This window comes from Mustela putorius, unplaced genomic scaffold (genome assembly GCF_011764305.1).
Source record: "Mustela putorius furo isolate JIRA1106 unplaced genomic scaffold, ASM1176430v1.1 tig00000430_pilon_pilon_pilon, whole genome shotgun sequence".
NCBI classification, from domain to species: domain Eukaryota; kingdom Metazoa; phylum Chordata; class Mammalia; order Carnivora; family Mustelidae; genus Mustela; species Mustela putorius.
The window spans coordinates 18867645-18989344 of record NW_025421377.1 but is presented as its reverse complement, the minus strand read 5'-3'; the positions used below and the strand labels follow the sequence as shown (position 1 = coordinate 18989344).

General features: G+C 36.2%; 2 protein-coding genes across 3 annotated transcripts; both read left to right on the top strand.

Annotated features, from left to right (window-relative positions):
• Positions 1-5460: 5460 nt before the first annotated feature.
• On the top strand, positions 5461-49827 carry LOC101692861 (transmembrane protease serine 11G-like). The gene is made up of 10 exons (XM_004764306.2): positions 5461-5555; positions 25071-25192; positions 26461-26579; positions 29796-29863; positions 30454-30614; positions 40940-40978; positions 41871-42042; positions 43163-43422; positions 46232-46374; positions 48750-49827. Exons 1-10 carry the CDS (start codon positions 5548-5550, stop codon positions 48909-48911), a joined length of 1254 nt encoding a protein of 417 aa, XP_004764363.2. The 5' UTR covers positions 5461-5547; the 3' UTR covers positions 48912-49827.
• A 6745-nt stretch (positions 49828-56572) lies between these two features.
• Positions 56573-115298, top strand: TMPRSS11A (transmembrane serine protease 11A). 2 transcript variants are annotated; one of them, XM_013062347.2, is made up of 10 exons: positions 56746-56813; positions 74667-74788; positions 76598-76716; positions 91986-92053; positions 93970-94130; positions 98801-98839; positions 100735-100906; positions 108318-108577; positions 110164-110306; positions 112036-115298. In XM_013062347.2, the coding sequence occupies exons 1-10, from the start codon at positions 56803-56805 to the stop codon at positions 112195-112197; spliced, it is 1257 nt and encodes a 418-aa protein (XP_012917801.1). In that variant the 5' UTR covers positions 56746-56802; the 3' UTR covers positions 112198-115298. The 2 variants fall into 2 exon arrangements, with proteins under 2 accessions (XP_012917802.1, XP_012917801.1); XM_013062348.2 differs by lacking the exon at positions 98801-98839 and having other exon boundaries at positions 56573-56813; positions 112036-115297.
• Positions 115299-121700: the final 6402 nt, after the last annotated feature.

The following is a 121700-nucleotide window of genomic DNA, read 5'->3' as shown; positions in this document are numbered from 1 at the left end:
TGAGGCTTTCCAGTTGAATAATAAATTGAAAAGTCAAAGAATGTTTAAAGCCTGCTAAAAAATGCTAAGTGTATCATTGTAAACGGTTACCAGTACAGATGATGGTGCATATATATTTAGACTGTAAAAAGGGCCTTTTTTTTTTATGGTGTTGAAGTTTTTATTTATCAATAGCATTGCCTTGTGAATTTTGCAAAAATATTGTGCATAAAAAAAAAAACAAACTTGGTTTTGCTTCCTGTGTTGTAAATGTTACAGTAATACTCACATATTTAAAACAAACACACAAACACAAAAACTACAATTTGTTTGATGCATTGCTTTAAAAGACAGGTCAAATTCATTAAACGGACAGTAAACATAATACAGCACTAATCCCTGTAGAATCCTGATGGAATTGGGGTGCCATGACAGCTAAAGCATTAGTTTTTAATGATAGAGCAAGATTTGGTCCAAGATTGGACCAAAGTTTTTGCAGTTTAAGAACTCTCAGTGAAATTCATAATTCAACAAGAACAAAAATACCTTAATGGGAATCTACCCTTTCAACTGAATATATATGTCACATTGTTAATATGTTTGTTTGAAAGAGAGGGGACATGTCTAAGGCATCCCCTCATGAAGTCATGAAAATGAAATAGGCCTTGGCTAGTCTCATCTTCACCCCACTACTCTCATCTGAGTTACAGAGATGTCACTAGCCAGGAACACTGCAGTTCTAGAAGTCAGTGGGATTAGATTGTTGCCAATCCATTGTTTCTCCTTCCAAAAGAAAGAAAGAAAGAAAGAAAGAAAGAAAGAAAGAAAGAAAGAAAGAAAGAAAGAAAAAGAGAGAGAGAGAGAGAAAGAGAGAAAAGTAAAGGAAAGAAAAAAAGAAAAGGTGAGATAACTCAAATTCACATGGTTTTCAACAAAGTATCACTGGACCAAAACAGTTTTATAATTACGACAAACACCACCACTTAAAAGTATATCCAACTACACTCAGGGATCATTTTAATGAGGCAAAGCTGTAGAACTAGTTAAATTGCAGTAATTTAAAACCTAAATATGGCATAAACTAAAAATCTATACTATTTTTAAATGAGGACCAACAAAAGATTTTGAATTCTACTAATATAGCAAATGTCTGTTTTTCTCTTTGGTCTTTTTACTGCCACACTAGAAAATTTATTTTATAAGCAGAAAAAACATAAAGCCCATTAAAATGCAGCAAATTAAAATTTTTGATTAAGCTGTTTTTGTAAATACAATAAACATCCTTTTACAGGTTTCAATATTTTCCTTGCCTTAAAGTTTTAACTATAGTCAATAAGAGATGAGAGCAATGCAATCACATCGTACAATTAAAAAAATAAAATTTTGCTTCCTACTGCTTTCAATCTGTGAAATGGAACATTCATTTATCTACCTCATGATATTTATGAAACTTTCCTGTGAACAATAACAGCCAAAAGTCAGAGAATGTTTAAAATCTGTTTGAAAAGCGCAAAGCATGTTACTAGATACTGATATCAGCACAGTTGATGTCAAACTTCCCCTAAATTAGTCATGAAGTTTTTATGCAATGTTACCATTTTCATTTATCAATACTGTTGCTTTGTATATTTTGCAAATACTATTGTTTTGTTGAAATTATGTATATCATTTGCTTGAAAAGAAATAATATATAATACAACTCCTCTGTATGAGTATTAATATTATTTTACTGCAAGAAGAAAAATAGGCAAATGAAATTCTTTTTTATTTGATGGCTTTAAGAATGATTATAATCCAGGGGCACCTGCATGCCTTATGATTTCAATTCAGGTCATGATCTCAGGGTCATGAGATCAAGTCCCCCCTCAGCGTAGTCTGCTTGTCCCTCTCCCTCCCCCGACCTGCGTACCCTCTCTCTCCTTCTCTGTCTCAAAAAAATAAATAAATAAATAAAATCTTAAAAAAAATAAGAATGATTATAATCCAAAGCATATTTTACTATAATATATTGGAGAACTCTATAATCAATCTACTGGGAACATTTTTTTTTCTACTGGAAACATTTTAAAAGTTATTATGTAGTTGACTATGGAAAATATCAAAATGAGTCCAAAGTGAGCATTTAACAAAGTATATTTTAAGTACTCTACTTTGTAATATTTTTGTCTATATTCTGGATTATTAAAAAAAAATTTTAAGTAACAAAGCTATGCAATAAAGAGAATCCTAATCAGTTGTCATAGATTCCCTGTGAAGTTCTATTGTTATGCATTTCGTTTCATTGACAGAATCCATCTCCCACATTTTATTTAAATGTATAGTTTCACAGATAAGATCATTCTGTCAGATTTTCTTCTCTTTCCACCCCCAAAACCTAGGTATTCTCTGTAAATGATGTTCAGTTGCCCCCTTTTCAAATATTTTCAGAAAGAGAAATTTCATAAGTGTATGGGACTTCTTCCTTCCTAATAGTTTTAATCACCACCTTCCATCATCTGTATTGTTGACCAAGAAGAGGTTGTAAAGCAGCCACAAGTGTTTCTTTGGGGTCTTAGGGAAATGCAATCCAGGAGACACAGTGGACAGAAATGAAGTGTGCTCCAGCTTGCCATGAGGGGAGTGCAGTTACAATGACAAAAACCACGAGGTTACATAAATCGTTTTGAAGGAATTACGTTGACAGAGTTAAACAATCTAACACATTTATTTACTATTTAGCTAACAGATGTTAGATTATCTCTGTTTTAGTCCAAAATAAAAGAATATGATCCAGAAGGTGGGCCAGGTGCGGCTGACAAGTAAAAAATCTGTGGTGTTCCAAAAATGGAAAGAGGAAGCGTGCCTAGGCCTGCTTTCTCAGTGTCTTCCAGACCCTATTTTGAATGACTCTATTAGCAATGCTTACTTCACCTTTGAAATCTCTCACAGTATTCAAAACAAGCACTTTTTGCTAAATCTCAAACATGTATTTTCCTGTTTAGATCTACGTGGAGATAACTGAATTCTTGGGATAAGTGTTCAGTCCACTAGTGTTTTCCCTACATGTGATAATCCTTAGGAAAAGAGAATTGAGAAGCAGAATGAACAGGCTAGAAGAGAGATAAATAGAACCTGAAAGTAAAAAAACAAACCTTTGGAAAGACAAATATTAAGCACAAGCAACTTGATAGAAATTTTAGAGAAAAGGAAATAGTTGGTCTACTGAACAGAAGTAGTTTTTAAAGTAAAGAAATGGATGATTTATATATCCTCTTAAAAAAATACTACAGGAACATTATAACATACTTTTTGAGAGATAGAAGGCATACGATGGTATCAGCTTAACTATTTCTACTTTTTTAATATTCCAATATTTGTGTATATTCTTACGTATATCTTAAAAAGTTGACATACAGTATATATAAAATTATGTGTTTTTTTCATCTGAGATTACATATTTTTCAGTGACTATGTGGTTTGGTATAATCATTTTTTTAATGGCTACCTTTGAGTTGCTGCATCAGATAGCTACACTCCAAAGACCTTGACCAGAATGACAGGTTATTGTGCTGCCAACTAACTTTTACACCAGGGCCATAAACTCCATGAACCCTCTAACACTGCACTAAATGAAGGGCACTGTCGTCACCAGTACTTTCACATTGGCTTCTCTCCCATTATGCCTGGGGTTTCTTTTCCTTTTCGTCATATTGCTCTGTCTTCCCTCCTGGTTTACCATCTGTCTACTACTGACTACATGTAACTTAAAGCTTCCAAATAATTGTGTAATCTTCCAAAAATTACTGCTACACATTAATATAAAAACATATAGTATTTTTAGTATATAAGCTCACGCCTCTAGCTATACCACAGATCGCCCCTCCTAATTACGTCCAACCTCTTGATCATTCCCCACATTTATTGAGGTAGTAGGTACCTGTTCAAAATAGACCCCTCTCTCGAACTCCTGTCTTCATTGTGGTCAATATCGACATTCAAGTGGACAATCCACACCTAGCCTCAATTCTTTGAAATCATAAATCCAAATGACTCTAATTTCTATTCCACTTTCATCATCTCCTCCTTGGATTTTTGGAAAAACTTCAAAATGATCTTCCTTCTTCAATTTTGATGTCCTATAGTCCATTCTTCTGCACTTCTATTTCAAATACCTCTAATTTCTCCATCTACTACAGCAGAGATACTTAATATAGAGCCCAAAACCTGGACAGGTGAGATCTGGCGTGTTCAGGGTTATATGGCCGCAGACCCAAAACTTGGATAGAAACAACTGTCTTAACTTTATTTTGACTTACTTTTAACAGAAATTTACTGTTTCTTTCTTTTATAAAATAGGCAAAAAAAAAAATAAATAAAAAATAAAAATAGTAACGTGAGCTACACTGACTTTGTCACCAAGAGATTGTAAATAATCTTTATTTCATTTAATAGTTATTACATATATATCAAAAAATGTTTATGCTCATCACAACTTTGAAATTATGTTATTCAACATTGCTATATCTTGTGATTTAATATGTTAATAGAAAAACATTTATTACTCTATCATAAATTTTAAAATTTTTCAATAGCAATATTGCTATATATTGGTTTCTCTATAATTCTGTGTATTCTATTTTATGTATCTAAAAAATATTATTATTATGAGAAGGGATCCACATTCTTCACCCCCCAGTCAAAAAAAGAGATAGCATAAAAAGAAATTAAGAGCCTTCCACCTATGGTGTAAAAACAAAATCCATTTTTTTTTTTTTTTTTGGTGTTGAAAAATGTCATGATTACCCTTTTCCTGCTTTCCATTTTAATCCCTCATCTTGGTTTCTTCCCTTTAGTTTTCAAAAGGTACTTCAAGGGCTTTAAATGCACTGTGATGTTATACATAACAAATATACAAATACAAATAAATCCTTTTGCATAGAAGCTTTTCCCTCTTATCATTTTAGCAAGTTTTCTTTCTGAAACTGTTGTAACCACTTACCGTAATCAGTTGGTGAAGCCCTTCAACATGGCAGTTGGCACAAATATATTTTCATTTTCTTATCTTAGAGCTAGAGTCCCCTTTAGAGCACCAAAAGTGAACTACTAGGCCAGATACAGTGGTTCATGTACTATTGCACCTTGACTAAGAAGTCAAGGGCTATCAAATGCTTTACGGAAACCTCTGATCCTATTTCACACTTGCCTTTCAAGATGAACAGCGGGGCCTGAAGACGAGACTTGTAGTGACTCAACAAAAAGTGACACCCCTTGAAAGACAAATCCAAGTTTTCAAGGGTGTTGCTTAGGTTTTGAATGCAATATTGTTTCTCATTTATTTTCATTAGCCAGAACCAGGAAATTCTTACTTCCTGCAACAAAAAAAGACTTATCAAGTGATTCTTCACTTCAAACCCTGCTATTGGTTAAAATTTACCCATCCCAACTTGTTAAACTAGTTTATTCTAAATCCTTAAGCATTCTTTCTTTAGTCACCTTACAAATCTGAAGGAATGCCCAGGATGCTACTCATTTGACAAGAAAGCACAAGCAACACGGAGTTGGAGGAGTGTGCGTTCCCAGCAGTGTACGATGTATCAGTAAGTTTAACTTGATTTCATGTTTGAAAGAGTTGTTTCAGGTTGTGGTTTCTTATTCCAAACATTATCACTACTCAGAATTTAATCGACCTTTTTTTCCTTTACTGTTAAAGAAAATAATAACACCATAGTAGTAATGTTAATGCTTTTTATTTCAGGAAACCATGCTAACAATTTCATATTTAGGATTTGAAAAGTTTAACAAGTTGGATTTTCATTGGAAATTTTCACATGAAAATGGGATAATCACAGAGAGAGGAAGGGAAAACAGAGAGCCTGAGGTAACATTGTATAAATTTGTAGGAGAGGAAGGATGTGGCAAGGCAGAAAGTGTTTTCTCACTCTTATCAAGACTCGACAATAAAAAAAAAAAAAAAAAAGACTCGACAATCTATAATATTGTTTGTGATATTTCTAAAGTATGCATTTAATTGACACATTGGAGAGGAAATACACAAGTTATAAAAGAAGTATTGTATTTTACCAAATCTGAAATTGATAAACATCATTAAAGCTTCAAAAAATGAATAAGAATCTTAATGTCCTTTGAGAAATCCTTTCCTTTTTAAAAATAAAAATTTAAAGAACAATACAAGAACAATTATACATAAGAATGTAAAAAGCAGGTAAGAGCAAATAATCTTAAATTTTTTGTATTTTAATAGATTTGGAATGAAGTCTATAGAAAACAAATCTTAGACATTTTTTTAGTTTGCACTCCCCATCTGATCCATTTTGCATTTTTCTCAAGTTTGAACATTCTTTATGTACAAATACGAATCAATTAGTACAAATTACTCAGATAATGAGGGAATTACAAATGTCTTTTCTAAAGCTGTTTAATGAGAAGTTTACTATATCCTTTGTTAATTGGATATTGTATATAAAACTCAATTCTTGATCACAATCCCCCAACAGATTTTATTCTCTACAGTCATTCAAAATGTTCCCCTTTCTGCCTGCTCACTGTAGAGCCACATATTAATAGATTTAGGCTGTTAAAAGACAACACAAAACAAAGGAACAAAAACAACTTTTCACACTTAATTGATTGTATTTCTAATACTGGCATACATTAGGATTTACTTTTAAATAGAATGTAATAGAAGTAGGATGATGAGCATAATAATATTATTTTTATTTTTACTGAAAAGTATCTCCAGGGGTGCCTGGGTGGCTCAATGGGTTAAAGCCTCTGCCTTTGGTTCAGGTCATGATCTCAGGGTCCTGGGATCCAGCCCCGCATTGGGCTCTCTGCTCAGCAGGGAGCCTGCTTCCTCCTCTCTCTCTGCCTTCCTCTTTGCCTACTTGTGATCTCTGTCTGTCAAATAAATAAATAAAATCTTAAAAAAAAAAAAAAGTATCTCCATTCTGTAGGGGAAAATAGTGGTGATTCCATTTAATAAAGATAATTCAATTAAGGCTACCTTTTTCCTCTTTTTTGCTCTTCAATTTCTTTAGTAATCCTATATTTACTCAAGAACTAATGTGTACTGGGGTGCCTGGGTGGCTCAGTCAGTTAAGTGTCTGACTCTTGATTTTGGCTCAGGCCATGATCTCAGGGTCTTGAGATCGAGCCCTGTGTCAGTGTCCATGCTGGTCATGAAGCCTGCTTAACGTTCTCGCTCTGCTTCTCCCTTTGCTCCTCCACCCCCCCCTCTCATTCTCTGTCCCTCTGAAAAAAAAAGGAAAAAAAAAAAAGAATTACTATGTACCAGTCACCATTTTGAGCATCGGAGGCATAGGGATAGAGAAGAATAAACATACAGTTTTAATTCAGTTTCTTTTAAGGCTCATGCAAATGTCAATTGTGTATTACAGCCGGTTAAAGGCAAAAGACACCTATCAGAAAGGTAAGGAAAGAAATGAAAGTGACACAAAAGGACACAGATGGAGAAAACAGGCTGAAGTAAAAATCTGGGCAAAGCAAAAGACCTACCTCTGATCGGTAGACTAAGAAACCATCTAGACCTCTCCATTCCTATTTCTTGATAGTCTCAAGATTGTCAAAACTTTCTCATCCAGGTCCAAAATTTGTACAAATTCTACTGTCCCTATCCCTATTCAGATAAACCACTATGTCTGCTTTATGGAGTTTTGCCATATCAGTTTGGTTTTTGTTAGTTTTGAGGCGCCCAGGGATGGTAAGTGGTAAGGGTACTTGGATTAGAAGGGTCAGTGTTGAAAAACCATCCCTACTCTTCCCATTGATAATCCATGTCTCAGTGTAGTTGAATCTCAGAGTTTTCTCCATTTGAAGTATACAATAAATCTTCACTAGTTTTTGTCTCCTGTGAGTAATGTGAAGAAAATATACTTATTCTTTGTTGTACACGTTAGTACCTAGTAGAATTCTTGGCACATAATATGTTAATTCAACTGTTTAATTGTTCTTCAAATTTATGTGAGACTAATATCCAACTAACTCATCAGGTACTGGTTATTTGGAATTTTTCCATTTGACTTAACTGGATTTCATATCTCTTTCAAGACTTTTTTCCACAGAAATATTTTCCACAGAAACATAAACAAATATTTTATTTACTCTTTTAGTAAGTCACTCTGTATTAGTGATAAAAATTAGATATAATGATATAAATAGGTGTAAATACATTTATAATTTTAGTCATTATTTTCTTTCCTAAAACTGAGTAACTATGAGATAGATTCTTTGGATTATCTTATTCCTACAATGAGGTTTTGAGTAATTTTACATTACATCTGTCCACACAGAAATATTAGTCTCTTTTTTTAATTGAGCTATAATTGACAGATAGTATTGTCTTAGTTTCCAATATACAACATAATGATTTAATATTTGTCTACATTATGAAATGATCACCACAATAAATCTGGTTAACATCCACCACCATAGAGTTACAATTTTTTCTTGTGATGAGCACTTTTAAAATCCATTCTCTTAGTACCATCCAAATATACAATAACCTAAGTAGGAGTGATTTGTATCTCTGAAGTCACATAATTCCAAGTTTAAAAATCCAATTAAAAGTTTTATCAGAATACACACACATTATACATGGATATACATTTGTATTTTCCTTTTTATATATTTTTTTAAAAATAAGACTTAACAAGATAATAAACATCTGTTTTTCTATGGTTAAATATTTTTATAGGAAAATGTCATTCTAGATATCTTTCATTTAAATCTCTTCTACTTTTTTATTTTTCAGTCTAGGTAAAATGGACACATATATCGTAAACAACACTGTAATAATGAACATCCTTCTGGCTAATTTTGCACACATTCGAAATTGTTTCTTTAGGATAAGTAATCTGCACTTTCACATTTTCTGGAATGGCATTCTTTAACAAACTTCTCTACATCTGCATATCTTTAGGACACATTGTTTTTTACAACCATCTCAAGTAAGGGTTTACTATTGAAGATTTAGTCTTTGTCCTCCTGATGCCACCTGGGACCATTGCTCTCCACACCCATGTAAATGATCTTGCAAACTGGCTTGTTTCTCTGAGCCTCACATAGTTTATTCTCTGTTCCCTTTCCTTCTGTATGGTGGTCCCTATGGATCCATGATTATGCCCCTCCCCCTTTAATGAAGACTGGCACTTGCTTCCCCATCTCTTTCTCTACTTCAAGCCCTGCATCTACCCTAGGAAACCTCAGGGCCTGTGCTTGATGTACAACATCTTAGTCATTTATTTCCTTGATATCCTCATCTCTATAATATTCTCTTCAAATACACTCTCATGTCTACACCTAGACTTTGTCGTGACTTGAAATTGCACTTCATGAATCATAACTTTGGACAACTATCCCTATCCTAACCTTCCTTCTTGAAGTCTTAGTTTCTGCTAATGCATAAGGTTTTGTTTTTTTTTTTTTAAATTCATCGGCTTTTCTAATCTGTAAATTCTTTTTTTTTAAGATTTTATTTTTTAAATAATCTCTACACCCAACGAGGGGCTCAAATCCCAAGATCAAGAATCTCATGCTCTACTGACTGAGCCAGCCAGGTGTCCCCCAAATTTGTCAATTCTCCATACCCATCAGTTGCCACCCCCATCACACACATACATGTTTTTTTTTGTTTTTCTTATGATCCTTATGTTCATCATTTCAACAAATTTTTGTGAAGATTTTGTTTATTTGAGAAAGAGAAAGAGAGAGCACCCAAAAGAGCACAAGTGGAGGCAGGAGGAAAAGGAGAGGGATAAGCAGACTCCCCACTAAGCAGGGAGCCTGATGCAGTGGGGGCTCAACTCCAGGACCCTGGGATCATGACTTGAGCCCAAGGCAGACACTTAACCAACTGAGCCACCCACGTGTCCCTCAACAAATTTTTTAATAATGCCAAACCCCATTAAATTCTATTGTCCTGTGTTTTTCATCACTCATACCTGGATAAATTTTAAAGAGGCTATGACTGTCTGAACAATGACTCACCCCTGCCCAGACCACTGAGAAATGCACAGAAAATTCACAAGTTTCCAAGAGGTGCCAGTTCATCTGAGGACTGAGCACTAACCAACATTCCTAATACATCCCCCTCATCTGTACTTCCATTTTCCACAATGACTATCTCCACCTCCTCGAGCACCTTCAAATTTCAAATTCTTACCACCCACCCTCTCACGCTTCTACTAATGTGATTGATCAGTTAGATGAAAATTCCTTCAACTTCCTGATATCGAACCAACAAACCTATCTATATCCATTCAACTTTAAGAGGATGCCTACTGTGCATCCAAGTTCTCTAATCTACTAGGTTTAACCATATGAAATATCAATTCATGACCACTTTTGACCCCTACAAATGGCAATTTGATATGCAGGAACCCAAGTTTAGAATCCAGGATCCTTCAAATATCTTCCCAAACTCAGGATCTCTACTAGCTAGTTAACAGCATTGTAAGCATCTGCAAAACTGTTCCATTCATATGGCAAAAAAATTCCTCTATCAACCCCATACACTTTGCTGACTTATCTCTCTCTTCCCATCCATAGTCAAATTCATGGAAAAAAAAATTTATATCTGCTGTCCTGTCTTTTCACTCCCAATTTTTCCTCAGATCCACTAACATTTGCTTTATAATGTCACTACTCTGTTCCTTCTCCTGTCACGGTCACCAGGGATTCACTACTGCTTAACTCTATGGGTTTATTAAATTTTCATCATATTCGATTTCTCAATAGCAAATAACACTATGGATCAATCCTTCCTAGAATATCCTCCGTCTTTCATTATCACATTTTACTTTCCTCCTCATTTCCCTCTGTGGTTTTCAGACTTTTTATTCCTTGCCCATATCTTAAATGTTAGTTAATCTTCTTTAAGATTCTTCTCAGAGTCTTCCTTTTTTCCTATTATTTCAACAGAGAAAAGTCTTGAGCACTCCCATATGCTAGGTGCTAAAAATACAAAAATAAATTTGATACAGTATCTGGCTTGTTCACTGCTATAGTCTCAGTTACTGGAAGTACCGGACATTAGTATAAACTCAGTAATCATTTTTAAATGCTAAAGTAAAACTGCTAGATTAAAAAGAGTACATATTGAATAGTTTTATTCTTGTTTGTAAGTTAACTTACCTACTCCTTTTCATATTTGTAACATAAACTTTCCAGTTTGCCACCCAACTTTCATTTTAGTTATGAAAAATGGGTAAACAGAAGATTTGATCCAACATTAGCTTTTGCCCTCATTTTTTTAAAGTTGTCAGATTACTCTTTCTTTTGATGATGTCTAGTTCTGCATGTCATTTTGTGAATATCTCACTCAAAAATATGGAAGCAAAAAGTAAAAATCGACCAAGATCATGTGGAATGACTTATTTATCTTTCTTAGCTCCATGAAGTTTATAAGCAAAATTATCAATTTTTTATCAATGGTTATTGTCAAACAACTTAAAACAGTGAAAAAGAAAATGTATTCAAACAGGGAAGTTTCTAAAAGGAGAGGTCTTCTCTTGGTGTGGCATTTAAGTAAAACACAATGTTGTTTTGTTTTGTTTTGTTTTTAGTTCTTTTGAATAGTGTTGGCATAGTACAATATTTCAAATGTCCCTGTAGAAATAAGTAGTGTGCAATAATTATTTTATAGACTTGTGAAAGAACAGTTTGTAACCTGCCTAATCCATCCACAATTATTCTTATGTCATGAATTCACAGCACAGTTTGTATGCTATTTCCCAGTTTATTAGCCATCTGAGAAAAAATACCTTCCAAATTTCCTAGATATTGACATATTACTGAGTTAAAATGCAGTCTTGATCTCCAGTTTTAGTAAATGAACCAGACATCGAATTTCAGATGAGATCGGGCACATTCAGTGTGGTATGGCCGTAGACCAGACATCGAATTACAAACTCATACACAGGGGTTGTAGTGAATGGATACAGAATATTTCTTATACAAACCAAGAATAGAAATACTAATAAGATGAACTTAATGTTATTTTATTTCAATAATAAGAACAATGAATGTATTCAACTCCTACCAAGGACAAGACTATTAACTGGGCTCCTGATAGGGGTTAAAGGAAAACCGATTTCTGGTAAAGGAAAGATTGAGAGAATAAATAGTAATAAAAACAATACAATTTTAAAATTAATAAATGTTAAGTACAGGTATAATCAATGTAATTTTAGCAGCATTACCTAAAAGACCAATACTTGTGCTGGTGATAGTATGAAATGACTTTAGGTAGGATTTATTTTAATGTATGATTGAGAAAATAAAGGTACTCTATCAAACTCAGTATTGGTGGGTATTATTGCTTAGGGATTGGCTATGTTAAAAATAAGTTCATTTTAAAAATTTAAGAAAATTGATAGAGATATTAGTGCTTACAGCAAAAGATTGTGATATTGCAACTGAAATCTGGAAAACAACTCAAATAAAACAACTAATTTTAAGCAGGACAGAATTTGAAAACTTCAAATAGAGCACTTGAATAAGGTCTTAAAGATGAGTATATTATATAAATAGGGAAGTGGGAGAGGGCGATTTTAGACTAGAGTCATTAGACTAACAATGCAGACTGCCTCCTTGGTTAATGTAATAGTTGTTTTGTTTTGTTTTGTTTTGTTTTTTGTTTTTGACCAGGTTGACATCTTCAAGAAAATGCAGATTAGAAGCCCTACTTTTTAAAACAAATCTTCATTTTGTGCGTTTATTATGGAGGGTACTTATATACTTCGGCACTCATAAAAATATATCACAAACAAGGAACACATTTTTTTTTTTATTTTCAGGTTTCATTGTTGCTTTTTATAATGACCACAATCAAATATGCTTTGATAGTAACAAGCTGAATTTGCCAATCCTTTCAAGTTTATCAAATGGAATCTTCTGTCATTCTTGCAGTTACAAGCGCAAATGCCAACTCTCTGGGAAAATAATCCTGCCCTCTCTAAATATTCTCTATTTTATAAAGAACTATTTAAAATGCAGATTACTGAAATACTGCCATTCCAAAATAAATAGCAGTTTGGAGCAAATAGCATAGAAGAAACACTGGGTTGAGGGTCAGAACACCTGAATTAAAATTCTTCTAGTTAATACCTGTGTGCCATTAGACCATACATAAGACCTGCTTTTACCACTGTACTGATATTTGAGATAAACACTATGAAAACTATAAAAGATTACAAAGGTAAAAGGTTATCATTATTAATGGGCTCAATGAAGGTGCCATTGAGAATGTATTAGTAGGATTTTATAATGACCCTAGTGTCAGATGCATCATATAACAAATGATCAAAATGATTTTCTAGACATTTATAATACTTTTTTATACATTTATAATACTTCTTTGACTTGAACTCCTACTCAGATTTCAGAGAACAGACCCAATAGAACGGTTCATTGTGTCCCACTTATAAGTGAATTGTGTCTTCCCCAAAGGATTTTACGTCTCTCCAACAGGAATAATCATTTTCTGTCCTCTCCTTCTTTTGGGGGTGCTCTGAAGGTCACAGCCCAGACAGCTGTGATCTCACTATCTTGAGACATGTGACTCAAGCATGCTTCTCCTACATGATCTGCTGACCAGCTCAGCTGTAAGGCCATGGTTGCTCCACAAAGTACTAGAAGCTCTTAATTGTTATGTACTACTTTTCTGATTCTTGGGGTTCTTCCAGATCTTTGTGCTGAGGTTGAAAATAAAATTGCTTTTTAGTAGAATTCTGCTCAGCAAAATTTACTTTCCCAAAGTTCTATTTTTGTAACACACCCCGTTGGTCATTGCTGTAGTAATTTTGGATTAGGACCTGTGTTCCACGGAGGAAAATGCTCATAAGTAGAAGACAAGAAACTTAAGTGGGCTCAAATAATTAGTACTTTTATGTTCTTGGGTAAATTCTTATAGCCTCAAGTGAAAAATGAGCAAATTATATTTACTATGTGAACCTCAGTAGATGTGGGATGGATCAAGGGTTACAGGGTAAAGCTAAAGCTCTTTAAAAACTCTAAAGTGCTATATAAATGAAAGCTATTATCATCATTATTATTATTGTTAGGGAGACCTCTGCCTCACCCTTCTACCCTTCCATTTCACCCTTTGTTCTCCTAAACCTGTTTGAAATAAGGTGGGGCATCTTTGAGTAAAGGACCACTCCCTATATTCTCAGGGGCCCTAAGTCTCTAGAACCACCCTCATGAGGCTCTGATTACACTGTGTAAATTTTATCAAACACAGATAGAAAGAACTCCCAACAATTAAAGATAGCTTATCAGATATATAGAAATGCCATTTATATTTAACTGAAGTAATACAGTCATCCTTGGGCAGGTATTTTGCTACTGAAGTGTGAAGATGAGTAATAGGAAACGAGATGAGAGAACTATCTGTACACTAGGTTACCACATCGACAGGACTCTCCCAAATGAGTGTGGTTTCTGTGCAGTGACTGGACTGCCTTGGTCAGAGCAGAATGTTTACACTTTTCTTTCTTTCTTTCTTTCTTTCTTTCTTTCTTTCTTTCTTTCTTTCTTTCTTTTCCTTCTTTTTATACTTTTCAAACCATCCCATTTTGTTCAGTAGGATCAAGTCTTCTTCATTCAAGCCTGACAGCAATAGCTAACATCAAGCAAGCACTTGCTCTTTATTCATTCTCGTATCTCTGTAGGAGTCATCTGCATTTTCCAGATTAATAAACTCGGGCTCTAATAAATGAGGTGAGGTTACGTGACTAGTGAGTGCAAAGGCATTTTGTCTGAAAACAAACAGGGCTCTTTTCCAACCCACACATGCAACCAACCTCTCTTCAAAGAGCTGGTGAGGCTACTGTGATTAAAGCAACCTCTTAAAAAAAAAAGTAATGTGAGAAAAACATTGCCTATTTTCTGTTGAAGACTATAAGATACATGCACGATTGGCTAGAAGAGGTTAAATATCATGTAAAAATTCAGAAAATAGTGTAACACTGTGCTGTCCTCAAACATATTCTTAAGAGCCTGACCCATAACAGTGCATGATGCATGCATTAAGGTGAACCCAATAAATCAGCTACTATCAGCTTCTTCTTCCTCATGAGACATCAACCCAGAGACCCTCTTAATATCTGACAGATCATATACAGGACAGTTTAAACAGATGAGTGGGATATTGAGAAAACCATCTGGGCAATCAGAGAAAGTAGGAGATTTTCCTCTTAATTATCCAGGTAATGTCTTAATTCTTCACCTCTTTTCAAAGTGATTCTGACAAACTGTAGGAAGACAAGACTAGAACCCAATCTTTTCACTCCTTATTGCATATATCCTTCACTTAAATTTCATTGTCTCTGAAGAAAGCAGAGCAACGTCACTTCAAAGAATTTATTGCCCACATTGGGCCAACCACTGTGTTAAACATTACTGTTGTAAGAAGAAGAAAGAGAACACAGGCACAGAAATAAGAGATTTAAAAAAAAAACACAATGGTGATAGCTGATGGGTTAATGGATGCTATCTTCTAATTATTTCTATTTTCTCAGTGAAATGGTTTTAAGGCCATCAGCTGAGGGTGAAGATGAAAGAGGAGGTATTAAAGATTTGAGAAGATAAAGTATGAAATAATCTTCTATTTCTCACAGTAGGAGAAAGAATAACTAAGGAAGTATGATGCCTAGGAAGCATTACGACCAACTTGAAGTTAGTGCTCCGGCAATTTAAAATGAGACTCATCAGCAAAATTGAGTATTTTTTCCCAGCCATGTTTATATAAACACAAAGTAGGTGTAATTTGTTTTTAGCCATGGTTGGAGTTTTGCTATATGATGATGAAATGATATAAAGAGAGAAGACTCCAAGACTGAAGAGGTATGCCAGGAATGAGTAGAATTAGGGACCATGGGCTTTTTGCCAAGTAAGAGAGCAATGCCAACATGAGAGTGACGGGAGACAGTGAAAACATAGTAGGATGTGTGGTGTATAAGTCCCAGTGGGGTACTAAGGCAGTTGTGGTAGTTGCAGAGTTAGGTGATTAAATTTAGATTATGGAGGGGACACCTGGGTAGCTCAGTGGGTTAAAGCCTCTGCCTTCAGCTCAGATCATGATCCCAGAGTCCTGGGATCGAGCCCCACATCAGACTCTCTGTTCAGCAGGGAGCCTGCTTCCCTTCCTCTCTCTCTGCCTGCCTCTCTGCCTACTTGTGATCTCTCTCTCTCTCTCTCTCTCTAATAAATAAATAAAATCTTAAAAAAATAAAAATTAAAAATAAATAAATTTAGATTATGGAGGAATTGATACTATTGGCAATGACAAGACATAGAGCGTAGTATGAGACCGGGCAGCTGAGGTGGGGAGAAGGACACCGTGGCACCAGAACATGAAACAGACATGACCAATTTTGTTGTAGAGCGAAATATGTAGAGGAAGCTTCAAGGTTGCTTCTAACTGGAATAGGATTGCAGTGAAAGGAACTGGACCTTAAAAGGAGAAGGCATTCAAGTAGCACACTGAAAGGTTTCCAGTAATGGTAATGCCAGCAGCTGCAAAAAGAGGAGGTTAGAAACACAGAGAAAGAGAATATTTGAGGCAGAAGGGGTGAATGTAAGGAACAGACTAGCACATGTGCAGGAAAGTAAGAACCCAAAAGTAAGTTAGACACAATAAATGAAAGACACTACCTATATTTAAAGTTGTCCAGTGGGTTCCTATAACTCTTCGAATTATCAGTACTTTGCCATCACCTTCAGGGTCCGTGATCTGATCCTTGCTTGTCTCTCTGGCTGAACTTTTTCTCCTCTTTCTTGGATCTACCATGATCCAGCACTCTGGCCTGATTTCTTTCAGGAACTCAGGAAGATCACCTTTGTTCCGTCTCTAGAAACTTGCTGCCACCTTGTTGCTCTTTACCTAGCTCTTCTAGAAGCTTCCCAATTCACTTCTCAATTCATCTTCGCAATTCATCTCTCAGCTGAAACGGCATCTCTCCAGGGATAACTCCCCACTACTCAGTTAAGCACCCTCTCCCCCTAGCTTCCATTCGCTCTCTATTCATTAATACACTTTGTTTTCAAGAGTTGAGATTTATTCTTTGGCTTGTCTTATTTTTGGCCTCCTTCCACTAGCTTGTGAGCGTCACAAAAGGAGGAAACTTGCCAGTCTTGTTTGCCACAGTTTTTCCGGGAGCAGAATCAGCTCTTAGCACATAATGAGGTCTCTCTAAATATTTCCTCAATGAATGATTGGATGAATGAATGAATACAATCCAGAGAGTTTAGGTCTGCATAATGAGAAATATTTGAGAGATTTTGAATGACAGAGTCACACTATTAGAACTGTATATTTGGAAAATAATTCTGGTAGCAACATTGTAGAATGTATTTAAGGGGAAATTATCTAGATAATTAATTAATAGATAAAGAGATCTATTCATGGCTACTGTGATTGTCCAGATGAAATACATCTAATGCCTGAAGTAGGATGGTGTAAAGGACATGAAAAGAAGGGGCCAAATGGGAAAGACCATTCAGAAGTTGACTGGCTTCGTGAAGCAGTTGTGCAAGGGAAATGTTCTATGATTCTGAGTTCCAGAAAGTGGGTAATCTAGAAAATTGTAGATAATTTTATTAACACATATACTTGCTTTTTAAAAATGTGATTTAAAAAAGTAAAGGAAGTAAAGGAAGAGTTTAACACGAAATGAACAGATTACGGTGGAAAGAAGGTGATACCATAAGAACAAAGCAGAAGAAATGAGTAGAAGGAAGAAAAGAAAACCAAAAGCTACCATGGAAAGGGAAAGAGAAAAACAGAAAAGTTAATGAAGATGTGGAGAAATTTTTACATTGTTGATAGGAATGTAAAATTGTGTAGACACTTTGGAAAAGTTTAGCAGTTCCTCTTAATGTTAAGCATAGAGTTGATCGTATGACCCAGAAGTTCCACTCTTATCTCTATATGAAAAATAGAAATGAACACACATGTCCACACAAAAATTTGAACATGAATGTTTACAGCAGCATTATTCATAACAGCCAAAAAGTAGGAACAATTCAAGTCTCCATTAGCTGAACAAGGGACAAATAAAATATAACATATCATAAAATGGATTATTATTTGGCAATAAACACAAATGAAGTCCTACCTTCCACTATGGAAAACAGCATGGGGTAATACATGCCATCACATTGATAAATTTTGAAAATATTATGCTAAGTGATGGAGGACAAATACAAAAGGTCACATATTATGTAATTCTGTTTATGTGAAATGTCAAGAATAAACAAATCTGTAGAGACAGAGAATAGATTTATGGCTGTCTAGAGTCGGGGAGTTAGGAAAAAAATAGAGAGAGACTCTTAATGGGTACAGAGTTTCTGTATACGGTGATAAAGGTTTGAAAATTGATTGTCGTGATGTTAAACAATTTTTGGAATACACTAAAACCTAAAAACCATCGAGTTGTACGCTTTAAATGAGTGAACTGTAGGGCATAAGAATTATATCTCAATAAAGCTGCTAAAGTAACAAAGGAAGGAAGGAAGACACTAAAAAGCTCTGGCAGCTCAAAATATGTTTTGACTAGATGTAAAAATTCCTGACAGTTATTGTTCACTGAACCTGTCAGTTTCCTACCTATCATTACCCTTCCTTTTTGACACTCATGTGACTTCTCCAGCAGTATCACACCCTTCTTTCAACAGTTTTTTCTGACTCAAGAAAGGCTTTCCTTCATTTTCTTTTCACATTTTAAATTTTATGTTATTTTATTTATTTTTATTTAAATTCAAGTTAATATATTGTATAGTATTGGTTTCAAGAGTACAATTAGTGATTCATCACTTACATATAACAGCCAGTGTTCATCCCAGCAAGCGCCCTCCATAACACCCATCATCCATTTATTGTCCATCTCCCCACCTATCTCTCTTCCAGCAACCCTCAGTTTATTCTCTACATTTAAGAGTCTTTCGTGTTTTGCCTCCCTCTCTGTTTGCCTCTTATTTCATTTTTCCTTTCCTTCCCCTATGTTCATCTGTTTTGTTTCTCAAATTTTACATATGAGTGTAATCATGTATTTCCCACTGGTCATTATAGTGACAGTAGAACTTGTTCATTAAAAAGTTTTTGTAGCCAGTACATCAGAGCATGCTACAATGTTCAAAACAAAACTTGCTTTTTTGTGGAGGTCAAAATTTGTTGTTAAACCACAGTAGGAAAAGAATGATTAAGGATAAATGATGCTTAACTAATAATCTTAGTAAAGAAGACACACAAATGGCTAACAGACACATGAAAAAATGTTCATCATCATTAGCCACCAGGGAGATTCAAATCAAAACCGCATTGAGATACCACCTTACCCCAGTTAAAATGGCCAAAATCAACAAGACAGTAAACAACAAGTGCTGGAGAGGATGTGGAGAAAGGGGAACCCTCCTACACTGTTGGTGGGAATGCAAGTTGGTACAGCCACTTTGGAAAATAGTGTGGAGATTCCTTAAGAAATTAAAAATAGAGCTATCCTATGACCCCACAATTGCACTACTGGGTACTTACCCCAAAAAAAAAAACTGATGTAGTGAAAAGAAGAGCCATCTGTACCCCAGTGTCCATAGCAGCAATGGCCATAGTTGCCAAACTGTGGAAAGAACCAAGATGCCCTTCAACGGATGAATGGATCAAGAAGATATGGTCCATATATACAATGGGTATTATGCCTCCATCAGAAAGGATGACTATCCAGTTTTTGTATCAGCATGGATTGGACTGGAAGAGATTATGCTGAGTGAAATAAGTCAAGCAGAGAGAGTCAATTATCATATGGTTTCACTTACTTGTGGAGCATAAGGAATAACACAGAGGACATTGAGAGATGGGGAGGAGAAATGAGTTGGGGGAAATCTGAGGGGTTGGGTGAGCCTGGTGGTGGGTATTAAGGAGGGCATGTATTGCATGGAGCGCTGGGTGTGGTGCATAAATGATGAATTTTGGAACACACACACACAAAAAGTAATTCAATTTAATTTATATATATATATATATATTAGTAAGAGAGGGAAAACGTACCGATAAAATAAGCTGTGTTGGCCAAAGTGGGTGCAGTACCATTCTGGCCACTTTATCTTCAGTAGCCCAGGTCAATGGCTTACACATCCTTTTTGGTCCTCATCAGGTTTTAATTGCCTCAGTACTTTAAAATTTCCTTCAAGGAAAAGCTTCTCATGGAACTTCACCATGTAAATTTGCATTAATGAGCAGAATTTGGAGAGTAGCTCTCTCTGCTCTTGATTACCCCCTTTTGAACTCTTATCAACTAAAACACCAGCTATTTTAATTATGACATCAGTCAACTTTTCATTTATGAAACATTATGTCTTTCTTATTTGCATAATGTAGAGTTACAGAAACAAGACACACAGCTTGTCAGAACATGAAACATAAAAGGAAGCACAAATCTTCATTTAATCTTCCGCACAACTTTTAGTTAGTATTTCTACTCACATCACAGATTTTATGCAAGTCTCATCACATCTGGTGCTACAATTAAAATCATCATCATCATCACCGCTAAGCCACTGTTATTATGAATAATAATACCATCACCTCCTGATATTTGCATAACAACAGCTTTCTTCCAGAGTTATTCTGCCTTCCCTGGCCAATGGATTAAAACCCCATCCAGATGATTCACCCATCTTGTCTTGTCTTAAACTTTCTCATACCCATTATTGTAATTTTTTCCCTATGGATGCTCCGAATGTGAAAGTCTGATTATGCCTATCTCTGAAACCTGGGATTTCTCTTGAAGGCTCTGGTAGTCCCCCTTCTCTCAAGCTTAGACCCTGTTATCTGCCAGAATTCTGCATGGAAATCATCAGGGCTTTGATAGTCTCCCTAGGGGCTTCCCAGTCTGTGCATAGTTTCTTTCCTGTGTTGTCACTTATATATCAAGGTCCTGGGCAACAGTTCTTATCTCTTTCCTTCATAAATAGCACATCCACTATCAGCACATGCTTTTCACCAGCTCACTCCATTTCATCAAGTACAAACTCCTTGGTATCTTTTTCTGCTGCTTTTGATAATTTAAATAAATAAATAAATAAATAACCAAAACTCCCAAGTCTTCACCATGTTTTAGTAACTATTCCAAGTGCTCATATGTAAATTAACTCATTTAGTCTTTGCAATAATCCCACAAAATGAGTATTATTACCCCCATTTGGTAAAAGGATCTGAGACACAATGAGATTGAATGCCCAAGGTCCCATAGTAGTGGAGCTGGGATAAAAAATTGGGTAGACTGGCTGCAGAACCCACACTCCCAACTACTATGAACAACCTCTTTCAGAGACCATGAACCCTTCAAATGTGGCCATGGCTGTGGCAAAAAGAAATCCTTTTCTCTCTCATCTTTGAATCACTGAGGGACAATATTTTGGTTATATAAAGCATTTTAAAAGCTCTAAGAAAAATAATAGATGCTAGGAGAGTTATCTAAAGGGAAGAACCTGAATATATACCTTGGTAAAAAAAAAAAATTGTGACATTGACTGGCTGACACTGATAAGAGCAAGAAGAGTCCATTCCATTCTGCTGAGCTTTGGTTCAGGAACTACCTCCCATGAGAGTCTGGATAATGAACCACTCAGAATGTTACCAAAGGCAGGGGAGAGATCAATGCTTTGACTCTTTGTGAAAGGTTTTCTAGATTGACCTGCTTGGATGAATAGCTTTTGTCACTGCTCCTCTTTGCTTTGGCATAAAAACCTCAAAGGTGAGGTCACTTATATTGTTTTGTTTGTTTGTTTGAATGTCAAAGTCTTCTCTAAGGCTGGTTTTTCCTACACTGTAGTGAATCTGTTTAGTCATCTGTCTGGGATAAATCCGACCAAAATTAATTCTTTGAATTGGAAGGATTAGGGGGAGGAAGAAACTAGAAAGGAAAGAGAAGGAGAGAATTGTCCTTTAGAGATTTTTAAGTGCAAAATTTGTAACTGTATCTTGATTTCAGGTAAATGCTTATGCTTGTTTTTTGTCCTAATTCATCTCTAACAAAACTCTCTGCTAAAAATAGTTTTTGTGTTACAAATAGTTTAGGGTCAACTCCTCTTTTATGACACATTATTTTATTTAGTAGACAAATATTTACCAAGTACCTATGAGGTTCAGGCTCCACCAATCTGGAATAATCACTGATATCAGCCATTGAAATTAATTAATGTGTAAGTTAAAATTAGATCAGTACTGAAAAAAATCAGTGAGAAAAAAATATTTAATTTTTTAAAAAATATCTAGGAATAAATATTTTGTGCATGTCTACATAATTAAGAAAATGTACTCAAACAATTTTTCAACTGTGACCCATACATAAGTCACAATGACGTGTCTGGTGTTAGAAGTTCAACAGGAAACCACACCCTTTTGATAATGAGAGTTCTGTTGTGAAATAAACTTCCTCCCTATCAACGGTTTTCTGTATTGGACTCCGAAGAGAAGACAGTGAGAAGATGGGCCCAGCATTTTTTAACTTGAAAAAATTATCGTTTTCAACCATTATTTCTTCCAAAGAGAAATCATTAGTCCTCTGAAATTTTCTTAGAAATACTCTATCACTCTAGTAGCAATTTGTGTACACTGTGTTCCTTCCCTATAGACTCTAAGTTCCTTGAGAGGAAGATGTATTGAAGATTCTTCATTATATTCCTGTTTTCTGTTTTGTGCATAGCAATTCATTCGACAGAAAGATCACAAGTAGGCAGAGAGTCAGGCAGAGAGAGAGAGAGAGAGAGAGAAGCAGGCTCCCCGCTGAGCAAAGAGCCCCATGTTTGATCCCAGGACACTGAGATCATGACCGAGCCGAAGGCAGCGGCCCAATCCACTGAGCCACCCAGGTGCCCCTATATTCCTGTTTTGTGCATAGCAATGTTCAATAAATGTTTACTCAGTTAGCTAATGAACACATGCATTGATTAGGTTTACCTCTATTCTCGTTCATAAATTCTACTTCCTTATGTCTGTCCTTGAGAAATCTTTGTCCTTGTCTCCTGTCTCCTGGTCTTTGTTTATGCTTTCCCTCTTCTTGACGTACCCATCATTCTTGCTGATTCCTCCTCCTCAGCTTCCAAATCACAGTTCAAAGGATAAGGTCTCTAAGCAAAACCATTTGTACCAACTCATGTCTCATAACTTATTGGGCATAATTCCATCACGACATTTATCACTTGTATTTTACTGGTTACTTAGTGTGTCACTAGATCACATGTTCTTAAAGATAGGACAGTATGTCTTATTCATTTTTCAATCCCAAACAGAAAGTATTTGGCACACAGAAGAAACTTGGTAAATGTTAACTGAATGAACTCATAATTACCTATGATCTTCTATTAGTAAAGATGGTAAATATTTTCATCAGTTCTTTCCTTGCCCCAGCAGGACCCCCGCTCTTCTAAAGATACGTCAGATGTCTGTAGATTTTAATAATCTTGTCTTGATACCAACCAAAGAGTAGCAAGCCAGGGTAACTCTAGATCTTTCCAGAAACACAGCAGAACTAAGAACTAGTTCTACCTGACTGAGATACTTAACAGAGCTCAGGTTGATGGTTCTGGGGTGAGGAAATTGCCTGTAGCTTCTTTGCCCAGATACCAGAATACAGAAGTATCCCCACTTTTTTCAGATTGTTGATGCCAAAACGGCTCTCTCAGTTGATATCTTTGATTAGTAAGTGGGGATCTATTTTCTACTTTACCACAGCCATCTACCAACCCAGAGAAGGTAATTCTTTTTTCTGCTTTTTCATGTATAATTTTATCAGAATAGTATATTTAACTTTCAGAGCCATATTCTTGCCCAGTGCTCCTGTGAATTAGATCTTCTGGGACAACCCATGCCAGTCTCATTCTGGCCTGCCTCAACTCCGTAATTGTGCAGATTTGGTCTCTAGGCTGTGGGCTCTGATTCTGGGATAGGGACAAAACTTTGTCACATTTCTCTGACTCCACATAGGTTTCCCAAATGTCAGTCATTTATATACAACTTTCATGCTTTTTACCATATTTACATACTACTAGTATCATTATTGCCTTAATATTTTTCTTTAAATTGATTAATTATTTACTAAAGTAAATACAGCCTTATCTTACCTAATACCATCGGTTAAAAATCATAGGTCTGAAATCTTATAACACTATGAAATAGATATTCATCAAATACACCAGTGGTTCTCACACCATGAAGTCCCTGGGTCCAAAGATCTGAGCTATCACTATTTATTTGTTTGTTCATTATATTGGTGATCTCTTTTTGGTTTACCTATTATTTCTTCCTTAGAGTTCTATTTTCTTTTCTCCAACCCATCCTATTTTAGATGCTTTTCATATGCATTACAGATTATTCGTTTTATAAACGGAGATTATAGGATTAAGTATAGAGTTTTGAAAAAATTTCCAAAAGCCCAAAACCCAGTTCCAACTCCCTCAACATCCAATTTTGAGGTTTTATCTTTATTATTATTTTTTATTTAGGTATAGTTATATACAATGTTATATTATTTCACATGTACAACTACTAATTGCTAAGTTTATGCATTCTGCTATGTTTACCACAAGTATAGTGACATTTGTCCCATTACATTGCTAATATCATATCATTGACTGTGTCCAACTCCAAGGGTTTAGTAATCACTCTGAGCCTTGTTGGTTCATGCCAAAATGAGAAGAGTGACCCAGAAGCCCTCATTCTTTGAGGCTTTTTGGATTTGAAGCCCATGAACCAAATATATGTTATTTGACCATTTACAAAGAAAAACATATTTCAGAACATTAGCATGATGAACCAGGAAGTATATGAAACAGTAGTTAACTGCTATATAATTCTGACTTTTTAAAATCGAAATATAAAGTCAAATGTCAATCAGTGATATTTTTCATTGTCAGTATTTTTCTAACTTTATAGAACAATATATTCAGGTATTACCAAATGCAATATGGGCTAAACACAAATTCTAGAAAAAAACATTCTATATCAAAACTAGGCAAAACTAAGGTTTTAGCATTTAAGTTCTGTTTGACTTTAATACACAACTCTCTCTCAAAAGGCCAGCAATATTGGGTCGAAGGACAAGTTCACTGAGACCGTGGATGACAGCCCTTATTGTCACAGCTGTTGTGTTGGTTCTAGCGATAATCATCGGTCTCCTTGTTTATTTTTTGGCGTTTGGTAAGTCTATCCCATTGTATTCTTTTAAAAACTTGAAGATCTACTCAATCTATTTCAACCCTAGTATTTTCTAATATTTTGAAGTGTAATTTTCATTGCAACAATAATTTTCTTAAATATATGTAAGCTTTGCAGAATGCAGTATTGGTATAAACATATCTACATTTGGGAAATGATCATCCTTTATAAAAATTAATTCTAGCCTTTAAAAGTTTAACTGGCTCACATAATATTACCTCGTGAACAATGCAATACATCTTATGCTATTATATAGTTTAATAATATTTAATGCACTGAAAGTAAAAACATTATTTTAGTAGCAATTCTGACTTCAAGGTTAACTTATGAGAATATATTACATTCTATCATGATCTAACAGGTAATAATTTTGTCATAAAACAACTGACAACCACATGACTATGAAAACATGTGATATTAAAAATGAGTTAGAAATGCTTGCAAATCATATATATGATAAAGGATTAATATCCAAAATATATAAAGAACTCAAATAACTCAATAGCAAAAAGCCAGACAATCCAGTTTGGGAATGGGCAGAAAACCTGAATAGACATTTTTCCAAAAAAGATATACAAATGGCCAATAGGCACATGAAAAGATACTCAACATCTACTCATCATCAGGGAAATATAAATCAGAACCACAATGAAATATCACCTCATACCTGTTAGCATGGCTAGTATCAAAAAGAAAAGTAACAAGTATTGACAAGGATGTGGGAAAAAAGGGAAACCTTGTACACTGTTAGAGTATAAATTGGTACAGCCACTGTGGGAAACAGTATGGGAATTCCTCAAAAAATTAAGAATAGACCTACCAGATGAGTTAGCTAATCTACTTCTGGGCATTTATCTGAAGAAAATAAAAACACTAATTTGAAAAGACATATACACTCCCAAGTCCTCTGCAACATTATTTACAATAGCCAAGATACAAAAACAACTTAAGCGTCCAACTATGAACACATAAAGAAGATATGATATACATGTATGTATATCACATATATATATGCATATATGGAGTATATACAAATATCAAATTATTATATTATATACCTGAAATTAGTATAATATTATATACCAATTTTAGTTTTAAAAAAAGGGGGGGTATTGGCCATAGTTATCACATGTTTAATTCCCAAGAGTTCGTCATTATAAGACTTTTTTGCATGTTATTGCTTCTACTTTGATATTTATGCAGTTCAAATGAACTAAAGAGAAACCATCCATTTTTGTTCTCCCTTCCAGATCAGAAATTTTACTATTACCAGACCTCATTCCAGATCCCCAGTATTGAATATAATCCTGACTTTTCAGCTGAACACTCAAAAATGAGAAGAGACTTGAAACAAAAAGTCAATAATGAAGTAAGTCTGTCATCACTCCTACTCTGACAATACTTTGGTGAAGAAGTTTAAAATAAAGTAAGAGATAAGCTGATAATATCAAATTATATCCTATGTTGGGGATGCCAGATAAAATATAAAATTCTTAGTGAACTTCAATTTTTTTAAAGATTTTTATTTATTTATTTGACAGACATAGATCACAAGTAGGCAGAGAGGCAGGCAGAGAGAGAGGGTGAAGCAGGCTCCCCGCTGAGCAGAGAGCTTGATGCAGGGTTCAACTCCAGGACCCTGGGATCATGACCTGAGCCAAAGGCAGAGGCTTTAACCCACTGAGCCACCCAGATGCCCCTCTCAGTGAACTTTTAATTTTAATCCTACTGAAAATATATTTCATTCAACATTTTAAACATGCCTATACTAAAAATGACCCATTTTTTATCTGAAATTAAAACTTAACCATATTTTTGTTTGCTAATCCTGGGAACTTTAAAATTGGAAAATAAAACAGGGCAAAGAATAATTGCACCAAAGACTGAATAATAGGATCCCAACAGAAAGCTCAAATACAAAGAAAAACAAATTAATAGAGTAATCTGGAAACACAGTTCAATCATTTAGACACAATGATACAGTGATACACTACTACGTATCACTGTATTATTAAGCACCTAATGTGTGTATGACCCTAATACATTTCTCATTAGGCACCTTACACAAAACCTTTATTCCTGAAAATATACCACATAAACATACAGACAAGCTCTTCTACTGAAGACTTCAGTTGTGTACACAGCTTCTACTGAGCCTAGCACTGACCAAAGATGACAGATCATTCTTGCCAGGTTCTTTATCCATTTCCCAACAAAAATGAGCTGATGAAATGAATTAAAGGAAGGAACTGAGTGGGTTGGCATGTCTTTTCAAAAATACATCTGAAGGAAATTTTGATTAAAGAAAATTGATCAAGGTAGGTGTAGTTTTTGTAGGAAGCGATATATTGAGTTTCATACATCTAAGCTTTGAAGTCAAGAACATCTAGATTCATATCCAAATTATACTTCTTGACAGTTTATGAGTTTTGGAAAAGCTACTTTAGCCCTCAAAGTTTCAACTACAAAACAAAGATAATTTCTCCTATCTCTCTGAGTTATCCTGAAGACTGGTTTATGTTGCAAATAAAAAGTATGACAAATTATGTCTGAATAAACATTAGCATCTGTTTCCTGTGCTCTCACATAACTTTCATACACCTTTGTTAAAGTGCTTACCACCTTGTAACATCATTATGATTTTGTAGGTCTATGCCCCTCTGAATTTGTGAGGGGCTAAGTCTACTTACTCATATTTTCTGTTGCCTGGAATTATGTCTGCCACATGGGAAGACCATAAAAATACACTTCAGTGAGATGACTAGTAAATAAATGGCCTACTCACTAGAACTGGCCGTCTCCTCTAGAGTATAAATGGAGCCAACGTAAAGAAGGAAAGTATAGTAATTTAGACCAGAAGTTGGCAATTTTTTTTTTCTCTAAGATGCCAGATAGTCAAGTATTTTCAGCTTCGCAGGCTATGTGGTTTCTGAAACTCTTTAAATCTATCATTGTAATGCAAAAGCAGCCATGAGAAATACATCAACAAATTTGTATGGCTATGGTCCAATAAAACTATTTATGGACACTGAAAGTAGAATTTTGTTAAATGCTTAGATGTCACAAAATATTATTCGTCTTCTGGGTTTTTTGACTGTTAAAAAAATGTGAAGATCATTCCTAGATGATGGGTCAGACAAAAACTGTGGCTGTCTGGATTTGCCCTACAGGCTAGAATTTGCTGACCACTAATTTAGAAATAAATTATAGTCCTAGGAAATACTGTCCTAGGAGAAATGATTAAAACTAGTGCCTAAAATGAATTTTAGAAACTTCTTGTAGCACTCAATAATCTAAACTCTTTATATGTTCAATTATAATGTATGGTTCACAAAGCTGTGATTTCAAAAGAAACAGCAAAAAATGATGAATTTGGAAAGAAAAGGGAAGGAGGCAGGCAGAAAACTTTCAATTATATGTAAGATATGTAAAGGTCATATATAAAAATATATAAATGAATATAGAAAATCTGGAAGTACATAACAAAAATGTAAATAGCAGGTTCTCTGTACCATGATTTGGAAATTATTTTAATGCTTTTCACTTTACTTTGCTGTATTGCTTGCTTTTTATAACTTTTTACAATGAACATGTATTTGTTTTGCCAAATAAATGTATGTGTGTACATAAAACTATTTCCTTAAAAAACAAATTTCCCTTCATAATTGGAAGGAAAACATGTGGTCATTCAATTTTTTTTAAAGATTTTATTTATTCATTTGACAGACAGAAATCACAAGTAGGCAGAGAGGCAGGCAGAGAGAGAGAGGGAAGCAAGATCCCCACCGAGCAGAGAGCCCGATGCAGGGCTCAATCCCAGGACCCTGGGATTATGACCTGAGTCAAAGGCAGAGGCTTAACCCAGTGAGCCACCCAGGTGCCCTGGTCATTCATTTTTAATAACTATTTATTTTTCAATAAATATGTTTACCAAACTATGTAGTATGACATGACATGGCACTTTACCAGAAAAAAATTGATAAATTCGTTGAGTGAAAAGTATTTATTCAACTAAAATGACATACAAGTGGCATGTATAGTTTTGTCTTATTCTAATTAATCATTTCATGTATGTTTCTTGGTAAGTATATTCTTTTTAGGGAAGTACCTGATAAATATACATTCTCATCCCCTCCTCCATTTACCTACCACAGGATCAAAATATGGTCCAAAAACTTCACTAAAGCCTACAAAACCGATCCTTCAATCACAACCATGATGATGATAACTGAGCTTGACTGATAGTGGCTGTTAATTCCATACACCATCAAATTTTTCAAAGAAATTCAGTCTCAGCACTTCCATCCTAATGTATCTTTTATACTGGCTACTGAAATACCTAGCTTAATTCAACTCTTGATATATATCAGACATCTTTGATCATGTGACAAGTTGTTCAAGTATCAACATCCAATTTTAGAGGTGACCTTATGACAAGAGAATTATGCCCAAATGAGTTTTCTGAGGATAGTTGCAAACAATCTTAGAAATAATACTACTGTGAATTTTATACAGGCATTTTTGTGATATGTTGAAATATGTGAATTGATGTTTTAAAAAGTTCTACACTGTTTTCTTTTCTCAGATAGAGAATATATTTCGAAGATCCAGTTTAAATCATCATTACATCAAGTCTCATGTTGTTGACTTTAGGTAATCACAACGAATTAATTTTTATGATAAAAGGAAACTGTATCACTTATGTTTCATTGTTTGATTTGTGGACAGGATCTAAAAAATCTTAAATTTATCAAGAGCAAAAATATTTTAATATTATTACATTTAATTGTCATTTCTTCTTTACAGAGTACTTATAAGGAAATAACTTCTTAGCTTGGGTAGTGATACAACATATTCTACCAGTTGTCCTCTTAAAGACTATTGCATTCAGCAAAGGAATCTTGTAATCCTTGAAAATACTCTTCTCTTTTTTACTTACTTTATACACACATACAAAGTTGATGGATTTAATAAGCATTTTTTATGTATTTTTCCAGAAAAAAATATAGAAATGCTAAGATACTCTGCTTTCTCTGAATATGATTGAATTATACAAGAAGGGGATAATTTCAGTATTAACAACTATATGATACAGGAAGGAAGGAAATCCACAACAGCATAATATATAAAGTACTCATGTTGTATTTTCTTGAAGATATAACTAATGCTTAAATACTAAAGTATAAAACAATTATAAATGAGGCAATTACTCATTCATTGATTCTGGTGTTTTTCTTTTTCAGTTCAAGTAATGATGGTTTGAAAACAGACGTATTGCTTAAGTTTCAGTTTGCTTCTAACCATGCAGACACAGTAAAAAGGCAAGCTGACAACATTTTGCATCAGAAGTTGAAATCAAATGAAAGCTTCTTGAAGATAGATACTTCATTACCTTTTCTGAAAGGCAAGAAATCCCATTTTCCTTCCCTTGTTAGAGTTTATCATTTTCACATTCTTCTCATCTACAGGGAAAGCTTTATTTCACCATAAAATGAAACCACTTTTCATTTTTAAATTTCTCATTTACTTGATAATAAACCAATCTCCACACAATCAACACCAAAGATTTTCTTACTTTGATTAGTGTGGAGAGAAGTATGAGACAAAAATTATATGGTAACCCAAATATAATATTTCTTTTTTTTTTTTTAAGATTTTGGTGGAGTTCTTTGAATTAATTAAGCATTTATGAGATAAAAACCTAAACTCTGCTACTGATCTAGTAATCTGTGGTGCCTGGTTCTTTCAGCCGCACCACTCTCTCCAATCAGAATCCAGAATGGAAGAGTGGTGTGAATACAGAAATCACTTGAGGGATACAAACATGATTTGGCTCCTGTGAAAGGAGACTTGTCATTTTTTTCCTGACACTATCATGAGCCTTCCTACAGCATGCAGGATAGGACTGGCCCAGGGCATGGAGGAGACAAGAAGAAAAATGCCAGACCCTGATGATAGCTGTGTCTGGCGTAAAGGCACCATGTCATTTGCCTCACAGGCATAAGGAACTGCGTAATAGATATTTGGGGTATAAGATTAAACAAAGCTCATGATAATTCCAAGGCTATTGTTAACCTAACATATACTAACCTTGAAGTTGCCATATTTTACAAGAATTTGTATAAGCTATGAAATGAGACACTAAGGCTGACTTGTAATTACAGTTACTAATAAGTTTTCCCTTGGTAGTTTTCCCCCCAAAACTGTCCCAGAGGGCTAGAGCAGATATATCATAATATTCTGACAGAAGAGAAGATTGCATTGTAGGTTTGGTGAAAGTCAAAAAGGGGGGAAAAAAAAAAAAAAGGCTTGAAGATAAGAACTTGAAGTTTCTTGAGTCATGCCCAACATTGAATTCTGTGAACCATGCAGATAGAACAGAATAAGACTCTGAATCCAGTGCTCTGTGCTTTAGATAGCAAAGACAAGACTTTCTGAAGAAAGCATTTTGTTGAAGGATGTAGTAGGTATGGGTGAAGTTTTGATTTTCAAAATAATTTAATTTAATCTTGAGCTCCCATTAAGCCAAATGTTAAAAACCTAAACTCTATCATTTCTGGATCTGTCCACCCTGACTTTGTGGTATTAGGGCACTTAGGTCCTTCATAGTGTTGCTGGATCAAGATGAGAGATTGGTCTATTCAGGTGTCTGTGGCAAACTCTCCATCACCAGATCTCTTGCCGATCAGAGCAAGTTACAGTTAAGACATTCTTCATTCCCATGGAATGGTCTCCTTGGATTTATCATTCATCCTTTCTGTGCTTACCAAGGGTATTCTGAAATTAACTTGTTTATTTTTTATTTCATCTTTTTATGCAAAAGACTGACAAGTCCTTGAACACAGGAAATGTGTTTTCTGTAGTTACAGTCACATCCCGAAGATTAGCACAGAACTCAGCAGAGAGCAGGAAATTGGTATTTGTAAAATGACCTATCTTTAGCTCTATAAACTAGCTCATTCTCTTGAAAGTAGGCAAGAAACAAAAGCAATCTTTAATTTAACAAGCACCACAGAACACAGAGGAAACTAGACCATTCTTTCCATATAGAGCTTTAGAACTACAAAAAATACATAAACATTTTAAAAACAAAACTCATAGAAATAATTTCAGTATATACAGTAGAAAAAAAATGTCTGGAATGCATTCCAGGAGGAAGTCTGAAGGTAGTGGTAGGAAGTACCCTAGACTAGAGCTCAGGAGACCCATGTCAACGATAACCACAGTAGGGCAGCCTAGGGTAAGTTACTGAAACTGTCTTAGTTCCTGTTTTGCAAAATGAAATTAGTAGCAACTATGAAACTTTGGAAAGTTAAAAAACTTGAAACTTTGGAACTATGAAACTTTGGAAAGTTAGACTCCTTTGGAAAAAGTTAAAAATGCTTTGAAAAGGACAAGTATAAACATTTTAATGTAATGTATTATTTTATGGACTTTCACAGATATCTTTAGCACCCCTGATCCTAGGAAGTTGGAGAATTGATAACATATCTTGAAAAAGGTAACTGAAAAAACCAAAACACACACATGGCCCCAAAACACAAATACTGGAAGAGTTAGTTGGCAAATATCTTAAGTCTAAAACAGAAGAAACAATGCAGAAAATATTAGATATAATCTCTCAAAAGTAACTTATACAGGATCATACTAAAGCTCCAAGGGAAGCTTTGAGTTTGGCTTTCAGAGTTAATAAGTGCAAGTTTGCTAAATAGCCGTCCATGTAGATCTTTTAAAAAATTGTAGAATTAAAAAAATTGTAGAATTTTAGAATTCAAAAAATTGTAGAAATGCTCATGGATAATTAGGTGAATTTTTTTCCTAAAATGTATAGCCTTGTGCTTTATAATATAAAATATGATATATTTTATATTACATAATATAAAATATGTATGGCCTTTCTTCTCATTATATAGAAGTCAGAATTCTCTCCAGTGATTCTGAGTGACAAGGAAAAGGAAGGGAAAGGAAAGGAAAGAAAAGGAAAGAAGGGAATACCTTGGTATACCAAGGTATATATTGTTTCCCCTTACATTTTTGGACTGCACACTATATGATTAGTTCTTCAAATGACAATGTTTAAAATTGTATATAAAAAGAAAAGAAAGATAATTCAGACTTTCTTCCAGGATGCTTGATTTATTTCTTTTCATTTAAATTCAATTAATTAATTGAATTCATTGAAGTAATTAATATATAGTGTATTATTAGTTTCAGAAGTAGAGTTCGGTGATTCATCACTCTTTATAACACCCAGTGCTCATTATATCACATGCCCTCCTTAATGTCCATCACCCAGTTATCCCTTGCCCCCACCTACCAACCCTCTAGCAGCCTTCCGTTTGTTTCCTATGATTGGGTCTCTTAAGATTTGTCTTCTCTGATTTCATCCTGTCTTACTTTTTCCTTCCTTCCCCTATGATCTTCAATTTTGTTTCTTAAATTCCGCATATGAGTGAGATCATATGATAATTGTCTTTCTCTGACTGACTTATTTCGCTTAGCATAATACCCTCTAGTTCTATCCAAATCATTGAAAATAGGCAAAACTTCATTTTTGATGGCTGAGTAGTATTCCTGTGTGTGTGTGTGTGTGTGTGTGTGTGTGTGTGTGTGTGTATGAAAGAGAGAGAGAGAGAGATCTTCTTTATCCATTCATCAGTCAGTGGACATTTGGGCTCTTTCCTTAGTTTGGCTATTGTGGATATTGCTGTTATAAACATTGGAGAACAGATACCCCTTTGGGTCACTACATTTGTATCTTTGGAGTAAATACCCAGTAGTGCAATTGCTGGGTCATAGGGTAGCTCTATTTTCAACTTTTTCAGGAACCTCCATACTGTTTTCCAGAGTGGTTGGGCCAGCCTGTATTCCCACCAACAGTGTAGGAGGGTTCCCCTTTCTCCGTATCCTTGCCAACACCTGTCGTTTCCTGGCTTATTAGTTTTAGCCATTCCAGCTGGTGTGAGGTGATATCTCATTGTGGTTTTGATTTGTATTTTCCTGATGATGAGTGATGTGGAGCACTTTTTCATGTGTCTGTTGGATATTTACATGTCTCCTTTGGAGAAATGTCTATTCATGTTTTCTATCCATTTCTTGGCTGAATTATTTGTTTTTTGGGGGTGTTAAGTTTGATAACTTTTTTATAAATTTTGGATACTGCTCCTTTATCTGATAAGACATTTGCAAATATCTCCTCCCATTCTTTCGTTCTTGTCAACTGTTCATTCATATCTTTTGTTCTTGTCAACTGTTTCCTTTGCTGTGCAATTTTTTTTATCTTTACAAAGTCCCAATAATCATTTTTGCCATTGTTCCCCTTGCCTTTGGAGATGTGTCTAGCAAGAAGTTTCTGCAGCTGAGATCACAGATGTCACTGCCTATGTTTTCCTCTAGGATTTTAATGGATTCCTATCTCACATTTAGGTCTTTCATCCATTTTGAGTTTATCTTTATGTACAGTGTAAGAAAATGGTCCAGTTTCATTCTTCTGTATGTGGCTCTCCAGTTTTCCCAACACCATTTGTTGAAGAGATTGTCTCTTTTCCATTAGATATTCTTTCCTGCTTTGTCAAAGATCAGTTAACCATAGAGTTCAGGATCCATTACTGTTCCAGTGATCTATGTGTCTGTTTTTGTGCCAGTACCATATACTGTTTTGATGATTACAGCTTTGAAATATAGCTTGAAGTCCAGGATCGTGATCCACCAGCTTTGGTTTTCTTTTTCTACATTTCTTTGGCTATTTAGGGTCTTTTCTGGTTTCATACAAATTTTAGGATTATTTGTTCCAGGTCTGTGAAAAAAGTTGATAGTATTTTCATAGGGATTGCACTGAATGTATAGATTGCTCGAAGTAGCATAGATATTTTAACAATATTTGTTCTTCCAGTCCATGAGCACGGAAACTTTTTTCCATTTCTTTTTGTCATTTTAATTTATTTCATGAGTGTTCTATAGTTTTCTGAGTACAGATCCTTTGCCCCTTTGATTTGGTTTATTCCTAGGTCTCTTATGCGTTTTGAAGCAATTGTAAATGGGATCAACTCCCTAATTTCTCTTTCTTCTCTCTCATTGTTCCTGTATAGAAATACAGTTGATTTTAGTGCACTGATTTTATATAGGGTGCTTGATTTTTAAAAATATTTTGAAATAATTATAGATTCACAAGAAGTTGCAAAAAAATGTACTTGGATATCTTACGCACTTGCATGCTCCCCCCGGCCTTTGGTAATGTTAACATCTTATACAACTATAGCACAACATCAAAACGAAGAAATTGGCATAAATACAATCCATTGAGCTTATTCAGATTTCACAGTTATATGATCTCATTTGTGTAGGTATAGCTCTATGCCATTTTATCACGTATGTAGCCTTGCATAACTACTACGACACTCAATATATTCAACTGTACCATAACAGGATTCCCCTGAGTTACCTCTTTATAACTACACCCATCTCCTCTACCCATTCCTAGCCTCTGGCAACCACTAATCCTTTCTCCATCTCTATAATTATATTATTTCATGAATGTCATGTAAATCATACACTTTGTATCTTTTGAAATTGACCTTTCCCACTCAGCATAATTTCCTTGAGGTTCATCCATGTTGATGTGTGTATCAGTGGTTTGTTCTTCACTATTTCCTTCCTCTTCCTTAATTTAGGCTTACTTTGCTCTTGTTTTTCTGTTTGTCTGTTTGTTTTTTGTTAGTAACTCAAGAATACTGATTTGAGATCATTTCTCTTTTCTTTTCTTTTTTTTCTTTTTTTTAAGATTTTATTTATTTGAGGGAGATTACAAGTAGGCAGAGAGGCAGGCAGAGAGAGAGGAGGAAGCAGGCTCCCTGCCGAGCAGAGAGCCTGATGCGGGGGTCTCGATCCCAGGACCACAGGATCATGACCTGAGCTGAAGGCAGAGGCTTTAACCCACTGACCCACCCAGGTGCCCCATTTATCTTTTCTAAATAAGCATTTAGTGCTATAATCTTCCTCTCTGTAATGCTTTATCTGCATCCCACAATACTTGCTATGTTGTACTTTCATACTCACTCAATTCTATGTAATTTTTAATTTTCTTTGGGACTTCTTCCTGAATACATGTATTGTTTAGTACTCTGTTGCTAATTCCCAAGTATGTGGAGATTTTTCTCCTTCCCTTTCTGTTCTTGATTTCTAATTGACCCCACTCTGAACAGAGAACGTACTCTGATTTCAATTCTTCTAAATATGACACAGGATATGGTCTATTTTAATGAATGTTCCATGCGTGTTTATAATGTGCTTTCTGTTATTGCTGCATGTTTTATAAATGTCAGTTAGACGTTGTTGTTGATGATGTTGTTTAATGCTATATATCCTTGCTGACTTTCTGTCTGGTAATTATATCAGTTGATATCGGAGGCTGCTGAAGTTCACGGCTACAACTGTGAATTTTTCTATTTTTTTCTTCAGCTATTTTAGTTATTGCTTGATGTATTTTGAAGCTCTGCTATTTGTAAACATGCATTTAAAATTGTTACTTCGTCTTAGTAGATTGATCCTTCTATCATTATGTAATGTCCCTCTAGGTACCCAGTAATTTTCTTTTCTCTGAAGTCCATTTTATCTGATATTAATAGAGCCATTATTGCTTTTTTTTAGATTCTTTGGCAAGATCTTTTTCCATCCTTTTACTTTCAATTTAGAAATTTCAGTGTAAAAAGATAATAGTTGAGTCATGTTTTCCTAATCACACTCCGTCTTTTAATTGATGTATTTAAACCATCCACATATTAAGTATTGTTATGTTAGAGCTTAAATCTTTCATTTTATTATTTGCTTTCTTTTGTCCTGTGTCTTGGTCCTCTGTCCCTTTTTCCCTCCATCCCTGTAACATGAACATTTGTTTTAGATTTCCATTTTCATTTATTTGTAATGGTTTTGAGTTTATCACTATGTATAACTGTTCTAGTGGCTACACTAGGTATTAACATACACATGTATAACGTCATCGCCTACCGGTGGCAAAATTATACCATTTCAAATGAAGTGTAGAAACTTTACTTCCATTTTGGTTTCTTTGCCCTCCCCATTTTTTAGATACCTTTTTCTCTATATATATTTTGCACATCATATTAGTATTTCCTCTCTATATATTCTGCACATCAGATGGTGTTGCATCTCTGGTTTCACCATAAAATATGTTTAAAGAAACCTAGGAGGGGAAAAATAGTATATTATGTATATTTATGTTTCTACATATTCTGTCTCTTTCCTTTCTGAAGGTACTAGCCTTCTTCTATTATCATTTGTATTTTGTTTGGAGAGCTTCCTCTAGCCATTAGCCAAGAGTAGGTCTTTTAGAAACTGAAATTCTTTTCATGTACCTTCATCCGAGAATACCTTTATTTCTAAATATAGTTTCAATGGATATAGGATTCATGGTTGATAGTTTTTTCTTTCAGAACTTGAAAAATGCTATGCCACTTCCTTTTGTCCTCCACGGTTTCAGATGAGAAAACTGCTGTTATTTGAATTGGTGTTACTTTATAGGTAATGTATCATTTTTCTGTTTTTAAGAATTTTTTTCATTGTCTTTAGCTTTTAGTAACTTAATTATAATGGGTTTGGAGGGGATTTGAGTTTTTGCTATTTGAGAATTTCCCAGCTTCTTGAATCTATACATCTTTGTCTTTAGCTAAATCTAGGGAGTTTCCAACCATTATTTCCTAGAATACTTTCTCAGTCTCATACTCTTTTTCTCTCCTTCTAGAACTCTGATATGAATGTTAAATCTTTTGTTATTATCTCACAAATCTCAGAGGCTTTCTTAATTTTTTTTTCAGTCTCTTTTCTCTCTGTTCTTCTGAGTAAATATTATTTAATTTCATTGGACTTTACTGTGATTCTGTCCTCCATCTCCACTCTATTATTAAGACCATCCAACAGGGTTTTTTATTATTATTACTGTTATTAGTAGTAGTATTGTTATTATCAGTCCTATAATTTTCTTTCCTTCTTTTTTTTTTTTAAATAGGCTCCATGCCCAGTGTGGAGCCCAACATGGGGCTTGAACTCACAGCCCTGAGATCAAGACCTGAGCTGAGATCAAGGGTTGGACGCTTAACCAACTGAGCCACCCAGACACCCCTCCATTTGGTTTTTATAACTTCTGTTTCTTAGCTTGGATTTTTATTTTTTATATGTTTTGGGAGAATTTGTAATTGACTACTAAATTATTTTTCTGGCACCTGCTTTAAAATCCACATCAGATACTTCCAACATCTTCTTTACCTCAGTATTGGCATCAGTTGATTATCTTTTCTCATGCAGATTGTAGTTCTCCTGGGTTTTGGTATGGCAAGTAATTTTGCTTGTATTCAGACCTTTTGATTATTATGTTAGGAGACTCTTGATCTTATTTAATTCTTTTATTTTAGCAGGTAGTCCATTTATTTATGTTTAGAGTGTAGAGTCTCACCTACTTTCATTGTTTCAATAACAATTTAGTTTTCAGAGTCCTTGCAGTACTATTCTAGTCTTCTGGAGCTCCCTCGCAACCCCTGCTGCCAGCAACATATATGGGAGTAGAACAGGCTTCTCTAAGCTGCTTTGCATCCCTAGGTCGTCATTTGTGGAGGGGTGCAGTGGGCCTGAATCTATTTATGTCACTGGGTGTATAAAGGTTGATGTTGTCCCTGTGGGTGTCTGTCTGCAAGCTGATCCCCTGGTTAGAAAGTAGGGTTTAGGATGGTCAAAGTCTTCTTGCTGTCACAACTTCTGACAAAATGGATAGTCAGCCCTGTATTGTGAAGCAGGAGGTTTGAGCTCCTCACTAGGTCTTTGTTGTGCTTCTTCTTTCCCTGTATTTGGATGGAGAGAACAGATTATTCTTGAGATTTTTTTTTTTTTTTTGTCTATGCCTATTGATGGTTCCAGATTGCAGACCTTTCTTGGTCTCAAGTCCAGAGTATATGTGAGATGAACAAAACACTAGGAAACTCACCACATTGTCCTTAAAACACTGTAGTCTCTAGTCATTTTGCCTACCTCCTTCCAGCTTTCAGGGTTCTTTTATTATCTGCTAGATAATTTTCAGGGTATTTAGTAGTATTTATAGAAGAAGAGCAGAAAAAAGTGAGTCTACACAATCTTGTTCTAGAAATGGAGATATTTAACTTCTTTTATCCTGCATGTGGAACACATCTACTAGATAATGTGTACATAGGAGATACAGCATCACCATGGAAGTTCATCAATAGTTTCTGCTGATAGAAATGAGCCAAGGCTAAAGTTATCTGTGAAGTAACCATATTCCCACCCCCTCACTGATCCATAACCTATAGCAGGTAACACTAGATTATAATCGACCTTACAGTGAAATGGTTGTAGGACAAGTTTCTTACCTTGAGAAATATTTAAACCATGTCCTTAATAGTTTTGCCTCATAATATTATTGTGTGGATATAGCAGTGTTTGGTACAGTCACTAGTACAAAGGACTCAGTAAACTATTAGTTACTACTGCTCATTATTATCTCAGCAGAATCTTTTTGTGCCAAGAACTAAATTACCTGTCCTCATAGAACATTTTAATTGGAATAAAAAAGATAATGGTCCATTAAACGAGTATATGAACAAAGTAATATCAAATAATATGACTTTCCATACAGAGAATAGGGAGTGGGAGCCTACTTTGATTTGGCACGGAAAGTCTCTCTGAGGAGAGGATTTTTAAGCTAAGATCTGAATGACAACAAGGAGTCAACCATGAAAATGGTCATGGGAAGAGCATTTCTGCAAGGAGAGACAACTAGAACAAAAACTGCAGGAATACCTTGGCACAGTCAAGAAACAGAAAGGCTAGGGTGGCCGCTGAGTAGTGGCTTCAAGCAAGAACAGTTCAATATGACCACAAAGACATAAATAGGGACCATGTCATATAGCTCCAGGTAGGAATTCTGGGGTTATTATAAAGATCAGGGAAGCCACTAGAAATTTGCTGTTATTGGCAAAACCTAATTCTATGGGGTTTTTTCTAAGAAACACATAAACATAAGCTGAGTTCCTAGCAGATGAACACAATGTTCCTCTTTAGAGTCTGACTGAAAGATTCATTAATTTGCAAGCTTACCAAAACTCTACACTGGTTTTCATCTTAACAGAAACATGGATTTGGATTACTTATTATACTGTCTGATATAAGGAATAATTCATATAATTTTAGGGAATATTCACTGATCATGCTTCCTTTTGTTTCAGTTTATGATAAAATGACTAATATGTATTGAGGATTTGTTATTATACTAGTAGATCTTTATTCCAGTTGGAGCCTCTGTGGAGATGTCAGCATCTAAGATGCTTTGAGGACAAAAGGAAATGGTATCCACCAGATAATAGTACATATATGAAAGTAGTCCTAGATCCTCTTCAGCATAACCTGCATTTTAATAAATTGGTATGGCTAAATTAATTAGATGTAGTCCTCCTTCCAGACAAACAATATCCTTCTCAATGCCAATGATCTTAAAATTATAAACCAGGATTTTCCTAGAGTCCACAAATAGAAGAAAGAATTTACATCCAGACCTCTCCTTTTTGTAGGAATTTATTTTACTGTCTTTAAGAAATTCCTGAATAATTCAGTTCATACTAACCAGAAACACTCATGACATGTAAGCATAGTATTGTCAAATTATAATTGTTCCATTACTGAGCAATCATCTTGGTTGTTTTTTTTTTCCAGATATGAATGAAGCAGAAGCAGAACACATTCTGAACAGCTGTAAGTTTGAGAATATCACTGCAATGTTTGCAAATCAAATTCCAGAAGTCAAAATACTGCTAGAGTTTCTCTATCCCCACGTTTACTATTTCTCCAAACTATATAATATCTCTGAATGGATGCGTGACTTAACTCTCCATGATGGGAAAAATTACTACTAAAATAACTGGGAATGTTTATGTGAGAATAACTTGTTATTCCTCACAGGAAGTTTGACAACTTCTTTTAACAATTCCCTATCATTTTATCATATTTCTTTATATTTGGCTCACTTTGTTAAAGTAGAAAACCTTGCTTAGAATTAAATGACACCCATTAATGTTAATATGTGAATTTTGACACTTAAGTTATAGTAGGGTAATTGTTATAATATTAGAAAAGCATTTTAAGTGTACAAATGGTATTTTCCTGCAAAAATAGTGTACTTTTGACACACAAAATTTGTCAAACATCACTGGGATACATCATCATACATAAGAAAATGACCTAGAAAGATATATAAAATAATAAATAAATTAAAAAAAAAACCCTTAAGCTGAAGTTGTTGTAAATGTACCAGGGAGGACATTAAATAGTTTACTTTTTTAAGTCAATACTTTTTCAATGTGAATAATCACTATTTTATTATATAATTTCAATTAACTTTTTAAAGGCAAGGTAAACCTATTAGTGTTTCCATCTTTAACTATGTGCCAAACACGCCCACGCATGTTTATAACTCTGGTTATAAATAACCATCTTATAGCTATACTTGTGAGCATAGCATAATGCTTAGAAAAGTTGAATCTCTATGTAATATACCTAAAACAAATGTAATGCTCTGTGTCAGCTAAAATAGACAAGTAAAATAAAATAAAATATTAATAATAACTACCTTGTTTCCTTCTGACAGGTTGTGGACGAGGGAGGGAATTTCCATCTATGGAAAGAATTGCTGATGGTTATCCTGCAAAGAAAGCTGATTGGCCATGGCAAGCCAGCCTGCAAATGGACGGCATCCACTTCTGTGGAGCTTCTTTGATCAGTGAGGAGTGGCTCCTGACCGCTGCTCACTGCTTTGACATGTAAGTCCTCAGTCTGTACCATCAGGATCACCAATGTCACTTTCTTTTCTCACCTTCATTTCCTATAATTCTCGTTCCTTTTTCATTCTTTTTTTTTTTCAAAGATTATTTATTTACTTATTTGACAGAGAGAGCATGAGCCGGGGGAGGGGTGACTCCTCACTAAGCAGGAACCTGATATGGGCTCTACCCCAGGCCCCAAGACCCCCATAACCTCAAGATTATAACCTGAGCCAAAGGCACATGCTTTCATTCTTTTACGAGCATCTTAGTCTCCCAAAGAAACTCATGATTGTGAAGCAGGCTTAGGAACAGATGATAGTTACTGAAGAAGAGTAGAAAAGTTAGAGAAATCTTCATTCCCGGAAATATATTTTCCTAACTCTAAGAACAAGTCAATACTGTCAAAAGTTAAACACACTCAGCAGTTTTCCTAGGATATATTGAGTTTTTTTTTAAAACTCTGCTAATACAGTATCTGAACCCACGAATTTACATCAGATTATCCCACAAGACTATCTTTAGGATGGCAATTTTTAATCTTTTTTGAAGATTTAACATATGGATTATATGGAGATAACAAAGAGATAATAATGACTAGGGAAATTCATAAAATATGGGAAAATATTCTGGGTAAAATGTTAACTAAAAAGAAAAGATAAGAAAACAATATACAAGGTGTGACTCCAGTATGACACCTTTCACTCCCCTCTTCCCTTTTCTCCCTCTCTTTTTCCCCCAAATAACTGAATGCCTATGAAGGTATACATGTGTGTGAATATGTACATATGTCTAATTTTTATTTACTTATAGTCTCTTCAACAAATCTGTATTATTTTCATATCTAAAATAGCAATAATATTTTGTTCCCTTTAGAAAATACAAACTCCCCCTCAAAGGAAGTAACTTAAGCTACCTTAAAATGGGGGCATTTGGATCAGCTAAATGAAAGAAAGTAGTCCTTGGGGGGGTGAAGCTTCAAATAAGGTGGGAAGACCCACCAATTACCACCTTAAACAATTTGCCCTTCTACCATCCCTATGTCTCATGCTGATTCAGAGTCCTGGGCAACTTTAGATCAGAAATGAATCAACCATAATGCCTTTTCATCTGTGATCAGTTACAAAAACCCCAAACTCTGGATGGCTAGTTTTGGAACAACTCTCAGCCCTCCACTGATGAGAAGAAAGATACAATCAATCATCATTCATGAAAACTATGCTGCCCATAAGCATGATGACGACATCGCTGTGGTGAAGCTCTCCACCCCTGTCCTATTTTCCAATGATGTGGGCAGAGTCTGTCTCCCAGATGCTACTTTTGAAGTCTTGCCTCAGAGTTCAGTGTTTGTCACTGGATGGGGAGCATTAAAAGCTAATGGTGAGTATCTCAGTTAAAAAAAAAAAAAAAAAGCTAAGCAAAAAAATGCAAACCTATCTTCCATTTGAATGGAGATGTAAAATAAAATTGAAAATCACATATTGAAAATTGAAAATCACATAATATTGAAAATAAGAGATGAAATCAAGATGTCCCTTGGAAAATATCACGAAACAGCACATAGAAAAATCTAGATATGGTGACTTTCGGAAACTTTGGCTAGAACTATTACACGGTATCTATGTTTAGTGCCTTCTTTATGGGTTACTTTGGAAATTAGTTATAACTTTCTTTTCAAAAATTATTCAAGCATATTTTTTCACATTCCTTCTTTCTGTGGCTGTCTTCATATGCAGAGATTCTGCTATGGCTGCATGAATCTTAAAGTATGTAATTTGTGAGCAGTAATGATGATAAACTTCTGTAATGTGTCAAGCAGCTAAACAAAAACAGCCTTACACAATTATTTTAAATGGCATGTATGATGCTAAATATTAAATTGTGGCCCCTCCAATCCACGTAACTTTGGAGGAGTTTTTTTGCCTCAGGATTTATAAAGTTCACAAGTACGACATTTTACTACATTTACTAACACACAATAAAGTGCAAAGATAGATCTTTAGATCGTGATGTGAGTCTCCAGTTTCTACCTCTCTTAGGTGATCAACCTGCACATAGTCTAATCTGCATCTGAATTTCTGACTCTTGCTCCAGACTCTTGTTAAAAAGTTATAGTCTGATTTATGTACCTCCTCCAACTATAGCTTTTATCTACTGAGTCTTTGTCACTTGATTTTTATAGAAATATGCTTGCCTTCCATATGTACTTCAAAATTCTGAGACTGGGTCCAGCTTTTTGTACTATCATTATAATCTGAAAATTCTTTTCCTCATCTCTGGGGGGTCTGCCTTGTTTTGTAAGTACACAACCTAACCCTACACCTAAAGGAGCTTGAGAAAGAACAAGAAAGAAACCCTAAACCCAGCAGGAGAAGAGAAATCATAAAGATCAGAGCAGAAATCAATGAAATAGAAACCAAAAAAGCAATAGAACAAATCAATGAAACTAGAAGCTGGTTCCTTGAAAGAATTAATAAGATTGATAACCCCCTGGCCCGACTTATCAAAAAGAAAAGAGAAAGGACCCAAATAAATAAAATCATGAATGAAAGAGGAGAGATCACAACTAACACCATAGAAACACAGACAACTATAAGAAACACAGACAATTATAAGAACATACTATGAGCAACTCTACACCAACAAATTTGACAATCTGGAAGAAATGGATGCATTCCTAGAGACATATAAACTACCACAACTGAACCAGGAGGGTTTTAAATATGTAATTCTGAACTCTACAGTTCACTCCAAGAGCTTCCATTGACTAAAATTTGAATATGGGACAAAGCACTATCATAACTGATTACATCAATTACTTTGTAGCTCACAATAAAAATGTGAGATAGGTATCATTTTCTCATTTTACATGCGAGTAAAATGAAGCTTACTATGATTAAGTAAATTGCACAGGGCTAAATAGCACATAAATTGTGCGGTGTTCAGACTCCTCTATGTGCTGCCTCCAAGACCAGAGTCTTTAGCATAGAATTGCCCTGACTAGTTGATCAAACTGACAGCCCTGCCCTCCTTCCTCTTCTCAATTGTCTTTGAAACTGTTATAAACAGAGCACCCATCTTTATATGAAGGACTAACAGTGTTAAAAGTTGCTACACTTGTTATATGCATGAATCATTGAATACTACACTAAATACTAATGATGAACTATATACTGGCTAATTGAATTTAAATTTTTTAAAAGATTAATTAATTAATTGATTGATTTTATAAGCTGTTAAGGGGTAATGAGAACACAATGACTAAAACCATACAATACACAATGAAATGGTACTTTTCATACAACAAATCAATAAATGCATGGGTCATTAATAAAACACAATCTATTTCTTCTCCTGGTATTTGTTACTTACCCTGGAATTAGTCTGGATAGCCATTTAAGATCGAAGTAGACATGGTCTTTCTCATGAAACAATAGCATTCCATCTACTCAGTATTAAAAATTACTTTCTGATAGTACAACATTGCTCTATACTCCTCTTCCTAAAGGATTCTCAATTCCTGGTATCGCTGTATCCTTTTTAGAGTGAAGTAGCAGATTTCCAGGTAAGGTAAGGTGAACTACCACAGATCATCACAGGTGGTGAGAAATGCTTTCATTTAAATTTAATTTAAATCTAATGTTTAAATCTAATATTATTACACATTTAACTATGTGATGGTAGCAAGAATCATAACTGGGTAAGCTTTGGTTTTCTCATCTGAAAACGAAAATATTCTTTTTTTTTAAGATTTTTATATATTTGACAGAAAGAGATCACAAGTAGGCAGAGGGGCAGGCAGAGAGAGAGGAGGAAGCAGGCTCCTTGCTGAGCAGAGAGCCCAATGTGGGGCTCCATCCTAGCACCCTGAGATCATGACCAGAGCTGAAGGCAGAGGCTTTAACCCACTGAGCCCCCCAGGCACCCCTAAAAAGAAAATACTCTTATCTATCTTTGTTGGTTATTGCAAGGATTAAGTAAGACAGTGGAAGTAAATGTGCCAAGAATGGTACCTAGCACATAGAAGACACATAAGAAATAGAATTTGAACCTGAGCACTGTCACTAAGCACAGAGTCAACTTCAAGACATATTTTATCACTGATCCATCCTTTTTAAGATACAATAATTAACTATCATAAGCAACAATGTGAAGATTCTTCATCTATTAATTTTTTTTTCTTCTCTAGGTCCCTTTCCCAATACTCTGAGACAAGTTGAAGTAGAGATCATAAGTAATGATATATGTAATCAAGTTCATGTATATGGTGGTGCCGTATCATCAGGAATGATATGTGCTGGATTCTTAACAGGAAAACTAGATGCCTGTGAGGTAAGAATAGACTCAAATCCACAGAAGTGAATTTATTGACTAGAGGTGGCCATACTGACCATAACCAATGTCACTTCATATGACCCCCCAAAAATTAAGTTGTGGAAGAGAGAGGAGAGTATAAAAAGAAGAAATAGGAGAACTATAAGAAATACTCCTCTTTTGGAAGTGGTGATGCAACATGGGGGCTTAAGTGGGTAGGAGAAGAATCAATGAAACAAGATGGGATTGGGAGGGAGACAAACCGTAAGTGACTCTTAATCTCACAAAACAAACTGAGGGTTGCTGGGGGTAGGGGGTTTGGGAGAAGGGGGTGGGATTTGGACATTGGGGAGGGTATGTGCTTTGGTGAGTGCTGTGAAGTGTGTAAACCTGGTGATTCACAGACCTGTACCCCTGGGGATAAAAATATATGTTTATAAAAAATAAAAAATTAAAAAAAATACTCCTCTTTTAACACCCTCCTATTTTCCAAAATCATTTGTAAAAAATGACCATCAGTTGCAAATTAGAACTTTAGTTGAAGAAAATAAAAAAAAAAACTGGGAGCAGATAATGGAAACCAAGCCAGAAAATCACACAATCATTGCTTCAAGTCACAGTGGTAACCACTTAGTTATATAATCCCTACTACTTATAAGGCACTGTGGAATGAGGTCTGAAGGTAACTCCATGGCCAACAGAAAATCATTTTACCAGTACTTAACCCTTTGACCTTTAGCAGTGTACATTCAGCTAGAATCGCACTGTTAGGAAAAAAATATATTTATCCACATTAATTCATATTAAAGTGCTACCTCACCAATTATATCTAAAAACTAATTAAATAAATAGCTTTTCCCCAAACCATACAGAACTTTAAGTGTTAAGCATTTAAGGAGAATATCAGTTTTAAATTCAGGCTACTTAAAAGACTAAAAGTAAGTAACTAAAATAATAAAGATTTGACATGCATCCAACAGTTTAACAATTCTTGAAAGATTAGGAAATGTCTGAGAATTTGACACATACACCAGCTTTTTCCTAAGTGTGAAGGTGGCACCATTGATCTGCCATTAGCTGTCTGGAATGTGATATAATAAGCGTTCATTCACTTGTTTATTCAGGGGTGGGGTTTTTTTTGTAATTTGCAAGATAATGTGGCAATTACTGAAGGAAACATAAATATTTAAAAACCTACACTGAATCTATATGAATTTACGATCTAATAATATAGCACACAAGTAACAAAAAGAATAAAATCCTAGGATTTGGTTACATGTTCTAGAATACAAGATCTCATTCCACTCGCTTTCCTTCCTGAGGAGAAGCAGAAACAATAGGGTGGCCCACAATACAACTGGGTCACATGACTCTTCAGCAGGAACATAAATCTGTATAAGAGCAGATGTTCTCTGCTGTTGGCCCATGCTCCCTTGCTTCCTTCACCAATTGCAGAGTAAAATACTGAGGACCTAAATTAGGATGTGGTCCTACAGGAAAGGAGCTGAGGAGCATGACTTTTAGTAGACCAGAGTTCTCATACTCTGTCCATTGATCCCTAAATGGTACTAAGAAGCATGGAAAGAAAAGGGAAGGGAGCTAAAAGCACAAGACCCCTGGACTGCTTCATACAGGATCATTGTTCTTATAAAATAAATCTGTAAGGGACTTCCATAGAATGTTTCATTTGAATGAAAAGTTCATTGCTAAAAGCTTTTAAAAATCATTTGTCTACACCTTAGGCTAAAGATATTAGGTAAGTCCCCAAGATTCACACACTTCAAACCAGTTCATGAGGGCTAGGGATTAAATCTTTATTTGGAAACAAAAGCCTGTCTGTAATAAATAATGCACATTTGCCTGGAGTATCCTTTGCATTATATTTCTCCTCTTACCCCTATTACTACACAACAATATAACATCCAGGACAGTTTCCTGTCAACTGGTGTGAGTGGTACAAGGTGAAATTCAAATTCAAGCAAGTGATTTTATCTAGTGAACAGTACAGGCTTCATGGAGGTAACATCTAGTTGAGCCTTAAGGTCATCATTCATGTAAGAATTGTATACCTGAACTTAGGTTCAATTTGTGCTTCCTCTTTAGATAGAACAAAACTAAAAACTACACAAGATAAAACTGAAACCTTAGCTTTATTCACACTGCCCCCCCAAATGAAGACATTTACACAGATAAGCAGAATTTGTAAGATAAAAACAGAGATAATAAGTAATACACTTACTGTTATATTAATACTAACAGTAAGTAAAAATAGAATTCATTTTACATACCTTGATTTAAAAAATTAATTTAGTAGGTATTCCCATGCTCATTAACGTGCACTTTTTACTCCCTTTCATTTGTTTTATTGACAATGTACATTTCTTCTTCTCCAGGGTGATTCTGGAGGACCTCTGGTTATAGCACGTGATAGAAACATCTGGTATCTTATTGGAATAGTAAGCTGGGGAATAGACTGTGGAAAAAAAAATAAGCCTGGAATTTATACCAAAGTGACTCGTTATCGGGACTGGATTAAATCTAAAACCAACATCTAACGCAACAATCACCTCTACGTGCAAAATGTAAATGTGGTCTCTAGCAAATTGTGTTGAGTATGTGCTGCGATGTATACGGTCATTGAATTCAAGATGCAAATAAGCATGATCTGACAATATTCCTCTTAAACATGAGGAAGGCATCTTGTTTTACATCATCTGAAGTGTTTTGCTAACCATGAGCGTACAAAATACTGTCAGCTCCACAAAGAGCTGCCATTGCTGCCAAAAGTCTCTCATTCTCTCCTTGTCCTTCTTCCTGTTCCTAGTATGTACTACTCATTTTAGAATAATCCCGTTTAATCAGACAAGTGCCAACGGCTAAGCATTCTCTATTTTTTTCCCTGACAAGGCAGGCTACCCTTCCCTGACTCCACAGTTTGTATCTCCTTCACTAAATAATCCTCATTAAGAATCTATAGGCTCACAGTACCAAATAAATCAAGGTAATTCGTTTGGACCAAAGCGAACCCAGACGATGGAGAGGCACTAGAGGTGAAACAGATTTACGAGATGGCATTACTATGAGTCCTTTCCCCTTTGCCCTCAGATGCACAGGTACCTGTTTCTGAAACTTGAAAACAATTGACATATACATTTACACCTAGTTGTACAGATTTTATCTTTTTTTATTATGCCCAGTTAGCCACTGTATAGTACATCACCAGTTTTTGATGTAGTGTTCAATGATTCATTAGTTACGTGTCACACCCAGTGCATATCACTATCCGTGCCCTCCTTAGTACCCAACACCCTGTTACCTCCTCCCCTCACCCACCCCCAAAACCCTCTGTTTGTTCCCCAGCGTCCGTAGTCTCTGCTGGTTCATCTCCCTCTCTGAGTTCTTCCCATTCAGTTTTCCCTCCCTTCCTCTGAGGTCCTCCACGCTATTCCTTATGTTCCACATATGAGTGAAACCATATAATAATTGTCTTTCTCTGCTTGACTTACTTCACTTAGCATAATCCCCCCTAGTTCCATCCATGTCAATGCAAATGATGGGTACTCATCCTTTCTCATGGCTGAATAATATTTCATTGTAAATATGGACCACATCTTCTTTATCCATTCATCTGTTGAAGGACATCTCAGCTCCTTCCACACATTGGCTATTGTGGTGTGGACATTGCTGCTATGAACACTGAGATGCATGTGCCCCTTCTTTTCACTACATCTGTATCTTTGGGGTAAATACCCAGTAGTGCCATTGCTGGGTCATAGATTAGCTCTTTTTTTGACACCTCGGGGACACTCCATACCGTTTTCCAGAGTGGCTGTCCCAGCTTGCATTTTCACCAATAGTGTGAGAGGGTTTCCCTTTCTCCACATCCTTGCGAACATTTGTTGTTTCCTGTTGTGTTCATGTTTGCCCTTCTAGTTGGTGTGAGGTGGTAAACAACTACCTAATATTTACTTTGGGACAATGAATAAATCTTGGGACCGAACAGCAAAACTGGAGACGTTGCCTAACCCAGTATCCTGTTCTACACTACCTAAAAATGCTTTTTTGATATTTAGGAGAAAAAAAGACAAAATTTCTGGGCCTTTTTGTTAGGTGGAAATGAGAAAGGGACTCCATGATAAGGAGCTATTTTCCATCTCTAAAAATGAGAGAAGCTCCAAACTTGATGGAGATTTACTTTCCACTTCTGCTTTATTACATCTTAATGCATTTTATTTTCTAAATGGTTTTACCTTCAATCAAATCCAGAATAAGTAAGGTACCCACAGAATAAGAAATCAATATGTTAGATATTCATAAATAAGTGAAAGGTCAATATAAAATTAGACATTCATAAACAATTTGATACAAGATTTTGGGGGACTCTGGGTGGCTCAGTAGGTTAAGCCTCTGTCTTAAGGCTAAGGTCATGATCCCAGGGTCCTGGGATCGAGCCCTGCAGCAGGCTCTCTGCTCAGCAGGGTTCCAACCTTCCTCTCTCTCTCTCTCTCTCTGCCTGCCTCTCTGCCTACTTGTGATCTCTGTCTGTCAAATAAATAAATAAAATCTTTTAAAAAACCAAAAAACAAAAAAAGATTTTGAAAAAGTCTTTATTGTCTAATATTAAAATTTCCTATTTTAAAAAAAAAGTCTGGCATTCTTTAAAATATGGTATTTTTAGAGAATATTCAAATAATTTAGAAAGCATCTTTGGAGAGATTTACCTTTTATGATAAAATAGTTATTTTCATATGTATTTAAATGTATATTTTGTGACACCCTATATGATTGGACTAGTTTTGAACAAAACTCAATCTTTTTCTGTGCTTCTAAACCTTTGCTCCCGCCATTACGATTAATTTGGCTAATGAAATAACTGTTGTGCAAGATTTTCTTCTGAGCTCTATATCAGCTGAGAGTCTCTCTTGTCCCACATACATAATATTATATTGTATGCATTAAAATATATTTATAAAATAAACTCAAACTCATTTTTTTGAATCATCACTATACTCCATTATACTTTCTCAGTTTTTGCCTACTGACATTAGTCAGAGATAATTCTATGTTGTGGGGGAAGGTGGCAGTTATCCTGTGACTTGTAGAATGTTCAACTGTATTCCTTACCTCTACACACTATATGCCAGTAGTAATCTCCACCAGTTGTAATAACCCCAAATGTATCCAGATATTGCCAAATGTCTCCTGAGGGGAAAAATCACCCAGCTGAGAACCACTGCCATGGGATCAATAGTCAGAGGGAAAAAAATCACTGTAAAAAATCTTACAACCACAATTTCTTTACATGGGTCTGAGAATCTCTTTCTTCTCCTTTTTGTTATAATGCTGAAAGAACGCTAAAAGACTCATCTATGATGATCACACATATCTAAACAATCTTAGCCAAATTAATATCATTTGGAAACTGAATCTGTTTGGGTGAAGGAGGCTGTTTATATAGATATATTGAGATAGATATCTATCTGTAGATAGATCTCAATCTATATAGATACAAAGAAATCTATATAGATTTCTCTTAGATTTGTCACATATCTAAATCCTGCATAATCATACCATGTATATTCTATTTAATATTCCCAGAATGTATAAATAGGTACTGCTGGAAAAAAGATTTACATATTCAGCTGAGGCAGAAATTCTCAGCCCATCATCCACTAACACAGCAGAGTGGAAAATAAGAAGTCACATAACATCACCATCTACTAAAAGCCACACCATCTGATATGGTAGCCACTAGCCGATGGGACTATTTTTATTTTAATTAATTAAAATTAAATACAATTAAAATTCATTTCCTCAGCAATGCTAATATCATTTCTAATAAAAAATAACCACATGAACCTAATGGCTACTATACTAAGTACACTGATATACATCATTTCTATCATCATCAAAGTTGTATGGATATCACTGGCCTAGAGCGTTGTATGCAACTACTTACATAAATCACTTACTCATTCATCTAACAAACATTTCTGGAATTTCTATGCACCAGACATCAGGTATTCTAGACATTGGATATGCAACTATACATAAAACCAAGTCCTGGTTGCCTGGGTGGCTCAGTGGGTTAAGCTTCTGCCTTGAGGTCAGGTCATGGTCTTAGGGTCCTGGAATCGAGCCCCACAATGGGATCTCTGCTTGGCAGAGAGCCTGCTTCTCCCTCTCTCTATGCCTGTCTCTCTGTCTACTTGTGATCTCTCTCTCTGTCAAATAAGTAAATAAAATCTTTTAAAAAATAAAAAGTCCTATTCTCAAGACCACATACAGAGGGAGAAGTAATTTGATAATAGGTGTTGAAAATAGCAAAGCCTTTGGGGAGTATGGTTGGCCATGCATAGCGTGAGGACTTCTGGACTCTTCTTCCTCCAGTGTAATTGGCCCATTAGTAGAGAGGGTTCTTTCTATAAGCTATATCAGGGCCACCATAGACCCACAGGTAGATTGAAGTGGTCACAAATGGGTTTTTCAACCTTCCTTAGACAAAGATCCCAGAACTTCCTCAAATAATAGTATATTAAAGAATCCAAAAAAAAGGTATTCTGTTGTTTTTTTTTTAATAAACAGGGAATTTTTCACCCAGAAAGATATATTAATGACAACCAAACAAAAAAGTAGCAAACAATAGAGGAGCATCAGAGTGACTTAATCACAAAGATTAAAAGTTATGCGTCAGACATTTACTGGAGTCCCATCCTCAGATCTTAAACCAAGATCATAAGGATATGCAGTAGCACATCTTGAAATTAATATCAGCTATATATTCCTAGAGCTTCTAAAAAGAAATTTTAATTCTACAAAATAATAATTCATTTTCTAGGTTCAGCAAACTTATTCTGTGAAGGGTCAGATACTAAATATTTTTGGCTCTGTGAGACATACAGTCTCTGTCCCAACTACTCAGCTCTGCCATTATAGTGCAAAAACAGAAACAGACAACTTATGAGTGAATATGCATGGCTGTGTTCCAATAAAATTTTATTCATGGACCCTGAAAAAAAATCAAAATAATATTTTAAGCAATAAGTCAACCAAGTAAAACAGGACTGGATTCCACAATCTGTTAATATTGTTTCATTGTAGAAGAAATGTAGAAACAACAGATCCCTGTGATCCAAATTGATATTCATTAAAAACACTCTTAAGAGAGGCACTAAGAAACATAGACCAAATGTGTTACTATGCTGCCATCTCCTGGTCTACATGATTTTTTAAATATACCTTATTGTAATTGCATTTCCATCTCTAAAGTTAGAAAGCTATTTTTTACAACATTGAGTAGTACATAAAAAAATTTTTCAATCTGAGGTAGTCAAGGTTTAAAATTTGCTATAGCCTATCATATTGTTCTGTTTATACAGATATAAAAAAATATACTTTATATAATGTAGTTTGATATACTTTATATAATATATACTTTATATAATATACTTTATACTTTACTTTATATAATATATATACTTTATATAAATATATTTTTTACTTTATATACTTTATATAATATATAATACTTTATATAATATAAATATATAAACTAAATTTATAATTTATATAATATATAAATATAAAATATAAATACACTTTACATAACTTATAAAAAATTTTCCCCCTTTTTCAAAAATCACATTATCTTATATGCACACATACATATATACATACATGTATATGCACTACATGTATATATACATATATTCATTTCCTTAAAAAATATATATATATATATATATATATGGGCGCCTGGATGGTTCAGTGGGTTAAAGCCTCTGCCTTCAGTTCAGGTCATGATCCCGGGGTCCTGGGATCGAGCCCAGCCTAGGGCTCTCTGCTCCACAGGGAGCCTGCTTCCTCCTCTCTCTCTGACTGCCTCTCTGCCTACTTGTGATCACTGTCTGTCAAATAAATAAATAAAATCTTATAAAAATATATATATATATATATATAAAATACACACACACACACACACACACAACTGTATACCATTTTTTGATATAGCGAACTACTGAGATCTATTTTTAAGGGCAAGCTTTGTGTCAAGAGCCATTCATATAGTAGATCTAATTGATAGAGATCAGAGCCTTTTAGAATCAGAGGCACCTGTGGGGGGAAATGCCATCTTCACCACCACATTCAGATGTGTGATAAGGCAAATTAATTTAACATCTGTGAGCTTCAGTTTCTATTTCTGTAAAATGGATTAAATTTGTACCTCCAAAGGGCTGTTGTGAAGTATAAGCATTGATGATAATGGCTGGTCCTTGACAAGTACTATTTGCACTAATTATCGTCTCACTAAATGGTTTTTCTCTTTTGATTATATATAAACTAAGGCCCTAATATTAAAAGTTAATATTTTGGGGGTGCCTGGATGGCTCAGTCAGTTGAGTGTCTGATTCTTCATCTCAGCGCAGGTCTTGATCCCAGGGTTGCGAGTTCAAGCACTGCATTAGTATTTCTGTAGCGCTTCTGTAGTATTTCTGTAGTAGGGCACAAGGCCCTACTCTAAGCATTTTACATATATTGACACCTTTACATTTCAAAAACCCTTACAAGGTAGTCACTAGTATTATTTTATTTTGCAGATGTAAAAACTGCTAAGATTTGAACCCCACCTCTGATTGTAGAGTCTGTACACTTAAAGCATTCTACAGTACTAAGATTATTTTTTTTAAGATTTTATTTATTTATTTGACAGAGAGCTACACAGCAAGAGAGAGGGAACACAAGCAGGGGGAGTGGGAGGGGGAAGAAGCAGGCTTCCCGCCAAGCAGGGAGCCAGATACAGGGCTCGATCCCAGGACCCAAGCCAAAGGCAGCTGCTTAACGATTGAGCCACCCCGGTGCCCCATTGAGTGTACTTTCCCTAAGCGTTAGAAACAATGACCACTGAAAATCTTCATTTAAAGTAGTGTTTCCCTAGGTTGCCTGGGTCGCTCAGTCAGTTAAACCTCTGACTCCATCTCAGCTCTGGTCCTGATGTCAGGGTCGTGAGTTCAAGCCTCTTAAATAAATAAATAAATAGAAATAAACTAGTGTTTTGCTTTAAATGGGTATCATTTGGTTCTAAGATTATAATCAAGGCTCAACACAAAATATATTCATACTGCATGTAGCTTTTAGAAAAATAAGGTAAATCTATATCTCTCAACATAGAAAGATCTCCAAAATATTGAGACAATAAACCAAATTTCCCAAGGCTGTATATAATGTGATACTGTTTAATCAATATTCATAAGTTTTTCTATGGGTATATGTGTCTCTGTGTTTGTGTGTATGGAAATGTTTAGTATGTTTTATAAAAGATTTTATAAAAAGATGGACCTTTGGGATGCCTGGGTGGCTTAGCTAGTTAAGTGTCTACCTTCAGCTCAGGTCATGATCCCAGGATCCTGGGATCAAGTCTCATATCAGGTTCCTTGCTCGGCAGGGAGCCTGCTTCTCCTTCTACCTGTGCCTGCCCCAGCTTTTGCCCCCTCCCTCACCCCGACAAATAAATAAAATCTTAAAAAAGAAAAAAAAAAGATGGACCTTAATAACATTATTTGCTTCTGAGGAGGAGGAAAGGAGCCATGATCAGGAAGAGGTCAGAGTTTCAGCCTCATCTTTAATGTTTCAGTGTTCACAATGAGCAGGTATTCATGTCTGATTGAAAACTTTTTAAAGAATTATTTGTTTCCCAATCTTCTTTTTATTTTCTTCATTCTGATAAATGTCTCTCTCTTGCTTTCTCTCTCTCTCTATATATATATATATACATACACATATTGAAAGAAAATATACTTGTAATTTATATCACCTAAATATAAATGATAGCATGGGTATTTATTACATTAAATGATTTTGGGAAAAAATCTAGCTTGATATGATTTATTTGTGTGTACTCTCAGAAGCAGATATTTTTTAAAAGAAAAATGATTACATATATTAATAAATCCACTATAACCCTTTGATACATGGAGATAACTGTTGTTCAACAAAAAATTAAAACTATTTCTTGAATTATATTATGACTCTAGGTTTCAAGGCTACCTGGTTGTTTTTATTAAGAGTTTTTACATGAAGGTTTCTTTAAGGTATTTGTATATTTACCAATAATCTTCTTTAAACTCTTAATCCTAGTGCATTCCTAAGGTATTTCTCACTCAAATCCTTGCAACCAGTTTCTTTTCCTGTAACAAAATTAGTCAATACCAAAAAATATGTTGCTTTCTTGTTGCGACTATGCTATCTCTGGGCTGTTTTCTTCAAGCCATTCTTTGGGTTGAGGCTTCTCTGTTCAGACTTGTCTAACTAGTTTCATTTCAACTATTTGTAATTTGTTTTAATATCTTTCAGCCACAGACCTCTAATACGTCTAGGATGGCATGCAGTTGATTAGAAAGTCAAGCCCAGGGGCTTCAGACCTTCACGATCGTGTTCTTCCTCCTGCAGATGATGTATCGGTAAGTTCAGTTTTGTTTAGCAAATGGCTGTTTGCTCTACTTTCTGTCAGTGGCTGGATTCTCAGTAGGTGAGAACATTGCCTGTGAAGTGTCCTGAACATATTCAATCTGATGGATCTTGTGAGATTTCAGCAGTTGCATTAATTAAACTCTGTAGTTGAAATCATTATTTTTGTTTTAAAAATCCTTCCTACCATTATTTCATGTTGCCAAGTTCAACAGCTGGGAATTTTAGAAGTTACTGAAAGACTGTATTACCTTATGCTCTGATTAATTCTGGTTTGGGGATATTGGGGAAGGTGTTCATTACTTTTAAGGAAAGTCTTCTTTAAAGAATCTCACTGAACTTAGCTTCTATAGAGTTTCTCTTTTGCTACTTTTCTTCATGCCTTATAGTCAGTCCTGGGAACTAATGTGGATTGGAAGGTCCATAATTGCAGAGACACCTGCCTTCCTCATAGAAATCCCAGGACTCTATACATTTTTGTTAAACAAATGAATGAGTACAAAAATGTAAATGCATAGCATAATATTTTGCTAGAAAAAAATGACTATTAAAAATGAATATTGAGGGCGCCTGGGTGGCTCAGTGGGTTAAAGCCTCTGCCTTCGGCTCAGGTCATGATCCCAGGGTCCTGGGATCGAGCCCCACATCGGGCTCTCTGCTCGACAGGGAGCCTGCTGCCCCCCTCTCTCTCTGCCTGCCTCTCTGCCTACTTGTGATCTCTGTCTGTCAAATGAATAAATAAAATCTTTTAAAAAAACGAATTTTGAAAGTCATTGAATTAAAAAATGCATATTTCATGCTTATGGAAGTCATGATATTGTAAAGCCGTAGTTCCCCCAAATTATTCTTTTAAAAATATCAAGGTCTCATGATTATAGATACAGAAAGTCCTCTTTTCTAATGAATATTTATGTGTTTATAGAAATGTTTTCAGTTTGGGATCTGTGGGTGGCTCAGTAAGTTAAGCATCTGCCTTCTGCTTGGGTAATGACCCCACGGTGCTGGGATGGAGTCTTGTATTAGTTCCCTGCTCGTCGGGGAGCCCGCTTGCTCCCCCTGATTGTTCTCTCGCTCTCTTTCTCTGATAAATAAATGTTTTGATCTTATCTGAAAAAGAAATGTTTTCAGTTTAAGGGAAACAATTTGAGGAGTAATATTGGGGGTCAGTGCTATTGTTCAGGGTATCCATGACACTTGGTAAAGAAACACTCAAGTGGGAAACACTGAAGGTATATGGTTTCTTTAGGGTAACTTCAGAGGACACTCATCCAAGATTTGCAGGAGATAGCAGGTCACACTAACAGGAAGGCTTCAGGATCGGAAAACAGCAAATGTTTAATAATTACTATGACACCCTCCGTTTTACCTACAGTATTTCTACAACGTATTTTACCACCACGCTCACCACTTTTCTCTACTAAAAAGAAATACAGTGTGTAAGCCTTCTCAAAATGTATTTGATTCATGTCTTCACTGTTTCTGCTACATTGAACCTCGGATCTCTTCTCTGTGAGTTTCAGGACCATCTCTACATTGCAGCGATAGTCCTTAGTGTTCAGACTTTGCTGTCAATAGCTGTTTGCATTTGCTTTTAGCAGTATACATGCCACTACCCTTTCCTATAAGTTAATTAATTGGATGGTTTATTCTCTTAAAATCTCAATTATTTCCCGTATAAGAGATAAAATACCAAAGGACCTCATCTGAGATTACTATCCTATTCCCAGAGGTCTGGCATCATTCTCTTCCTACATGTCATTTTTTTCAGCATTGTTTATCAATAAATGCAAAAATTGAGCTCCTCTTCTTTATTATCATCCTCTAGAGAAGAAGATAGTCCTGGGAAAACCTTTAAAAATATTGATAATTTAAATTTTAATTTCATTTTGAAAACTCATTTCAATCAACTTGTTATGTTGCCAAGTTTATTCTCTAATTTATTCAAAAAACTCTATCTTCAGGGTTAAAACCAAATTAACAAATAGCTCCATGTTACTTTCTGATGATTCAATTTTATATAAATGATCAACTAAACTTTATTATTTGGCTCATTTTCAACAAACTCATAGTGCCATAGATATGCTACATATTAGCTTCTTTAATTCTTACAACAATCCTATGATTAGGTGCCATTATTATCTCCACTGTATAGACGAAAATATAACTGGCCCTACATCCCAGCTGAGGAGTGAGAGAGTAAGGATTTGTGGCAGTCCAGATCCAGAATCTGAGCTTAACTATTAGGATATCCTGCTTTTCCCTCTTTTTAATAATTCCCAAGAGAAATAACTTTTTGTTCTCAATGTAAAAAACTGAGTAAAAGATTCATAGTGCTAAGAAAGGTTCACTCCATAAAGCTTTGTACATAATCAATAAATTGAAATATATATTCATATCATTGAGAGTTAAAGGCGACTTATAGCATCTTCTTTGTTCTGCTTTTCCTCCTTTCCAATTGTGTGGCATACCAGGAATAATGTACTTGTAGCTAAAGTAGGCAGGCTGGCAGATATGCTTATAGAGTGCTTGGAAACCCAGATGTAGGAGTTTATGATCAGATAAGCATGTGAATCCTTAGTGGGTGGCGGCTAATTTTTAATTATTATAATAGCATCTGTCATTTATTATCTATTTACAAAATGTGAATCGTTTTCCATATATTATCTCACCTATTATTTACAATCCTCATATGAGGATTATATATATAATATATCACATATATTTATGTATATATAATATGTAATATATGATATTTTAACATATATATTTAATATATATTATATATTAAAATAAGGTAATAGCTATTACCCTATTTTAAAGAAAAAGAAAGTTGCCCCAGATCATGGTTACTGACTTTAAACTGAAGCTATCCACACCATCCTATCCCCAATACATTCACAGCTGGGCCTGTGAAACATCTTGAGCACTGACAACAGACTGAGCCGCTGGGGGTAGGAAAGTGAGCAATGTTTGAATGGCATATTACTAAAGGCTTTCACGCTCATTATCATCGCGTTCTGGTTACAAATGGGACAGAGGGCCTTGATGTCAAAGTCATCAGGTCTTCCCTTCCCTTAGCTCCACTACCTGTGTGGCTTTGCCTCTCTAATTTCCTCATGACTGAGCTGGGGAAAAGGTGTTAAGGCCCACTCCAAAAAGCTGCGACGACTATCAAAGCAGATAACTACCATGAGCCCTCCTGACCGGAGTAGGAACTTGATGTGTGCTAGAGTACTTCATTTACTCACTTTATTTCCTCACATCTCTGGGTAGCATTTACTATCACCACTTGGCAAGCAGAAAAACTGAAATTCAGAGAGGTTTCATAAACTTCTCAAGATGCATGTCAAAGAATTAGAAGCAGGGACTAAACCCAAAATCTTCTAACCCTAAATGGTAGAGCATATCCATAATACCAGGATGCTTGGAGAGGATTTGTCCAAGCAGGAGAAGACTTAAAGCAATTTTTTTTTTTTCATTTTTGTCAAAGGAAAATTCCCTGTGTTTTCCTTTACTGAACTACTAAACTCCTTTCCTATGCCCCTGCCACACTCACAACACTTCTCACACCAGCGAGGTGGGGTTTTTCTCCAAGAAACTCTCTAATTCAATTCTGGCATTAATGGAGTTAGCACAGACCCCACAGGTTAAGGGCTCAGTCCCATAAGACTACCCCTGCCCCCACTGCAGACAGAAATCACAAACCCAGGTTGTTTTAACCTGAGTACCTGACAACTGGATATAAATTGGAGCTTTCCACAATCCTCTCCTCTGGTTTGATTTATATGTCAGGATATCTCACAGAACTCAAGAAAATAGTTTACCTACTAGATTACCAGTTTATTCTAAAGGCTATTAAAGGATATGTATAAGCAGCCAAATAATGAGGTCCAGAAGGGTCCCCAGTGCAGAAGATTTTGTCCGTGTAGAACTGGGTTTCACCACCCTCCCAGCACATATTAACCCAGAAGCTCTCCAAACCCCGTACTACTGGACTTTTTATAGAGGCTTCATCACATAGGCAGGATCAATTATTAACTCAATCTTCAGACCCTCTCTCCTTTCCAGAGAGGATTATGGCAGGTGGAAGGCTTTTTTTTTTTTTTAAGTTATTTAAATTCTTGTTAGTTAACATATGCTGTAATACTAGTTTTAGGAGTGGAATTTAGTGATTCGTCACTTATATATAACACCCAGCGCTCAACACAAGTTCCCTCCTTAATACCCAATCACCCACTTAACCCATCCCCCATCCACTTCCCTCCATCAGCACTCAGTTTGTTCTCTGTAGTTAAGAGTTGCTCATGGTTTACCTTCGTTTTTTTTTTTTTTTTTTTTTTTACCCTCCTTCCACTATGTTCACCTTTTTTGTTTCTTAAATTCCACATGAGTTAAATCAAACGATATTTGTCTTTCTCTGACTTATTTCACTTAGCATAATACACTCTAGCTCCATCCACCTTGTTATAAATTACAAGATGTCATTCCTTTTGATGGCTGAGTAATATTCCATTGTGTATATATACCACATTGTCTTTATCGATTCATTGGTCAATGTACACTTGGGGTCTTTCCATAGTTTGGCTATTGTTGATAATGCTGCTATAAACATCAGGGTGCATGTACCCCTTTGAATCAGTATTTTTGTACCTTTTGGATAAATACCCAATAGTGCAATTGCTAGGTGGTAAAGTAGCTCTGTTTTTAACTTTCTGAGGAAACCCCAAACTGTTTTCCAGAGTGGCTGCACCAGTTGTCATTGCCATCAGCAGTATAATTCAGTTCCTCTTTCTCCGCATCGTCACCAACACCTGTTATTGCCTGTGTTGCTCATTTTAGCCATTCTGACTGGTGTGAGGTGATATCTCATGTAGTTTTGATTTGTATTTCCCTGATGATGAGCAATGTTGAGCATCTTTTCATGTGTCTGTTAGCCATCTGTATGTCTGCTTCAGAAAAAATGTCTATCCATGTCTTCTGCCCATTTCTTAACTAGATATTGGTTTGGGGGCATTTAGTTTGATAAGTTCTTTACAGATTTTAGATACTAGCCCTTTACCTGATTAAGACATTTGCAGGTATCTTTTCCCATTCTGTAGGTTGCCTTTTAGTCTTGTTGACTGTTTCCTTCACTGTGCAAAAGCTTTTTGTCTAGGTGAAGTCCCAATAGTTGATATTTGCTTTTGTCTCCCTTGCCTCTGGAGATGTGTCTAGTAACAAAGTGGTATGGCTAAGGTCAAAGAAGTTCCTGCCTCTGTTCTCCTCTAGTATTTTGTTAGATTCCTATCTTACATTTAGGTCTTCAATACATTTTGAATTTATTTTTGTGTATGGTGTAAGAGAGTGGCCCACTTTTATTCTTCTGCATGTGACTGTCCAATTTTCCCAACACTGTTTTTTGAAGAGACTCAAAAAAATTTTTCCACTGGATAGTCTTTCTTGCTTTGACAAAGAAAGTTACCATACTGTTGTGGGTCCATTTATGACTTCTCTATTCTGTGTCTGTGTCTAGGTTCTCTATTGATCTCTGTGTCCATTTTTGTGCCAGTACCATACTGTCTTGATAACTGCAGCTTTGTAATACAGCTTGAAGTCCAGAATTGTGATACTTCCAACTTTTGTTTTCCTTATCAACATTACTTTGGCTATTGTGGTTCCATATAAATTTTAAAGTTGTTTGTTCCAACTCTGTGAAAAATGCTAGTGTTATTTTGATAGGGATTGCACTGAATGTGTAAATTGCTTTGGCTAATCCCTATTTGATAGGGATTGCACTGAATGTGTAATTGCTTAGACATTTTAACAATATTTTTCTTCTAATCCATGAGCATGGAATGTTTTTCCATTTCTTTGTGTGTCATTTTTAATTTCTTTCATAAATGTTCCATAGTTTTCAAATCCAGATCTTTTACCTCTTTGGTTAGGTTTATTCCCAGGTCTCTTATGAGTTTTGTTGCAATTGTAAATATGTGATCAAGTCCTTGATTTCTTGTCTGATGATTCATTACTGGTGTATAGAAATGCAATAGATTTATCTACATGGATTTTGTATCCTGCAACTTTGCTGAATTTGCTAGCAATTTTTTTGGTGGAGTCTTTGGGCTTTCTACATAGAATATCATGTCATCTGCAAATAGTGAAAGTTTGACTTTTTCCTTGCCAATTTGGATGCCTTTTATTTTTTTTGTTGTCTGATTGCTGTGGCTAGGACTTCCACTACTATGTTAAATAATAATGGTGAGAGAGGACATCCCTGCCTTATTCCTGACCACAGAAGCAAAGCTCTAAGTTTTTCCCCATTGAGAATGATATCAGCTGTGGGTCTTTCATGTCTGGCCTTTCTCATGTTGAGGTATATTCCATCTACCCCTTCTTTGTTGAGGGTTTTTATCAAGAATGGATGCTGTATTTTGTCAAATGATTTTTCTGCATCTATTGAGAGGATCATGTGATTCTTATTCTTTCTTTTATTAATGTCATGTTTCACATTGATTTATTTGCAAAGATTGAACAACACTTGCAGCCCAGAAATAACTTCTACTTGATCACAGTGAATAATTCTTTTAATGTACTGTTGGATTAGATTTGCTAGTATCTTGTTAAGAACACTCACATCCATGTTCATCAGGGATGTTGGTCTGTAATTCTCCTTTTTAATGGAGTCTTTGTCTGGCTTTGGAATCAAGGTAATGCTGGCCTCATAAAATGACTTTTCCTTCCATTTCTGTTTTTTCAAACAACTTGAAAAGAATAGGTATTAATTCTTCTTTAAGTGTCTGTAGAATTCCCCTGGGAAGCCATCTGTCCCTGACTTTTGTTTGTTGGGAGATTGATACTGATCCAATTTCTTTGCTGGTTAGGGGTCTATTCAAATTTTCTATTTCTTCCTGTTTCAGTTTTGGGAGTTTGTATGTTTATATGAACTTACCCATTTCTTCCAGATCACCCAATTAGATGGCATGTAATTTTTTATAATATCTTCTTACAGATTGTTTATATTTCTGTGGTGTTTGTTGTGTTCTCTCCTCTTCCATTCATGATTTTATTTATTGGGTCCTTCCTCTTTTTCTTTTTGATAAGTCTGGCTAGGGTTTGTCAATTTTATTAATTCTTTCAAAGAACCAACTTTAATTGATCTGTTCTGTGTTTTTCTTTCTATATCATTTATCTCTGCTCTAATCTTTATCATTTCCCTTCTGTTAGATTTAGGCTTTATTTGCTGTTTCTTTTCTAGCTCCTTTAGGTGTAAGGTTAGGTTATGTATTAGAGACTCTTCTTGCTTCTTGAGGTAGATCTATATTGTTATATACTTCCCTCTTATGACTGCTTTTGCTGCATCCAAAAGAGTTTGGACTTTGTGATTTCATTTTCATTTGTTTCCATGTATTTTTTTTATAACTTCTTTAATTTCCTGGTGAACCCCATTCATTCTTCAGTAGGAAGAATGAATTCTTCCTACTAGGAAGAGGTTCTACTGGTAGGAAGAGGTTCTTTAACCTCTATATATTTGTGGCCTTTCCAAATGTTCTCTTGTGGTTGACTTTAAGTTTCAAAGCATTGTAGTCTGAAAATATATTTGGTATGAGCTCAATCTTTTTTCTATCTTCGAAGCCTGTATGTGATCTATCCTGGAGAATAGTCCATGTGCACTCAAAAAGAATGTTTATTCTGCTGTGTTAGGATGAAATGTTCTTAATATACCTGTTAAGCCCATTTGGTCCAGTATGTCATTCAAAGCCATTGGTTTTCTGTTGATTTCCTTCTTAAGTGATTTGTCCATTGGTTTAAATGGGGTACTAAAATCCCCTACAAAGAATTTCTTTATGTTTATTATTAATTGATTTATAAATTTGGGTGCTCCCAAGTGGGGGCATAAATATTTGACAATTCTTAGATCTTTGTTCATGTTGCATAGACTCTGTTATTATGATACAATGCTCTTCATCTCTTCTTATAGTCTTCAGTTTAAAAATCTAGTTTGTCTGATATAAGTGTGGCTACTCTATTTTCTTTTGATATCCATTAGCATGATAAATCATTCTCCATCCCCTTACTTTCAAAGTTTTTAGGTCTAAAATGAGTCTCTAGTAGGAAGCATATTGGTGGGTCTTGGTTTTTTGTGTTTTTTTTTTTTTTAATTCTTTCTGATACACTATGTCTTGATTGGAGCATTTAGTCCATTTACATTCAGATAGATATGAATTTAGTGCCATTATATTACTTGTAAAGTTAGTGTTTCTGGAGAGTTCTCTGTTCCTTTCTAGTCTTTGTTGCTTTCAGTCTTTATTTCCACTCAGAGTCCCCTTTAATATTTCTTGCAGGGCTAGTTTAGTAGTCACAAACTCTTTTGGTTTCTGTTTGTCTGGGAAACTCTTTTATCTCTCCTATACTGAATGACAGCCTTCCTGAGTAAAGTATTCTGGCTGCATATTTTTCCTATTCATCACATTGAATAGATCAAGACATTCTTCTCCCTGCTTAGTTTCTGTGGATAGATCTGCTGCTAACCTTATTTGTCTTCCCTTTTAGGTTGGGAATTTCTTTTCCCTTTCTGCTTTCAGGATTCTTCCTTTATCTCTGTATTTTTCAAATTGTACTATGATGTGTCTTGGTGTCGGCCTGCTTTTATTGATTTTAATAGGAGTTCTCTGTATCTTCTGATTTGGTTTTCTCTTTCCTTCCCCTGATTAATGAAGTTTTCAGCTATTATTTGCTCAAGTAAACCTTCTGTCCCTTTTTCCCTCTCTACTTCTGGGATCCTATGATACACATGTTATTACACTTTATGGAGTCCCTGGGTTCCCTAAATCTGTCTTCATGATCCAGTATTTTCCTTTCTCTCTTCTTTTCAGCTTCATTGTTTTCCATAATTTTATTTTCTATATCAGTTATTTGTTCCCCTGTTTCTTTCATCATTGTGGTTATTACATCCGGTTGGCTTTGCATCTCAGTTAAACCACTTTTTATTTCAGCCTGACTAATTTTTAGGTCTTTTATCTCTGTGGTAAGGGACTCCTGGTGTCTTCTGTGATTTTCTCTTATGATTGTTGTTTTCAATCCTGGTTCAGGCATATTACTTTTACCTGCATTGATTAGCACACTGGCTATGAACTCTTCTTATTCTTTCTTTTGGGATGAATTCCTCTACTGTGGCATTTTTTCTAGGTCTGTGTCTTCTGTATGTCAGGAAACCTTATGTTTCCTGCTCCTGAGAGTAATGACTATATTAAGAGGAGGTCATATACTGTCCAGAGCCTGGAGTGTCAGGAGGTCTTTCTGGTATATGCTGGGTGCACTCTGCCCTTGTGTTTTGGCTGCTCTTTCCCTCAGGTAAGGCCTCTGCAGAGTTTCTCTTTCTGCTTGAGGAGTGTTTGGACCTTGTCCACTGTGGCAAGTTTTAACTAGGTGTGTTTTGGTCTGCTTGTTAAAAGAGGCTAGATCCTATTTCCCCGAGAGCTGAAGCTTTGCAGCACTCTATAGACAGTAGTCTTGGTGGTTGTGGGAGGAGGAGGGGTTTGATGTGCCGGCCTTTTGGGGAAGGGGCCTGTGGCGATATGACACTCAGGCACACTTGTCCTAGCTCAGAGTGTAGGGGCATTGGGTTTAGTGTAAGTAGCTCAAGCCTCCACTGTGGGTGCTATGATGTTCACTGAAGTCTTTCCATGTTGATGGGTGGGGGGAAATGGCATCAACCTTCTCTCTAATACCCAGAATGGGGAGTTTGTGCCTGCTACTGTGCAGGAAGTCTTCATTGAAGAATGAACAATCTCCCCTTTGGTGTCCCCAGAAACCCTCAGATCCTAACTTTCACCCTGTTTGTGTCTGAGCTCTCTGCCCAGCTGGCAGCCCAATGCTCCTGCATTGTCTCTCAAGCGCACCAGCTGGGTTTCAAAACTCCAAATTCAATGGACCCAATGTGGCAGGGACCTGAACTGATCCTCTGGGGAAGAGTGTTGCTTTACTGTGGCTGGTGTTGGTTTGTCCCAGGAGGGCAATCACAAGAACGTGCAGGGGTTTAGAATTTATGGCGAAATGCAGCAAAAAGCCAGTGTCCAGATTAGCTGCCCTCAGCAGGCATCTCTGCTCATATGCTAATGAACAGGGCAGCTCAGTGGTGACTGTCAGCTCTATTGTCCCTTGAAAAGCAGTGCCACCTCTCCCAAATGCACTCTAAGAGGTGACTATCTCTTCCATTGCCACCCAGGAGATCCTCAGAGCATGCTGTCTGCTCACAGGCCTCTCCTCTCCTTCTCCACAGAAGCAGATGCCCACCCAACTCCACTCAGTGAAGGCCTGGACTTCGAACATTTCAGTTTGAGCTCCACTGCTTGTAAAAACTTGCAATAATTAACCCTTCTTGTTTTCCCAGTCAGTGGTTTGGGGGAATTGTTTTATGCAATGCCCTGTGCTCTGTTCTCCCCACGCTTTTCTCTCTCTCATCTCTCCCTGATCAGGATTCCCTCCTCTCCACAAGACCAGTGATTCTTTTCTCCCCCAAATCACATCTCTGCACCTTCTGCCTTCCATGACGTGGCCTCTGTTCTCCCTCCGGCTACAGTTTGTTCTCTCAGTCCTCAGATTGATTTCCTGGGTGTTCAAAATGATGTGATATTTATCTAGTTGTGTTTGAGGGACAATGCAAGTATAACGTTTTCCTAATACTCCACATCTTAACTCCTCTCCCTTGTTTCTTTTTTTATTTTCCTAATAAGCATTCCATGAACATCACAGTGGTATAAATGCATCTAGAGCTATGTTTCTAAACTGCTCTGTGGTACATCAGAATCACACAAGATATCAGTACATGTGGTTTTTTTAAGGACATTTGAAAATCTTTTATTTCAGTCCAATTTGATAACTAGCATTCAAGTATTTACTAAGAGTCAGCTGATGTATGAGGCACTGGAGTTGTATCAGTGAACAGAATAGAATACATACAAATCCAAGATAGAAATTCTTCTCACCTTTACCTCCATTTAAAACCAGATTCTGAGACATCTAGAAGGGAGGATCCTATCTTATTTAACCCATTTTTTCCAAACCTACTTAACTATGGGAGACCCCCTTTTTCCCACTCCCTGGGAACATTTCTGAAGAAATGTCCAATGCTATAGAAGACTTTTTCACTATCTTCAAGATCTTACACACTTTAGAGTAAAAGGATATTTGTACACATAATATCTCAATCAATAAAACATACAGGGAATTTGTGGTAGCATAAAAAAAAGTGTCAAATTAAAACTTCACAGTTTATAGGTAACCCCAAATATGGTCATGATTATAGGAGGCTTTTGGGTGAGGGAAACAAGGGAATCCTAACTTTTTTAAAGTTATCAGAATCTAAAGCCAGTAGAAAGGAAAAGGATGTGAAAGCAAAAATAAATTTCACCCTTCACTGCAATGAAGATGGGCGACCGGTAGATCAAATAAACTCTACTTTCACTTCATAAGACTCTCCATTTGCCTTTTACGCTACTTGAAATACCACCCATTATTCATTTGAATTTATAGGAAGCCTATTCTGAAAAATATAAAAATCCATCTCAAAAAGAAATTTTATAATGCAGAGAAAAATGGGCCTTTGAATCACAGAGGCCAATTGGGTTTTAGTTCTGCATACTAGCTATGTGAATTGAGCAAGTTATTTACTAGAAAAATGAAGATAAATAATTCTACTGACAAGAGTGTGTGGAAGATGAAGTGTGACAATAGGCCAATATCTCCCACAAAGTCAGCACTTTCTACATAGCAGCTCTTGTTACCATTTTAGTATTAAATGGTCATTCCAAAAGAGTCACTGCAGAAGACAGCTTGGAGGTTCCTCAAAAAGTTAAAAATGGAAGCAGCCTATGATCCAAAAAGTTAAAAATAGAAGCATCCATAATTATACTACGGATTATTTACCCAGAAAATATAAAAACACTAAATTCAAAAGGATACATGCACCTCATATTTTATTTCAACATTATTTATAATAGATAAATTATGGAAACAAGCCAAGTGTCCATCAACAGATGAATGGATTAAAGAAGAGGTGGTATGTGTGTGTGTATGTGTATAATGGTTTATTATGTTGGAATATATATATATATTATATGTATAAACATATATATGTATTATTATATATGTTCCATATATACTATTAAATGATGAGATATTACTCAGCCATAAAAAATAAAGAAATTTTGCCATTAGCAATGACATGGATGGAGCTACAGAGAATAATGCTAAGCAAAATAAGTCAGAGAAAGACGAATACCATATGATTTCACTCATATGTGGAATTTAAGAAACAAAACAAAAAAGGGGAAGAAAGAGAGAGAGAGAGAGAGACAAACCAAGAAATAGACTATTAACTGTAGAGAACAAAGGTGCTCACCAGAAGGGAGGTGGGTGAGGAGATGAGTGAAATAGGTGAAGGGGTTTAAGAAGAGTATGCTTATCAGGGTGAGCACGGAGTAATGTACAGAAGTGCTGAATCACTGTATTGTACACTTGAAACGAATACACCATTGTATGCTAACTATACTGGAATTAAAATAAAACACAATAAAAAAATAAAATAGAATAGAATAAAACAGTACCAGAGGAACCAGATATTCACATATCAATGTATATTAGGTCACCACGAAAGGTTGCTCTTCTGTAGCAAATGTCTGACTTCAGTGGCTCAAAGGGAATGACAATTTTCACTGGTAGGAAAATTTGGCCTTTTGTTTCTAGAACTTTCCTCTAGGGATGGGCCCTATGCTAGAAAAAGGCAAGCAAAGTTCTCTGCAGCAAAGAGCTTCTAGGAATTTAGTGCACTTAGCACCTTTGTTCAGTTGTATTAGGAGTTAAAGTAGTCTTGTAAGTGGCCTGGGAAACTAACCAATGGAGGTAAACCATGGGAGACTCTGGGTCCCGGGAAATAAATGACGATTACAGAAAGGAGGGGGTTGGGGGGATAGGGTAACCAGGTGATGGGTATTAAGGACGGCATGTGTGATAATGAGTACTAGGTATTATACGCAACTAATGAATCATTGAACAGTATCAAAAACCAATAATGTACTATATGTTGACTAATGGAACACAATAAATACAAAAACAAAAAATAAAATTAAAAGTGAAAAAATAAATTAGATCATATATTCAAACTTCAAAAAACTGCCTTTATGAAGATTTGTAGGAACATAATCTGTCTGTAAATTGGCATTTGCATAATAATTACATGAATTTTCCTGATAGGAATTTTCCTATCAGATAAATGATAACATTTACCTATGAGAAAGCAGAAGACTAATCTTGAAAATGGAAATATTTAGAGCTTACAGATAAAATGATACAGGGCAGGGTGCCTGGGTGGCTCAGTGGGTTAAAGCCTCTGCCTTCGGCTCCAGTCATGATCCCGGATCCTGGGATGGAGTCCCACTTCGGGCTCTCTGCTCAGCGGCCAGCCTGCTTCCTCCTCTCTCTCTGCCTGCCTCTCTGCCTACTTGTGATCTCTGTCTCTGTCGAAACAATCAATAAATAAAATCTTTAAAAAAAAATGATAAAGGGCATGTGGTTGACTGAGGAGTGAGCCTAAGGTGTTGCCTTCAGTGAAATCTTTCTAGAAAGAAGAAAAACCATGTGGAGAAAGAGGTCTATATCTTTTGCTGACCCAAGCCATCTTTGGACTTACATATATAAGTCATTGGCTTAGAGACTGGTTACTGAAAAAGAAAGAATATTCCTATCTGCGATCATGAATAATTAATACTCTCTATATATTCCTCAAGGTGTGTATTTTTTAGTCTGCAAGACTGCAGAAAGCATAGTCACAAAATTATTCAAATTACTACCATGTTTTCATTAATAACATCTTTGAAAATACCATGCTATGAATATGCCCTTTTAAACACTGAATAACCAAACTTAATGAAGGTCAAATGAATATGATAAATTGGATTTCACACAGATTATAGGTTGTGTTATGCTGAATAAGTATCATCTCTTGCCCTTTCCTTAAAGGGATGAAGAATACTAATTAGACCACAATTAGGGATTACTTTTAGTATTCTTCCCATTTCAAGTTCTAAGAGTTCACTTTGTATTGCTCCCAGTTCTTAGTTGAGTAAAATATCCCTTAGTCTTCTAATTGTATGTTCAACATAAAATTGCATTTTAATGAAAAGTTCTCTACCACCTCCTATAAAAATCATGCTTTCTCTGAAGGCTATAGAGATTTCTGTACATCTTCATGAAAGTCATAATATTTCTAGCTGTGAAAAACTTTTCAAAAGGTCTCTAAGATTTCCACCCATCAATGTACACATTTCTTCTTCCAGTTATTCAAACTGTAATCTATGTGCTGCGATGAGGGAATTTTGCAGATGTAATTGAGGCCTCAAACCAGTGGACTTTAAAATGGGGAGATTATCCTTGGTGGGCCTACTCTAATCAGGTAACATCTTTGAAAAGAACTAGCTGGTTCTACCTGTAGAGAGAGAGACTCAAGATGTGAGAGATTTGTTGAAGGTTGATTCTCTATTGCTGGCTATAGAGATGGAGTGGGCCACATGAAAAGAATGTGGGTGAAATCAAGGAGGTTAAAGAGGAAGGTCTGTGACAGCCAGCAAGAGAACAGGAACCCCAGTTTAGCATCAAAGAGCTGAACTCAGGGGCATCTGGGTGGCTCAGTTGGTTGGGCTCCCGACTCTTGATTTTGGCTCAGGTCATGATCTCAGGGCAGTGAGACCAAACCCTGTGCTGGGTTCCCCATTCAGTACAGAGGCTGCTTTAGATTCTCTCTCCCTCTATCCATCCCCCTGCTCACATATGCTCTCACTCTCTCTCTCTCTCAAATAAATAAATAAAATCTTCAAAGACCTGAGCTCTGCCTATAACCTAAGTGAGCTTGGAAGATGATCGCAAATGTTAGATCAGACAGCAGCCCCAACCAACATCTTGATTTCAATCTTGTGAGATCCTGAGCAGAGAACCCAGACATGACATATACAGAATTGTGAACTAGTTGCTTTAAGCTGCTAACTTTGCGGTAATTTGTGGCAATAGAAAATTAATACACCAGTGTTTGCTTTATGGTGCAAGCAGGAAAAAAATGCATGAGCACCATGGTGTAGTGCATCTCTACTTTCAATCAGGCTAGATTCCCAAGGCATTACAAAGCCTATTTCTTTTCATATCTGAAGTGATATTATGCAAATCACTAGCAGAACCTCTCTAGAATGGAAAGTCAATGATGCATGTTTGCTTTCATGAATTTCTTGTTTGTATTTATAAAAGTGAAACTGAGTTGAAAGTTTATTCATATAGGATTAAGTAGGGGCAGCTTTAGCCTATGGTTCCTGAAGCTTTTGTAATTTGGCATTGTATACTATTATTCCCCATTCTTACTCCCATTTGTTTCGGGAGCACCCCACCTTGTATGGGATTTATAGATGTGACTGCCACAGCACATGAAGCAATGTGTCATTGGTTATTGAACCACTCTTCTGCTGAGAGTCCCACCATACAGTATGTAATGGTGTGAGTTTGCATGCATCTCAGTACTGGAGATGAGCTCCCTATCATCCACCTTCTTCATTTGTCCTACTCAGAGGAACTCTGATGTGGTGGGAAGATATATTTCAAAGTTTTTAAATCTCCTTGAGGTCTAGCCTTTCTTCTTTGGTTTTCTTATTGTTTTTGAATGACTTGAAGATACACTAAGATTTTCTGAGAAACTGAAAGGTCAAATAAATAATGAATGAATGAATAAATAAGTGAGTGAATGAATATATGAATAATAAATTAATTTAAGAATTTTCACATACACTCAATGGAAAAGCCATCTGGCACTGGAAAAAAAAAAAAAAAGTGCCCTAGGAGTTAGAAGGCATGAGTTTGAGATGACTGCTATTTTGGTTATAATAGAGAAGTCATTTAATCATCTCTAGGCCTCAGTTTTCTCACCTGGAAAATATGTTGAATTTTTCAGGTAGTCTCTAAGTTATCTTTCATTTCTGAATTTAAGTTTTAAGCCATTTAAGAGGCTGAGGAATATTATACCCCATGGAGCTTCTGTTTGTTGTTATATTCTAGCACCTTAGCTTTGGTCCATTAGAAGACACATTGCCTTTCCACAGTCTAGATTCTTTTTAATCAGTCAGTGCACACATTGTCAATATTTTCTATACTCATCAGAATTTAGATCTCTCAAGTTCCACTAGGTTTATAAGGTAAATACATTACTTATGCCAAAACTACCATCTTCTCAATTGTTTAGGTCCATAAACTGTATCTTTTGTGCTTGCATTTATATAAAAATATGCTTGTATTAAAATCAATATATAAATCAACCAATATTTATTTAAAATTACATTCAGTACAAAACATTGCACTAAATCTTGTGAAGGAAATATGAAATATGAAAAATACCCTCTGCCCCCAAAGCTAAATTCTACTGAAAGGCATAAATGAAGTTGACTACAATGGCAGGTTGTAGAGAAGGAGCACTACACAATGAGTTAGATGACCAAAACCCTTTTAAGCCACTTGACTCTAATCAAGTTTCTGTTCTCTCGGCCTCTGTTGTTTCATATGTAAAGCTGGTATAATATCTGCCTCCATTGCTTTATAAAATTCCCATTCTTTATCAGACAACCTTATTAAATCTTAATGATAAGAAGATGAACAACAATAGTCCAGCTCCACAAGGAGTGCACAGCTAAGTTTAGATTAATATACATGCAAACAAATACTTGACACACTATCATCAGCACTATGGTTGATCATAAGAGGCTAGGAAAAAAAGCAAAGAGTTATTTTTCTCCTCCTAAATTATGGAGATTTCCTCTAACTCTGATGTGATAAAAGTAAAAAATACATAGCATCACATTGAAGTAGTCTTGTCAAAAGAATTTAACCAAAATCTAATCAAGTCTTTAGATCTGTTTACCCTAACAGGAAATGAGAGGGATAGAAGAACCAGGTAAGTGATATCATAAGAAAGCATTCAGACAAGTAAAAAGCGTGATGTTCTAAAGGACAACTGGTTTGATTTCTTCAACAAGTCAACATAATTAAAATTTTCAAAGGAAAAAGGACTCTTCTTTAAAAGACTTGAAAGACGTAATGACCAAATATACTACATGATTCTTGATTATGTCCTGATTTGTACAAAGCATCAGTAAACATAGTGCAGATAAAAGAGGGAATTTGAAGGTGGGCTGGATAGTCGGATGTACTAGAGAAATATTGCTAATTTTTAGGAGTGTTATGGTATTATGGTTATGTTGGAAATGCCCTGTTTATAATGGTGATGTAATGAAAAGTCATAATGTCTTATTTCATATTAAAATATGGCAACAAGATGAATGAAGCAAAATGGCAAAAATATTAACAACTGATAAAATGATGTGATAAATATAGGGGTGTTCCACTATACTATTCCTTCTAAATTTCTATGTACCTGAAATACTTCATAACCAAGACTTAAAAGATAAAAAATAAGTAAGATAATAGATTTGAAATCACTCTGTAAACTCTAAAAGGATACACAGAGAAAAGAGAAAAAATAATGTTGGAGGAAGGAGGGAAAACATCCTTTTTCAAGCTTTGGACCACATTGCTAAGTCAGGACCGGCCACCACAGAGAGCCAGTGCCTCCGGAAATAGAGACCAGGAGCAAATCATGGATTCTCAGATCCTGATCTTTTTAAAACCTCCCTTCACACCAAGATAACCTTGATGAAAACAGAAGACAAATGTCTTCTTGCTGAGAAAGGCAGACCAAAGCAACTTGATCTTATCCAAATGAAAACCGGAAAGCCTGTAACCATTACCATGGAAGAGTAACTGGTGAGTTTTCTTTTTCACAGAACAGCAGGATTTGGCACTCGAAGCAGAGTTTTGAAACCATGGATGACTGCCCTTCTCATTTTGTTATTACTGACAGTGGTGGCAATGACCATTGGTGTTTTGGCTCATGTGTTAGTCTCTGGTAGGTAAAAATTATGGATTTCATCCAGTTTGATTTCATTTTTCTCATTCATATATATGTATATGTGATTTCATCCCAAAACAGTTTTGTAATTTTACCAGCAAATGCCCACATTTAGAATTGTTTAAATTTATTCAAAAATTTTATTAAGAAACAATTACTGACTACCTAATTATATATGAGTACTTTTCTGGAAGACTCAAGAAATAGCATTAAGTAAACAAGTTTCCTATCTACTTAGAGCTCACGATCTAGTATTCTTTTGAGATTCTACACAAAAGATCAAAAATAATAACTAAAATTTACTAGCAATCGTAATAACTCTAATCATCAAGTGAAAAACTGTGATAATTATTAAAATTGGCTCATTTACTCATCATCCTATCTACCAACATTTAAAGGCAAAAGAAAAACACATGTCCAAAGTAATAATGAATTTAAAAATAATTGGTAAACTCTAGATATGACAGAATGTTGTTACTTATTTTTAGAGAGATTTTTTTTTCTTTCTAAAATGATATTCAGGTATTTTTTAATTGCCTAATAAATAAATAAAATTGTTATATTTATAATCACACAAATACTGCATTTCAGAGTTCTTTTTAAATTGTATGTTTCTCTGTACAGACTGCAAACCATTAACATTTTTTGACAAATCTCACAGTCTCACTCACACAGATGTGTATGATAAAACAACTAGCTCAGGTTGCTTCCTTGAATGGTCTCATCTATTGTCATCGCCTCAGATTTGATGGGGAATGATGAAGAGTCTATCAGGAGCTTTAAAGGACACAGCTCTGGCCTACTATGACAACCCCACCTGTAGTTCATGCCAACAGCCAAAGATTCTTAGGTCAGTTCATGTGACTGCACAAAAGCCCCTTTATTATGACTATAAGGTTTGATAACAATATGGATTGAGGAGATAAATATCAGGGGGACCAGAAAAGGCGCTACAGAGTCCACGTAGAAGAAGCGCCATCCTGAGATCCCTCTTCCTTTCCCGTTCCACAGCTGGGAAACCCATTTTATCTCCTTGGTTCCCCAGGGAGAGAGAATCATTCTGTGATGGCTCCATTCTCTATTTTTAACTCTTGTAGCCTTTCTTGTCCACTCCTGTCCCCACCACACACACACAAGGACATACTCCTAAGGTTACCAGATTTCCCAGAAGTCTCCCCTGCTCTCTGTTTTCTTACCTTTCCCAGTAGCCAAGCAGAAATCTGACTGATTCACCCCAGTTCACAGTGTTCTTAACTCCCACCTCTGACAATTTTCCCCCTTTCTTTCCCATCTTTCTTACTGTATCTTTACAAATCAAAATTCACAAGGATGTTCATTTACATCTACTTCCTATAGAGTATAAGGTGGTATACGTTTCATTGTCCCTCAGCAAGGAACAGTATAGGAATTAATGGTTCCAGTCTAGAGTCACACTGTCTCGGTTTAAACTTGGGCTAGTTACTAGTTATAGACCCTGGAGCAAGTTACTTATCACCTCTGTGCCTCACTTACTTCACCTGTGAAATGGAGACCCCAATCTTGGAGAACTAGAATAAGGACCAAATGAATTAATACATGTAAAGTACCCAGAACAATGTTTCACAAGATAATACACACTCAGTAAATATCAGCTATTATTAACATAATACATTAATCATCATTTTCATTAATATTCTAATGAAACTACATTTTTAAAGAATCTCAGCAGAAATTCAAGACTTTATATTAGCCTCATTGTATCTGTACCTTTGATCCTGAAAGCTATGCCCATATCACGTAATTTCCTACTTTTCTTTTATATCACAGGACAGAAAATGGAGTATTATCATGCCACCTTTAAAATTTCAGATCTTCGAGTCAATAGTAATTCTGGACAAAACAACACATACCAACTTAAGGACTTCCGGGAGATGAGTGAGAACTTGGTAAGTCAGATGATATCCTTTCTGTTGTGAAATAATGTAGATGGAAGGGATTTGTGGATCATTTCCTTCAATATTTCTCAAAAGATGATTTTCAGACCACTTGCATCGAATTCATCTTGAAGAGTCCTAAGCCCCACCCCAGACTCGCTGAATCAGTGTCTGATGAGATAGGTAGTCAGGGATGAGGAAGTAAAGGAATCTGCATTCTAACAGTGAGCCTGATGCACCACTCTAACTCAGTCTTCTCATCTAAAGGTGAGAGAACGGAGGCCAACTCGATCCCAGCCTATGACTTCCCCCCCTGCCCCATAATATCACCCGAAATTATAAAGTGTAGCCGTATCAGAAATGGTTACTTGTGAAACCACATGTTTCATTCTAAGAATGAAATGTGACCACATTTCATGTCATGGGACCACATTCTAAGATTTAAAATATTTTTAAAATCTATGGGAGAAGGAAAGATAACCACAAATACTAATTTTATCTCACAAGCATGCTAATAAAGATAAAATAGCCAGACCTATTATGTAATATTCAAATGCAATACTAATAATTTTTTTAAAACTAAAATATAGGACTGCCCCCAAAAAGGAAAAAGTAAACTCAGTTATAATATATTTCTCCACATGATGTGTGATAAGGTGATGGTGTGTGTGAACCATCACTTAAAAACTAAGCTTAGGGGCACCTGGGTGGCTCAGTGGGTTAAGCCTCTGCCTTCAGCCCAGGTCATGATCCCAGGGTCCTGGGATCGAGCCCCGCGTCGGACTCTCTCCCTTCCTCGCTCTCTGCCTGCCTCTCTGCCTACTTGTGATCTCTGTCTGTTAAGTAAATAAATAAAATCTTAAAAAAAAAAAAAAACTGAGCTTAATTTGGGGTGCCTGGGTGGCTCAGTGGGTTAAGCCTCTGCCTCCGGCTCTGGTCATGATCTCAGGGTCCTGAGATCGAGCCCCTCATCAGGCCTTCTGCTTAGCAGGGAGCCTGCTTCCCCCTCTCTCTCTCTCTGCCTGCTGCTCTGCCTACTCGTGATCTCTGTCTGTCAAATAAATAAATAAAATCTTTAAAAAAATTAAGCTTAATTTAACTTATTTGACAAGGAAGCATGGCAGTACAGTTATTTCAAAACAGTGGGAATGGCAGATGTATTGGTTTGTTTTAGCAGTCATAGAACCTTTTTAGTTCTAAATATTTCCTTTCTTTCTCAAATCAATTTTCATTTTCCTATCACCACCTGATCTTTATCCCTTTGCACACTCAATTGCAACGTATTTGCAATAATATCATGGAGTTTATAACCTATATTTTCAAGCCTCACTAAATCATGCACTTTGGTTCCATCTTACAGTCTTGTCCCTCCAAATCATTAATTAATGTTTGTAGGCTGAAATATATTCTTCCATTCCTCTATATCTATAGTACCTTAGAAAACAGCATTTGCAATCATTTCTTGAGGAATGCCAAAGAAACCTGGGCACGTGCCCTGGTACTTCCTTTAGCCCTCTAACCCTGAGTGACTCCACATAACTTCTTCAATGTAAAAACAATAATAAAAAATAATCTGTCTTCGATGTACAAATTCTTTGAACTTGGAAACTGTTTACAATAAATCAAGAAAGTTTAAAATGTTTTCTTTATGCTTTACAGACAACATTGTTGTTGTTTTAGGCTAACCAAGACACTATCTTTACTGAAGTAAATGGACAGGAATGCAATAGATCTTTTTAAATGAAATAAAGAAAGGCAAAGTGCATTTATAATAGCAAAAGTGTGTTTGAAAACGGACTTTAAGGTTTCAGTAAAGCACACATTTCTAGGAATGAAGGAGCCTCAGGTGCAAAGGCTAAGTTAGGTAATAACACATCACGAGCGCAGGCAAGGCACTTCTGGGGTCGTCATTATTTTTCTCATAACACATTCTCATTCACCTCTCCCTACAGGCTACCATTCCTTATTTCATGTATATTCTTTTGTTTGCTTTCATTCTTGTAAAAATTAGTTTTGTTGTTTTGTATGCACGTGCCTTTAATTTATTCTTTGTGTAATAACTCAGTTGTCTTAGTCAGTTTAGACAACTATACCAAAGTACCAGATACTGGGTGGCTAATAAATACCAGAAATTTACTTCTCAAAGTTTTGGAGACTGGAAGTCTGAGATCAGGGACCAGTGTGGTCAGGTTCATCAAGAGATGACCCTCTTTCAGGTTGCAGACTGCAGATTTCTAGACATATCCTCACATGGATGAGAACAGACATAAAGGGCTTTCTGGGTTTCTTGTTATAAGAGCACCAGCCCCTTCATGACCTAATCACCTCTCAAAGGCCCCACCTCTAATACCATTACATTGAGGGTTAGCATTTCAACATGTGAATCCGGGCCGGGGTTGGTGGGGGGGGTAGGGAGTGGGGGCCAGAGGGAGGGGCAACAAATATTCAGTCCGTGGCATCACCTTTTGTTTCAGACTTTTTTACTCAGATCTGTTTTTTAAGCTCTATCCATGTTGTTAAATGTACATCTAATCCATTGCTATTGGCTGCCACAGAATGATTCCCAGTCTGTATCTGCCATATTTTACCTCCTGCCCATTATCCCAAGAGATGCTGCACTAAACTGCCTCCTACTTGTCCCCTATGGACCTCTGCAAGTTCTTCTGAAGGCAGAGTCACTGGGTCATTGGGTGTGCATCCACTTAACTTGACTAACTAGCTGGATTGCTCTTCAGAATGTCTGAACCAGTGTACATTCCGTCAGCAGTGCAGGTCCCCATATCTTTGCCCATACTTGGTATTACTTGGCTTGCTGATTTCTGCCAGCCTAATAAGCAATAAGTTATATCTTATTTGGATTTAATTTAATTTTTCTAATTACTAATGAGTTTGTGCACTATCAAACATACTTATTAGCAAACTTTTCATTTTTATAAACCATTGGTACCTATCCTTTACCTGTTTCACTATTGGAGTTATTTTATTTTATTAGGGTTATTTTCCAGGAGGTCCTTATATTTTCCAAATATGAACAGTTTGTTGGTTGTAGAAATTACAGTTATCCATTCTGTTTTCTATTAATTTGGACTATGCTGTTCTTCATGAAATAGAAATCCATAATTTTGAAGTAATCATCTTCATCAATTTTCTTTGTCTTATGTTCATGTTTTTTATAAATTTTTTTATAGAAGACATTTCCTCTAAGTCATAAAAGTATTTTACCATATTTTCTTCTATTAAGCTTATAGTTTTGGGGCGCCTGGGTGGCTCAGTGGGTTAAGGCCTCTGCCTTCGGCTCAGGTCATGATCCCAGGTTGTGGGATCGAGCCCCGCATCGGGTTCTCTGCTCAGCCGGAGGCCTGCTTCCTCCTCTCTCTCTCTCTGCCTGCCGCTCTGCCTATTTGTGATCTCTGTCTGTCAAATAAACAAATAAAATCTTTAAAAAAAAAAAAGTTTATAGTTTTACTTTTTATATTAGGTCTTCAATGGATCTAAAGTCCACCATGTATGTAATGTTAGGTAGGGTCTCAGGTTTTATTCTGCATATAAGTGAGCCAGTTTTCCCAATTTAACTAAACAATCTTTCTTCCCAATATGTGGTATGATTGTTCAGCTCTTTACATTTCTTTGCACTTGAGTCTTGCAGAAAAGGAAACATGATCTATCTCCTCAAATTTCTTCCAATCTCTTTGGAGAAATGAGAATCACACACATGAAACTGAACAGCCTGACATAATTAAAAACCAAATTGTATGTTGAGGACTGTAAGGTCAGAATAGCTTCAAAGAAAAGAAATTCAGCTAGGTTTCTGTGGTCAAGAAAAATGTGGTATTATTTAGCTCTGTTTAAATGAGACAATTTAAAATTGTTAAATGAGACCATTTTTCCTTCACTCACCACCGAGTCACCTTTAGAAGAATTACACAAAGGGTTCATGCTTTATCCTGAGCCACTCCTGTTTATTGTTGTTAAATCCCAATGAATAAAACCAGATTTTTCTTCTGTCCTATATGGGTGCTAACTAGACAGCCAAGAAAGACAAGTTGCAGGTCCTGTTCTTCCTCATAATTGGGGATTTACTGATTTGAATGTAAATAGAGGTACAAAAGTAAAATGAGCTCATGCTCATATACTGCTAAAAGAACTCCAGTAACCAGACACCAAAAATTCATGACACTCCCAAATGGGTAGGTCACTTTCTTTAATTATTAGAAGTTTGGGTAGAGTCACTGGCTGAGGCAGTACTTTATTTGAAGAAATATATTTTAGCAATATGAGGAAATATTTTTAAACTATAGGGCCATTACAAATGTGAAAGCTATAAGCTTGTAACACCATAAAAATCACTAACATGTACTGAGTGCCAAACACTACATTAAGCACCCAATTTGTATTATTTTAGTTAATTCTCAAAAACAACTTTATGAGGTAAGTACAATTATTATCACAATTTTATAGATGAGAAAAATCAAGGTATAGAAAAGTTAAATTATTCAAGATCATACAGCTAGTAAATGATAATAGTTAAAATTTGAGATTACATGTTCTTAATAAACTTACATCATCCCTAAGAATCACCTGTGCGATTTTACTTCCCATCTACAATCCTACAAAATTCCAGAGATCAAGTAATTATCCATAGTACATTAGTATCTTTCAATTACACTATCTACATGGGCTAGTGACCATCATCTGCATTAACAATGGCGACAGTTGGGAATTTTCTTAAGGTTGTCTCCCCCTAAAAAAACACTGCTCCTATGTCCAAGGAGCACCCAGGGACACCCAAAAAGGGCCTAAAATGATTCCCAAAATATACTTGATACTATGTGTCTATACAGTCTGTAACTATAGAAACAAGGAACTTGGAAACAGAGTTACAAGGAGATAAACTAATTAGAAATTTACTGTCTAAAAGAATTAGATGACAAAAGTGAGAAATTTGGCTCTGATCAACATTGAGGCAGGAAATGCCCCTAAGAAAAGGGAACTGAGTCAAGGTAAACTTAAACTTAACAAAGGTATTAGTCTTTAAGTCTGGATGCATAAGGCAAGAAATGCTCCATGCTTGGTGTGGGACTATGGCCCTATGCCTAGAAAGAAGAAACTGGATTTGGAAGATTTGAGAAAATTCTAAGCAGACATCATCAAGAAACTCCATGTTCAGAGGTTAGAAAGATTGAATGTAGAGTATGGCTGAGAACTTACATGAGAACACAGACTTACATTTATTTTGTAATTAAAGATTAGGCATATCAAAAGGAAGATGTGTATTACTGCACCTCCAACTTCAATGTGTTTAATTTGAATCCTGGAAGAAAAAGATAATTGCCTATTTCATGTCTAATCTGCAATATAACACTGCAAAGGAGACATTATTATCACACTTGACAGATAAGAGAACTAAGCCTCTGAAGTTGAGGTCCACAGCCAGTAAATACCACAGGGGAGATGCAAAGCCATGGAAGAAATCGGAACATGTGCTCTTTCCATTAAATTGTTCTACTTGTTAGGAAGGTACTCAGCTAAGATAGGAAGCTCAATTCTACATCAATTTTTCTCCCATTTAATATTTAAATTTATTATTTTCCTATTTTTTTTTTTTAGTTTTGTTAGTTATAAGGACATATGTTGTGATAGTTAACTCTTAGCTAAACAACACACCAGGTTTATTTGTTATATATGCCCTCCTCCATAGTTTCCTCACTTCCTGGTATCAGCTTTGTGTTCAGCTTTACTGAGATACAACTTACATGTAACATTGTGTCAGTTTACAATACAAAACATGTTGATTTGATATACTGCAAAATAATTATCACTGTAACACCTCCATCATCTCACATAATTACCCTTTCTTTTTTGGGATGACAACATTTCATGTCTTATTTCCTTAGCAACATTCAAGTATATAGCACAGTATTATTAGCTATAATCCCCATGTTGTACATTAGATCCCTAAAACTTGTTCATCTTATAACTGGAAGTTCGTACCCTTCCATCAACATCACCCTGCTTCTCCCATGACCCCACCCCCACTCCAAGCCATGGTAACCACCAGTCTACTCTGCTTCTGTGAATTCAGCTTTTTAGATTTCACATCTAAGTGGTATTAGACAGTATTTGTCTTTGTCTGATTTATTTCACTTAGCATAATGCCCTCAAGTTCTATCTGTATTTTCCCAAATAACAGGATTTCCTTCTTTCTTGTGCCTGAATAATATTTCTGTGTACACACTCATGCACACACAACACACACACGTTTGTATACATACCCAGAAGCAGAATTGCTATATCATAAAGTAGTAGACACTTCCCTACTATTTTCCATAGTGGCTGCACCAGTTTACATTCTTCAAGAGTGCACAAGGGATGGCATCCTCTCCAACACTTGTCATCTCTTGTCTTTTTGATGATAGCCATTCTAAAAGGTGTAAGATGATATCTCAGTGAGTTTTGATTTTCATTTCCCTGATGATTAGTGTGATACTGAACCCCTATTCAAGTACCTGTTGACCATTTGGTATGTCTTCTGTGAAGAAATATCTATTAAGCTCTTATACCCATTTTTTAATCAGACTTTTTTTTTTCTGTTGAGTTATATAAGTTCTTTATATATTTTGGATATTAACCCTTTATCAGATATATGATTTGCAAATATTTTCTCCCATTCCAGAGGTTTCCTTTTCATTTTGTTGGTGACTTCCTTTGGTGTATAGGAGCTTTTCAGTTTGATAAAGATCCACGTACTAATTTTTGCTTTTGTTGCTTATGCTTTTGATATCATATTCAAGTAATTGTTGCCACAACTGATGTCAAGAAGCTTTTTCCTTATGTTTTCTTCTAGAAATTTTATGGTTTCAGGTTTTATGCTTAAGTCTTTAATCCATTTCAAATTATTTTTGAGATGGTACATAAGGGCCCTATTTCATTCTTCTGCATGTTATTAGCCTTCCAACACTGTCTATTGAACAGATTATCCTTTCCCCAGTGAGTACTCCTGGGTGCCTTGCTAAATATTAGCTGATCATAAATGTGAGGGTTTATTTCTGGGCTCTTGATTCTTTTCCATTGGTCTGTCTGTTTTTATGTCAGTACCCTGCTGTTTTGATTACTATAGCTTTGTATTAGAGTTTGGAATCATGAAGTGTGATGTTTCTGACTTCGTTCTTCTTTCTCAAGACTGTTTAGCTATGCATGATCTTCTGTCGTTCCATATAACTTTTAGGACTTTTTTTCTATTTCTATTTCTATTTTTTCTATTTATGCCACTAGAATTTTGATAGAGATTGCATTTATCTATAGATGCTTTGGACAGTATTTACATTTTAACAATATTAATTCTTCTAATCCTGAACACAGGATATCTTTCATTTATTTTTGTCTTCTTTGATTTCCTTCATCAAAATGTCATAGTTTTGAGTGCATAGATCTTTCACTTCCTTGATTAAACTTATCTTAAGTATTTCATTATTTTTGATATGATTGTATTTATTTCTTTTTCAGCTATTTCATTGCTAATGTATACAAAGGTAGCCATCTTCTGTATACTGATTTTGTATCTTGCACCTTTCCTGAATTCATGGATTAGTCAACAGTTTTTTGGTGGAATCTTTAGGATTTTCTCAATATAAAGTAATATATCTGCAAATAAAGACAATGTATCCCCTTCTGATTTGGATGGCTTTTATTTCTTTTTCTTGCTTGATTGCTCTGGCTAGAACTCCAGTACCATGTTGAATAGGTGGTGAAAGTGGGCACCCTAGGTGTCTTGTTCCTGATCTTAGGAAGATTTCAACCTTTCCCTGTGAAATATTATATAAGCTGTGGGCTTGCCATAGATGGCCTTTATTATGTTGAAGTATATTCTTTCTATATATAATTTGTTGAGAATTTTTATCATGAAAGGATGCTGTATTTGTTGTTTTTTTTTTTTTAAGATTTTATTTATTTATTTGTAAGAGAGAGAGAGTGAGAGCGAGCACAGGCAGACAGAGTGGAAGGCAGAGTCAGAGAGAGAAGCAGGCTCCCTGCAGAGCAAGGAGCCCGATGTGGGACTCGATCCCAGGACGCTGGGATCATGACCTGAGCCGAAGGCAGCTGCTTAACCAACTGAGCCACCCAGGCGTCCCTGGGATGCTGTTTTTGTTAAGTGATCTTTCTGCATCTGTTGAGATAATTATATGATTTTTCTTTCATTCTATTAATCTGTGTATCACATTTTATTGATTTGTGTATGTTGAAGCATCCTTGTACCTCAGGAATTAATATTGCTTGATCATAATGTATGATCCTTTCAATATATTGTTGAACTTGATTTATTAATTTTGTTGAGAATTTTTGTATCTCTATTCATCAGGAATTTTAGCCTGTAGTGTCTTTATCTGGCTTTGGTATTAGGTTAATGCTTGCCGTGTAAAATGAATTTGGGAGTGTTCCTTCCTCTTCATTTTTTTTGGAAAAGTTTGAGAAGAATCAGTGTTAATTTTTCTTTAAATGTTTGGTAGAATTCACTAGTGAAACCATCAGTTTTTCTATACTGGGAGATTTTGATTACAGATTCAACCTCTTTGCTCCTTATTGATCTGTTCAGATTTTCTATTTCTTCATGATTTAATCTTGGTAGGTTGCATGTTTCCGGGAGTTTGTCCATTTATTCTAGGTTATCCAATTTGTTAATATATAATTGTTCACAGTAGTCTGTTATGATCTTCTGCATTTCTGTAGTATCCATTTTAATATTTCTTCTTTCATTTTCTGATTTTGAGTCTTCTTTTTTTCTTAGTTTAGCCAAAGATTTGTCAAAAAAAACCAACTCTAAGTTTTGTTGATCCTTTCTGTTATCTTTTAGTCTCTATTTCATTTAATTTTGCTCTGATCTTTGTTATTTCCTTCCTTCTGCTAACTCTGGACTTTGTTTATTTCTTCTACTTCTTTTTTAAATTTTTAATTTCAGTATAGTTAACATAGTGTTATATTAGTTTCAGGTGCACAATAGTTTTTCTTCTTTTCTAATTCCTTGAGGTGTGAATTAGGTTGTTTATTTAAGATCTTTCTTTTTTCTTAATGTAGACATTTATCACTGTGAAATTCCACTTTAGAACTGCTTTTGCAACATCCCATAGTTTTGATATGTGCTTCCATTTTCATTTGTTTCAAGATTTTTTTTTTCCTTTTGGTTTCTCCTCTGATCCATTGGTTGTTCAGAAGTGTGTTGCTTAATTTCCACATATTTGTGAATTTTCTAGCTTTCCTCCAGTTATTAACTTCTAGTTTCATGCTAGTCAAAACATAGTAGTCAAAACATCATCAAAAACAGTATGATTTCAGTCTTAAGTATTTGCTAAGACTTGTTTTGTGACTTACAATGATCTATCATTATAGAGCATATAAATCCTAAAGAATTTTCCATGTGTGTTTGAGAAGAATGTGTATTCTCTTGCTGTTAGGTGGGATATCCTATATATGACTGGTTAGTCCACTTGGTATAAAGTATGGTCAAACCCAATGTTTCCTTATTGATTTTCTGTCTGGTTGATGGATCCATGATAAAAATGGGATGCGAAGTCCTCTACTATTATTGCATAGTTTATTTCTCTCTTCATATCTGTTTGTATTTGCTTGATTTATTTAGGTACAATATTTATGATGGCTATGTCTTCCAGATGAATTGACTCCTTTTTCATTATATAATGACTTTCTTTGTCTTTTGATACCAGTTTTTGCTTATGGTCTCTTGTCTGTATCAGTTTTTGAGGAGGAAGACAACAGAAACAAACAACTATAATAGAGGAAGGAGGCTGATGAAAATATCTGCCTGTATATGTTTAGCATAAACAAACCATGATTAGGAGAAAAAATGTGGATGGGTGTTTTCTGAGAGAAGTTTTTTTTTTTTTTTTTTTTTTTTTGAAAGGAAGCAATATGAACCATCTCTAAACTTCCTGATGAAGTTAGATTATAGCACAATCTTTACTGGATAATCTATTTAGATTATTGTTCATCATTCAGGAAATATAAAAGATTCTAAGAGTACTGATTCATATTCTCTCCCTTTCTCCTTTTCACTGAATAATTTGGAGATTTCAAGGACAACACACCTGGAGAGCACATTCCTTTGCCTCAGGCATTCTGGTTTAAATATCTTTATTATAACTTTGAAAAGACACAAATTATATATTTTCCTCTTCTAAAATGGTAATTCAGAGATCTAAGCCTTTGTGTTATGCTGAAAGTTACTAATTTATCCTTTATCACCCTTAATTGCAAACACTTTAATTTACTGAATTTACTTTGCCTCTCAGTCTCAGGAATATAAGCCAATTTGGCATAAGGCTTATCCAATATATTGCTACTTGCTATGTGTGATTAAACAGTTACAGATGTCCATCTGTTTCTTTCTAACATCCTATAAGGAAACACTGAGGAGGACTAGGGCAACCAAAGAAATATCTTCAATAATATCACAACTGATTTGTTGATATCATTACTCCTGGTTTGGGGTAATCAGAATGTCACACTTCCATGGCACTTCATCCACATATCCACAGCCCCCACATGACTGGATCCAACTTCCATCTCTACTAGACACAGCTTTTTTTTTTTTTTTTTGAAAGGACTTTTGTGGACACAAATTGACTCAATACCCAGAAGGCCACCAAACTTCAGAATTCCATAAATACTATCACTGACGTGAAGGGTGTCCACACTCTATGTAGGTTTAGAAAAATTATTCATAGCTGACTTTTTGATTCTTGGGTTTTGCCAAAAATCTAGAGTTTTAAATAGATAACAACTTTAAAAATTACAATAAGAACAATCGAGGTTATAGTTCTCATTTTTAAAGAACAAAGAAAACAGACTGCCTTGCAAGAGGGCTAAAACAGTTTCTTGACCCCTTAACTGCTGCCTACTACACATTGTGGGTAGGAGCTTTTAGTAAAAACCCACCTGTGTGCTTATCCCAAGGTCAGCTAGTTCAACTGGGCAAGTCACTTCCTCATCTATGTAACGTAGACAATAATAGTGTTCACCTCAGAGGGTTGAGGAGAAAAGCAAATGAGCTCCCAAATACAATGGGGTTAGTGCTTGGTGCACAGGTGATGCACAACTATGAGGACTATTCCCACCATTATGACTACTGTAGTCTTACCAACATGGAGGAGCTCTCCATAAACAATCACATTACCTGAAATGGTCCAAAAGGAGAAAGGATTGCCATCAGTAAATCATAGTCAATTTGCTTTTTTCTTCAGAAGCATTGGTCTGAATCTGATGAAAAGCTCATTAAAAACTCTTGCAACTCTTGCCTGGGTGGCTCAGTGGGTTAAACCACTGCCTTCAGTTCAGGTGATGATCTCAGGGTCCTGGGATAGAGCCCCACATCAGGCTTTCTGTTCAGCAGGGAGCTTGCTTCCCTCTCTCTCTCTGTTTGACTCTCTGCTTACTTGTGATCTCTCTCTGTCAAATAAATGGATTTAAAAAAAAAAAAAAACTCTTGCAACTTTCCTGGTAAATGCAGGGCTTTCTGATAAATTCTCACTTTCTTTCATTCATTCATCCAAAAAAAGATGCTTTATTTTTTCATGCTGTAGAGCATGAAAAAATCAATACATATCCCTAAAGGGTGTGTAGTATAGTAAAGGAGATTTTAAAAATTACATAAATAACTATATTAAGGAGGGAGCAGAAGGTATAAGAGTGATAAGAAAGATTAAGGCAGAAAGAGGAAAGATTACTCTGAGGTTCAAGGTATTATCTGAAATAGACCTTGAAGGAGAGTTCTGATTCAAAAAAGGAGCACCAGCAGAATGGGGGAGAGTATTCCAGATTCAAGGAATAGTCTAAAAAGGACAAGTAAACAGGGAATAAGGGTCAAGCCTGACAGGTACAGGTCTGTTGAAGACGGGATAGAAGATGGCCAAAAGAAGGTGACGACCTTCAATATCTGACGCTGTGACCCGAGGCAAAAATGACTTGTGCTTTATTTCCTGCTTTTTCCTGCGTCCAGCCCTTGCAGCAAGGCAATTTCAATTAAGTCTTATTTAAAACTAAACGTGTCTTTTTTTTTTTTTTAAGCATCTCTTACACTGTTCTTTATGTGCTACTCTTATTATAATTGGGAGAAAGCAACAGAATCTGAAGTTTCTTCATGGCATGTTTGTGGGTCCTTTGATTCTGGGGGCTCATCTGGTGTGACATTGGAAGAAACTGTTTTTATATCATTAGCTGATCCCTTGGTGGCATATCTACCTGAAACACCTCCTATGTAAATACGGAGATTGCTGAGAGAAAAGCCAAGTTGGGAAGCTTCTGACAGTGAAAGGCGTGGGCCATGTGTAAACAAACTTGCTCAGGAATGAGAGCTGATTGCATGGGCGTGTCTGTTGGTTGGAGTTAACAGCCTCTCCCTAACTCTTTTTATTAAACACTCAACTAACCTTCAATTGCCCTTTTAGAACTTAATCTCAGCGCAACTTCCAGCATTTCAAAATCATCAGACCTAAGGAGGTACTACCCTGAAAGGGGTGGGGTCTGTGTTTAAAGTTAAGTGACTAATTACAACAAGCAAACTCTGCAAATGCCCCAGAATGGGAGGTGGGCTGGATTTATAAATCAGTATCTCTATTAGCTTGTGTAAATAATACACTTAAAACAAACTGGCACACCAGTTTGTTTGTTTTTTTAAAGTGTTCTTAACTCTTACAAATATAGAATGCCAAACTATCAGTCGAGTATTTCTTATGACCTAAGCCTTCATCTTCTAGGAAAGATTAATCATGATTAATGATTCATTATCTTAGGGTCTCTAGAAAGCTAGTCCACACATAAAATCCATTCAGCAATAGAGTTTAGGTTCCTGTTTTCTCCGATTCACCCCTGCTGGAAATTCCTTGATTTCAGAAACCCTTTAAGCCAGTCCCTGTGCGGCAGCATTTCTCCACGTTTTCCTTGGACCACCCAAGAATCACCTGAAGATCTTGGGCCTCACCCCAGGCTAATAAAAGAGACTTTATAGGGAGGGGCAGGGTCCTGGAATTTGTATTAGAAGGAAGAAAACCTTATTTCTATGATTAGTGAGGTCACTTATGCCTAGATTCCCCTTACGCTGTTCCTCAGCTTCTCTCTTCCCAAACAACTGAACCAACAACAGGACTGATGCTCGGTGTAGGTATCGCAGCAGCCACGGGACTTGAGAATGATGTCATCTAAAGTCCAAAACTTAACCTAATACCTTCACCAACAAGTTATAAACAGCCAAGGGAACATCTGTGGGTGGAAATTCAGAGGATAATTACAAACGTCTATAAATACTCAGCTGCTATTTACTTTTCTTCCATTTAATATTTGGCACTATTTTCCTGTAGAGTTGGCCTGAGTTTGGTTTTTATTTCTTTTTTTCTTTTTCCTTTTCTTTCCTTTTGGGTTTTCCCCAGATACTGAGTAATAATAATAGCTGTATGCAATGAAAAGAGAAATCGTTACATCAATGTCACTCCTCCAAAAACACACCTCCCAAAACAGTTTCATTTTTAGCTTATAAACCCCACACCTTCTCTGTCCATTTAAACTCTCCTTACATAAATACAAATAAGAATATATTTTGGATACTAGCAGTTTTTCAATTTTCTAAATACTGCCTTTGATCTTCAGGTTTACAAATATACAACCAATTATATCTTGACAAGTTCTATAGTTTAAGTCAACCTGATGTTTATTTTATAATGTATCATTTTGGTTCTGTGAAAGAACTTGAAGTAAAATGTACATCACATTGATCAAGGAGACTGGCATTTAATGAGAAGAGATGGCCCCACAAACAGAAAATCTAAATATAAGTCCCAGTGTATGATCCCCACGATGCCAGGGTATTCTTATATAATGTCTCCAAGTGTCAAATAAAATACAAATCGAGATCATTTTTTTAACTTTATTTTTTTCAGTGTTCCAAGATTCACTGCTTATGCACCACACCCATGCAGTACGCGCCCTCCATAATACCCACCAGCAGGCTCACGACCCCTCCCTTCCAAAGCCCTCAGTTTGTTTCTCAGATTCTACAGTCTCTCACAGTTCATCTCCCAAGATCATTTTTATCTCATACCAGTTATGGTAAGGGTTAAAGGAGTCCAGGAATATTTTGTGTCCCAATTAAGTACTTGTGAATGCCGGGTAGTGCTAAGGAAGCCATGACTTGTTCCTTGATCTCTAACATAGCCTTCCATTTATTTTTATGTTTTTGCATTTTTCAAAATAAGTTGGTTTTCTTGCCCCTTCCTTAAAGATTTAGGACGTGGGTTTTGCACATTTGGTTCATCAAATGTGAAATGCAACGCTCCTTTAATTTAGATGACACTGTTGCCACCAAGTGGTCACTAGGAGTTACTGCAAGTCAAACCCCAGGCGTGATAAGTCACAGCCACATGATGCTGGATCAGGCAATTAAAATTCTGTGCGAATGAACCAAAAGTAGTAGCTTATTTTCTCCTTCCATGGTGATATAAACTGAGTAATACATCTTTCATCTAAATCTACAACGCTGTCTTACTCCTTCTTCTTCCCTGATTTTCACTAGAGCCCACAGCCAACAACAATTTAAAAATCGTTGGCTCTCTCCCAAATGCCTAACTCCTGTTCTCTGTACTTAGAGCCAAAGACCTGCAGAGAAATCTGAGACCTGAGAAGCCAGGATGGGGGGTTGGGAACCACCTGCAGATCACTACCAAAATATACCCAACATCTTATGTGTGTTTAATCGTTATACCCTATGAGCAGCATATCACTATCTATTTTTTACAGGTTGGGAAACTGAGGCTCAGATTGGTTCAGTAACTTCCAACATTGCCCAGTTCATGAGCAGCAGGATAGGCTTCAAATCCAGTACTCAGCCAAGGTTCTCTCAAAGCCTCCCTCCATGCCACATTTTGGCTCTGGGTCTTTTGGCTTCACCGTGTATAGAATTTTAGGAAGATTCTTAAATTAACTATGTCAGCATATTAGAATCACCTGGGGAGGTTTTTAAAAATATGAATGCCTAGGTTCCTTCCTAATCAATTAAAACCAAACTCTGAGGGGCTCCAGTGTCTATAATTTAAAAAAAAAAAAAAAAAAAAAAAAAAGAAACCTGCCAGTTATTGTTTCACTATGAAAGTTGAGAACCACTGGTTTAAAAGAATATTACTCATGTTAAAATTCTTTTCTATTTTTTTAGCCTTTAATCAGAAGGATATTTTTATTATAAAATATCTTATTAACACAGAGTTTCTCTCTTGTTGTAATAACAGGTGGATGAGATATTTATAGATTCAGCCTTGAACAAGCATTATATCAAGAACCAAGTAGTCAGACTGACGTATGTATGTTTGGGCAAAGGTGGACTCCCAGCCTGGAGGGACATAGGGCAAAGGAGATGGGAACACTCATATGTTGTTGTCTCTGTGAGGTTGGCTCTTGCCTAAGATTTCTCATGAATGGTATCTCTATACGGTCTGGAGATTCAGGGCTGACCACCATTTTCTAAATGCAAAAACTAAGATGCAGGGAAGCTGAGTGATACATTCAAAATTCCCCAAGTGACAGAAAAAAGATTCAAACCCCATCAACTGATTGTAAGGCCCAGAACTACCAGAACCTCTGCCCTTGGGAAAACCTACCAAGTTGTCTTGAGAGATATATCAGTTTAAAAATAAGAAGGCAAAGTTTGACTGCAGAATGGAATTATAGGTTTTACCTGTAATGAAGTCCCAGGAGCCATACCCAAACAAAAAATGTTCCTGTTTTAACAGATTTTCTGTTTGTTATGATAAAGGGAGAAGGTTCATATCAGTTGCAGAAATTACTCAGAGGTTTCAACTGTGTTATTTGGAAAGCATGTAGCAGAACATAAATACATAATAGGTGCAAACCTATGAGCCTATAAGACTCATCCTCTTAAAAAATGAATATATTCAGGCAGATTTATATAAAGGAAATAATATTTTTTCTGACTACAGATTAATGTCTTATTAGACGACTTATTCCAAGTTCCTTACACCTTTACTAAATAACTAGTGACCTCCAGAATCTAATTTATCTAATTATCTAATTTATAATATAAATTAGATAAATTCTACAATGTTTAGGAGATAAAAAGCACATATTTGCTGAAATTCTCTAGATTTCGTATCATTTCTTTTCAAATTCTGATTTACCATCACATTCTAGAAACATTATGATAGTCTTGTGAACTCTGAAATTTATAGTCATTATAACTTGTAAGTTTCTCTGTGGAGCTAGAGAAATTCTACCTCATAAAAAATGTTTTCCTTCTGTCTAAAGAGGGAAAATTAACTTGGTCTTACATTTGCCAATATGTCATAAAATTCTGATTATTTGTATCTTCACATTCTGGAGCCTAAATGGACAACAGTATATAAAAGTGCCTCAGAATCAATACGATTTCCTGTTTTTAGTTAAAGGATTCAGGAGAATTAGGGCCTGTAGTGCTTTTCAGAGCTTGGGTCTTTTGAAGTATAAAAATAAGAGACAAAGCAGATCAGTACATAGATTTAATTTTTAAAGGCCTTTAATTGTTTGGTTTTCCCAATTTAAAAAGGAAAAACTGAATACTACAGGTAGAGAGACTTGAACTTGTTTATATAAAAAAAGTTCAAAGAACTGCACATGTTTAATCTGGAGAAGACTCGGGAACCAGGAATGTCACTGTCTTCATATATTTTATGTGGGAAAGGAACTTGATGTTTTATATATGTCCCAACTGGTAGACCTAATCCTAATGTAGTGGAAGATATAAAGAGACACTTTTCAACTCAAAATTAAGAATTCTCTTAAAATTAGAGCTGATCAAAGAGAAACAACCTTTGGAAGGAAGTAAATTTCCCATCATTTTAATTACTGCCCCGGGGGGTTAGAGGGCTGTGGGTGCTTAGAGGTGATGTAGGTATCAGCTGGCCAAAGAGACCACTAAAGTTTCTTCTGATCCTTAGACTTTACAATTTGGATGAATTTTTTTTGAGATCTGAATCTTACCCAACTACTATAACAAGCCTTCAAATTAATGGGGAAATTTTACTCAAAATATGATGGAAACTTGAAGAGGGGACATATAAAATGATCTTGAGTCAGTGACATAGAGATGAATGTCAATGTAAGAAGATTAGTTCTCAACACTTTTAGTAATTAAGGCATAATCCAGGAGTGTTAAATCCAGGAAAGAGTGTAAGACCCAGTGTATTCCTTGAATAAACATTTTTCTCTTGTACGTTGCAGTCCAGAGGAAGATGGTGTGAAAATAGACATCGTTATGGTGTTTCAGTTCCCCTCTACTGAGCAAAGGGCCTTAATAAAGGAGAAAATCCTTAGCATCTTAAATCAGAAGATAAGGAACACAAGAGCCGTACCCATAAATGTGTCTTCAGTTCAAGTTAATGGTAAGTAGGTACACTCTTTTTGGGGGTGTGACTACTTTACTCGTATCGTAAAGATACTTTATGTCTTATCTTAAACTTACTTTCCATTAACTTCCATTCCAAATAACAGCTAGAATTTAGATGGGAAAATTTTTTTCAAGTTAAAAAAATGCCATTTCAAGGTTTTGTGTTTCTCTGATAAATGCAAGTCTGAAGTTAGTTGTCAAGTGGTTTTTCCTGTAGGTATTGACCGGCAGTCATCCTTAAGTAAAGGCAAACCTTACCACTAATAGAGAATTAATCTGATCCAGCCACCACCTCCATGACTAAGGTAGGGAAAACACCAAGCATTTAGCAACAACTATTTTCCAGGACGTGACCTTCCTAAAACATAAACTCATGTGTTGCCTTTTAAAAATATGGATGGTTTCTATATATAGTGAAATTATGACATTTCTCTTAACTTTTCCTCCTGTGGGCATTTGGGAAAATGATTAAAAAAAAAAAACTTTGGAGCCACTAAAGCCACCTTAAAAGTGATGTTTTAAAAATCTCTGAGCTACCGGAACAAACTGAGGGTTACTGGAGGGGAGCGGGTGGGAGAGATGGGGTGGCGGGTGATGGACACTGGGGAGGGGGTATCCTATGGTGAGAAAAAAAAATAAAATAAAAATTTTTTAAAATCACAAACCATTATGCCATTATCATTACACTGAAAAGGCAAACCAATCCTTATCAAGTCCCTTTTCTACACTCTTCACATGCAGCATCTAATTTCTATATTCTTAGGAAGTAGGCAAATTCACCTTTATAAATATGAAAGAGAAACAAAAAATTAAGGACACTAATAAATAAAACGATGTAAGATTCAAATCTAGATCTCTAATATCTTGAGAGGCTTTATATAAAAAAGTGCTCTGGTCAAACACGTCTTAGAAATTCTGTCTATAAGACATATATAATATGTCTTATATTAGCATATTAAAGGCTCTGCGGCTAGACACAAACCTGTTTTTACCCTTGTGCATTAAGCTACTTCTGCAATACTTCCTTCCGGCACACAAGTGCAGATTTCTCCTACAAATTCCAATGGATACTAGACTTAAGAGAGTTTCAGGGTAAGTAATTAATATCAGAGGTGAAACAGGATGCCCTACCCTTGTAAGGGTCTGGCTGACTCCTCAAGAGGAAACCTGACCAGGAAGTGAAAATCTCAGGGAATGGGAGGGGCGTGAGTTTGCTGGTGAAGAGTCAGCTACTCCGGGAATAAAGCTGGGGACCTCTCCCAACCCAGGAGGGAAGAACCTGTCAAGGGCTTAATCCACCTTGTTACATGGGGAAACAAATGAGTTGAGGTTGTGAAATAGTGGCAGTTCTGATAAAGTATAGGACGTGTTGTGTGTGACTTCCAATAACCAGTTAATTGCCAGAAATTTAAAAGCCTGAGCTATCTGAAACCAGCAATGAAGCACAAAATGGCTATCCGTTGCCTGGCCTTTTTGTTTTCGACAGGCTCAGTTTATGTAATACACTTTAATCTTAATGACTAGTAGCTTAAAAGGTAGGATGTTGTTGGAGAACCTGATTTGAAAGTTTACCCCACCGAGTCACTTTAAGACCACCCAAGTAATTGGCCCATGACTTTACCTCTGTTCTCTCATCCATAAAAATTGCAATTATTCTTCCTGTAATCATGTATATGAGGATGTATAAGAAAATAGAAAATGTGAAACATATAGGCCATTACTACTTAGAAAGCTAGTAAATTCTACACGTGCTTTGGAAATCTGAAAGCATAATGTGAGTGACTGGTAGTAGAAAAAGCTGCAACCTTGAAAGTTTCCAAATTTCCAAATGTAAAAAGAGAAGTGTTTACTAACATTTAGGAAAACCCACTTAGTGAAAAGCTCAGCATAATCCTCAAGGCAAAATCACAGCTCTCCAGGAACACTCAATCTGGACGGTCCCCAATGAGTGGGAAACTGTTGACATTCTAGACCAAGTCTAGAAATAACCCTGCAGCCCAGGATTATCTGTTATTTGTCAAGAATCTGTGGGTTGGTTTGGTTTTGTTTTGTTGTTTTCTGGGGTTTCTTTTGAAAAACAAACACTGCGTGATATGGATCCTTCGAGGGATGCAAGGTGTCAAAGGGAAGCTAAAATCGGCTCCTTTGCATTGCAAACACTGATGGGGTCCGTGATCAAAGGATCTAGACTGATATAAAGTGAAAGTCAAGCAAAGCTTTGATTTCACACCAGAACGGAGAATCAAACCGACTGCCGGGGGCGTCTCTTACAGAGAGAGCGACACCCCCCCCCACTTTGCTTTTATAGAGCAAAGGCCATGTGATTGAGCCTGGCCAATGAGATTGTAACACACAGAGAAAGTTGCATAGTCATGCTAGGTCACACACGGGTGGCCAATTGAATTACAATTTACCCTATAGTAGCTGTTTGAACTAGCCTATCACTTTGGTGAGTATTGGCGCCCCAAAGACAGGGTTCATATTCTTTGGTGGTTAGGGAGATAGTATGTGCGCTTTACTGTTGGACGCCTCCACCTGGCCCGACTCGTCCTTATATCTGGGCTCTGTTATCAGAGACTTGTCAGCCATATTTTACTGGTTTCCCAGACTTGTTTCTAATTATGTTCCTCTGGGGGGCAAGGTCAATTTAAGTTCACTGCATAAACAACAAAATGGCTGTTCTACCGAGATGGGGTCGCTCTGGCTAAGGCCCTTACAACACCATGGCTGTGAAAGAGCAGGTCACTGCCTACGTTTGGTTCATGTGTGCTCCAGTTCCCCTCATGGTCCTCGTAGCATGCAGACCCCTGAATACTAACACAATTACTCTCAACTCAGAAGTATGTTAGAGGCTCATTTTCATGGCTTAGGTGTTAATATTCATTTCACTCCTTCACATGAAAAGTAAAATTATTTGGTAAAAATTAGATATCAACAGCTAGTTACTTGCATGGGGATATTTTAACTCTAAGTGTGATCATTCTTCCTAAAAATTCACTCCTCAAAAATCCAATTACACTCACAACCATTTCAAACAACCTGGTACCCTTCCTGGAAAGGGGAAATTTGTGTCTTGCTCAAACTAAGATGAAGCTTTAAAGAAGAAGAAGTTTAACATCATACTACTTTCATTTTAATCCATTACTAACTAATGTAGGAAATATTAAATTATGTTTTAAAAAAATGAAACAAGAAATTTGTTTCTTGTTTCTTGTCAAACTACATTTGACAGAAAATTGAGTTCTTCTATAGAGTAAATACTGAGAATCTGTCCTGAGCAATTGATTCTTTATCATATAATGATTTGGGCATGAATGTAAGGGTATTATTTTTTTTAGAGATTTTATTTATTTATTTGAGAGAGAGAGCACAAGTAAGCAGAGCAGCAGGCAGAGAGAGAGGGAGAAGCAGGCTCTTCACTGAGCAGGGAGCCCAATGTGGGGCTTGATCCCAGGACCCTGGAATCATGACCTGAGCAGAAGTCAGCTGCTTAGCCCACTGAGCCACCCAGGCACCCATGTAAGGGTATTCTTGAATTGAATACTTTCAAAATTCCTGCTTCACAGAATTCGTCCTTACTAGTTTGCCAAGTTGGATTTATAGAAGGTGAGTAGAAAGAAACATTCTTATTTTGCACAATGTAAAGTTAGAGACAGCGAGTATGAGTCTGAAAAACATGGCACTGGTCAAAATAAGTAAAACAGTTTATCCTCATTCTGCTCAGTAAGGTTTTTTATCTTGAAAATCAACACAATTTTTAAATAACCTTCCATCAATTTAAGCTGAAATGTTCATGTGTCCTTTGTCAGATTCTTTTTTTTTTTTTTTTTTTTTAATTTATTTGACACACAGAGAGAGAAAGAGAGCACAACAGGGGAAGCAGCAGGCAGAGGGAGAAGCAGGCTCACAGACCGGGGAGCCCGATGCGGGGCTCAATTCAAGGACCCTGGGATCATGACCTGAGCTGAAGGCAGACACTCAACGACTGAGCCACCCAGGCGTCCTAATCCTTTGTTAAATTCTTAACTTTGCTGGAAATTGAGAAAATTTGATTTTAGATTCTGTCCAATAACTGGTCTTTACCAATATTCAGCAGATATTGGATAAGACTACATAGTCATTTATTCTTCAGAAAAATTTATTTTGACAATTTAGTTAATTGTTTTAGAAGTATTTTAAATATAGTTTATATGGGTGGTTTCAAAGATTTTTTTTTCATTCCTAAACCCTTTGACTAAAGAAAGGCTTACATGAATTCCTCAATAGAAGAGATAAAAGCAGAGCTGCTTTGACAGAGGCTGGGTTTGAGCCTGGAGACCCCACCTACTTGCTCCCTCTTTCCCCGTTTTCTCTAACTCCTGAAGTGAAATCCAAAGAGGCTATATCCTGCCCATTAGGAAATCCCTGTTCTGTATTAATAAAAACTATTTGTGGGTTCAATCACCCACTATTTGAGTCTTAATCACCTACAGCTTGAGGATTTTTCCACCTACCCAGAGGTTGCCTATGAATCTCTATAAAAATTGTATACATATCTAGTTTATTGGGCTACCATTCTCCTGATTACATGCTCGATTGTCCAGAGTTCATATATAGTTAATATCCTCTGAAAGACCAACTAAGACCATATCACATTATCAATCTATATTCCATTTTGTTTTTCAGCAATGAGCTCATCAACAGGGAAGCTAACTGTCCAAGCATGTAAGTCTAGTTAGCTTCTAAAAACAAATTCCATTTCCACATCAAAAAGGACAATGTCTTCAAGTATTACCTCATAATTTCCCATCCATGTCACACATTCTCTTTGGAAGAGAGTAACAACTGGACAACAGATGGAAATAAATTTTTCTGAAAATGATCTTTTTCATCATGTTCAAGAAAAACATTTCACATGGTGGGAATTCGGGGGTAATTTAAATAAATTATGCATTTCTGCCTCGGAATAAATGGGCTTGTTTTTCTAATTTTAGAAATGCTATGAAATGTTCTTTCTGCTGAGAAATAAAATTAAAGAAAGCAATAAATGGGGAGGAAATAGACCGTATTATCTATGACTGAGCTATAAAATGTGCTTAATACATTCATTTTCATGGTTGATAGCAGCTCCATCCACTCACTCCATATCACTGTGGCCTAAATTTTGAAAGATTTTATCAAAGTGGTGATGAATTTGAACAAAGGTATTCATGTCTTTGCCTCTGTATCTTGCAAACACACTATATATTTCTATTCATTTATTCATTCGTTCATTCATTCAACGAGTATCTTTTTCACATCTACCAAGTGCCAGAAAGTGAATCCCACTATGAATAAGACACGATCCCTCCTCTAAAATGAAGAGTTTGAAGGTAGGGGAAGACATAAATAAATCAGGAAATGTTAAAATAGTGTGATAAATGCTACAATAGAGAAAGTGCACAATGTGATTGACAGTCAATCACAGAGTCCGCTTAACCCGGTCTTATAGGGTCAGAAAATGATCCCTGAGACAGGAGAAAGAGGAGATGCCATGAATCAAGTGGCAAGTAGAATAAGTGTCCTGGACAGGGGCAGTAGTATGTAAAAATATCTTCAGAAAAGCAAGAACATGGTCATTTCTTATAACATAAAAATGTCAGTGTAACTGGAACATAGAATGGGAAATGGGTATGATTAATAATGATCAAGGACCAGAACCATGCTGAAACATTTTTCCTTTATTTGAAAGGCAGTAAGAGAAGTCATTAAAGGGTTTAACATATAAGAAACATTACTCAGTTTTCAGCATGGAGAATAGATCAGAAGAGCTGGACAGAAGCAGGGTGACAAACTAAAGCTATCCTAGTCCTCCAGATGAGAAAAACGTTAGTCTACACTAGAGTGAAGGCAGAGTGGTGGAGATTTCTAAAATGACAGGCCACAGTGCTGTGTAGTCAATATCAATAAAATGAGTTTTCTTTTTTGATACTCAATTAGTTGGAAGAAGAATTGAACTACAATATTTTCTTTATTAGCACCATGTTCATAACAGGCTTAATTCTGAGAAACCCTAAGCAGCTAAATAATCTCTTATCTGATACACATAATACAGTACGTATTTATTCCGACCAATAGTGAATGGGATATTTATGTGGAAACGCGGCACTCTATCCTGAAGAGTGAGAAACTGGTCATCATACATTAACCCATGCACACCTGAGGAACTAGTCATACAGAAAAATATATGAGAGAAGGAGTTCCAACAAATGGGCAATTACTTGTCTGGGGAGCTCTTCTGGTAACAATTTCAGGTCAAAGTAACGCACTGGGTCTTCAGAAACTGGGAAGCAATAGTCTCAGTAGGAGTTCCCAGGACATCTCAAGTCCTCAGGACACCTACTTTGTGATATATCAACCCTTTGTAGTTTCACATAGCTTTAGTAAGCAATATATATCCACAAATAAATACAGGGATGAGAAAAACATCAACATATCAGGGAACAAAGAGGATAGATATTCATATTGTATATGTTTATATAATGATAAATGTCAATACTAGATTAGCGCTCTCTCTTAGGTACCCTGAACCAAAGACTATAGAGACATTTCTTATGACTTAATGATCTTATCTCTTACAGGCTGTGGTAAACGAGTTGTTCCATTAATAGTCAACAGAATAATGTCTGGAGACGTCGCAGCCAAGGCTGCCTGGCCTTGGCAAGCTTCCCTTCAGCGTAATAACGTACATCAGTGTGGGGCCACCCTGGTCAGTAATACGTGGCTCATCACAGCAGCGCACTGCTTTACAAAGTAAGTTATTGACTCTACGTTGGCCTCCACTACTGTTAAAAACTGAGTTTTATTATGTTCTGAGTAAAAACCAATACCCCCAAATATTACTGATGTAAATGAAAAAGTTTTCTTTCTGGTTCTTTTCTAATATAATGTTACAGTTGTATACTTCTTTGCAACATTACTGGGGGTAGTAGTAATTATCTTAACACTCATTGGTCACTGCCTCACAGGTCTTGGGAAGGGGTGTTGGAGTATAGTTTACACAGATGTTACATTAGTTGCAGGTGTGTAACATGGTGATTCAGCTTCTCTCTGCCCTACGCTGTGCTCACCAAACGTGTAACTGCCATCCATCACCATACGACATTTTTATGGCATCACTGACTCTATTTCCCATGCTCTGCCTTTTATTCCTCGGGGTTATTCATTCTACATTTTTCTCACCCCTCAACCTTCCCCTCACCATCAGTTTGTTCTCCGACTTTATAGGTCTGATTCTACCTGTTTATTCCTTTTTTTTTTTTTTCAGGTTCCACACATGAGTGAAATAATATGGCATTTGTCTTTCTCGGTCTGAATTATTTATTATTAGCATAATACCTTCTAGGTTCATCCATGCTGTTGCAAATGGCATGATCTCCTCCTTTCGTATGGCTGTGTAATATTCCTGTGTGTGTGTGTGTGTGTGTGTGTGTGTGTACACCTCACATCTTCCTTATCTATTTGGTTATCAGTGGATACTTAAGTAACTTCCATATTTGGGCCATTGTAAATAATGCTGCATTAAAACATAAGGGTGCAAATAACATTTTTTGGCTTTTTTCTTTTTTTAGTTTTTATTTAAATTCCAGTTAACATACAATGTAATACTAGTTTCAACTGTACGATTTAGTGCTTCCGCACTTACATACAACACCCAGGGCTCATCATCACAACTGTACCCCTTAATCCCCACCACCTACTTAACCCGTCCTTCCACTCACCACTCACCACCCCTCTGGTCACCATCAGTTTATCCTCTATAGTTAAGAGTTGTGTTTCTTTGTTTGCCTCTCCTTTGTTCCCCTATGCTCTTTGGTTTGTTTCCTAAATTCCACATACAAGTGAAACCATATACTATTTGTCCTTCTCTGACTTACTTCACTTAGCATAATGCTCTAGCTCCATCCATGTCATTGCAAATGGTTAAGATTTCACTCTTTTTTATGGCTAAGTAATATCCCATTGCATGTATATATACCATATCTTACTTATCCATTCATAATGGACATCTGGTCTGTTTCCATAATTTGGCTATTGTAAATAATGCTGCTATAAACATGCATCCCTTCGAATTAGTATTTTTGTATTCCTTGGGTAAATACCTAGTAGTGTGGTTGTTAGATAATAGGGTGGTTCTACTTTCAAGTTTTTGAAGAGTCTTCGTACTGTTTTCCAGAGCGGCTGCACCAGTTTGCATTCCCACCCTCAGTGTAAGGGGGTTCCCTTTTCTCCATATCCTCGCCAACACCTGTTGTTTCTTACATTATTGACTTTAGGTATTCTGACAAGTGTGCGGTGATGTCTCATTATAGCTTTGATTTAGAGTGCACGTATCTTTTTGAATTAGTGTATTTTGTTTTCTTTGAATAAATACCCAGTAGTGGTATTACTGTGTCATATGGTAATTCTATTTTAATTTGTGAGGATCCTCTATATTGTTTTTCACAATAACTGTACCAATTTACATTCTCACCAACAGTGCTCAAGAGTTCCTTTTTCTCCACATCCTGGCCAACACATTTTTCTTATCTTTCTAATTTTGGTCTTTCTGATAGGTTTAAGGTGATGTCTCATTTGGGGTTTTTTATTCTTTTTTTAAATTTCATTTTATTTTATTTCTTTTCAGTGTTCCAGAATTCATTGTTTATGCACCACACTCAGTGCTTCATTAATACATGCCCTCCAGAATACCCACCACCAGCCTCACCGCCCCCCACCTCTCCAAAACCCTCAGTTTGTTTCTGAGTCCACAGTCTCTCATGCTTTGTCTCCCTCTCAAGTTTCCTCCAACTCACTTTTCCTCTCCATCTCCCAATGTCCTCCATGTTATTCTTTATGCTCCACAAGTAAGTGAAACCATATGATAACTGATTCTTTCTGCTTGACTTATTTCACTCAGCATAATCTCTTCCAGTCTCATCTATGTTGATACAAAAGTTGGGTATTTATCCTTTCCAGTGGAGGCATAATACTGCATTGTATATAAATGGACCATACACAAAGATAAACTCATTTGGTCTTGATTTGCATTTCTCTGATGACCAGTGATGTTGAGCACCTTTTCATATGTCTGTTGGCCATCTGTAGGTTTTCTTTGGGAAAATATCTATTTGGGCCCTCTATCCATTTTTCAGTTAGAGCATTTGTTTTTTAGGGTTTGTTTGTTGTTGTTGTTGTTGTTGTTGTTGTTTTTTGGTGTTGAGTTGTATAAATTCTTTTTATATTTTGAATATAAACCCATTATCAGATATATCATTTGCAAATATATTCTTTCACTCAGTAGGTTTCCTTCCTTTTTGTTTCGTTGATGATTTCCTTCATCGTGCAAAAGATCCCACTTAGCCAAAGCAATCTTAGGAAAAAATAGGGCTATAGGAATCACAATCCCAGTTTTCAAGGTAGACTACAAAGTTGTACTCAAGACAATATGACATTGGCACAAAAATAGACATGCAAGTCAATAGAGCAGAATAAAGTTCCCAGAAATAAACCCACCATTATATGGTCAATTAATCTGTGACAAAGGAGACAAGAATATACAAGGGGAAAACACAGTCTCTTCAACAAATGGTGTTGGGAAAACTGGACAGCTACATGCAAAAAAATGAAGCTGTACCACAATCTTATAACATACACAAAAGCAAACTCAAAGTGGATTAAAGACCTACATGTGAGACCTAAAACTATAAAATTCCTAGAAGAAAACAGGCAACAATCTCTTTGACATAAGCTGTGGAAACATTTTTCTAGACATGTTTCCTTGGGTAAGGGAAACAAAAGCAAAATTAAACTATACCAAGACTACACTACCATTTTGGGACTACACCAAAATAAAAAGCTTTTGTGTGGTGAAGGAAGACATTAACAAAATAAAACAAAAGACAGCTTACCAAATGGGAAAAGTTATTTGCAAATAAAATTCTGACTTATGATACCGTAGTAAATTCTGCCTGCCTGAGTCCAAATCTGTATAGAGACTTAGATTCTTAAAGTTTGAAAGACATCAGAGCTCAATAGGGCAATATGTTAGAATGCACAGAAATCCCTTATGCAGATACCTAGTTTGTCCTTGAATATCCCAAAGGAATGGAGGGCTTACTCTCTCCAAAGTTTGCCAGTTTTGTGGTAGATGGTTCTACTTGTGCAAATATCTTTATAACACTGAACGCCAAATCTGCAACCTAATAACTTCCACCATTGATATTTGTTCTTTGATCTGGAGCAGCAAGGATCAAATTTCTTTCTTTTCACCATAGAACCATGCAAAGAAAAATTTCCTTATTTTCTCTTTTTCAAGCCAAACAATATAAAATGAGTGAAAATCTCCAAACCATATGTGAAAATAAATATCACTACTTTATTTCACAGCATCAGCTTCAGATGCCCTACAATCTTGGTTCTTCTCCTATAAATGTTCTTGATTTTGTCAGTGTCTCCCTTAAAATACACTTCTCAAAATAGATAATATGATCAATGCCATAGTGACAAAGTAAAATGGGAAGGCTTCTGAAAACATAAACAATATAAATTGAATGTGATCGTAATAGGTAGCTCGAAAACTAAACAATTCTCACTAAAGGATCATGATTAACAATTGTTATTAAAATGCTGAGGATGTTTTTTATGGCCCACCAAAGACCTTAATCCTGCACCCTGTCCTAGACAGTGTATTTTCTAGGCTTGGCAGATGATGTGGAAGTTATAATCAACAAAGTAGCTGATGACAGATGCTGGAAAGGATGACAAATGTTTGGGTAAGAAAAACAGAAATTTCAAAAAGACATTAATTATATTAGAGTAATAAGCAAGAACTATATGATTAATTTTAGTTGGTATAAATGTAAGACTCTAAATAGGTCCAAAAAAATCCAAGTGTATCAGTACCAAAATCATATTTGTGTTTTAACATGTGAAAATTGTTTAGAAATTTGACTCAGAAAAAAACACACTATGAGTCAGTTGTTCACAAAACTACATGGTGATTTAAATTGTATTAAGAGAACTACAGATTCCAAAATAAAGGAGACTCTTCGTTGGTCAAATCCTGACTAGGATAGTGAATTCTTTCCTGGAAAGCAGACTTAAAAGAAAACATAGTGAAATGAAATACTCTTAGAGTATAGAGTGTTGGATGACAAAGAAAGGTAATAGTATAACCATATAGCCTTGCCACGTAAACCCTATGTCTGAGACGCTTTCCTGTGGAAGAGAATTAAGGTATCAAGGAAGAACTTGTCAACAGCTAGAGCTGCCCAGACATGCGAGGTATCCCAAGGTGAAGAAAGAGGTGGGAAAGGAGAGGCCCCCACCTGCAGGATTTAAGCAAAAAGAATTGCTACTGGAGAGAGTGTGCTTACAACAGCAACTATTAACCATTTATTAAGCTCCCATGTGCTACAAATTTTTAGTTAGTAGCTTGAGATTTGTTTTATATAATTCTTACACTTGCCTCATTAAGTAAACCCTGCTTGATAAGCCCTTTTACACTGAGGGAAATAAGGAAAGTTAAGTTGAGGTGCCTGGGTGGCTCAGTCAGTTACGCATCAACTCTTGATTTGGGCTCAGGTCACGATCTCAGGGTTGTGAGATCAAGCCCCAGCAGTTGGGCTCCATGCCCAGCACTTAAGGTTCTCTCTCTCCTTCTCTCCCTGTGCCCCTCTTCCTGATCACACACATTTTCTCTCTCTCATTAAAATGAATAAATTAAAAAAAAAAAGTTAAGTAACTTGCCCAAAGTCACAATTGTTAGGGAATGGTGGAACCGAACCTAGGCATATATGTCTGCCTCATGAACAGTCCCATCTTTCAAGCACTGGATCAGTGAAAAGACCAAATGACTTTCTATGGCCTTCCCTACTCTGAGATTATTTCATACCATTGCAGTCTTATATGAAATTAACACTTTAAGAACTCTTATCACATGATTGATTTTCAAGCTAATAATCAACAAAATTCCCAGATCCTTTTTACAGGGATGGTTTCCAGATAGGAGTCCCACTTTGATTTCTTACATTTTAGATGGGGAACCAAATTACTGATGTATACTTATCACCATTAAATTGTATCCTTTTTTTATTTGGGCCTGGATTAAGAATTTAGAAAGTTTATCTGTAATCTTCACTTAGTATCTCTCATGTCAGAGGTTTATTTCAGGCTCATTATCTACAAACATAACAAATACAAGCTGTATTAAATTGTATCAGGGCATCGTCCGAAAGTTCTAGAATGATCGTTTCCATTTGAATAAATAGTATTCAAGGTCTGTCCTTTGCATTCCCAAGTTCAAAATACTTGATTTATGTTAAGTTTATCTAGGCATAATTGAGAGGAAAATTTACATCCATAAAACTCACAAAAGGCTGAATTATAAAAAAAAAAAAAGTCATATTTATACAATATGAATAATTGTGTTCACAAACAATTTTTTTTTTTTTAAAAGAGAAAGAGAGCAAGAGAGCATGAGCAGAGAGGGGGCAGAGAGAGAATTTTAAGCAGGCTCCATGCTTAGGGCAGAGCCAAACATGGGGCTTGATCTCACAACCCCAAGATCATGACCTGAGCCCAAATCAAGAGTTCCACACTTAACTGACTGAGCCACCCATGTGCTCCCCACAATCCAATTTTTATTTAGTTTTTCTCATTAAAGTATTTTTGCACGTAAAAATTACATATAAAAACACAACTTAAATTTTAAATTGCCTTAGAGAAAAAAATAATAATCCCAACACAATTATAGCTTTCAAATTGGACTTAAACCCCATGATATATGCTTATATGCTTCTTTCTATGACTAAAACTACCTATTAAGAAATAATTTGGTCAAGAAACAAGTATCTCTATGGGCAATATCTCTCTCTGCTTATCCCTTTTGGGTAATGTTAGTTCAATTACTTAGTTAAGAACACCAATCTTGCTACTAATAAATAGATTGTGGTGAGAGACCATGTCTAATAAATAGAAGAGCTAGAGAGACAAGAAGACATGATAGAAGGCAAATAATTTAACCCATCTAGAATTTATCTTCCTTAAGTATAAAACAAAGACTTTACTGGATGATCTTTTGTTACTAGACGACCTTTCCAGTCTCCATCCATACCAGATCCACCAGTTGCTCAAGCCCCCAAGTTACAAGTCACCCACATTTGGTCATTTTTCACAAGGCTTCTGACAACTTTTTCCTTGTTAATTCTTGCCCTCCAACAATCTATTCTCCAGAAAGAACTTATGTAATTTCTTTTTAATGTACAAGAGACTACATTACTCATGGCTTAAAATCATCCAAGGAATTCCCATAGAGCTTGAATGAAATCTAAACTCTTTATTCATGACATGTAAGAAACACCAAAATCTGGTTCCTGCTACCTCGCCAGCTTCATTTCCCACCATTCTTCCCTTGTGTCTTGAACTATAGCCCAGTTGGTATCAGGCCTTAGCAGGCTGGTCTGGAAACTTGCCTCCCTGTCTTCTCATAGCTGACTCCTCATCAACCATGTCTCAATCTCAACATCATATTCTCCGGGTGCCTGGGGGGCTCAGTGGGTTAAACCTCTGCCTTCAGCTCAGGTCATGGTCTCGGGTTCTCTGCTCACCAGGGAGCCTGCTTCTCTCTCTCTCTCTGCCTGCCTCCTCGCCTATTTGTGATCTCTCTCTCTGTCAAATAAATAAAATCTAAAAAACAAATAAATAAACATCATATTCTCAAAAGAGAATTATCTACCTACACACACTCCCATATTCTATTCAATTGCTCTATTTTTTATTCATAACTGTGATTACTGCTTGGATTTATTTATCTGCTAATTTGTTTTGCTTTTTTCCTTCACTGGAATCGAATACAGCCATCAGCAGGCACTTTTTCTATCTGGTTCATCACTTTCACCATATAAGGCTCATCACATAGAATTTCAATAAATATTTGTTGAAAAGATAAATGAATGGTAGTTTATATGCTTTACAGTTCTGAAATTCATAGTTCTTTTTTGGATCCCAGCTCTAAGATACTGTTTGTACACAGTTTATTTTTTCAAAATAGCAAAAGACTGGATTTAAAGGTCAAAGGAAACTATCATTACAACATATATTTTTAAGATGGAGTTTTTTATTAGCCTTTATGTAATCATTATAGTGCAGTTTATATATTCTGTTCATTTCTAACATTTTCCAGTAATGCAAATCCACGTCAATGGACTGTTAGTTTTGGAACGACAATCAACCCTCCATTAATGAAAAGAAATGTCAGAAGAATTATTGTCCACGAAAGATACCACTTCCCAGCAAGAGAGTACGATGTTGCTGCCGTGCAGTTCTCTCCCAGGGTCACCTTTACCGATGACATCCGCCGGGTTTGTCTGCCAGAAGCCTCTGCATCCTTCCAACCAAATTCCACGGTCTATATCACAGGATTTGGAGCACTCTTCTACGGTGGTCAGTATCTCAGAAAGGACCACAAGCACTATGTCCAGTTTAGAACAGTGTGATTGAACCTCCACCCATTTCCACACAGCTTGGTTGGATTTGTTGAGTGCTCTTATTTTGTAAGTGACAGAAACTCAACTCTTACTAAAGTAAAGATAATAATAAAATGGCAAATTTGGCCCTTGTAATTTAGAAGTCAAGAGAGATGACACGAGTCTGGTTTCAGACATAGCTGGATTCAGGAGTATGATGTATGATGTCACGTGATTCTGAATGTCTGAATCTTCCTATTTCTGGCTTGTTCTCCCCGAGGCTGCCTTCATAGGGAGGGATTCTAGCTCCACATAGTAGCAACACTGGGGTCTACATCATCCTCCCCTAGTAGCTGCAGAGGGAAGAACATGTCGTCTTGGCCAGAATCGACGTTAAGTCCTGAAAAGGTCTCCTGTGGCCCTGTTTGTGTTCAGGGGCACTTGGATTGACTGGCAAACTCAAACCCTCACTCCTGAGCCTATACCAAGAAAGGCAGGTGTGGGATAAGCAGGCTGTGAGAATCACAAGGCCTAAGGGAGAGGCAGTTTGGAAAGGATGGGCCTCAAGGAAGACATAAATGAAGCAAATATCTCCTCAGCAAAACTAGAGTCTATTTCTACGCGCTGTTTTCGATGCGGCGCCAAGTACTTACCAGGCATGTTGTCATCCTCATGCCCACCCTCACGCCAAGACCCCCTCCCTCCATGGCCCGCTTTTGTGAGCCTCCCTCAGCCCTTTTCATCTCCTTCTCCTCTCGGTTTGCTCCACTACTCATTTTACCTTCCTCGGTCCCCTTACAGGTTTTCCCGTTGCTCAGCTGCAATGGCCAGTTGCAGCAAAATCTGCTTCACAACTACAGAAGTTAATTTAAAAGGGATCAGGGATAAGAATACTGTGTAGGGGAAGGCAGGGAAAAATGAAACAAGATGAAACCAGAGAGGGAGACAAACCATAAGAGACTCTTAATCTCACAAAACAAACTGAGGGTTGCAGGGTGGGGGGTGGGGGAGGGAAGGGGTGGCTGGTGATGGACACTGGGGAGGGTGTGTGCTATGGGGAGTGCTGTGAAGTGTGTAAGACTGATGAGTCACAGACCTGTACCCCTGAAACAAACAATACAGTATATGTTAATTCAAAAAAAGAATACTGTGGAGAGATAGTCTCTGATAACAAAGATTCCATGATCTTCTCCAAAATGATTTAATTTGATATTAAACTTAAACTTAAACTTCCAATAAATAAAAATGATTTTGTTTGATACATTCTGGATCATAAAATCCAGTCTAGATACATACATATAACGACATCAAGAGAGTTTGCTCTCTGGGAAATGTTTTTATTCCTAGTATAGGTATTTATAAAATGTGATAAGGATAATAATTATCATTTAAATGTGCCAGAATTTAAAAGGAAATCTGTTCTCTAGAAACTGTTTACATCAACCTCATTCTGTATTGACAATTTTAAGTATGAAATAGATTAGATTAGAAAAAAGTTCACTCGCTTCATTCTAGCTAAGGATGTTGATTGTGAACACTAAAATGACTTTGTTTTTCCTGAAGGGAAATCCCAAAATAATCTTCGAGAAGCCAAACTGAAAATCATAAGTGATGACGTGTGCAAGCAACCGCATGTATATGGCCGTGATATAAAATTTGGAATGTTTTGTGCTGGATATCTAGAAGGAAAGTATGATGCTTGCAGGGTAGGTAGAGAGAGATTATTTTAATATCATTAATTCAAAACACTTCTATCCCTTTCAAGAAATATTCTGTGTTATTTATGTTAGTATCAACATGGACATCTTATCAGTTCAATAATTGTTAAATGCAGATTTCACAACACAAATATTTTCAGGTGTTTTATTAAGCAAAATGTTATAAACAGAGTTTCTTTGATGCTATCCAACAAACCAACGAAATTAAATTTTCTTAATACTAGAAGTCCAAAGGTTCATAAAGAAGAGTCCCTTTTCTTAAAGGGCTCATCTAGAAAGGAAATAATCATGAGTGACAAACTATGATGAGATCTTTTAAATGGTATAAGAGATAACAAATACTTTTAGCATGAAGGGAACATGAATGAAGCATGAATTTTTTTGCAGCAAGTAACAGAGAGATCATAATGAAAGATATAGACATGAAGGATAAACGGCCCTTACCCAGTTATAGAATAAGAGAAGAGTTTTATCTTTCTATATATAGAAAGAGCACAGCAAAAATTATGAGGGTGTGAAATTATAATTCATATTTGAGGGGACCCCAAGTAATCAGCATAAGGAGGCTGACAGGCCATACCGCTGAGGGAGAAGGTGGATCAGGTCATGTTGGGATCGCCTGGTGCCCTTTCCAGTGCCTTCCTCTGCTGTCCAATAGCTATGCAGCCTGTATGCTTTCTGACCAAGGTAGAAAGTGTATTTCTTCCTGAAAGCACTTGCTTTATAACATGAAATTCTTGAAAATCCCAAGGAGGTGACTCTACATGGTGAAATACCAAAATTGTTTTGATATTAGTGGCAGAAAACTCTGCCCAGAGTCCCACAAATTATACAAGTAAACCTCTATCAGAAAAGGAGCAGGGAGTTTTATGGCCGATGGGCTGAGCTAGAGCAGCCTCCGTTGCTGAGAATGTGGAGGGAGGCAGCTAGAATTCAGAGAATGCACAGAGTTCCAAACCATGATGCACAAGGAGAAGGTGGTGACAGGAGCCCATTTGTAGACAGCACATGAGAATCTAGGCGAATAGTGATATCAGTGATATACCTCAGGAAAGAGATGGTCATAAAGAGATTTCACTGAAACGGGAAACAGAGGTAAAATGCCTGCTCCAGGCCTATGCAAGTCAGTGGTAAGACAAAGTTTTAGCCAAAGAAAACTTGGGGAAAATATTGAGAAGGTGACCCAGGGACAGGGTCCAAGACAGGAATACAGTGATTATAACTGAGATTCATGGTGAGGGGTTTAGTCTGTCCAATAAAGCTGAGGTCCAAGCACCCTGCTTGGAGTCTGAAAAACCAACACCAGCTAGATAGACTTTCTGTGTTGTGTACTTGAAATTTGCCAGTAGACCTTAGTCATTCTTAAAACACACACACACACACACACACACACACACAGTAACTATGTGAAGTGATAAATGTGTTAATTAACTGATTGTGGTAATCATTTCACAAAATATATGTCTGTTAAATATCATGTTGTACACTTTAAATATTCACAATTTTATTTGTCAATTATATGTCTATAAAGCTAAAGAAATTAAAATGTGGAAATTGAAATTTAAGGCTTTTATAACTTTTGAAATCCATGTTTCAATTAATTATTCTATAATTGGTAATCAATACCTATGCTATTGAACAATAATATATGTGGTTCATAAGAATATTTTAAGTAACAAGCTTTATATTTAGCTAATATTCTTTCTTTTATTTTCAGGGTGATTCTGGGGGACCTCTAGTCATAAAGGATCTTAAAGATACCTGGTATCTCATTGGTATTGTGAGCTGGGGAGACAACTGTGGTCAAAAGAACAAACCTGGAGTCTACACAAAAGTGGTTTATTACCGAAACTGGATCACTTCGAAAACGGGCCTCTAATTCACTCTAAAAGTTAGATATTGAGTGCTGTGAGCAAGGTATATATGTATGAGAATTTACATACTCAGTGAATGTAGTACAATGAAGTGAGATTAAATGACATTATTTATTATAGAATCACTTCAATTAAGCAATGATTCACAGCCAATTCATAAGGAATTTAAATCCTTATAAATTTGCAAAGTAGTGGATCAGTTTAGCCTGGAAGGGAGAATATAGCAGAAACACTCAGTTCTTTACATCATGTAAGCTGGAGTATAAAAGAGGTGTAATGCAAATTTTTTTAAATAATCCATGATTTTTAGAATGTCTTTGTCAAAAAGGTCCCTGTAAGTGAGAAAGTTTTTAATCTCTTAAAGAGTTCAAGAAAACCTTATATAATTTCTTATCATTTCTCCTGAGCTCACAAATACACTTTTAAATTTTTTTCTTGTTATTCCAAGTTTTCCAAAGAGATTTTTCACCATTCACCATAATATATTTTCTACTTATAAACTCTACGGAAGGATCTTTGAAAAAAAAAAAAAAAAAAGGTTACATCTAGGAAACAAAGTATGGTGAAACCTCCCTAATGTCTTAGTGATTTTTTTAAAATACAGACACATAGAGAAAGAGAAATACTGATTTATATATCCAGAGAAATCCTGATTAATAAATAAGTATACACAGTAACTAGCTAATCAGAAATGTATCTTTGGTACAAAAACTGGGGGAAGCTAATGGTAACTTCATGAGTCATGAATGGCACAAAAATTTGACATTTCATAGATCTGTTTACATGTTTGAATCACCAGGAGGTAGTTCTATACATTATTGTAAGGTTAAAGGCCTTGAAAAAAATTGAGAATTTACTAATATGTTGAATAATCAATGAGCTTCATCCTTCTACATAAAAAGAAACTTTCATACCTTTGAACGCTGCAGCCAATGATCTCTTAAGGCTTGGGGCAGTAGCCTGACTACTGCAACCTTGAAACACTAGTTTAAAAATTTTTTGATAAATATAAATTTTAGGACCTACCCCATAGAACACATGAACAAAGTGATCTGAAAAAAACAAATGTATCCCCAAAGCGTCTCATGAAGACATTAGGAGGGTCAGGCTTGTGGAAACAGTTACTCTGTGACAACGTCAGCTAAAAATCAGGTTTATGAGCAGGGTGTCTTTTATTCGTATAGGCCTAATAGAAGCCAAACCACTGAAAAATTTAGTTACTTCATAACAATGTTTTCTCATGGGCTATCGATAAGGCATGAAAATATTACTGCAATAATCTAAAAGACACTAACAAATTATACACACACAAACACACACACACACACACACACACACACACGCATCCATAACCTAGACTCACAAAGTTTTAAAGCTTAGGAAAGTCTGCAAATCATGCAGGCCAACACACCTATGGTTCAGATAGCTGAAGCCATAAATGACTTGGTGAACCTATATGTAGTTTGAATCCCCAGCAGGCCTGGAACAACCCTGGTACCAATTTCACATGCCCTTTCTCTTACAAAATTCCTTTCTGATCACCTATATTTATTAAATAATCAGCTCTATAAGAATTTCAGTGACTTCTATTGAATCTATTTTAAATTAGAAAACTCTTAGGTTAAGAATTTTGAATGATATGATTTACTTGGGCAGCTGGCTGCCTGTTCTTTAAATTCACTTCAAGATAAAGTTGTTTCTTCATATATAAAAATATACATAGCCTTTTAAATTAATTGATATTATGGTGGTAACATATAATTCTGCTTTTAATGTCAAGATTCAAAAAATGATCCTAGAGTTACAAACTTCATATTGCTAAACTGTTACATGCACTATTTCATTCTGGTTCACATATAAGCAAGTACTGATACATCATTTTAAATCTAATAATAAAGTTGATGAACGGAGCATTCTACAAATAATATCACTGAGTCTGTGTTAGACCAAATCTTATTATGAATCTTACAACTGCTGTTAGGAATTGCATTTCTTTTAATTAACTATTTTAGGTCATTTTGGTTATTGTGATAACCAAAAGTATCTCCACACATTGATAAATGTCCCCTGTTAAGAACTATTGTTCTGATAGCATCTGATCGTGTTTAGAAAGGCAAGAGATGAGAAATGCAAGCCACCGGGGTGGCTCAGTTGGTTAACTACTCTTAGTCTTGAGATTCTCTCTCTCTGCTTTCCCCCATTCTCTCTCTCTCTCCCTCTCTCTAAAATAAATGAATAAATAAAATATCAAAAAAAAAAAAAGGCAAGCAAGAGATACCTCAAAATTATGACGCTGATTATTCAAAACTTATGGTCTCCTGATCAAACTGACGTTTCTAAAATAAGTAGCAGAATAAGACAGTGGCTATTTCAAATACAGACTGATCCCCATATACACAGTGTGCTTGAAGGATTTCTCTCATACCCTTGCCTAAAGTAGGTAGAATATATTCGTGTATTGCCATTAACCATTACCATGAAGGTAAGCTTTTAAAAATACACCCTCTAGTAAAGTTTCTCTATCTGGTCTGCAATCCACAATAGAAAATGTATTTCACATGACAGCTCCATAAAAACATAACAAAATGCATATATATTAAAATATTAAAAACTGAAACAGAAGTTTCATAAAATAATACTTACCCTACTGAGTGCAGTAAAATCCAATATTTTCTATTCTATTCTATTTCAGTTTTTTATAATGCTTGCCCCACCAAGTAAATTAATTTCGAAACCTAGTGGGCCATGACTTGCAGTGCCTATAGAACATTCTAGAATAATAACCCACAATTATGAACACCATACTGTTATTATCGCACCTATTCCTACTGCTCTCTCCACCTTCAGCCTCTCCCCACTCTATCCATTTAGCAAATTGCAGCTCAGTTATGATGCTATTCAATAACATTGCTCCCACGCACTTAAATCTTCACTGGTTTCCTCTTAGCCTGACAAATAGTCTAAATCCATGTCACCAAAGCTTTTAGTCTCTGCACAATCTGCCAACAATCAACAGACTTCTTGTTTTGCTGGTGCTTAGTGCACAAAAATTTCTTTGTTCCTCCTCTAAAGTATTTTTCATACTTTGCATTATAGTTTTAAAGTACATATATTATCTGAACTATTCTTTTTTGCAGTAAAAGGTTTTATTTTATTTTCTTTATAATTTTTTTTTACTTTTTATTAACATATAATGTATTATTAGCCCCAGGGGTACAGGTCTGTGAATCGCCAGGTTTACACACTTCACAGCACTCACCATAACACATACCCTCCCCAATGTCCATAACCCCACCCCCCTCTCCCTACACCCCTCCCCCAGGCAACCCTCAGTTTGTTTTGTGACATTAAGAGTTTCTTATGGTTTGTCTCCCTCCTGATCCCACCTTGTTTCATTGATTCTTTTCCTACCCCCCCAAAACCCTCCATGTTGCCTCTGAACTATTCTTTTAAGTTCCAGCAGGCTAAACACTGCTTCACTCATTTTTTTATTGTCCACAATATTATAATATTCTGTATATATTGGGTTTAGTGAAAGAATAAACTCACAGAGGCAAATTATGATTCTTATGAAGGTAAAACACCTCAGTTCTCAATTATTAACTGCTTCTCCCACGTCACTTTCCTTTCCAGCATGTGCTGGCCCTCCTTTTCATACTCCTGAATGTTCCTAAAGACTTCCTCCTCCCCCCTCCACCAGAAGTAATCCAAATACAGTAAGGAATGCATGATAGTGGCCTTTCAGGAGGCCCTTGACCTCAAAAACTCTTCCCCGTATCCCTTAAATGAGCGCATCCCAAACCCATAGGGATACTTGGAAATTAAGGTTAAAAATCTCCCTTTCCATGTCATCAGTTCCACTCGGTCCGCTGGGACCGTCTTTTCCTCCTGTTTTCTCATGGACCTCGTGGAGTTGAATACTTCCAAATGGCCATGTTAGAGGACAATATTCTTCTGATGGAGGCCTTATTCTGTTGCATTTGCCTAATAGGAGACAATGGAGATAAAACTAAAACTCGTATGCCATACATCTACTTTTTAAAAGGTCACAGAAATAAAGGAATTTGAATTTCAAAAAAGGTATTTGGCTTATTGGTTGTAGTTATCTATATAAGACTGTTCTTTTCATTTCCATTCGTAATCAAGATTTAACTGATTAATGTTTTATTTTATTTTTTTTATTTATTTATTTTTTTAATATAATTTTTTATTTTTTATAAACATGTATTTTTATCCCCAGTGGTACAGGTCTGTGAATCACCAGGTTTACACACTTCACAGCACTCACCAAAGCACATACCCTCCCCAATGTCCATAATACCACCCCCTTCTCCTAAACCCCCTCCCCCCAGCAACCCTCAGTTTGTTTTGTGAGATTAAGAGTCACTTATGGTTTGTCTCCCTCCCAATCCCATTTTCTTTCATTTATTCTTCTCGTACCCACTTAAGCCCCCATGTTGCAACACCACTTCCTCATATCAGGGAGATCATATGATAGTTGTCTTTCTCAGCCTCTTCAATAAATGGTGCTGGGAAAATTGGACAGCCACATGCAGAAAAATGAAATTGGACCATTTCCTTACACCACACACGAAAATAGACTCAAAATGGATGAAGGACCTCAATGTGCGAAAGGAATCCATCAAAATCCTTGAGGAGAACACAGGCAGCAACCTCTTCGACCTCAGCCACAGCAACATCTTCCTAGGAACAACGCAAAAGGCAAGGGAAGCAAGGGCAAAAATGAACTCTTGGGATTTCATCAAGATCAAAAGCTTTTGCACAGCAAAGGAAACAGTTAACAAAATCAAAAGACAACTGACAGAATGGGAGAAGATATTTGCAAACGACATATCAGATAAAGGACTAGTGTCCAGAATCTATAAAGAGCTTAGCAAACTCAACACCCAAAGAACAAATAATCCAATCAAGAAATGGGCAGAGGACATGAACAGACATTTCTGCAAAGAAGACATCCAGATGGCCAACAGACACATGAAAAAGTGCTCCATATCACTCGGCATCAGGGAAATACAAATCAAAAACCACAATGCGATATCACCTCACACCAGTCAGAATGGCTAAAATCAACAAGTCAGGAAATGACAGATGCTGGCGAGGATGCGGAGAAAGGGGCACCCTCCTACACTGTTGGTGGGAATGCAAGCTGGTGCAACCTCTCTGGAAAACAGCATGGAGGTTCCTCAAAATGTTGAAAATAGAACTGCCCTATGACCCAGCAATTGCACTATTGGGTATTTACCCTAAAGATACAAACGTAGTGATCCAAAGGGGCACGTGTACTCGAATGTTTATAGCAGCAATGTCCACAATAGCCAATCTATGGAAAGAACCTAGATGTCCATCAACAGATGAATGGATCAAGAAGATGTGGTATATATACACAATGGAATACTATGCAGCCATCAAAAGAAATGAAATCTTGCCATTTGCGACAACATGGATGGAACTAGAGGGTATCATGCTTAGCGAAATAAGTCAGGCGGAGAAAGACAACTGATTAATGTTTTAAAACTGTGGTAACTAACATAACAATAATACATACATACATACATACATACATACACTTTTTTTCTGTTTTCCAAGTTCAGGAGACTCCATTCACACCAGAATCACTAAATTAAATACAGGGCAAAGACCAAAAATGCAACAGTAAAATCCAAAAATAGGCTAATGGAAGTGATCTGCGCCTCATGGGCAAATGAAGGACAAGAAACTCAGGGATGGTGTACAGACTCTTTGGAATGTAAGTACATGCCATGCCAGGAAAACCCAAACTGGAAGAAAAATGTCACATTTTAGATACGTAACTGAAAAATCATTTTTCCACAACTGTGGTATTTTGACCTAAAGTTAGAGTTGTGGAGGTCCTATTTTAGAGAGAAGCTCTATCAAAAGCCATCTTAGAGACTTTTTTTAAGATTTTATTTATTTATTTGACAGAGAGAGATCACAAGCAGGCAGAGAGAGAGGAAGGGAAGCAGGCTCCCCGCCGAGCAGAGAGCTCAATGTGGGGCTCGATGTGGGGCTTGATGCGGGGCTCGATCCCCTGGGATCATGACCGGAGCGGAAGGCAGAGGCTTTAACCCACTGAGCCACTCAGGTGCCCCAAAAGCCATTTTACAGATTTTTAATCTGAATATGAAAGCCATTGTGGAGGGGAATCTAGATATAAATCTGCTTAGGTAGAAACAAGGTAAATCTGAAAAAGTAAGTGCCAAGGAAAATCTGGAAATTCAGAACCTAATTCTTGGAATAACTAATGGCAAAATGAGGCAGATTTTAATAGAGTTACATTACTGTTACTTACAAAAATAATGGTAGATGATTAAAGATACTATCTTAGGTTTATTCATTGCAAGACCCACACTGCTTGCTACATTTCTAAGGTGAGAGGTGGGTTATTATCATAACATCTTTAGCCTGTTGGGTTTTCTGACTCAGGTTAATATTATTGGGATATGTAGATATAAGCTAGAGTGGGGTCTTAATTAATCGGCAAAGGGGGGAGCTGAGGAAGAAAGGAAGGATGAGGATGAATTGGGAAACTGAAGCAGAAAGTTAGGAGATTAATATTAATAGTTATCATCACCTCGAAGGGGCCCAGCAGAACTCCTGGTACTGGCCATAAGGAGAGTCAGAGTATATTCTACACAATAGCCTTCCCTAAGTTTGAAAATTCAGCATCCCGAAGGATGCCACACAGTTGACATATCACTGGCACCTGACCTTGATATCCCAAAGGTTATGCTGGTGGCACTTCTGTAGGGCCTGTATATTTTTCACGTGCTACAAAACTGCTACAGGAATGCAAAATGGTACAGCCACTTTGGAAGGATGTTTGGGAATTTCTAAAAAAACTAAACATATTTTTACCATACAATCCAGCATTTGTGCTCCTTAGTATTTCCTCAAATGAACTGAAAACTTATGTCAACACGGAAACATGCACAGAGTTGCCTGGGTGATGCAGTCAGTTAAGCACCTGACTCTTGGTTTTGGCTCAGGTCATGATCTCAGGATCATGAGATCAAGCCCCTCATCAGCCTCCGTGCTCAGTAGGAAGTATGCTTGAGATTCTCTCCCATTCCCTCTGTCCTTCCCCTCAACTCCCTCTCTCTCTCTCTCAAATAAATAAATAAATCTTTAAAAAAAATCCTCATGATGTTTATGGCAGCTTTATTCATCATTGCCAAAATTTGTCAGCAACCAAGATGTCCTTCAGTAGATGAATGGATAAAGAAACTGTAGTACATCCATACAGTGGAATATTACTCAGTGATAGAAAGAAATGAGCTACCAAGTCATGAAAAGACATGGAGGAACCTTGAAAACCCGCTACTATGTGAAAGAAGAGAATTTGAGAAGGTTAAATACTGTGTGGTTCCAAGTATATGATATTTTGTAAAAGGCAAAACTATGGAAACAGTAAAATGATCAGCGGTTGCCAAGGAGTAAGGGGAGTGAAGGATGGACAGGTAGAGCATAAAGGATTTTTAGGGTAGTAGAACTATTCTGTATGATACTATAACTTTTGTCAAAACCCCAAAGGAAAAATGCTGTAGATGGTCCACACCAAGAGTGAATCCAAATGTAAACTTCAGGCTTTGGGTGATAATGATGTATCACTGTAGGTCCACTGATTGTAACAGATGTCAACTACTCTGGTTCAGGTATTAACAGTGGGGGAGGATATGTGTGTCGGGGGAGTGGCTGTGTGGGAGCTCTTTGGACTTTCTGCTCAATTTTGGCTATAAACCTAAAATTTCTCTGAATGTGAAAAATATTTTTTTAAAAAGCCACTAGAGCCTTAGAGACCCTTGGAGATGTAGTGGAATGAAATGGAGGCATACTGAGTCCTAACTTGCAATGGATTAGTATAAGGGAATCCTTCTGGAGCTGAATTGTGTTGTTGGCAGAAAATATAAAACATTTTTTCTAATTATCATGTTGAAATTCTTTTTATCAATAGAACTGAGCAGAGAACAAAAACTAAAAGTATTTTACTTAAATGAATACTGAATATCACGTAGCTTAAAATTCCATGGAAACTGATGGTAATAGCGGGGAGTGAGGCCCAGCGCAGGGACTGAGAACCTCCTGAGAGTATTGGAGGCCTCCAGGATAGTGTTACATTAATGTTGGAGAGGAAAACCGAAGATAAAATGCAGGCTTCAGGGGCGAGAAATAGAAACCAACAACAGTTCTTCAGTTTTCACTAATCTGTCCTTAGCCTTAAAACAGGTGTTACTGGTTTAGATACAGCAGATGATGTTGTGTGGTATGCTGTCAATGAAAATTCCTGTGTAATCTGTTGAATGTTTTGCATGGGCTATAATGACCACCTAACGTTACATCATGGTATAGAAAAAGCACTAGGCTGAGCAGCCCCCTGACTGTTATGTGGTCACTGACATCAGAGAATGGACTACATCTGCACCCTGGATCTCCCAGGGCCATCTTAGAAGGTTCTGGCACTCAGTTATGCACTATCATCCACTATCATCCGTAGGAACTGTGCTGTCCTTTGAAAGATCATCTGTGTTAGCTGGAACATGACAGTTAGAAGACTTCAAAATCCTCTGTCTACTTCAGCAAAAGCAACACATTCAAAGAAACAGCAGCAATGACCATGGGTAGTATAGGCCATGGAAGTCTAGACACATGGCTCCATGACATTGGTTCCCCTCAAAGGAATATTATGCTTAATGTTGAAGAAATAACATTTCTTCAAGATATTTGATCCTTGTGGGAATGTTTTCCTGAAGAACTGGATGTGGATGGAGACCCCTGAGAAAAGATAATTACAGTTTCAGTGATAAAAGCCTGGGTTTGTTTACCGGAGGAGATTGGAAGAATCCCTGTTATTAGCTATAGACACTACACAGTTACCTCTGGGATTCCAGACAAACCTCCCTCCCATGTAAAAGTTTGTTTCACTTTGTTTAAGTGAAGGCATTGAAGTATGAAATGCATCACTGGGGAACCTTAAATGTTTGTTACTAACCTTGAAGATTCCCACATACAAAACTATTGCGTTGATTATCTTGCGGGGATCATGTCTAGATAGAGACAACATTCACAGTTCCTCTCAGTGCTGTTGAAACTATACTAAAGGTGATAACAGTCTGGCTCCATCGCGTACACATGGTGGGGGTCTAGCACAAGCCTCTGCTGAGCCTCCAACTCTCAAAGCTACTCCTGCTATTCCAGCAGTCTGGATGTGCATTGATGAGCCTCTTCTAAGTCATGATTCCTGCCCACAGCTAAGCAGAGTTATCTCTCTTCTCTCCCCCTGCGCTCTAGGCAATGCATACTACCCCTGGTGCAAAAGCACGAGCATTACTCCTGGCTTTTTATGAAAACCACTCTAAAGGGGCACCTGGGCGCCTCAATCGGTTAAGTGTTTGCCTTTGGCTCAGGTCATGATTTCAGGACCCGGGGATCAAGCCTCTAGTCATGCTCTTTGCTCAATGGGAAGCCTGCT

Excerpts from the sequence above, each read along its gene's own strand:
- LOC101692861 (XM_004764306.2), top strand. Across the intron at positions 25,193-26,460 it reads TGTTTATTTTTTGGCGTTTG|ATCAGAAATTTTACTATTAC; the intron begins GTAAGTCTATCC and ends TCTCCCTTCCAG. Across the intron at positions 26,580-29,795 it reads AACAAAAAGTCAATAATGAA|ATAGAGAATATATTTCGAAG; the intron begins GTAAGTCTGTCA and ends TTCTTTTCTCAG.
- TMPRSS11A (XM_013062347.2), top strand. Across the intron at positions 74,789-76,597 it reads GGCTCATGTGTTAGTCTCTG|GACAGAAAATGGAGTATTAT; the intron begins GTAGGTAAAAAT and ends TTTATATCACAG. Across the intron at positions 110,307-112,035 it reads GAAAGTATGATGCTTGCAGG|GGTGATTCTGGGGGACCTCT; the intron begins GTAGGTAGAGAG and ends TTTTATTTTCAG.